This window comes from Scyliorhinus torazame, chromosome 4 (genome assembly GCF_047496885.1).
Source record: "Scyliorhinus torazame isolate Kashiwa2021f chromosome 4, sScyTor2.1, whole genome shotgun sequence".
Lineage (NCBI taxonomy): Eukaryota > Metazoa > Chordata > Chondrichthyes > Carcharhiniformes > Scyliorhinidae > Scyliorhinus > Scyliorhinus torazame.
The window spans coordinates 47,448,687-47,570,582 of record NC_092710.1 but is presented as its reverse complement, the minus strand read 5'-3'; the positions used below and the strand labels follow the sequence as shown (position 1 = coordinate 47,570,582).

The 121,896-nt window shown below is 45.6% G+C and overlaps 38 non-coding genes across 38 annotated transcripts; 7 read left to right on the top strand and 31 right to left on the bottom strand.

Annotated features, from left to right (window-relative positions):
• Positions 1–12,461: 12,461 nt before the first annotated feature.
• On the bottom strand, positions 12,462–12,535 carry trnat-ugu (transfer RNA threonine (anticodon UGU)). Its single transcript has one exon. It is a non-coding gene; the product is annotated as a tRNA-Thr (tRNA).
• Positions 12,536–12,989: 454 nt separating this feature from the next.
• On the bottom strand, positions 12,990–13,062 carry trnak-uuu (transfer RNA lysine (anticodon UUU)). Its single transcript has one exon. It is a non-coding gene; the product is annotated as a tRNA-Lys (tRNA).
• A 1,048-nt stretch (positions 13,063–14,110) lies between these two features.
• On the bottom strand, positions 14,111–14,184 carry trnat-ugu (transfer RNA threonine (anticodon UGU)). Its single transcript has one exon. It is a non-coding gene; the product is annotated as a tRNA-Thr (tRNA).
• A 1,587-nt stretch (positions 14,185–15,771) lies between these two features.
• trnat-ugu (transfer RNA threonine (anticodon UGU)) lies at positions 15,772–15,845 on the bottom strand. Its single transcript has one exon. It is a non-coding gene; the product is annotated as a tRNA-Thr (tRNA).
• Positions 15,846–16,298: 453 nt separating this feature from the next.
• On the bottom strand, positions 16,299–16,371 carry trnak-uuu (transfer RNA lysine (anticodon UUU)). Its single transcript has one exon. It is a non-coding gene; the product is annotated as a tRNA-Lys (tRNA).
• Positions 16,372–17,420: 1,049 nt separating this feature from the next.
• trnat-ugu (transfer RNA threonine (anticodon UGU)) lies at positions 17,421–17,494 on the bottom strand. The gene has a single exon. It is a non-coding gene; the product is annotated as a tRNA-Thr (tRNA).
• A 1,587-nt stretch (positions 17,495–19,081) lies between these two features.
• trnat-ugu (transfer RNA threonine (anticodon UGU)) lies at positions 19,082–19,155 on the bottom strand. The gene has a single exon. It is a non-coding gene; the product is annotated as a tRNA-Thr (tRNA).
• Positions 19,156–19,608: 453 nt separating this feature from the next.
• trnak-uuu (transfer RNA lysine (anticodon UUU)) lies at positions 19,609–19,681 on the bottom strand. Its single transcript has one exon. It is a non-coding gene; the product is annotated as a tRNA-Lys (tRNA).
• A 1,049-nt stretch (positions 19,682–20,730) lies between these two features.
• On the bottom strand, positions 20,731–20,804 carry trnat-ugu (transfer RNA threonine (anticodon UGU)). Its single transcript has one exon. It is a non-coding gene; the product is annotated as a tRNA-Thr (tRNA).
• Positions 20,805–22,391: 1,587 nt separating this feature from the next.
• trnat-ugu (transfer RNA threonine (anticodon UGU)) lies at positions 22,392–22,465 on the bottom strand. The gene has a single exon. It is a non-coding gene; the product is annotated as a tRNA-Thr (tRNA).
• Positions 22,466–22,918: 453 nt separating this feature from the next.
• Positions 22,919–22,991, bottom strand: trnak-uuu (transfer RNA lysine (anticodon UUU)). Its single transcript has one exon. It is a non-coding gene; the product is annotated as a tRNA-Lys (tRNA).
• A 1,049-nt stretch (positions 22,992–24,040) lies between these two features.
• Positions 24,041–24,114, bottom strand: trnat-ugu (transfer RNA threonine (anticodon UGU)). The gene has a single exon. It is a non-coding gene; the product is annotated as a tRNA-Thr (tRNA).
• A 453-nt stretch (positions 24,115–24,567) lies between these two features.
• trnak-uuu (transfer RNA lysine (anticodon UUU)) lies at positions 24,568–24,640 on the bottom strand. The gene has a single exon. It is a non-coding gene; the product is annotated as a tRNA-Lys (tRNA).
• Positions 24,641–25,689: 1,049 nt separating this feature from the next.
• Positions 25,690–25,763, bottom strand: trnat-ugu (transfer RNA threonine (anticodon UGU)). The gene has a single exon. It is a non-coding gene; the product is annotated as a tRNA-Thr (tRNA).
• Positions 25,764–27,350: 1,587 nt separating this feature from the next.
• On the bottom strand, positions 27,351–27,424 carry trnat-ugu (transfer RNA threonine (anticodon UGU)). The gene has a single exon. It is a non-coding gene; the product is annotated as a tRNA-Thr (tRNA).
• Positions 27,425–27,877: 453 nt separating this feature from the next.
• On the bottom strand, positions 27,878–27,950 carry trnak-uuu (transfer RNA lysine (anticodon UUU)). Its single transcript has one exon. It is a non-coding gene; the product is annotated as a tRNA-Lys (tRNA).
• Positions 27,951–29,000: 1,050 nt separating this feature from the next.
• trnat-ugu (transfer RNA threonine (anticodon UGU)) lies at positions 29,001–29,074 on the bottom strand. Its single transcript has one exon. It is a non-coding gene; the product is annotated as a tRNA-Thr (tRNA).
• Positions 29,075–30,661: 1,587 nt separating this feature from the next.
• On the bottom strand, positions 30,662–30,735 carry trnat-ugu (transfer RNA threonine (anticodon UGU)). The gene has a single exon. It is a non-coding gene; the product is annotated as a tRNA-Thr (tRNA).
• Positions 30,736–31,188: 453 nt separating this feature from the next.
• On the bottom strand, positions 31,189–31,261 carry trnak-uuu (transfer RNA lysine (anticodon UUU)). Its single transcript has one exon. It is a non-coding gene; the product is annotated as a tRNA-Lys (tRNA).
• Positions 31,262–32,310: 1,049 nt separating this feature from the next.
• Positions 32,311–32,384, bottom strand: trnat-ugu (transfer RNA threonine (anticodon UGU)). Its single transcript has one exon. It is a non-coding gene; the product is annotated as a tRNA-Thr (tRNA).
• Positions 32,385–33,971: 1,587 nt separating this feature from the next.
• Positions 33,972–34,045, bottom strand: trnat-ugu (transfer RNA threonine (anticodon UGU)). Its single transcript has one exon. It is a non-coding gene; the product is annotated as a tRNA-Thr (tRNA).
• Positions 34,046–34,498: 453 nt separating this feature from the next.
• trnak-uuu (transfer RNA lysine (anticodon UUU)) lies at positions 34,499–34,571 on the bottom strand. The gene has a single exon. It is a non-coding gene; the product is annotated as a tRNA-Lys (tRNA).
• A 1,049-nt stretch (positions 34,572–35,620) lies between these two features.
• trnat-ugu (transfer RNA threonine (anticodon UGU)) lies at positions 35,621–35,694 on the bottom strand. Its single transcript has one exon. It is a non-coding gene; the product is annotated as a tRNA-Thr (tRNA).
• A 2,114-nt stretch (positions 35,695–37,808) lies between these two features.
• On the bottom strand, positions 37,809–37,881 carry trnak-uuu (transfer RNA lysine (anticodon UUU)). The gene has a single exon. It is a non-coding gene; the product is annotated as a tRNA-Lys (tRNA).
• Positions 37,882–38,930: 1,049 nt separating this feature from the next.
• Positions 38,931–39,004, bottom strand: trnat-ugu (transfer RNA threonine (anticodon UGU)). Its single transcript has one exon. It is a non-coding gene; the product is annotated as a tRNA-Thr (tRNA).
• A 2,114-nt stretch (positions 39,005–41,118) lies between these two features.
• On the bottom strand, positions 41,119–41,191 carry trnak-uuu (transfer RNA lysine (anticodon UUU)). The gene has a single exon. It is a non-coding gene; the product is annotated as a tRNA-Lys (tRNA).
• A 1,049-nt stretch (positions 41,192–42,240) lies between these two features.
• Positions 42,241–42,314, bottom strand: trnat-ugu (transfer RNA threonine (anticodon UGU)). Its single transcript has one exon. It is a non-coding gene; the product is annotated as a tRNA-Thr (tRNA).
• Positions 42,315–44,699: 2,385 nt separating this feature from the next.
• Positions 44,700–44,773, bottom strand: trnat-ugu (transfer RNA threonine (anticodon UGU)). The gene has a single exon. It is a non-coding gene; the product is annotated as a tRNA-Thr (tRNA).
• Positions 44,774–45,225: 452 nt separating this feature from the next.
• Positions 45,226–45,298, bottom strand: trnak-uuu (transfer RNA lysine (anticodon UUU)). The gene has a single exon. It is a non-coding gene; the product is annotated as a tRNA-Lys (tRNA).
• Positions 45,299–49,673: 4,375 nt separating this feature from the next.
• Positions 49,674–49,746, bottom strand: trnak-uuu (transfer RNA lysine (anticodon UUU)). Its single transcript has one exon. It is a non-coding gene; the product is annotated as a tRNA-Lys (tRNA).
• A 3,871-nt stretch (positions 49,747–53,617) lies between these two features.
• trnak-uuu (transfer RNA lysine (anticodon UUU)) lies at positions 53,618–53,690 on the bottom strand. The gene has a single exon. It is a non-coding gene; the product is annotated as a tRNA-Lys (tRNA).
• Positions 53,691–63,620: 9,930 nt separating this feature from the next.
• trnat-cgu (transfer RNA threonine (anticodon CGU)) lies at positions 63,621–63,694 on the top strand. Its single transcript has one exon. It is a non-coding gene; the product is annotated as a tRNA-Thr (tRNA).
• Positions 63,695–65,286: 1,592 nt separating this feature from the next.
• trnat-cgu (transfer RNA threonine (anticodon CGU)) lies at positions 65,287–65,360 on the top strand. The gene has a single exon. It is a non-coding gene; the product is annotated as a tRNA-Thr (tRNA).
• A 3,373-nt stretch (positions 65,361–68,733) lies between these two features.
• Positions 68,734–68,807, top strand: trnat-agu (transfer RNA threonine (anticodon AGU)). The gene has a single exon. It is a non-coding gene; the product is annotated as a tRNA-Thr (tRNA).
• A 6,586-nt stretch (positions 68,808–75,393) lies between these two features.
• On the top strand, positions 75,394–75,467 carry trnat-ugu (transfer RNA threonine (anticodon UGU)). Its single transcript has one exon. It is a non-coding gene; the product is annotated as a tRNA-Thr (tRNA).
• A 1,592-nt stretch (positions 75,468–77,059) lies between these two features.
• Positions 77,060–77,133, top strand: trnat-agu (transfer RNA threonine (anticodon AGU)). The gene has a single exon. It is a non-coding gene; the product is annotated as a tRNA-Thr (tRNA).
• Positions 77,134–78,726: 1,593 nt separating this feature from the next.
• Positions 78,727–78,800, top strand: trnat-cgu (transfer RNA threonine (anticodon CGU)). Its single transcript has one exon. It is a non-coding gene; the product is annotated as a tRNA-Thr (tRNA).
• Positions 78,801–82,066: 3,266 nt separating this feature from the next.
• On the top strand, positions 82,067–82,140 carry trnat-agu (transfer RNA threonine (anticodon AGU)). Its single transcript has one exon. It is a non-coding gene; the product is annotated as a tRNA-Thr (tRNA).
• The last annotated feature ends 39,756 nt before the right edge of the window (positions 82,141–121,896 follow it).

Here is a 121,896-nt window from a genome sequence, read left to right as displayed (position 1 = left end):
ACAGTCAGAGGCTCAGTACTGGGGATAGTGCCACACAGTCAGAGGCTCAGTACTGGGGATAGTGCCACACAGTCAGAGGCTCAGTACTGAGGATAGTGCCACACAGTCAGAGGCTCAGTACTGGGGATAGTGCCACACAGTCAGAGGCTCAGTACTGGTGATAGTGCCACACAGTCAGAAGCTCAGTACTGGGGATAGAGCCACACAGTCAGAGGCTCAGTACTGGGGATAGTTCCACACGGTCAGAGGCTCAGTACTGGGGATAGTGCCACACAGTCAGGCTCAGTACTGGGGATAGAGCCAGACAGTCAGAGGCTCAGTACTGGGTATAGAGCCACACAGTCAGAGGCTCAGTACTGGGGATAGTGCCACACAGTCAGAGGCTCAGTACTGGGGATAGTGCCACACAGTCAGAGGCTCAGTACTGGGGATAGTGTCACACAGTCAGAGGCTCAGTACTGGGAATAGTGCCACACAGTCAGGCTCAGTACTGGGGATAGTGCCACACAGTCAGAGGCTCAGTACTGGGGATAGAGCCACACAGTCAGAGGCTCAGTACTGGGGATAGAGCCACTCAGTCAGAGGCTCAGTACTGGGGATGGTGCCACACAGTCCGAGGCTCAGTACTGGGGATAGTCCCACACGGTCAGAGGCTCAGTACTGAGGATAGTGCCACACAGTCAGAGGCTCAGTACTGGGGATAGTGCCACAGTCAGAGGCTCAGTACTGGGAATATTGCCACACAGTCAGAGGCTCACTACTGGGGATAGAGCCACACAGTCAGAGGCTCAGTACTGGGTGTAGAGCCACACAGTCAGAGGCTCAGTACTGGGGATAGTGCCACACAGTCGGAGGCTCAGTACTGGGGATAGTGCCACACAGTCAGAGGCTCAGTACTGGGGATAGTGCCACACAGTCGGAGGCTCAGTACTGGGGATAGTGCCACACAGTCAGAGGCTCAGTACTGGGGATAGTGCCACACAGTCAGGCTCAGTACTGGGGATAGTGCCACACAGTCAGAGGCTCACTACTGGGGATAGAGCCACACAGTCAGAGGCTCAGTACTGGGGATATTGCCACACAGTCAGAGGCTCACTACTGGGGATAGAGCCACACAGTCAGAGGCTCAGTACTGGGGATATTGCCACACATTCAGAGGCTCAGTACTGGGGATAGTGCCACACAGTCAGAGGCTCAGTACTGGGGATAGTGCCACACAGTCAGAGGCTCAGTACTGGGGATAGTGCCACACAGTCAGAGGCTCAGTACTGGGGATAGTGCCACACAGTCAGGGGCTCGGTACTGGGTATAGAGCCACACAGTCAGAGGCTCAGTACTGGGGATAGTGCCACACAGTCAGAGGCTCAGTACTGGGGATAGTGCCACACAGTCAGAGGTTCAGTACTGGGGATCGTCCCACACGGTCAGAGGCTCAGTACTGGGGATAGTGCCACACAGTCAGAGGCTCAGTACTGGGGATAGTGCCACAGTCAGAGGCTCAGTACTGGGGATATTGCCACACAGTCAGAGGCTCAGTACTGGGGATATTGCCACACAGTCAGAGGCTCAGTACTGGGGATAGTGTCACACAGTCAGAGGCTCAGTACTGGGGATAGTGCCACACGGTCAGAGGCTCAGTACTGGGGATAGTGCCACACAGTCAGAGGCTCAGTACTGGGGATAGAGCCACACAGTCAGAGGCTCAGTACTGGGGAAAGTGCCACACAGTCAGAGGCTCAGTACTGGGGATCGTCCCACACGGTCAGAGGCTCAGGACTGGGGATAGTGCCACACAGTCAGAGACTCAGTACTGGGGATAGTGCCACACAGTCAGAGGCTCAGTACTGGGGATAGTGCCACAGTCAGAGGCTCAGTACTGGGGATATTGCCACACAGTCAGAGGCTCAGTACTGGGGATAGAGCCACACAGTCAGAGGCTCAGTACTGGGGATAGTGCCACAGTCAGAGGCTCAGTACTGGGGATCGTCCCACACGGTCAGAGGCTCAGTACTGGGGATAGTGCCACACAGTCAGAGGCTCAGTACTGGGGATAGTGCCACACAGTCAGAGGCTCAGTACTGGGGATAGTGCCACAGTCAGAGGCTCAGTACTGGGGATAGTGCCACACAGTCAGAGGCTCAGTACTGGGGATAGAGCCACACAGTCAGAGGCTCAGTACTGGGGAAAGTGCCACACAGTCAGAGGCTCAGTACTGGGGATCGTCCCACACGGTCAGAGGCTCAGGACTGGGGATAGTGCCACACAGTCAGAGACTCAGTACTGGGGATAGTGCCACACAGTCAGAGGCTCAGTACTGGGGATAGTGCCACAGTCAGAGGCTCAGTACTGGGGATATTGCCACACAGTCAGAGGCTCAGTACTGGGGATATTGCCACACAGTCAGAGGCTCAGTACTGGGGATAGTGCCACACAGTCAGAGGCTCAGTACTGGGGATAGTGCCACACAGTCAGAGGCTCAGTACTGGGGATATTGCCACACAGTCAGAGGCTCAGTACTGGGGATAGTGCCACACAGTCAGAGGCTCAGTACTGGGGATAGTGCCACAGTCAGAGGCTCAGTACTGGGGATAGTTACACACAGTCAGAGGCTCAGTACTGGGGATAGTGCCACACAGTCAGAGGCTCAGTACTGGGGATAGTGCCACACAGTCAGAGGCTCAGTACTGGGGATATTGCCACACAGTCAGAGGCTCAGTACTGGGGATAGTGCCACACAGTCAGAGGCTCAGTACTGGGGATAGTGCCACAGTCAGAGGCTCAGTACTGGGGATAGTTACACACAGTCAGAGGCTCAGTACTGGTTTTATTGAAATTTTTTTTCCCTGAGCAACATTTTTCCCGCTTACAAAACAAACGAAACGATAACAATAACAAAACAGAATTTTTAAAAACTTTTTAACAATAATAATAATAATAATAATATACAAGTAACAAAACCTCATACTCTATTGACCTATACTCAACTAAGCCTCCTCCCCCCCTCCCGCCCCCCCCTCCCGCCTGGGTTGCTGCTGCTGGTCATCTGTCTTCCCTCTAACGTTCCCCTAGGTAGTCGAGAAATGGCTGCCACCGCCTGGTGAACCCTTGAGCCGATCCTCTCAGGGCAAACTTTATCTGCTTCAGTTTAATAAACCCCGCCATATCGTTTACCCAGGCCTCCAGTCCGGGGGGTTTCGCCTCCTTCCACATGAGTAGGATCCTGCGCCGGGCTACGAGGGACGCAAAGGCCACGACATCGGCCTCTTTCGCCTCCTGCACTCCCGGCTCTTCATCAAATCCAAATAGAGCTAACCCCCAGCCTGGTTTGACCCGGGCCTTCACCACCTGCGAAACACTCCCGTCACTCCCTTCCAGGACCCTTCCAGTGCCGGGCACGCCCAAAACATATGTGCGTGGTTTGCCTGGCTCCCGCCACACCTCCCACATTTGTCCTCCACTCCAAAGAACCTGCTCAATCTTGCCCCCGTTATGTGTGCTCTATGTAGCACCTTAAATTGAATCAGGCTAAGCCTGGCGCATGAGGAAGAGGAATTTACCCTGCTTCGGGCATCAGCCCACATATCCTCATCTAGCTCCTCCCCGAATTCTTCTTCCCACTTTCTTTTTAGTTCGCCCACCGACTCCTCCCCCTCTTCCCTCATCTCTCTATAAATCTCTGACACCTTGCCCTCTCCGACCCACACCCCTGAAAGCACCCTGTCCTGTATCCCCTGTGTCGGGAGCTGCGGAAATTCCCTCACCTGTTGTCTAGTAAACGCCCTCACCTGCATATATCTCAAGAAATTCCCCCGGGGTAACTTATACTTTTCCTCCAGTGCTCCCAAGCTCGCAAAAGTCCCATCTATGAATAAATCTCCCACCTTCCTAATTCCCAACTGGTACCAGCTCTGAAATCCTCCATCCATTCTTCCTGGGGCGAACCTATGGTTGTTCCTGATAGGGGACCCCACCAGGGCTCCCCGCACCCCTCTCTGTCGCCTCCACTGTCCCCATATGTTCAGTGTTGCCGCCACCACCGGGTTCGTGGTGTACTTTTTCGGTGAGAACGGTAGCGGCGCCGTCACCAGCGCCTCTAGACTCGTCCCTTTACAGGACCTTCTCTCCAGCCTTTTCCATGCTGCTCCCTCACCCTCCATCATCCATCTACGTATCATTGCCACATTGGCGGCCCAATAATAATCTCCCAAGTTCGGTAGTGCCAGTCCTCCTCTGTCCCTACTGCGCTGCAGGAACCCCCTCCTTACTCTCGGAACTTTCCCTGCCCACACAAAGCTCGTAATGCTCCTATCTATTTTATTAATAAAGGTCCTGGTGATTAAAATAGGGAGACATTGAAATACAAATAAGAACCTCGGGAGGACCATCATCTTAATTGCCTGCACCCTGCCCGCCAGCGATAAAGGCTGCATGTCCCACCTCTTAAAGTCCTCCTCCATTTGTTCTACCAGCCGTGTCAGATTAAGTCTGTGCAAGGTTCCCCAGCTCCTAGCGATCTGAATCCCCCAGTATCGGAAGTTTCTTTCCACTTTCCTTTGCGGCAAGCCTTCTATCTCTCTACTCTGGTCCCCTGGATTTATCACATATAATTCACTCTTCCCCATGTTTAACCTATACCCCGAAAATTCCCCGAACCTCCTCAAGATTCGCATAACCTCTATCATCCCCCCCACTGGGTCCAACACGTATAGCAATAGGTCATCCGCGTATAACGAGACTCGGTGTTCTTCTCCCCCTCTAGTCACCCCTCTCCATTTCCTGGAGTCTCTCAGCGCCATGGCCAGAGGTTCAATTGCCAGCGCAAACAACAATGGAGACAGCGGGCATCCCTGTCTTGTTCCCCTATATAATCGGAAATACTCCGATCTATGTCGACCTGTAACTACGCTTGCCGTTGGTGCCCCATAAAGTAGTCTAACCCAGCGAATAAATCCGTTCCCAAACCCAAACCTCCTTAACACTTCCCATAAATACTCCCACTCCACCCTATCAAATGCCTTCTCTGCGTCCATTGCCGCCACTGTCTCTGCCTCCCCCTCCACTGAGGGCATCATTATCACCCCTAATAGCCGTCGCACGTTAACATTCAATTGTCTCCCTTTTACGAACCCTGTCTGGTCTTCGTGCACCACTCCTGGGACACAGTCCTCTATCCTCGATGCCAGCACCTTTGCTAGCAGTTTGGCGTCCACGTTCAATAGTGAAATAGGTCTATAGGACCCACACTGCATCGGATCTTTGTCCCTCTTCAAAATTAGCGATATCGTCGCCTCCGACATTGTCGGGGGTAGTGTCCCCCCTTCCCTGGCCTCATTGAACGTCCTCGCCAACAACGGGGGCCAACAAGTCCACATATTTTCTGTAGAATTCCACCGGGAACCCGTCCGGCCCCTGGGCCTTCCCTGCTTGCATGCTTCCCAGTCCCTTAATAACCTCGTCCAGCTCAATCGGCGCCCCCAGGCCTGCCACCGCCTGCTCCTCCACTTTCGGGAACCTCAACTGGTCCAGGAACTGCCGGATCCCCTCCTCTCCCTCTGGGGGCTGAGACCTATACAGTTCTTCATAAAAGGTCTTAAACACCTCATTTATCTTTCCTGCCCTTCGCACAGTGTCTCCCCTTTCATCCCTAATTCCTCCTATCTCCCTCGCTGCTGCCCTCTTTCGCAGTTGGTGCACCAACAGGCGACTAGCCTTTTCCCCATATTCATACCTCCTCCACTGTGCCTTCCTCCACAGTACCTCCGCCTTTCTGGTGGTCAGAAGGTCAAACTCGGTCTGGAGTCGTCTCCTCTCCCTGTATAGCTCCTCCTCCGGGGTCTCTGCAAATTCCCTGTCCACCCTTAAAATCTCTCCCAGTAATCTATCCCTTTCCTTGGCCTCTGTTTTCCTTTTGTGGGCCCCAATAGAAATCAGCTCTCCTCTGACCACCGCTTTTAGTGCTTCCCAGACCACTCCCACAGGGACCTCGCCGTCGTCATTGACCTCCAGGTATCTCTCGATACACCCCCTCACACTTGCACACACTCCCTCATCCGCCATCAGTCCCACATCTAATCGCCAGAGTGTTCTCTGCTCCCTGTCCTCTCCTACTTCCAGGTCCACCTAATGTGGGGCATGATCCGAAACCGCTATGGCTGAGTATTCAGCTTCTTCCACCCTAGAGATCAACGACCTTCCTAAAACAAAAAAAATCTATCCGGGAGTGCACTTTATGGACGTGGGAGAAGAAGGAATACTCCCTAGCCCTGGGTCTAAGAAATCGCCATGGATCCACTCCCCCCATTTGGTCCATAAACCCCTTAAGTACCTTGGCCGCTGCCGGCCTTCTTCCAGTCCTTGAGCTGGATCTATCTAGCCCCGGGTCCAGCACCATATTAAAGTCCCCTCCTAAAATCAAATTTCCTACCTCCAGGTCCGGTATACGCCCCAGCATCCATCTCATGAACCCCGCATCGTCCCAATTTGGGGCATACACATTAACCAACACGACCTCCATTCCCTCCAGCATACCACTCACCATTACATATCTACCTCCACTATCTGCTACGATGTTCTTTGCTTCAAATGCTACCCGTTTCCCCACCAAAATGGCCACCCCTCTGTTCTTTGCGTCCAGTCCTGAGTGGAACACCTGTCCCACCCATCCTTTCCTTAGCCTAACTTGGTCTGCCACCTTTAGGTGCGTCTCTTGGAGCATAGCCACGTCTGCCCTCAGTCCTTTCAAATGCGCGAGCGCTCGGGCCCTTTTTATCGGTCCATTCAGGCCTCTCACGTTCCACGTGATCAGCCTCACTGGGGGGCTACCTGCCCCCCTCCCGTGTCGACTAGCCATTACCTTCTCTAGGCCAGTCCCATATCCCGCCTCCGCGCTCCCGCTCGCTCCCCCAGCGTCGCATTCCGCCCCCGACCACCCTCTCTTTAGCCATTTCCTTTTGGATTTCACAGCAGCAACCCGGTTGTTCCCCCCGCCCCCCCCCCCCCCGCCCCCCCCCCCGCCCCGCTAGATCCCTATCTAGCTTGATTGCTCCCCTCATATCACTTCCGTAAGTCAGCTGACTTCAACTGACCCCGGCTACTCCTGCTCGCTCCTCGACCCCCCCCCCCGGTGTGAGGGAACTCCCATCCGCCTTGCGCCTATTTTCCCGCCTTATTCTTTCTGGCGCGGGAACATCCCTTTACCTGACCCGCCTCTTATGGCGCAGCTCCCTTTCCCCTCCCCCTCTCCTTCCCCATTCTCCGACTATGTCCCGCCTCTCCCCCCTCACCGGCGCCCACATTTCCCCAGTGTCCCCCCCCTTCCCTGTTTACTTCTCGATTAACTTTCACCATCCCATTAACAAAAACAATAATAACAACAATAACAGTTCCCTGCAGCATCAGTCCCTCAGTTCCGGTCCAGTTTCTCTTCATTGATGAAGGACCATGCTTCCTCCGCCGTCTCGAATTAATAGTGTCTCTCCTGATGCGTGACCCATAGTCTTGCCGGCTGCAGCATCCCAAACTTCACCTTCCTTTTGTGCAAAACCTCTTTGGCTCGGTTGAAGCTCGCCCTCCTTCTCGCCACCTCCGCACTCCAATCCTGGTAGACCCTTACCACCGCATTCTCCCATCTGCTACTCCGCACCTTTTTAGCCCATCTCAGGACCTCTTCTCTGTCCTTAAGGCGGTAGAATCGCACGATTATCGCCCTCAGTGGCTCTCCCGCTTTTGGTCTTCTCGCCGGGATCCGATTTGCCCACTCCACCTCCATTGGGCCCGCAGGGGCCTCAGCACCCATCAGTGAGCTCAGCATCTTACTTGCGTACGCTCCACAGTCCACTCCTTCCACATCCCCCGGGAGACCTAGTATCCTGAGGTTCTTCCTTCGCGCTCCATTTTCAAGGGCCTCAATCCTGTCAGCACACTTTTTATGAAGTGCCTCGTGCGTCTGAGTCTTGACCGCCAGGCCCAGGACCTCGTCCTCAATACCTGACACCTTCTGCTCCACCACGCAAAGTTCAGTCTCCTGGGTCTTTAAAGTCTCCTTAAGGCCCTCAATTGCCTGTAACAACGGGGTCATTACCTCCTTCTTCAGCAGGTTCACGCACCGTCTCACCACCTCGTCCTGCTCAGGCCCCCATGTCACCTGTGGTTTCTCAGCCGCCATTTTGTTCCACTCCCTCTGACCTTCTGGCTGCAGATTCTTCGGGCTGCAGCCGCCGCCGCCGGTTTTTCTCTCCGTCGTTCGGGGGGGACTCCCTTCCCTCGCGCCTCGCACCGGGTTTTTCGGCCGTCAAAGTCCCCGTTGGGGCTCTTAAAAGAGCCCGAAGTTCCGTCGGAACTTGAGCCGCCGAAACGTGCGGCTAGCTCATCCCTGCCGCAACTGGAAGTCGGCTCAGTACTGGTTTAAGTTGGTGCTGTGGCTTAGATTGTTAAAGCACCTGTCTAAGTAAACAGGAGATTCTAAGTTCAAATCTCAGCAGTGCCTTTATACCTTTACGTCAAAACAAGTAACCTGTTATGAAAAGCTCCCAATTTAATGGTGAATGCAGAGTTTATTGGCAAAATCTCCATGGCACTAACCTTGAAGGTGCCCTCCCTACTCTTAGACTAGGGAAAGAGTAGGACCAGTCAAGGACAGGGATGGGAAGTTGTGTGTGGAGTCTGAAGAGATAGGTGAGATATTAAATGAATATTTTTCGTCAGTATTCACTCAGGAAAAAGATAATGTTGTGGAGGAGAATGCTGAGACCCAGGCTAATAGAATAGATGGCATTGAGGTACGTAGGGAAGAGGTGTTGGCAATTCTGGACAGGCTGAAAATAGATAAGTCCCCGGGTGCGGATGGGATTTATCCTAGGATTCTCTGGGAGGCCAGGGAAGAGATTGCTGGACCTTTGGCTTTGATTTTTATGTCATCATTGGCTACAGGAATAGTGCCAGAGGACTGGAGGATAGCAAATGTGGTCCCTTTGTTCAAAAAGGGGAGCAGAGACAACCCCGGCAACTATAGACCAGTGAGCCTCACGTCTGTAGTGGGTAAAGTCTTGGAGGGGATTATAAGAGACAAGATTTATAATCATCTAGATAGGAATAATATGATCAGGGATAGTCAGCATGGCTTTGTGAAGGGTAGGTCATGCCTCACAAACCTTATCGAGTTCTTTGAGAAGGTGACTGAACAGGTAGACGAGGGTAGAGCAGTTGATGTGGTGTATATGGATTTCAGCAAAGCGTTTGATAATGTTCCCCACGGTAGGCTATTGCAGAAAATACAGAGGCTGGGATTGAGGGTGATTTAGAGATGTGGATCAGAAATTGGCTAGCTGAAAGAAGACAGAGGGTGGTGGATGATGGGAAATGTTCAGAATGGAGTTCAGTTACAAGTGGAGTACCACAAGGATCTGTTCTGGGGCCGTTGCTGTTTGTCATTTTTATCAATGACCTAGAGGAAGGCGCAGAAGGATGGGTGAGTAAATTTGCAGACAATACTAAAGTTGGTGGTGTTGTCGATAGTGTGGAAGGATGTAGCAGGTTACAGAGGGATTTAAATAAGCTGCAGAGCTGGGCTGAGAGGTGGCAAATGGAGTTTAATGTAGAGAAGTATGAGGTGATTCACTTTGGAAGGAATAACAGGAATGCGGAATATTTGGCTAATGGTAAAGTTCTTGGAAGTGTGGATGAGCAGAGGGATCTAGGTGTCCATGTACATAGATCCCTGAAAGTTGCCACCCAGGTTGATAGGGTTGTGAAGAATGCCTATGGAGTGTTGGCCTTTATTGGTAGAGGGATTGAGTTCCGGAGTCAGGAGGTCATGTTGCAGCTGTACAGGACTCTGATACGGCCGCATTTGGAGTATTGCGTACAGTTCTGGTCACCGCATTATAGGAAGGACGTGGAGGCTTTGGAGCGGGTGCAGAGGAGATTTACCAGGATGTTGCCTGGTATGGAGGGAAAATCTTATGAGGAAAGGCTGATGGACTTGAGGATGTTTTCGTTGGAGAGAAGAAGGTTAAGAGGAGACTTAATAGAGGCATACAAAATGATCAGGGGGTTAGATAGGGTGGACAGTGAGAGCCTTCTCCCGCGGATGGAAATGGCTGGCACGAGGGGACATAGCTTTACACTGAGGGGTAATAGATATAGGACAGAGGTCAGGGGTAGGTTCTTTATGCAAAGAGTAGTGAGGCCGTGGAATGCCCTACCTGCTACAGTAGTGAACTCGCCAACATTGAGGGCATTTAAAAGTTATTGGATAAACATATGGATGATAATGGCATAGTGTAGGTTAGATGGCTTTTGTTTAGGTGCAACATCGTGGGCCGAAGGGCCTGTACTGCGCTGTATCGTTCTATGTTCTATGTTCGATGTAATCATTCAATCTTTGCTCACAGACATCGCTGACAAACATTCAAAATGTTCCTACTGGATTTCCTGAGGTCAAACCTGTCGTGCATTCAAAGGAAAATACTGCACATGTTGAGAATCTGCATGAGAAACTAAAAATGATTGGATTAAAGCTCATAAAATTTGAGGATGTCTGCGGAGCCAGACACAAAGATAATGTTTCAAATCCATGTGATCCTTATTCCGAGCTGAAGCGAGGTTACATGCAATGGAGTAGATGAGGAAAATGGAAGTTGCGTGAAAAGTGGGAGATATGGAAGTTTGAATCAAGTTCGACATAAATCAAGGAAAAGCAATCTTGAAGGTCAGCACCACAGAAATTTTGCCAACGTTTTCTGTGTTCACCATTAAATGAGGAGCATTCTTCACAGGCTACATGCTTTGACCTGAATGTATAAATGTACTGCTGAGATTTGAACTCATGATCTCCTGTTTACAAGACAGGCGCTTTAACCATCTAAGCCACAGCACCAATCTGCAAGACAACTTTGCAAATGTAGAACAGATTTCAATTGTTTTGATTAAACATCAGTATTGTTGATTTCTCCTGCTGACTTTGAGAGTGCAAATTAAAATATTCATCGCCACTGGGCTTTTGACACTGTAAAAATTGCAGTTATTCTGAAAGTTAATAATTTAAAAGCAGTTCTGCAGGAAAGGAGCATACAAACAGGAAATATTTGCGAATTGGTAAGTGATTAAACATGGCCAGAAAACTATAGTGGTATAATGCAGGACAAGACCAGGAGAGAGTTTAAACATCAACTGAAAATCTAGCAAAAATCCTTGAAAATTCTGGACGGCTGTTGCAATTTGGCAAACACGACGTTGTCACGGTTCTTTCACTTTCCATAAAGCATCCTGCATTCTTATTTTTATTTCCGACCGTTCATTGGGAAGCAAACGCCTTGAGCCAAAATCAAAGCCCTGACATGGACTTGAACCCTGGACCATCAGATTAAAAGTATGATACTCTACCAACTGAGCTACCAGGGCCCAATGTAAAAATGTTCTCATAGCTCACTTCAAAGTCTCATATTGTATCTTTTGAATTTCCTTCACTGGTCATTCAGCCTCTCCAGCTCATTTCCCTCGCAAGCAGACTGGCAGCCTCCCTTTGGTTTCCTTTCTCAAATTCTTCAACTTGGACTCGCATTTTACCAATGACTTGAGATGTGGCAACTGTTGATGCCCACGGACATGCACTGGGACTTCAAGACATTGAAGATTACGGTTAGTTCGCTGAGATATGAGTGGGAAGCTACAGAGCTACAGATTGTATTTTAAGAGGGGGAATAAAGGGTGTCATCTGTTGTTTGTTGTGGCAGAGTGTGAACGCAAGTAAGCTCATCTAGAAAACTAACAAATTATGCAAATCGCAAATTTCAGGGTGTCAATAGATCTGTCAACACCACATCTTCATGGAAAATGCCCAACAATTTATCCCGCCCGAATCATTCTTGCTAACATGCAGCAACATATATCGTCCAATAAAAAAGCAAATTACTGCGGATGTGAAATCTGAATTAAAACAGGAAATGATGGAAAATCTCAGTGGGTCTGGCAGCATCTGTGAAGAGAGAACCGAGCTAACGTTTCGAAGTTGGGTCACTCTTCATCAGAGTAAATCATTTAATCATTCAATCTTTGCTCACAGACATCGCTGACAAATATTCAACATGTTCCTACTGGATTTCCTGAGGTCAATCCTGCCGTGCATTCAAAGGAAAATACTGCACATGTTGTGAATGTGCATGAGAAACTAAAAATGATTGGATTAAAGCACATAACATTTGAGGATGTCTGTGGAGCCAAACACAAAGTTAATGTTTCAAATCCGTGTGATCCTTATTCAGAGCTGAAGCGAGGTTACATGCAATGGAGTAGATGAGGATAATGGAAGTTGCGTGAAAAATGGGAGATATGGAAATTTGACGTAAAACAGGGGAAAGCAACCTTGAAGGTCAGTACCACAGAAATGTTGTCAACATTTTCTGTGTTCACCATTAAATGAGAAGCATTCTTCACAGGTTACATGCTCTGACCTGTATGTACAAAGGTACTGCTGAGATTTGAACTCAGGATCTCCTGTTTACAAGACAGGTGCTTTAACCATCTAAGCCACAGCACCAATCTGCCAGAAAATTTTGCAAGTGTAGAACAGATTTCAATTGTTTTGATTAAACATCAGTATTGTTGATTTCTTCTGCTGACTTTGAGAGTGCAAATTAAAATATTCATTGTCACTGGGCTTTTGAAACTGTAAAGATTGCAGTTATTTCTGAAAGTTATTAATTTAAAAGCAGTTCTGCAGGAAAGGAGCATACAAACAGGAAATATTTTGCGAATTGGTAAGTGATTAAACATGGCCAGAAAACTATAGTGGTATAATGCAGGACAAGACCAGGAGAGAGTTTAAACATCAACTGAAAATCTAGCAAAAATTCTTGAAAATTCTGGACGGCTGTTGCAATTTGGCAAACACGACGTTGTCACGGTTCTTCCACTTTCCATAAAGCATCCTGCATTCTTTATTTTTATTTCCGACCGTTCATTGGGAAGCAAACGCCTTGAGCCAAAATCAAAGCCCTGACAGGGACTTGAACCCTGGACCCTCAGATTAAAAGTCTGATGCTCTACCGACTGAGCTACCAGGGCCCATTCAGAAAATGTTCTCATAGCTCACTTCAAAGTCTCATATTGTATCTTTTGAATTTCCTTCACTGGTCATTCAGCCTCTCCAGCTCATTTCCCTCGCAAGCAGACCGGCAGCCTCCCTTCGGCTTTCTTTCTCAAATTCTTCAACTTGGACTCGCATTTTACCAATGACCTGTGATGTGACAACTGTTGTGACCCAGGGACATGCACTGGGACTTCAAGACATTGAAGATTATGTTTAGTTCGCTGAGATGTGAGTGGGAAGCTGCAGAGATACAGGTTGTATTTTGAGAGAGGTAATAAAGCGTGTCATCTGTTGTTTGTTGTGGCAGAGTGTGAACGCAAGTAAGCTCATCTAGTAAAGTAGCAAATTATGCAAATCGCAAATTTTCAGGGTGTAAATAGATCTGCAAATGCCACATCTTCATGGAAAACGCCCCATCCTTTATCCCGCCCAAATCGTTCTTGCTGACATGCAGCAACATATATCGTCCAATAAAAAGGCAAATTACTGCAGATGTGAAATCTGAAAAAAAACAGGAAATGATGGAAAATCTCAGTGGGTCTGGCAGCATCTGTGAAGAGAGAACCGAGCGAACGTTTCGAGGCTGCGTCACTCTTCATCAGAGTAAATCATTTAACCATTCAATCTTTGCTGACAGACATTCAACATGTTCCTACTGGATTTCCTGAGGTCAATCCTGTCGTGCATTCAAAGGAAAATACTGCACATGTTGTGAATGTGCATGAGAAACTAAAAATGATTGGATTAAAGCACATAACATTTGAGGATGTCTGTGGAGCCAAACACAAAGTTAATGTTTCAAATCCGTGTGATCCTTATTCAGAGCTGAAGCGAGGTTACATGCAATGGAGTAGATGAGGATAATGGAAGTTGTGTGAAAAATGGGAGATATGGAAATTTGACGTAAACAGGGGAAAGCAACCTTGAAGGTCAGTACCACAGAAATGTTGTCAACTTCTTCTGTGTTCACCATTAAATGAGAAGCATTCTTCACAGGTTACATGCTATGACCTGTATGTACAAAAGTACTGCTGAGATTTGAACTCAGGATTTCCTGTTTACAAGACAGGCGCTTTAACCATCTAAGCCACAGTACCAATCTGCCAGACAATTTTGCAAGTGTAGAACAGATTTCAATTGTTTTGATTAAACATCAGTATTGTTGATTTCTCCTGCTGACTTTGAGAGTGCAAATTAAAATATTCATTGTCACTGGGCTTTTGAAACTGTAAAGATTGCAGTTATTCTGAAAGTTATTAATTTAAAAGCAGTTCTGCAAGAAAGAAGTATACAAACAGGAAATATTTTGCGAATTGGTAAGTGATTAAACATGGCCAGAAAACTATAGTGATATCATGCAGGACAAGTCCAGGAGAGAGTTTAAACATCAACTGAAAATCTAGCAAAAATTCTTGAAAATTCTGGACGGCTGTTGCAATTTGGCAAACACGACGTTGTCACGGTTCTTCCACTTTCCATAAAGCATCCTGCATTCTTTATTTTTATTTCCGACCGTTCATTGGGAAGCAAACGCCTTGAGCCAAAATCTAAACCCTGGCAGGGACCTGAACCCTGGACCATCAGATTAAAAGCCTGATGCTCTATCAACTGAGCTACCAAGGCCCGATGTACAAATGTGCTCATAGCTCACTTCAAAGTCTCATATTGTATCTTTTGAATTTCCTTCACTGGTCATTCAGCCTCTCCAGCTCATTTCCCTCGCAAGCAGACTGGCAGCATCCCTTTGGTTTCCTTTCTCAAATTCTTCAACTTGGACTCGCATTTTACCAATGACTTGAGATGTGGCAACTGTTGATGCCCACGGACATGCACTGGGACTTCAAGACATTGAAGATTACGGTTAGTTCGCTGAGATATGAGTGGGAAGCGACAGAGCTACAGATTGTATTTTAAGAGGGGGAATAAAGGGTGTCATCTGTTGTTTGTTGTGGCAGAGTGTGAACGCAAGTAAGCTCATCTAGAAAACTAACAAATTATGCAAATCGCAAATTTCAGGGTGTCAATAGATCTGTAAACACCACATCTTCATGGAAAATGCCCAACAATTTATCCCGCCCGAATCGTTCTTGCTAACATGCAGCAACATATATCGTCCAATAAAAAAGCAAATTACTGCGGATGTGAAATCTGAATTAAAACAGGAAATGATGGAAAATCTCAGTGGGTCTGGCAGCATCTGTGAAGAGAGAACCGAGCTAACGTTTCGAAGTTGGGTCACTCTTCATCAGAGTAAATCATTTAATCATTCAATCTTTGCTCACAGACATCGCTGACAAACATTCAAAATGTTCCTACTGGATTTCCTGAGGTCAATCCTGTTGTGCATTCAAAGGAAAATACTGCACATATTGTGAATGTGCATGAGAAACTAAAAATGATTGGATTAAAGCTCATAAAATTTGAGGATGTCTGTGGAGCCAAACACAAAGTTAATGTTTCAAATCCGTGTGATCCTTATTCAGAGCTGAAGCGAGGTTACATGCAATGGAGTAGATGAGGAAAATGGAAGTTGCGTGAAAAATGGGAGATATGGAAGTTTGACATAAAACAGGGGAAAGCAATCTTGAAGGTCAGTACCACAGAAATGTTGTCAACATTTTCTGTGTTTACCATTGAATGAGGAGGATTCTTCGCAGGCTACATGCTTTGACCTGAATGTATAAAGGTACTGCTGAGATTTGAATTCAGGATCTCCTGTTTACAAGACAGGCACTTTAACCATCTAAGCCACAGCACCAATCTGCAAGACAGGCTTGCAAGTGTGGAACAGATTTCAATTGCTTCGATTAAACATCAGTATTGTTGATTTCTCCTGCTGACTTTGAGAGTGCAAATTAAAATATTCATCGACACTGGGCTTTTGAAACTGTAAAAATTGCAGTTATTCTGAAAGTTATTAATTTAAAAGCAGTTCTGCAAGAAAGAAGTATACAAACAGGAAATATTTTGCGAATTGGTAAGTGATTAAACATGGCCAGAAAACTATAGTGAAATCATGCAGGACAAGTCCAGGAGAGAGTTTAAACATCAACTGAAAATCTAGCAAAAATTCTTGAAAATTCTGGACGGCTGTTGCAATTTGGCAAACACGACGTTGTCACGGTTCTTCCACTTTCCATAAAGCATCCTGCATTCTTTATTTTTATTTCCGACCGTTCATTGGGAAGCAAACGCCTTGAGCCAAAATCAAAGCCCTGACAGGGACTTGAACCCTGGACCCTCAGATTAAAAGCCTGATGCTCTACCGACTGAGCTACCAGGGCCCATTCAGAAAATGTTCTCATAGCTCACTTCAAAGTCTCATATTGTATCTTTTGAATTTCCTTCACTGGTCATTCAGCCTCTCCAGCTCATTTCCCTCGCAAGCAGACCGGCAGCCTCCCTTCGGCTTTCTTTCTCAAATTCTTCAACTTGGACTCGCATGTTACAAGTGACTTGTGATGTGACAACTGTTGTTACCCAGGGACATGCACTGGGACTTCAAGACATTGAAGATTATGTTTAGTTCGCTGAGATGTGAGTGGGAAGCTGCAGAGATACAGGTTGTATTTTGAGAGAGGTAATAAAGCGTGTCATCTGTTGTTTGTTGTGGCAGAGTGTGAACGCAAGTAAGCTCATCTAGTAAAGTAGCAAATTATGCAAATCGCAAATTTTCAGGGTGTAAATAGATCTGCAAATGCCACATCTTCATGGAAAACGCCCCATCCTTTATCCCGCCCAAATCGTTCTTGCTGACATGCAGCAACATATATCGTCCAATAAAAAGGCAAATTACTGCAGATGTGAAATCTGAAAAAAAACAGGAAATGATGGAAAATCTCAGTGGGTCTGGCAGCATCTGTGAAGAGAGAACCGAGCGAACGTTTCGAGGCTGCGTCACTCTTCATCAGAGTAAATCATTTAACCATTCAATCTTTGCTGACAGACATTCAACATGTTCCGACTGGATTTCCTGAGGTCAATCCTGTCGTGCATTCAAAGGAAAATACTGCACATGTTGTGAATGTGCATGAGAAACTAAAAATGATTGGATTAAAGCACATAACATTTGAGGATGTCTGTGGAGCCAAACACAAAGTTAATGTTTCAAATCCGTGTGATCCTTATTCAGAGCTGAAGCGAGGTTACATGCAATGGAGTAGATGAGGATAATGGAAGTTGCGTGAAAAATGGGAGATATGGAAATTTGACGTAAAACATGGGAAAGCAACCTTGAAGGTCAGTACCACAGAAATGTTGTCAACTTTTTCTGTGTTCACCATTAAATGAGAAGCATTCTTCACAGGTTACATGCGTTGACCTGTATGTACAAAGGTACTGCTGAGATTTGAACTCAGGATTTCCTGTTTACAAGACAGGCGCTTTAACCATCTAAGCCACAGCACCAATCTGCCAGACAATTTTGCAAGTGTAGAACAGATTTCAATTGTTTTGATTAAACATCAGTATTGTTGATTTCTCCTGCTGACTTTGAGAGTGCAAATTAAAATATTCATTGTCACTGGGCTTTTGAAACTGTAAAGATTGCAGTTATTCTGAAAGTTATTAATTTAAAAGCAGTTCTGCAAGAAAGAAGTATACAAACAGGAAATATTTTGCGAATTGGTAAGTGATTAAACATGGCCAGAAAACTATAGTGATATCATGCAGGACAAGTCCAGGAGAGAGTTTAAACATCAACTGAAAATCTAGCAAAAATTCTTGAAAATTCTGGACGGCTGTTGCAATTTGGCAAACACGACGTTGTCACGGTTCTTCCACTTTCCATAAAGCATCCTGCATTCTTTATTTTTATTTCCGACCGTTCATTGGGAAGCAAACGCCTTGAGCCAAAATCAAAACCCTGACAGGGACCTGAACCCTGGACCATCAGATTAAAAGCCTGATGCTCTATCAACTGAGCTACCAAGGCCCAATGTACAAATGTGCTCATAGCTCACTTCAAAGTCTCATATTGTATCTTTTGAATTTCCTTCACTGGTCATTCAGCCTCTCCAGCTCATTTCCCTCGCAAGCAGACTGGCAGCATCCCTTTGGTTTCCTTTCTCAAATTCTTCAACTTGGACTCGCATTTTACCAATGACTTGAGATGTGGCAACTGTTGATGCCCACGGACATGCACTGGGACTTCAAGACATTGAAGATTACGGTTAGTTCGCTGAGATATGAGTGGGAAGCGACAGAGCTACAGATTGTATTTTAAGAGGGGGAATAAAGGGTGTCATCTGTTGTTTGTTGTGGCAGAGTGTGAACGCAAGTAAGCTCATCTAGAAAACTAACAAATTATGCAAATCGCAAATTTCAGGGTGTCAATAGATCTGTAAACACCACATCTTCATGGAAAATGCCCAACAATTTATCCCGCCCGAATCGTTCTTGCTAACATGCAGCAACATATATCGTCCAATAAAAAAGCAAATTACTGCGGATGTGAAATCTGAATTAAAACAGGAAATGATGGAAAATCTCAGTGGGTCTGGCAGCATCTGTGAAGAGAGAACCGAGCTAACGTTTCGAAGTTGGGTCACTCTTCATCAGAGTAAATCATTTAATCATTCAATCTTTGCTCACAGACATCGCTGACAAACATTCAAAATGTTCCTACTGGATTTCCTGAGGTCAATCCTGTTGTGCATTCAAAGGAAAATACTGCACATATTGTGAATGTGCATGAGAAACTAAAAATGATTGGATTAAAGCTCATAAAATTTGAGGATGTCTGTGGAGCCAAACACAAAGTTAATGTTTCAAATCCGTGTGATCCTTATTCAGAGCTGAAGCGAGGTTACATGCAATGGAGTAGATGAGGAAAATGGAAGTTGCGTGAAAAATGGGAGATATGGAAGTTTGACATAAAACAGGGGAAAGCAATCTTGAAGGTCAGTACCACAGAAATGTTGTCAACATTTTCTGTGTTGACCATTGAATGAGGAGGATTCTTCACAGGCTACATGCTTTGACCTGAATGTATAAAGGTACTGCTGAGATTTGAATTCAGGATCTCCTGTTTACAAGACAGGCACTTTAACCATCTAAGCCACAGCACCAATCTGCAAGACAGGCTTGCAAGTGTGGAACAGATTTCAATTGCTTCGATTAAACATCAGTATTGTTGATTTCTCCTGCTGACTTTGAGAGTGCAAATTAAAATATTCATCGACACTGGGCTTTTGAAACTGTAAAAATTGCAGTTATTCTGAAAGTTATTAATTTAAAAGCAGTTCTGCAAGAAAGAAGTATACAAACAGGAAATATTTTGCGAATTGGTAAGTGATTAAACATGGCCAGAAAACTATAGTGAAATCATGCAGGACAAGTCCAGGAGAGAGTTTAAACATCAACTGAAAATCTAGCAAAAATTCTTGAAAATTCTGGACGGCTGTTGCAATTTGGCAAACACGACGTTGTCACGGTTCTTCCACTTTCCATAAAGCATCCTGCATTCTTTATTTTTATTTCCGACCGTTCATTGGGAAGCAAACGCCTTGAGCCAAAATCAAAGCCCTGACAGGGACTTGAACCCTGGACCCTCAGATTAAAAGTCTGATGCTCTACCGACTGAGCTACCAGGGCCCATTCAGAAAATGTTCTCATAGCTCACTTCAAAGTCTCATATTGTATCTTTTGAATTTCCTTCACTGGTCATTCAGCCTCTCCAGCTCATTTCCCTCGCAAGCAGACCGGCAGCCTCCCTTCGGCTTTCTTTCTCAAATTCTTCAACTTGGACTCGCATGTTACAAGTGACTTGTGATGTGACAACTGTTGTTACCCAGGGACATGCACTGGGACTTCAAGACATTGAAGATTATGTTTAGTTCGCTGAGATGTGAGTGGGAAGCTGCAGAGATACAGGTTGTATTTTGAGAGAGGTAATAAAGCGTGTCATCTGTTGTTTGTTGTGGCAGAGTGTGAACGCAAGTAAGCTCATCTAGTAAAGTAGCAAATTATGCAAATCGCAAATTTTCAGGGTGTAAATAGATCTGCAAATGCCACATCTTCATGGAAAACGCCCCATCCTTTATCCCGCCCAAATCGTTCTTGCTGACATGCAGCAACATATATCGTCCAATAAAAAGGCAAATTACTGCAGATGTGAAATCTGAAAAAAAACAGGAAATGATGGAAAATCTCAGTGGGTCTGGCAGCATCTGTGAAGAGAGAACCGAGCGAACGTTTCGAGGCTGCGTCACTCTTCATCAGAGTAAATCATTTAACCATTCAATCTTTGCTGACAGACATTCAACATGTTCCGACTGGATTTCCTGAGGTCAATCCTGTCGTGCATTCAAAGGAAAATACTGCACATGTTGTGAATGTGCATGAGAAACTAAAAATGATTGGATTAAAGCACATAACATTTGAGGATGTCTGTGGAGCCAAACACAAAGTTAATGTTTCAAATCCGTGTGATCCTTATTCAGAGCTGAAGCGAGGTTACATGCAATGGAGTAGATGAGGATAATGGAAGTTGCGTGAAAAATGGGAGATATGGAAATTTGACGTAAAACATGGGAAAGCAACCTTGAAGGTCAGTACCACAGAAATGTTGTCAACTTTTTCTGTGTTCACCATTAAATGAGAAGCATTCTTCACAGGTTACATGCGTTGACCTGTATGTACAAAGGTACTGCTGAGATTTGAACTCAGGATTTCCTGTTTACAAGACAGGCGCTTTAACCATCTAAGCCACAGCACCAATCTGCCAGACAATTTTGCAAGTGTAGAACAGATTTCAATTGTTTTGATTAAACATCAGTATTGTTGATTTCTCCTGCTGACTTTGAGAGTGCAAATTAAAATATTCATTGTCACTGGGCTTTTGAAACTGTAAAGATTGCAGTTATTCTGAAAGTTATTAATTTAAAAGCAGTTCTGCAAGAAAGAAGTATACAAACAGGAAATATTTTGCGAATTGGTAAGTGATTAAACATGGCCAGAAAACTATAGTGATATCATGCAGGACAAGTCCAGGAGAGAGTTTAAACATCAACTGAAAATCTAGCAAAAATTCTTGAAAATTCTGGACGGCTGTTGCAATTTGGCAAACACGACGTTGTCACGGTTCTTCCACTTTCCATAAAGCATCCTGCATTCTTTATTTTTATTTCCGACCGTTCATTGGGAAGCAAACGCCTTGAGCCAAAATCAAAACCCTGACAGGGACCTGAACCCTGGACCATCAGATTAAAAGCCTGATGCTCTATCAACTGAGCTACCAAGGCCCAATGTACAAATGTGCTCATAGCTCACTTCAAAGTCTCATATTGTATCTTTTGAATTTCCTTCACTGGTCATTCAGCCTCTCCAGCTCATTTCCCTCGCAAGCAGACTGGCAGCATCCCTTTGGTTTCCTTTCTCAAATTCTTCAACTTGGACTCGCATTTTACCAATGACTTGAGATGTGGCAACTGTTGATGCCCACGGACATGCACTGGGACTTCAAGACATTGAAGATTACGGTTAGTTCGCTGAGATATGAGTGGGAAGCGACAGAGCTACAGATTGTATTTTAAGAGGGGGAATAAAGGGTGTCATCTGTTGTTTGTTGTGGCAGAGTGTGAACGCAAGTAAGCTCATCTAGAAAACTAACAAATTATGCAAATCGCAAATTTCAGGGTGTCAATAGATCTGTAAACACCACATCTTCATGGAAAATGCCCAACAATTTATCCCGCCCGAATCGTTCTTGCTAACATGCAGCAACATATATCGTCCAATAAAAAAGCAAATTACTGCGGATGTGAAATCTGAATTAAAACAGGAAATGATGGAAAATCTCAGTGGGTCTGGCAGCATCTGTGAAGAGAGAACCGAGCTAACGTTTCGAAGTTGGGTCACTCTTCATCAGAGTAAATCATTTAATCATTCAATCTTTGCTCACAGACATCGCTGACAAACATTCAAAATGTTCCTACTGGATTTCCTGAGGTCAATCCTGTTGTGCATTCAAAGGAAAATACTGCACATATTGTGAATGTGCATGAGAAACTAAAAATGATTGGATTAAAGCTCATAAAATTTGAGGATGTCTGTGGAGCCAAACACAAAGTTAATGTTTCAAATCCGTGTGATCCTTATTCAGAGCTGAAGCGAGGTTACATGCAATGGAGTAGATGAGGAAAATGGAAGTTGCGTGAAAAATGGGAGATATGGAAGTTTGACATAAAACAGGGGAAAGCAATCTTGAAGGTCAGTACCACAGAAATGTTGTCAACATTTTCTGTGTTTACCATTGAATGAGGAGGATTCTTCACAGGCTACATGCTTTGACCTGAATGTATAAAGGTACTGCTGAGATTTGAATTCAGGATCTCCTGTTTACAAGACAGGCACTTTAACCATCTAAGCCACAGCACCAATCTGCAAGACAGGCTTGCAAGTGTGGAACAGATTTCAATTGCTTCGATTAAACATCAGTATTGTTGATTTCTCCTGCTGACTTTGAGAGTGCAAATTAAAATATTCATCGACACTGGGCTTTTGAAACTGTAAAAATTGCAGTTATTCTGAAAGTTATTAATTTAAAAGCAGTTCTGCAAGAAAGAAGTATACAAACAGGAAATATTTTGCGAATTGGTAAGTGATTAAACATGGCCAGAAAACTATAGTGATATCATGCAGGACAAGTCCAGGAGAGAGTTTAAACATCAACTGAAAATCTAGCAAAAATTCTTGAAAATTCTGGACGGCTGTTGCAATTTGGCAAACACGACGTTGTCACGGTTCTTCCACTTTCCATAAAGCATCCTGCATTCTTTATTTTTATTTCCGACCGTTCATTGGGAAGCAAACGCCTTGAGCCAAAATCAAAGCCCTGACAGGGACTTGAACCCTGGACCCTCAGATTAAAAGTCTGATGCTCTACCAACTGAGCTACCAGGGCCCATTCAGAAAATGTTCTCATAGCTCACTTCAAAGTCTCATATTGTATCTTTTGAATTTCCTTCACTGGTCATTCAGCCTCTCCAGCTCATTTCCCTCGCAAGCAGACCGGCAGCCTCCCTTCGGCTTTCTTTCTCAAATTCTTCAACTTGGACTCGCATGTTACAAGTGACTTGTGATGTGACAACTGTTGTTACCCAGGGACATGCACTGGGACTTCAAGACATTGAAGATTATGTTTAGTTCGCTGAGATGTGAGTGGGAAGCTGCAGAGATACAGGTTGTATTTTGAGAGAGGTAATAAAGCGTGTCATCTGTTGTTTGTTGTGGCAGAGTGTGAACGCAAGTAAGCTCATCTAGTAAAGTAGCAAATTATGCAAATCGCAAATTTTCAGGGTGTAAATAGATCTGCAAATGCCACATCTTCATGGAAAACGCCCCATCCTTTATCCCGCCCAAATCGTTCTTGCTGACATGCAGCAACATATATCGTCCAATAAAAAGGCAAATTACTGCAGATGTGAAATCTGAAAAAAAACAGGAAATGATGGAAAATCTCAGTGGGTCTGGCAGCATCTGTGAAGAGAGAACCGAGCGAACGTTTCGAGGCTGCGTCACTCTTCATCAGAGTAAATCATTTAACCATTCAATCTTTGCTGACAGACATTCAACATGTTCCTACTGGATTTCCTGAGGTCAATCCTGTCGTGCATTCAAAGGAAAATACTGCACATGTTGTGAATGTGCATGAGAAACTAAAAATGATTGGATTAAAGCACATAACATTTGAGGATGTCTGTGGAGCCAAACACAAAGTTAATGTTTCAAATCCGTGTGATCCTTATTCAGAGCTGAAGCGAGGTTACATGCAATGGAGTAGATGAGGATAATGGAAGTTGCGTGAAAAATGGGAGATATGGAAATTTGACGTAAAACAGGGGAAAGCAACCTTGAAGGTCAGTACCACAGAAATGTTGTCAACTTTTTCTGTGTTCACCATTAAATGAGAAGCATTCTTCACAGGTTACATGCTTTGACCTGTATGTACAAAGGTACTGCTGAGATTTGAACTCAGGATTTCCTGTTTACAAGACAGGCGCTTTAACCATCTAAGCCACAGCACCAATCTGCCAGACAATTTTGCAAGTGTAGAACAGATTTCAATTGTTTTGATTAAACATCAGTATTGTTGATTTCTCCTGCTGACTTTGAGAGTGCAAATTAAAATATTCATTGTCACTGGGCTTTTGAAACTGTAAAGATTGCAGTTATTCTGAAAGTTATTAATTTAAAAGCAGTTCTGCAAGAAAGAAGTATACAAACAGGAAATATTTTGCGAATTGGTAAGTGATTAAACATGGCCAGAAAACTATAGTGATATCATGCAGGACAAGTCCAGGAGAGAGTTTAAACATCAACTGAAAATCTAGCAAAAATTCTTGAAAATTCTGGACGGCTGTTGCAATTTGGCAAACACGACGTTGTCACGGTTCTTCCACTTTCCATAAAGCATCCTGCATTCTTTATTTTTATTTCCGACCGTTCATTGGGAAGCAAACGCCTTGAGCCAAAATCAAAGCCCTGACAGGGACTTGAACCCTGGACCCTCAGATTAAAAGTCTGATGCTCTACCGACTGAGCTACCAGGGCCCATTCAGAAAATGTTCTCATAGCTCACTTCAAAGTCTCATATTGTATCTTTTGAATTTCCTTCACTGGTCATTCAGCCTCTCCAGCTCATTTCCCTCGCAAGCAGACCGGCAGCCTCCCTTCGGCTTTCTTTCTCAAATTCTTCAACTTGGACTCGCATGTTACAAGTGACTTGTGATGTGACAACTGTTGTTACCCAGGGACATGCACTGGGACTTCAAGACATTGAAGATTATGTTTAGTTCGCTGAGATGTGAGTGGGAAGCTGCAGAGATACAGGTTGTATTTTGAGAGAGGTAATAAAGCGTGTCATCTGTTGTTTGTTGTGGCAGAGTGTGAACGCAAGTAAGCTCATCTAGTAAAGTAGCAAATTATGCAAATCGCAAATTTTCAGGGTGTAAATAGATCTGCAAATGCCACATCTTCATGGAAAACGCCCCATCCTTTATCCCGCCCAAATCGTTCTTGCTGACATGCAGCAACATATATCGTCCAATAAAAAGGCAAATTACTGCAGATGTGAAATCTGAAAAAAAACAGGAAATGATGGAAAATCTCAGTGGGTCTGGCAGCATCTGTGAAGAGAGAACCAAGCGAACGTTTCGAGGCTGCGTCACTCTTCATCAGAGTAAATCATTTAACCATTCAATCTTTGCTGACAGACATTCAACATGTTCCTACTGGATTTCCTGAGGTCAATCCTGTCGTGCATTCAAAGGAAAATACTGCACATGTTGTGAATGTGCATGAGAAACTAAAAATGATTGGATTAAAGCACATAACATTTGAGGATGTCTGTGGAGCCAAACACAAAGTTAATGTTTCAAATCCGTGTGATCCTTATTCAGAGCTGAAGCGAGGTTACATGCAATGGAGTAGATGAGGATAATGGAAGTTGCGTGAAAAATGGGAGATATGGAAATTTGACGTAAAACAGGGGAAAGCAACCTTGAAGGTCAGTACCACAGAAATGCTGTCAACTTCTTCTGTGTTCACCATTAAATGAGAAGCATTCTTCACAGGTTACATGCTATGACCTGTATGTACAAAGGTACTGCTGAGATTTGAACTCAGGATTTCCTGTTTACAAGACAGGCGCTTTAACCATCTAAGCCACAGCACCAATCTGCCAGACAATTTTGCAAGTGTAGAACAGATTTCAATTGTTTTGATTAAACATCAGTATTGTTGATTTCTCCTGCTGACTTTGAGAGTGCAAATTAAAATATTCATTGTCACTGGGCTTTTGAAACTGTAAAGATTGCAGTTATTCTGAAAGTTATTAATTTAAAAGCAGTTCTGCAAGAAAGAAGTATACAAACAGGAAATATTTTGCGAATTGGTAAGTGATTAAACATGGCCAGAAAACTATAGTGATATCATGCAGGACAAGTCCAGGAGAGAGTTTAAACATCAACTGAAAATCTAGCAAAAATTCTTGAAAATTCTGGACGGCTGTTGCAATTTGGCAAACACGACGTTGTCACGGTTCTTCCACTTTCCATAAAGCATCCTGCATTCTTTATTTTTTTTTCCGACCGTTCATTGGGAAGCAAACGCCTTGAGCCAAAATCTAAACCCTGGCAGGGACCTGAACCCTGGACCATCAGATTAAAAGCCTGATGCTCTATCAACTGAGCTACCAAGGCCCAATGTACAAATGTGCTCATAGCTCACTTCAAAGTCTCATATTGTATCTTTTGAATTTCCTTCACTGGTCATTCAGCCTCTCCAGCTCATTTCCCTCGCAAGCAGACTGGCAGCATCCCTTTGGTTTCCTTTCTCAAATTCTTCAACTTGGACTCGCATTTTACCAATGACTTGAGATGTGGCAACTGTTGATGCCCACGGACATGCACTGGGACTTCAAGACATTGAAGATTACGGTTAGTTCGCTGAGATATGAGTGGGAAGCGACAGAGCTACAGATTGTATTTTAAGAGGGGGAATAAAGGGTGTCATCTGTTGTTTGTTGTGGCAGAGTGTGAACGCAAGTAAGCTCATCTAGAAAACTAACAAATTATGCAAATCGCAAATTTCAGGGTGTCAATAGATCTGTAAACACCACATCTTCATGGAAAATGCCCAACAATTTATCCCGCCCGAATCGTTCTTGCTAACATGCAGCAACATATATCGTCCAATAAAAAAGCAAATTACTGCGGATGTGAAATCTGAATTAAAACAGGAAATGATGGAAAATCTCAGTGGGTCTGGCAGCATCTGTGAAGAGAGAACCGAGCTAACGTTTCGAAGTTGGGTCACTCTTCATCAGAGTAAATCATTTAATCATTCAATCTTTGCTCACAGACATCGCTGACAAACATTCAAAATGTTCCTACTGGATTTCCTGAGGTCAATCCTGTTGTGCATTCAAAGGAAAATACTGCACATATTGTGAATGTGCATGAGAAACTAAAAATGATTGGATTAAAGCTCATAAAATTTGAGGATGTCTGTGGAGCCAAACACAAAGTTAATGTTTCAAATCCGTGTGATCCTTATTCAGAGCTGAAGCGAGGTTACATGCAATGGAGTAGATGAGGAAAATGGAAGTTGCGTGAAAAATGGGAGATATGGAAGTTTGACATAAAACAGGGGAAAGCAATCTTGAAGGTCAGTACCACAGAAATGTTGTCAACATTTTCTGTGTTTACCATTGAATGAGGAGGATTCTTCACAGGCTACATGCTTTGACCTGAATGTATAAAGGTACTGCTGAGATTTGAATTCAGGATCTCCTGTTTACAAGACAGGCACTTTAACCATCTAAGCCACAGCACCAATCTGCAAGACAGGCTTGCAAGTGTGGAACAGATTTCAATTGCTTCGATTAAACATCAGTATTGTTGATTTCTCCTGCTGACTTTGAGAGTGCAAATTAAAATATTCATCGACACTGGGCTTTTGAAACTGTAAAAATTGCAGTTATTCTGAAAGTTATTAATTTAAAAGCAGTTCTGCAAGAAAGAAGTATACAAACAGGAAATATTTTGCGAATTGGTAAGTGATTAAACATGGCCAGAAAACTATAGTGAAATCATGCAGGACAAGTCCAGGAGAGAGTTTAAACATCAACTGAAAATCTAGCAAAAATTCTTGAAAATTCTGGACGGCTGTTGCAATTTGGCAAACACGACGTTGTCACGGTTCTTCCACTTTCCATAAAGCATCCTGCATTCTTTATTTTTATTTCCGACCGTTCATTGGGAAGCAAACGCCTTGAGCCAAAATCAAAGCCCTGACAGGGACTTGAACCCTGGACCCTCAGATTAAAAGTCTGATGCTCTACCGACTGAGCTACCAGGGCCCATTCAGAAAATGTTCTCATAGCTCACTTCAAAGTCTCATATTGTATCTTTTGAATTTCCTTCACTGGTCATTCAGCCTCTCCAGCTCATTTCCCTCGCAAGCAGACCGGCAGCCTCCCTTCGGCTTTCTTTCTCAAATTCTTCAACTTGGACTCGCATGTTACAAGTGACTTGTGATGTGACAACTGTTGTTACCCAGGGACATGCACTGGGACTTCAAGACATTGAAGATTATGTTTAGTTCGCTGAGATGTGAGTGGGAAGCTGCAGAGATACAGGTTGTATTTTGAGAGAGGTAATAAAGCGTGTCATCTGTTGTTTGTTGTGGCAGAGTGTGATCGCAAGTAAGCTCATCTAGTAAAGTAGCAAATTATGCAAATCGCAAATTTTCAGGGTGTAAATAGATCTGCAAATGCCACATCTTCATGGAAAACGCCCCATCCTTTATCCCGCCCAAATCGTTCTTGCTGACATGCAGCAACATATATCGTCCAATAAAAAGGCAAATTACTGCAGATGTGAAATCTGAAAAAAAAACAGGAAATGATGGAAAATCTCAGTGGGTCTGGCAGCATCTGTGAAGAGAGAACCGAGCGAACGTTTCGAGGCTGCGTCACTCTTCATCAGAGTAAATCATTTAACCATTCAATCTTTGCTGACAGACATTCAACATGTTCCTACTGGATTTCCTGAGGTCAATCCTGTCGTGCATTCAAAGGAAAATACTGCACATGTTGTGAATGTGCATGAGAAACTAAAAATGATTGGATTAAAGCACATAACATTTGAGGATGTCTGTGGAGCCAAACACAAAGTTAATGTTTCAAATCCGTGTGATCCTTATTCAGAGCTGAAGCGAGGTTACATGCAATGGAGTAGATGAGGATAATGGAAGTTGCGTGAAAAATGGGAGATATGGAAATTTGACGTAAAACAGGGGAAAGCAACCTTGAAGGTCAGTACCACAGAAATGTTGTCAACTTTTTCTGTGTTCACCATTAAATGAGAAGCATTCTTCACAGGTTACATGCGTTGACCTGTATGTACAAAGGTACTGCTGAGATTTGAACTCAGGATTTCCTGTTTACAAGACAGGCGCTTTAACCATCTAAGCCACAGCACCAATCTGCCAGACAATTTTGCAAGTGTAGAACAGATTTCAATTGTTTTGATTAAACATCAGTATTGTTGATTTCTCCTGCTGACTTTGAGAGTGCAAATTAAAATATTCATTGTCACTGGGCTTTTGAAACTGTAAAGATTGCAGTTATTCTGAAAGTTATTAATTTAAAAGCAGTTCTGCAAGAAAGAAGTATACAAACAGGAAATATTTTGCGAATTGGTAAGTGATTAAACATGGCCAGAAAACTATAGTGATATCATGCAGGACAAGTCCAGGAGAGAGTTTAAACATCAACTGAAAATCTAGCAAAAATTCTTGAAAATTCTGGACGGCTGTTGCAATTTGGCAAACACGACATTGTCACGGTTCTTCCACTTTCCATAAAGCATCCTGCATTCTTTATTTTTATTTCCGACCGTTCATTGGGAAGCAAACGCCTTGAGTCAAAATCAAAACCCTGACAGGGACCTGAACCCTGGACCATCAGATTAAAAGCCTGATGCTCTATCAACTAAGCTACCAAGGCCCAATGTACAAATGTGCTCATAGCTCACTTCAAAGTCTCATATTGTATCTTTTGAATTTCCTTCACTGGTCATTCAGCCTCTCCAGCTCATTTCCCTCGCAAGCAGACTGGCAGCATCCCTTTGGTTTCCTTTCTCAAATTCTTCAACTTGGACTCGCATTTTACCAATGACTTGAGATGTGGCAACTGTTGATGCCCACGGACATGCACTGGGACTTCAAGACATTGAAGATTACGGTTAGTTCGCTGAGATATGAGTGGGAAGCGACAGAGCTACAGATTGTATTTTAAGAGGGGGAATAAAGGGTGTCATCTGTTGTTTGTTGTGGCAGAGTGTGAACGCAAGTAAGCTCATCTTGAAAACTAACAAATTATGCAAATCGCAAATTTCAGGGTGTCAATAGATCTGTAAACACCACATCTTCATGGAAAATGCCCAACAATTTATCCCGCCCGAATCGTTCTTGCTAACATGCAGCAACATATATCGTCCAATAAAAAAGCAAATTACTGCGGATGTGAAATCTGAATTAAAACAGGAAATGATGGAAAATCTCAGTGGGTCTGGCAGCATCTGTGAAGAGAGAACCGAGCTAACGTTTCGAAGTTGGGTCACTCTTCATCAGAGTAAATCATTTAATCATTCAATCTTTGCTCACAGACATCGCTGACAAACATTCAAAATGTTCCTACTGGATTTCCTGAGGTCAATCCTGTTGTGCATTCAAAGGAAAATACTGCACATATTGTGAATGTGCATGAGAAACTAAAAATGATTGGATTAAAGCTCATAAAATTTGAGGATGTCTGTGGAGCCAAACACAAAGTTAATGTTTCAAATCCGTGTGATCCTAATTCAGAGCTGAAGCGAGGTTACATGCAATGGAGTAGATGAGGAAAATGGAAGTTGCGTGAAAAATGGGAGATATGGAAGTTTGACATAAAACAGGGGAAAGCAATCTTGAAGGTCAGTACCACAGAAATGTTGTCAACATTTTCTGTGTTTACCATTGAATGAGGAGGATTCTTCACAGGCTACATGCTTTGACCTGAATGTATAAAGGTACTGCTGAGATTTGAATTCAGGATCTCCTGTTTACAAGACAGGCACTTTAACCATCTAAGCCACAGCACCAATCTGCAAGACAGGCTTGCAAGTGTGGAACAGATTTCAATTGCTTCGATTAAACATCAGTATTGTTGATTTCTCCTGCTGACTTTGAGAGTGCAAATTAAAATATTCATCGACACTGGGCTTTTGAAACTGTAAAAATTGCAATTATTCTGAAAGTTATTAATTTAAAAGCAGTTCTGCAAGAAAGAAGTATACAAACAGGAAATATTTTGCGAATTGGTAAGTGATTAAACATGGCCAGAAAACTATAGTGATATCATGCAGGACAAGTCCAGGAGAGAGTTTAAACATCAACTGAAAATCTAGCAAAAATTCTTGAAAATTCTGGACGGCTGTTGCAATTTGGCAAACACGACGTTGTCACGGTTCTTCCACTTTCCATAAAGCATCCTGCATTCTTTATTTTTATTTCCGACCGTTCATTGGGAAGCAAACGCCTTGAGCCAAAATCAAAGCCCTGACAGGGACTTGAACCCTGGACCCTCAGATTAAAAGTCTGATGCTCTACCGACTGAGCTACCAGGGCCCATTCAGCAAATGTTCTCATAGCTCACTTCAAAGTCTCATATTGTATCTTTTGAATTTCCTTCACTGGTCATTCAGCCTCTCCAGCTCATTTCCCTCGCAAGCAGACCGGCAGCCTCCCTTCGGCTTTCTTTCTCAAATTCTTCAACTTGGACTCGCATGTTACAAGTGACTTGTGATGTGACAACTGTTGTTACCCAGGGACATGCACTGGGACTTCAAGACATTGAAGATTATGTTTAGTTCGCTGAGATGTGAGTGGGAAGCTGCAGAGATACAGGTTGAATTTTGAGAGAGGTAATAAAGCGTGTCATCTGTTGTTTGTTGTGGCAGAGTGTGAACGCAAGTAAGCTCATCTAGTAAAGTAGCAAATTATGCAAATCGCAAATTTTCAGGGTGTAAATAGATCTGCAAATGCCACATCTTCATGGAAAACGCCCCATCCTTTATCCCGCCCAAATCGTTCTTGCTGACATGCAGCAACATATATCGTCCAATAAAAAGGCAAATTACTGCAGATGTGAAATCTGAAAAAAAACAGGAAATGATGGAAAATCTCAGTGGGTCTGGCAGCATCTGTGAAGAGAGAACCGAGCGAACGTTTCGAGGCTGCGTCACTCTTCATCAGAGTAAATCATTTAACCATTCAATCTTTGCTGACAGACATTCAACATGTTCCTACTGGATTTCCTGAGGTCAATCCTGTCGTGCATTCAAAGGAAAATACTGCACATGTTGTGAATGTGCATGAGAAACTAAAAATGATTGGATTAAAGCACATAACATTTGAGGATGTCTGTGGAGCCAAACACAAAGTTAATGTTTCAAATCCGTGTGATCCTTATTCAGAGCTGAAGCGAGGTTACATGCAATGGAGTAGATGAGGATAATGGAAGTTGCGTGAAAAATGGGAGATATGGAAATTTGACGTAAAACAGGGGAAAGCAACCTTGAAGGTCAGTACCACAGAAATGTTGTCAACTTTTTCTGTGTTCACCATTAAATGAGAAGCATTCTTCAAAGGTTACATGCTTTGACCTGTATGTACAAAGGTACTGCTGAGATTTTAACTCAGGATTTCCTGTTTACAAGACAGGCGCTTTAACCATCTAAGCCACAGCACCAATCTGCCAGACAATTTTGCAAGTGTAGAACAGATTTCAATTGTTTTGATTAAACATCAGTATTGTTGATTTCTCCTGCTGACTTTGAGAGTGCAAATTAAAATATTCATTGTCACTGGGCTTTTGAAACTGTAAAGATTGCAGTTATTCTGAAAGTTATTAATTTAAAAGCAGTTCTGCAAGAAAGAAGTATACAAACAGGAAATATTTTGCGAATTGGTAAGTGATTAAACATGGCCAGAAAACTATAGTGATATCATGCAGGACAAGTCCAGGAGAGAGTTTAAACATCAACTGAAAATCTAGCAAAAATTCTTGAAAATTCTGGACGGCTGTTGCAATTTGGCAAACACGACGTTGTCACGGTTCTTCCACTTTCCATAAAGCATCCTGCATTCTTTATTTTTATTTCCGACCGTTCATTGGGAAGCAAACGCCTTGAGCCAAAATCAAAACCCTGACAGGGACCTGAACCCTGGACCATCAGATTAAAAGCCTGATGCTCTATCAACTGAGCTACCAGGGCCCAAAGTACAAACGTTCTCATAGCTCACTTCAAAGTCTCATATTGTATCTTTTGAATTTCCTTCACTGGTCATTCAGCCTCTCCAGCTCATTTCCCTCGCAAGCAGACTGGCAGCATCCCTTTGGTTTCCTTTCTCAAATTCTTCAACTTGGACTCGCATTTTACCAATGACTTGAGATGTGGCAACTGTTGATGCCCACGGACATGCACTGGGACTTCAAGACATTGAAGATTACGGTTAGTTCGCTGAGATATGAGTGGGAAGCGACAGAGCTACAGATTGTATTTTAAGAGGGGGAATAAAGGGTGTCATCTGTTGTTTGTTGTGGCAGAGTGTGAACGCAAGTAAGCTCATCTAGAAAACTAACAAATTATGCAAATCGCAAATTTCAGGGTGTCAATAGATCTGTAAACACCACATCTTCATGGAAAATGCCCAACAATTTATCCCGCCCGAATCGTTCTTGCTAACATGCAGCAACATATATCGTCCAATAAAAAAGCAAATTACTGCGGATGTGAAATCTGAATTAAAACAGGAAATGATGGAAAATCTCAGTGGGTCTGGCAGCATCTGTGAAGAGAGAACCGAGCTAACGTTTCGAAGTTGGGTCACTCTTCATCAGAGTAAATCATTTAATCATTCAATCTTTGCTCACAGACATCGCTGACAAACATTCAAAATGTTCCTACTGGATTTCCTGAGGTCAATCCTGTTGTGCATTCAAAGGAAAATACTGCACATATTGTGAATGTGCATGAGAAACTAAAAATGATTGGATTAAAGCTCATAAAATTTGAGGATGTCTGTGGAGCCAAACACAAAGTTAATGTTTCAAATCCGTGTGATCCTTATTCAGAGCTGAAGCGAGGTTACATGCAATGGAGTAGATGAGGAAAATGGAAGTTGCGTGAAAAATGGGAGATATGGAAGTTTGACATAAAACAGGGGAAAGCAATCTTGAAGGTCAGTACCACAGAAATGTTGTCAACATTTTCTGTGTTTACCATTGAATGAGGAGGATTCTTCACAGGCTACATGCTTTGACCTGAATGTATAAAGGTACTGCTGAGATTTGAATTCAGGATCTCCTGTTTACAAGACAGGCACTTTAACCATCTAAGCCACAGCACCAATCTGCAAGACAGGCTTGCAAGTGTGGAACAGATTTCAATTGCTTCGATTAAACATCAGTATTGTTGATTTCTCCTGCTGACTTTGAGAGTGCAAATTAAAATATTCATCGACACTGGGCTTTTGAAACTGTAAAAATTACAGTTATTCTGAAAGTTATTAATTTAAAAGCAGTTCTGCAAGAAAGAAGTATACAAACAGGAAATATTTTGCGAATTGGTAAGTGATTAATCATGGCCAGAAAACTATAGTGATATCATGCAGGACAAGTCCAGGAGAGAGTTTAAACATCAACTGAAAATCTAGCAAAAATTCTTGTAAATTCTGGACGGCTGTTGCAATTTGGAAAACACGACGTTGTCACGGTTCTTCCACTTTCCATAAAGCATCCTGCATTCTTTATTTTTATTTCCGACCGTTCATTGGGAAGCAAACGCCTTGAGCCAAAATCAAAGCCCTGACAGGGACTTGAACCCTGGACCCTCAGATTAAAAGTCTGATGCTTTACCGACTGAGCTACCAGGGCCCATTCTGAAAATGTTCTCATAGCTCACTTCAAAGTCTCATATTGTATCTTTTGAATTTCCTTCACTGGTCATTCAGCCTCTCCAGCTCATTTCCCTCGCAAGCAGACCGGCAGCCTCCCTTCGGCTTTCTTTCTCAAATTCTTCAACTTGGACTCGCATGTTACAAGTGACTTGTGATGTGACAACTGTTGTTACCCAGGGACATGCACTGGGACTTCAAGACATTGAAGATTATGTTTAGTTCGCTGAGATGTGAGTGGGAAGCTGCAGAGATACAGGTTGAATTTTGAGAGAGGTAATAAAGCGTGTCATCTGTTGTTTGTTGTGGCAGAGTGTGAACGCAAGTAAGCTCATCTAGTAAAGTAGCAAATTATGCAAATCGCAAATTTTCAGGGTGTAAATAGATCTGCAAATGCCACATCTTCATGGAAAACGCCCCATCCTTTATCCCGCCCAAATCGTTCTTGCTGACATGCAGCAACATATATCGTCCAATAAAAAGGCAAATTACTGCAGATGTGAAATCTGAAAAAAAACAGGAAATGATGGAAAATCTCAGTGGGTCTGGCAGCATCTGTGAAGAGAGAACCGAGCGAACGTTTCGAGGCTGCGTCACTCTTCATCAGAGTAAATCATTTAACCATTCAATCTTTGCTGACAGACATTCAACATGTTCCTACTGGATTTCCTGAGGTCAATCCTGTCGTGCATTCAAAGGAAAATACTGCACATGTTGGGAATGTGCATGAGAAACTAAAAATGATTGGATTAAAGCACATAACATTTGAGGATGTCTGTGGAGCCAAACACAAAGTTAATGTTTCAAATCCGTGTGATCCTTATTCAGAGCTGAAGCGAGGTTACATGCAATGGAGTAGATGAGGATAATGGAAGTTGCGTGAAAAATGTGAGATATGGAAATTTGACGTAAAACAGGGGAAAGCAACCTTGAAGGTCAGTACCACAGAAATGTTGCCAACTTTTTCTGTGTTCACCATTAAATGAGAAGCATTCTTCACAGGTTACATGCTTTGATCTGTATGTACAAAGGTACTGCTGAGATTTGAATTCAGGATTTCCTGTTTACAAGACAGGCGCTTTAACCATCTAAGCCACAGCACCAATCTGCCAGACAAGTTTGCAAGTGTAGAACAGATTTCAATTGTTTTGATTAAACATCAGTATTGTTGATTTCTCCTGCTGACTTTGAGAGTGCAAATTAAAATATTCATTGTCACTGGGCTTTTGAAACTGTAAAGATTGCAGTTATTCTGAAAGTTATTAATTTAAAAGCAGTTCTGCAAGAAAGAAGTATACAAACAGGAAATATTTTGCGAATTGGTAAGTGATTAAACATGGCCAGAAAACTATAGTGATATCATGCAGGACAAGTCCAGGAGAGAGTTTAAACATCAACTGAAAATCTAGCAAAAATTCTTGAAAATTCTGGACGGCTGTTGCAATTTGGCAAACACGACGTTGTCACGGTTCTTCCACTTTCCATAAAGCATCCTGCATTCTTTATTTTTATTTCCGACCGTTCATTGGGAAGCAAACGCCTTGAGCCAAAATCAAAACCCTGACAGGGACCTGAACCCTGGACCATCAGATTAAAAGCCTGATGCTCTATCAACTGAGCTACCAGGGCCCAATCTACAAACATTCTCATAGCTCACTTCAAAGTCTCATATTGTATCTTTTGAATTTCCTTCACTGGTCATTCAGCCTCTCCAGCTCATTTCCCTCGCAAGCAGACTGGCAGCATCCCTTTGGTTTCCTTTCTCAAATTCTTCAACTTGGACTCGCATTTTACCAATGACTTGAGATGTGGCAACTGTTGATGCCCACGGACATGCACTGGGACTTCAAGACATTGAAGATTACGGTTAGTTCGCTGAGATATGAGTGGGAAGCGACAGAGCTACAGATTGTATTTTAAGAGGGGGAATAAAGGGTGTCATCTGTTGTTTGTTGTGGCAGAGTGTGAACGCAAGTAAGCTCATCTAGAAAACTAACAAATTATGCAAATCGCAAATTTCAGGGTGTCAATAGATCTGTCAACACCACATCTTCATGGAAAATGCCCAACAATTTATCCCGCCCGAATCATTCTTGCTAACATGGAGCAAAATATATCGTCCAATAAAAAAGCAAATTACTGCGGATGTGAAATCTGAATTAAAACAGGAAATGATGGAAAATCTCAGTGGGTCTGGCAGCATCTGTGAAGAGAGAACCGAGCTAACGTTTCGAAGTTGGGTCACTCTTCATCAGAGTAAATCATTTAATCATTCAATCTTTGCTCACAGACATCGCTGACAAACATTTAAAAGGTTCCTACTGGATTTCCTGAGGTCAATCCTGTCGTGCATTCAAAGGAAAGTACTGCACATATTGTGAATCTGCATGAGAAACTAAAAATGCTTGGGTGAAAGCTCATAAAATTTGAGGATGCCTGTGGAGCCAAACACAAAGTTAATGTTTCAAATCCGTGTGATCCTTATTCAGAGCTGAAGCGAGGTTACATGTAATGGAGTAGATGAGGAAAATGGAAGTTGCGTGAAAAATGGGAGATATGGAAGTTTGACATAAAACAGGGGAAAGCAATCTTGAAGGTCAGTACCACAGAAATGTTGTCAACATTTTCTGTGTTTACCATTGAATGAGGAGAAATTTTCACAGGCTACATGCTTTGACCTGAATGTATAAAGGTACTGCTGAGATTTGAATTCAGAATCATCTGTTTATAAGACAGGCACTTTAACCATCTAAGCCACAGCACCAATCTGCAAGACAGGCTTGCAAGTGTGGAACAGATTTCAATTGCTTCGATTAAACATCAGTATTGTTGATTTCTCCTGCTGACTTTGAGAGTGCAAATTAAAATATTCATCGGCACTGGGCTTTTGAAACTGTAAAAATTGCAGTTATTCTGAAAGTTATTAATTTAAAAGCAGTTCTGCAAGAAAGAAGTATACAAACAGGAAATATTTTGCGAATTGGTAAGTGATTAAACATGGCCAGAAAACTATAGTGATATCATGCAGGACAAGTCCAGGAGAGAGTTTAAACATCAACTGAAAATCTAGCAAAAATTCTTGAAAAATCTGGACGGCTGTTGCAATTTGGCAAACACGACGTTGTCACGGTTCTTCCACTTTCCATAAAGCATCCTGCATTCTTTATTTTTATTTCCGACCGTTCATTGGGAAGCAAACGCCTTGAGCCAAAATCAAAGCCCTGACAGGGACTTGAACCCTGGACCCTCAGATTAAAAGTCTGATGCTCTACCGACTGAGCTACCAGGGCCCATTCTGAAAATGTTCTCACAGCTCACTTCAAAGTCTCATATTGTATCTTTTGAATTTTCTTCACTGGTCATTCAGCCTCTCCAGCTCATTTCCCTCGCAAGCAGACCGGCAGCCTCCCTTCGGCTTTCTTTCTCAAATTCTTCAACTTGGACTCGCATTTTACCAATGACCTGTGATGTGACAACTGTTGTTACCCAGGGACATGCACTGGGACTTCAAGACATTGAAGATTATGTTTAGTTCGCTGAGATGTGAGTGGAAAGCTGCAGAGATACAGGTTGTATTTTGAGAGAGGTAATAAAGCGTGTCATCTGTTGTTTGTTGTGGCAGAGTGTGAACGCAAGTAAGCTCATCTAGTAAAGTAGCAAATTATGCAAATCGCAAATTTTCAGGGTGTAAATAGATCTGCAAATGCCACATCTTCATGGAAAACGCCCCATCCTTTATCCCGCCCAAATCGTTCTTGCTGACATGCAGCAACATATATCGTCCAATAAAAAGGCAAATTACTGCAGATGTGAAATCTGAAAAAAAACAGGAAATGATGGAAAATCTCAGTGGGTCTGGCAGCATCTGTGAAGAGAGAACCGAGCGAACGTTTCAAGGCTGCGTCACTCTTCATCAGAGTAAATCATTTAACCATTCAATCTTTGCTGACAGACATTCAACATGTTCCTACTGGATTTCCTGAGGTCAATCCTGTCGTGCATTCAAAGGAAAATACTGCACATGTTGTGAATGTGCATGAGAAACTAAAAATGATTGGATTAAAGCACATAACATTTGAGGATGTCTGTGGAGCCAAACACAAAGTTAATGTTTCAAATCCGTGTGATCCTTATTCAGAGCTGAAGCGAGGTTACATGCAATGGAGTAGATGAGGATAATGGAAGTTGCGTGAAAAATGGGAGATATGGAAATTTGACGTAAAACAGGGGAAAGCAACCTTGAAGGTCAGTACCACAGAAATGTTGTCAACTTTTTCTGTGTTCACCATTAAATGAGAAGCATTCTTCACAGGTTACATGCTTTGACCTGTATGTACAAAGGTACTGCTGAGATTTTAACTCAGGATTTCCTGTTTACAAGACAAGCGCTTTAACCATCTAAGCCACAGCACCAATCTGCCAGACAATTTTGCAAGTGTAGAACAGATTTCAATTGTTTTGATTAAACATCAGTATTGTTGATTTCTCCTGCTGACTTTGAGAGTGCAAATTAAAATATTCATTGTCACTGGGCTTTTGAAACTGTAAAGATTGCAGTTATTCTGAAAGTTATTAATTTAAAAGCAGTTCTGCAAGAAAGAAGTATACAAACAGGAAATATTTTGCGAATTGGTAAGTGATTAAACATGGCCAGAAAACTATAGTGATATCATGCAGGACAAGTCCAGGAGAGAGTTTAAACATCAACTGAAAATCTAGCAAAAATTCTTGAAAATTCTGGACGGCTGTTGCAATTTGGCAAACACGACGTTGTCACGGTTCTTCCACTTTCCATAAAGCATCCTGCATTCTTTATTTTTATTTCCGACCGTTCATTGGGATGCAAACGCCTTGAGTCAAAATCAAAACCCTGACAGGGACCTGAACCCTGGACCATCAGATTAAAAGCCTGATGCTCTATCAACTAAGCTACCAAGGCCCAATGTACAAATGTGCTCATAGCTCACTTCAAAGTCTCATATTGTATCTTTTGAATTTCCTTCACTGGTCATTCAGCCTCTCCAGCTCATTTCCCTCGCAAGCAGACTGGCAGCATCCCTTTGGTTTCCTTTCTCAAATTCTTCAACTTGGACTCGCATTTTACCAATGACTTGAGATGTGGCAACTGTTGATGCCCACGGACATGCACTGGGACTTCAAGACATTGAAGATTACGGTTAGTTCGCTGAGATATGAGTGGGAAGCGACAGAGCTACAGATTGTATTTTAAGAGGGGGAATAAAGGGTGTCATCTGTTGTTTGTTGTGGCAGAGTGTGAACGCAAGTAAGCTCATCTTGAAAACTAACAAATTATGCAAATCGCAAATTTCAGGGTGTCAATAGATCTGTCAACACCACATCTTCATGGAAAATGCCCAACAATTTATCCCGCCCGAATCATTCTTGCTAACATGGAGCAAAATATATCGTCCAATAAAAAAGCAAATTACTGCGGATGTGAAATCTGAATTAAAACAGGAAATGATGGAAAATCTCAGTGGGTCTGGCAGCATCTGTGAAGAGAGAACCGAGCTAACGTTTCGAAGTTGGGTCACTCTTCATCAGAGTAAATCATTTAATCATTCAATCTTTGCTCACAGACATCGCTGACAAACATTTAAAAGGTTCCTACTGGATTTCCTGAGGTCAATCCTGTCGTGCATTCAAAGGAAAGTACTGCACATATTGTGAATCTGCATGAGAAACTAAAAATGCTTGGGTGAAAGCTCATAAAATTTGAGGATGTCTGTGGAGCCAAACACAAAGTTAATGTTTCAAATCCGTGTGATCCTTATTCAGAGCTGAAGCGAGGTTACATGTAATGGAGTAGATGAGGAAAATGGAAGTTGCGTGAAAAATGGGAGATATGGAAGTTTGACATAAAACAGGGGAAAGCAATCTTGAAGGTCAGTACCACAGAAATGTTGTCAACATTTTCTGTGTTTACCATTGAATGAGGAGAAATCTTCACAGGCTACATGCTTTGACCTGAATGTATAAAGGTACTGCTGAGATTTGAATTCAGAATCATCTGTTTATAAGACAGGCACTTTAACCATCTAAGCCACAGCACCAATCTGCAAGACAGGCTTGCAAGTGTGGAACAGATTTCAATTGCTTCGATTAAACATCAGTATTGTTGATTTCTCCTGCTGACTTTGAGAGTGCAAATTAAAATATTCATCGGCACTGGGCTTTTGAAACTGTAAAAATTGCAGTTATTCTGAAAGTTATTAATTTAAAAGCAGTTCTGCAAGAAAGAAGTATACAAACAGGAAATATTTTGCGAATTGGTAAGTGATTAAACATGGCCAGAAAACTATAGTGATATCATGCAGGACAAGTCCAGGAGAGAGTTTAAACATCAACTGAAAATCTAGCAAAAATTCTTGAAAAATCTGGACGGCTGTTGCAATTTGGCAAACACGACGTTGTCACGGTTCTTCCACTTTCCATAAAGCATCCTGCATTCTTTATTTTTATTTCCGACCGTTCATTGGGAAGCAAACGCCTTGAGCCAAAATCAAAGCCCTGACAGGGACTTGAACCCTAGACCCTCAGATTAAAAGTCTGATGCTCTACCGACTGAGCTACCAGGGCCCATTCTGAAAATGTTCTCACAGCTCACTTCAAAGTCTCATATTGTATCTTTTGAATTTTCTTCACTGGTCATTCAGCCTCTCCAGCTCATTTCCCTCGCAAGCAGACCGGCAGCCTCCCTTCGGCTTTCTTTCTCAAATTCTTCAACTTGGACTCGCATGTTACAAGTGACTTGTGATGTGACAACTGTTGTTACCCAGGGACATGCACTGGGACTTCAAGACATTGAAGATTATGTTTAGTTCGCTGAGATGTGAGTGGGAAGCTGCAGAGATACAGGTTGTATTTTGAGAGAGGTAATAAAGCGTGTCATCTGTTGTTTGTTGTGGCAGAGTGTGAACGCAAGTAAGCTCATCTAGTAAAGTAGCAAATTATGCAAATCGCAAATTTTCAGGGTGTAAATAGATCTGCAAATGCCACATCTTCATGGAAAACGCCCCATCCTTTATCCCGCCCAAATCGTTCTTGCTGACATGCAGCAACATATATCGTCCAATAAAAAGGCAAATTACTGCAGATGTGAAATCTGAAAAAAAACAGGAAATGATGGAAAATCTCAGTGGGTCTGGCAGCATCTGTGAAGAGAGAACCGAGCGAACGTTTTGAGGCTGCGTCACTCTTCATCAGAGTAAATCATTTAACCATTCAATCTTTGCTGACAGACATTCAACATGTTCCTACTGGATTTCCTGAGGTCAATCCTGTCGTGCATTCAAAGGAAAATACTGCACATGTTGTGAATGTGCATGAGAAACTAAAAATGATTGGATTAAAGCACATAACATTTGAGGATGTCTGTGGAGCCAAACACAAAGTTAATGTTTCAAATCCGTGTGATCCTTATTCAGAGCTGAAGCGAGGTTACATGCAATGGAGTAGATGAGGATAATGGAAGTTGCGTGAAAAATGGGAGATATGGAAGTTTGACGTAAAACAGTGGAAAGCAACCTTGAAGGTCAGTACCACAGAAATGTTGTCAACATTTTCTGTGTTCACCATTAAATGAGAAGCATTCTTCACAGGTTACATGCTTTGACCTGTATGTACAAAGGTACTGCTGAGATTTGAACTCAGGATCTCCTGTTTACAAAACAGGCGCTTTAACCATCTAAGCCACAGCACCAATCTGCCAGACAGTTTTGCAAGTGTAGAACAGATTTCAATTGTTTTGATTAAACATCAGTATTGTTGATTTCTCCTGCTGACTTTGAGAGTGCAAATTAAAATATTCATCGTCACTGGGCTTTTGAAACTGTAAAGATAGCAGTTATTTCTGAAAGTTATTAATTTAAAAGCAGTTCTGCAGGAAAGGAGCATACAAACAGGAAATATTTTGCGAATTGCTAAGTGATTAAACATGGCCAGAAAACTATAGTGGTATAATGCAGGACAAGACCAGGAGAGAGTTTAAACATCAACTGAAAATCTAGCAAAAATTCTTGAAAATTCTGGACGGCTGTTGCAATTTGGCAAACACGACGTTGTCACGGTTCTTCCACTTTCCATAAAGCATCCTGCATTCTTTATTTTTATTTCCGACCGTTCTTTGGGAAGCAAACGCCTTGAGCCAAAATCAAAACCCTCACAGGGACCTGAACCCTGGACCATCAGATTAAAAGCCTGATGCTCTATCAACTGAGCTACCAGGGCCCAATGTACAAATGTGCTCATAGCTCACTTTAAAGTCTTATATTGTATCTTTTGAATTTCCTTCACTGGTCATTCAGCCTCTCCAGCTCATTTCCCTCGCAAGCAGACTGGCAGCATCCCTTTGGTTTCCTTTCTCAAATTCTTCAACTTGGACTCGCATTTTACCAATGACTTGAGATGTGGCAACTGTTGATGCCCACGGACATGCACTGGGACTTCAAGACATTGAAGATTACGGTTAGTTCGCTGAGATATGAGTGGGAAGCGACAGAGCTACAGATTATATTTTAAGAGGGGGAATAAAGGGTGTCATCTGTTGTTTGTTGTGGCAGAGTGTGAACGCAAGTAAGCTCATCTAGAAAACTAACAAATTATGCAAATTTCAGGGTGTCAATAGATCTGTAAACACCACATCTTCATGGAAAATGCCCAACAATTTATCCCGCCCGAATCGTTCTTGCTAACATGCAGCAACATATATCGTCCAATAAAAAAGCAAATTACTGCGGATGTGAAATCTGAATTAAAACAGGAAATGATGGAAAATCTCAGTGGGTCTGGCAGCATCTGTGAAGAGAGAACCGAGCTAACGTTTCGAAGTTGGGTCACTCTTCATCAGAGTAAATCATTTAATCATTCAATCTTTGCTCACAGACATCGCTGACAAACATTCAAAATGTTCCTACTGGATTTCCTGAGGTCAATCCTGTTGTGCATTCAAAGGAAAATACTGCACATATTGTGAATGTGAATGAGAAACTAAAAATGATTGGATTAAAGCTCATAAAATTTGAGGATGTCTGTGGAGCCAAACACAAAGTTAATGTTTCAAATCCGTGTGATCCTTATTCAGAGCTGAAGCGAGGTTACATGCAATGGAGTAGATGAGGAAAATGGAAGTTGCGTGAAAAATGGGAGATATGGAAGTTTGAAATAAAACAGGGGAAAGCAATCTTGAAGGTCAGTACCACAGAATTGTTGTCAACATTTTCTGTGTTCAACATTAAATGAGGAATATTCTTCGCAGGCTACATGCTTTGACCTGAATGTATAAAGGTACTGATGCGATTTGAACTCAGGATCTGCTGTTTACCAGACATGCACTTTAACCATCAAAGCAACAGCACCAATCTGCAAGACAGGCTTGCTAGTGTGGAACAGATTTCAATTGTTTTGATTAAACATCAGTATTGTTGATTTCTCCTGCTGACTTTGAGAGTGCAAATTAAAATATTCATCGGCACTGGGCTTTTGAAACTGAAAAATTGCAGTCATTTCTGTAAGTTATTCATTTAAAATTTCCATCATTTCCTGAAAAAAAACAGGAAATTATGGAAAATCTCAGTGGGTCTGGCAGCATCTGTGAAGAGAGAACCGAGCTAACGTTTCGAGGCTGCGTCACTCTTCATCAGAGTAAATCATTTAATCATTCAATCTTTGCTCACAGACATCGCTGACAGACATTTAAAATGTTCCTACTGGATTTCCTGAGGTCAATCCTGTCGTGCATTCAAAGGAAAATACTGCACATGTTGTGAACCTGCATGAGAAGCTAAATATGATTGGATTAAAGCTCAGAAAATTAGAGGATGTCTGTGGAGCCAGACACAAAGTTAATGTTTCAAATCCGTGTGATCCTTATTCAGAGCTGAAGCGAAGTTACATGCAATGGAGTAGATGAGGAAAATGGAAGTTGCGTGAAAAGTGGGAGATATGGAAATTTGAATCAAGTTTGACATAAATCAAGGGAAAGCAATGTTGAAGGTCAGGACCTCAGAAATGTTGTCAACATTTTCTGTGTCCACCATTAAATGAGGAGCATTCTTCATAGACTACATGCTTTGACCTGAACGTAGAAAGGTGCAGCTGAGATTTGAACTCAGGATCTCCTGTTTACAAGACAGGTACTTTAACCATCTAAGCCACAGCACCAATCTGTAAGACAACTTTGCAAGTGTAGAACAGATTTCAATTGTTTTGATTAAATTTTGTATTGTTGATTTCTCCTGCTGACTTTGAGAGTGCAAACTAAAATATTCATCGTCACTGGGCTTTTGAAACTGTAAAGATTGCAGTTATTTCTGAAAGTTATTAATTTAAAAGCAGTTCTGCAGGAAAGAAGTATACAAACAGGAAATATTTTGCGAATTGGGAAGTGATTAAACATGGCCAGAAAACTACAGTGGTATAATGCAGGACAAGACCAGGAGAGAGTTTATACATTCACTGAAAATCTAGCAAAAATTCTTGAAAATTCTGGACGGCTGTTGCAATTTGGCAAACACGACGTGGTCACGGTTCTTCCACTTTCCATAAAGCATCCTGCATTCTTTATTTTTATTTCGGCCGTTAATTGGGAAGAAAACGCCTTGAGCCAAAATCAAAACCCTGACAGGGACTTGAACCCTGGACCCTCAGATTAAAAGTCTGATGCTCTACCGACTGAGCTACCAGGGCCCATTTCAATAATCCTCTCATAGCTCCCGTCAAAGTCTCATATTGTATCTTTTGAATTTCCTTCACTGGTCATTCAGCCTCTCCAGCTCATTTCCCTCGCAAGCAGACCGGCAGCCTCTCACTAATACGTCCATTTGCTTCCAAATGGGAGTAGATCCTGTCTCGAAGAATTCTCTCCAGTAATTTCCCTACCACTGACGTAAGGCTCACCGGCCTGTAGTTCCCGGGATTATCCTTGCTACCCTTCTTAAACAGAGGAACAACATTGGCTATTCTCCAGTCCTCCGGGACATCCCCTGAAGACAGCGAGGATCCAAAGATTTCTGTCAAGGCCTCAGCAATTTCCTCTCCAGCCTCCTTTAGTATTCTGGGGTAGATCCCATCAGGCCCTGGGGACTTATCTACCTTAATATTTTTTAAGACACCCAACACCTCGTCTTTTTGGATCACAATGTGACCCAGGCTATCTACACCCCCTTCTCCAGACTCAACATCTACCAATTCCTTCTCTTTGGTGAATACTGATGCAAAGTATTCATTTAGTACCTCGCCCATTTCCTCTGGCTCCACACATAGATTCCCTTGCCTATCCTTCAGTGGGCCAACCCTTTCCCTGGCTACCCTCTTGCTTTTTATGTACGTGTAAAAAGCCTTGGGATTTTCCTTAACCCTATTTGCTAATGACTTTTCGTGACCCCTTCTAGCCCTCCTGACTCGTTGCTTAAGTTCCTTCCTACTTTCCTTATATGCCACACAGGCTTCGTCTGTTCCCAGCCTTTTAGCCCTGACAAATGCCTCCTTTTTCTTTTTGACGAGGCCTACAATATCACTCGTCATCCAAGGTTCCCGAAAATTGCCGTATTTATCTTTCTTCCTCACAGGAACATGCCGGTCCTGCATTCCTTTCAACTGACACTTGAAAGCCTCCCACATGTCAGATGTTGATTTGCCCTCAAACATCCGCCCCCAATCTATGTTCTTCAGTTCCCGCCTAATATTGTTATAATTAGCCTTCCCCCAATTTAGCACATTCATCCTCGGACCACTCTTATCCTTGTCCACCAGTACTTTAAAACTTACTGAATTGTGGTCACTGTTACCGAAATGCTCCCCTACTGAAACATCTACCACCTGGCCGGGCTCATTCCCCAATACCAGGTCCAGTACCGCCCCTTCCCTAGTTGGACTGTTTACATATTGTTTTAAGAAGCCCTCCTGGATGCTCCTTACAAACTCCGCCCCGTCTAAGCCCCTGGCACTAAGTGAGTCCCAGTCAATATTGGGGAAGTTGAAGTCTCCCATCACCACAACCCTGTTGTTTTTACTCTTTTCCAAAATCTGTCTACCTATCTGCTCCTCTATCACCCGCTGGCTGTTGGGAGGCCTGTAGTATACCCCCAACATTGTGACTGCACCCTTCTTATTCCTGATCTCTACCCATATAGCCTCACTGCCCTCTGAGGTGTCCTCTCGCAGTATAGCTGTGATATTCTCCCGAACAAGTAGCGCAACTCCACCTCCCCTTTTACATCCCCCTCTATCCTGCCTGAAACATCTAAATCCTGGAACGTTTAGCTGCCAAGCCTGCCCTTCCCTCAACCAGGTCTCTGTAATGGCAACAACATCATAGTTCCAAGTAGTAATCCAAGCTCTAAGTTCATCTGCCTTACCCGTAATGCTCCTTGCATTAAAACATATGCACTTCAGGCCACCAGACCCGCTGTGTTCAGCAACTTCTCCCCGTCTGCTCTGCCTCAGAGCCACACTGTCCCTATTCCCTAGTTCTCCCTCAATGCTCTCACCTTCTGACCTATTGCTCCCGTGCCCACCCCCCTGCCATACTAGTTTAAACCCTCCCGTGTGACACTAGCAAACCTCGCGGCCAGGATATTTATGCCTCTCCGGTTTAGATGCAACCCGTCCTTCTTATACAGGTCACACCTGCCCCGGAAGAGCTCCCAGTGGTCCAGATAATGGAAACCCTCCCTCCTACACCAGCTGTTTAGCCACGTGTTTATCTGCTCTATCTTCCTATTTCTAGCCTCACTGGCACGTGGCACAGGGAGTAATCCCGAGATTACAACCCTCGAGGTCCAGTCTTTTAACTTTCTGCCTAGCTCCCTGAACTCCTGCTGCAGGACCTCATGCCCCTTCCTGCCTATGTCGTTAGTACCAATATGTACAACGACCTCTGCCTGTTTGCCCTCCCCCTTGAGGATTCCCTCTACCCGTTCGGAGACATCCTGGACCCTGGCACCAGGGAGGCAACATACCATCCTGGAGTCTCTTTGACGTCCACAGAAGCGCCTATCTGTGCCCCTGACTATAGAGTCCCCTATTACTATTACTCTTCTGCGCTTTGACCCTCCCTTCTGAACATCAGAGCCAGCCGTGGTGCCACTGCTCTGGCTGCTGCTGTTTTCGCCTGATAGGCTATCCCCCCCGACAGTATCTAAAGGGGTATATCTGTTCGAGAGGGGGACAATCACAGGGGAGAAAAATGGCCAGAAAACTATAGTGGTATAATGCTGGATAAGAACAGGAGAGAGTTTTTACGTTAACTGAAAATCTAGCAAAAATTCTTGAAAATTCTGGACGGCTGTTGCAATTTGGCAAACACGACGTTGTCACGGTTCTTCCACTTTCCATAAAGCACCCTGCATTCTTTATTTTTATTTCCGACCGTTCATTGGGAAGCAAACGCCTTGAGCCAAATTCATAACCCTGACAGCGACTTGAACCCTGGACCCTCAGATTAAAAGCCTGATGCTCTACCTACTGAGCTACCAGGGCCCATTATAAAAATATTCTCATAGCTGACTTCAAAGTCTCATATTGTATCTTTTGAATTTCCTTCACTGGTCATTCAGCCTCTCCAGCTCATTTCCCTCGCAAGTAGACTGGCAGCCTCCCTTCGGCCTTCTTTCTCAAATTCTTCAACTTGGACTCGCATTTTACCAATGACCTGTGATGTGACAACTGTTGTTACCCAGGGACATGCACTGGGACTTCACAACATTGAAGATTATGTTTAGTTTGCTGAGATGTGAGTGGGAAGCTGGAGAGATACAGGTTGTATTTTGAGAGAGGGAATAAAGCGTGTCATCTGTTGTTTGTTGTGGCAGAGTGTGAACGCAAGTAAGCTCATCTAGTAAAGTAGCAAATTATGCAAATCGCAAATTTCAGGGTGTAAATAGATCTGTCAACACCACATCTTCATGGAAAATGCCCAACAATTTATCCCGCCCGAATCGTTCTTGCTAATATGCAGCAACATATATCGTCCAATAAAAAAGCAAATTACTGCGGATGTGAAATCTGAATTAAAACAGGAAATGATGGAAAATCTCAGTGGGTCTGGCAGCATCTGTGAAGAGAGAACCGAGCTCACGTTTCGAGGCTGGGTAACTCTTCATCAGAGTAAATCATTTAATCATTCAATCTTTGCTCATAGACATCGCTGACAAACATTCAAAATATTCCTACTGGATTTCCTGAGGTCAATCCTGTCGTGCATTCAAAGGAAAATACTGCACATATTGTGAATCTGCATGAGAAACTAAAAATGCTTGGATGAAAGTTCATAAAATTTGAGGATGCCTGTGGAGCCAGACACAAAGTTAATGTTTCAAATCCGTGTGATCCTTATTCAGAGCTGATGCGAGGTTACATGCAATGGAGTAGATGAGAAAATGGAAGTTGCGTGAAAAATGGGAGATATGGAAGTTTGAATCAAGTTTGACATAAAACAGGGGAAAGCAATCTTGAAGGACAGGACCTCAGAAATGTTGTCAACATTTAATATGTTCACCATTCTTCACAGGAAACATACTTTGACCTGAATGTATAAAGGTACTATCGAGTTTTGAACTCAGGATCTCCTGTTTACAAAACACGCTTTAACCATCTAAGCCACAGCACCAAGCTGCAAGACAGCTTTGCAAGTGTAGAACAGATTTCAATTGTTTTGATTAAACATCAGTATTGTTGATTTCTCCTGCTGACTTTGAGAGTGCAAATTAAAATATTCATCGGCACTGGGCTTTTGAAACTGAAAAATTGCAGTTATTTCTGAAAGTTATTAATTTAAAAGCAGTTCTGCAGGAAAGAAGTATACAAACAGGAAATATTTTGCGAATTGGGAAATTATTAAACATGGCCAGAAAACTATAGTGGTATAATGCTGGATAAGAACAGGAGAGAGTTTTTACGTTAACTGAAAATCTAGCAAAAATTCTTGAAAATTCTGGACGGCTGTTGCAATTTAACAAACACGACGTTGTCACGGTTCTTCCACTTTCCATAAAGCATCCTGCATTCTTTATTTTTATTTCCGCCCTTTCATTGGGAAGCAAACGCCTTGAGACAAAATCAAAACCCTGACGGGGACCTGAACCCTGGACCCTCAGATTAAAAGTCTGATGCTCTACCGACTGAGCTACCAGGGCCTACTATAAAAATATTCTTTATGGACCAAATGGGGGGAGTGGATCCACGGCGATTTCTTAGACCCAGGGCTAGGAAGTATTCCTTCTCCTCCCACGTCCATAAAGTGTACTCCCGGATAGATTTTTTTGTTTTCGGAAGGTCGTTGATCTCGAGGGTGGAAGAAGCTGAATACTCAGCCATAGCGGTTTCGGATCATGCCCCGCATTGGGTGGACCTGGAAGTAGGAGAGGACAGGGAGCTGAGAACACTCTGGCGATTAGACGTGGGACTGAAGACGAATGAGGGAGTGTGTGCAAGAGTGAGGGGGTGTATTGAGAGATACCTGGAGGTCAATGACGACGGCGAGGTCCCTGTGGGAGTGGTCTGGGAAGCACTAAAATCGGTGGTCAGAGGAGAGCTGATTTCTATTGGGGCCCACAAAAGGAAAACAGAGGCCAAGGAAAGGGATAGATTACTGGGGGAGATTTTAAGGGTGGACAGGGAATTTGCAGAGACCCCGGAGGAGGAGCTGTACAGGGAGAGGAGACGACTCCAGACCGAGTTTGACCTTCTGACCACCAGAAAGGCGGAGGTACTGTGGAGGAAGGCACAGGGGAGGAGGTACGAATATGGGGAAAAGGCTAGTCGCCTGTTGGCGCACCAACTGCGAAAGAGGGCAGCAGCGAGGGAGATAGGAGGAATTAGGGATGAAAGGGGAGACACTGAACGAAGGCCAGGAAAGATAAATGAGGTGTTTAAGACCTTTTATGAGGAACTGTATAGGTCTCAACCCCCAGAGGGAGAGGAGGGGATACGGCAGTTCCTGGACCAATTGAAGTTCCCGAAAGTGGAGCAGCAGGTGGTGGCAGGCCTGGGGGCGCCGATTGAGGTGGACGAGGTTATTAAGGGACTGGGAAGCATGCAAGCAGGGAAGGCTCCGGGGCCGGATGGGTTCCCGGTGGGATACTACAGAAAATATGTGGACTTGTTGGCCCCGTTGATGGCGAGGATGTTCAATGAGGCCAGGGAAGGGGGGACTCTAACCCCGACGATGTCGGAGGTGACGATATCGCTAATTTTGAAGAGAGACAAAGATCCGTTGCAGTGCAGGTCCTATAGACCTATTTCACTATTGAACGTGGACGCCAAGTTGCTGCAAAGGTACTGGCATCGAGGATAGAGGACTGTGTCCCAGGGGTGGTGCACGAAGACCAGACAGGGTTCGTAAAAGAGAGACAACTGAATGTTAACGTGCGACGACTATTAGGGGTGATAATGATGCCCCCAGTGGAGGGGGAGGCAGAGATAGTGGCGGCAATGGACGCAGAGAAGGCATTTGATAGGGTGGAGTGGGAGTATTTATGGGAAGTGTTAAGGAGGTTTGGGTTTGGAAACGGGTTAATTCGCTGGCTAGACTTCTTTATGGGGCACCAACGGCAAGCGTAGTTACAGGTCGACATAGATCGGAGTATTTCCGATTATATAGGGGAACAAGACAGGGATGCCCGCTGTCTCCATTGTTGTTTGCGTTGGCAATTGAACCTCTGGCCATGGTGTTGAGAGACTCCAGGAAATGGAGAGGGGTGATTAGAGGGGGAGAAGAACATCGAGTCTCGTTATACGCGGATGACCTATTGTTATACGTGTCGGACCCAACGGGGGGGGGGGGGGGGGGATGATCGAGGTTATGCGAATTTTGAGGAGGTTCGGGGAATTCTCGGGGTATAGGCTAAACATGGGGAAGAGTGAATTATTTGTGATACATCCAGGGGACCAGAGTAGAGGGATAGAAGGCTTACCGCTAAGGAAAGTGGAAAGAAACCTCCGATACCTGGGGATTCAGATCGCTAGGAGCTGGGGAACCTTGCACAGACATAATTTGACACGGCTGGTAGAACAAATGGAGGAGGACTTCAAGAGGTGGGACATGCAGCCTTTATCACTGGCGGGCAGGGTGCAAGCAATTAAGATGATGGTCCTCCCGAGGTTCTTATTTGTATTTCAATGTCTCCCTCTACTAATCACCAGGACCTTTTTTAATAAAATAGATAGGAGCATTACGAGCTTTGTGTGGGCAGGGAAAGTTCCGAGAGTAAGGAGGGGGTTCCTTCAGCGTAGTAGGGACAGAGGAGGACTGGCACTACCGAACTTAGGAGATTATTATTGGGCCGCCAATGTGGCAATGATACGTAGATGGATGATGGAGGGTGAGGGAGCGGCGTGGAAAAGACTGGAGAGAAAGTCCTGTAAAGGGACGAGTTTAGAGGCGCTGGTGACGGCACCGCTACCGCTCTCACCTAAAAAGTTTACCACGAACCCGGTGGTGGCGGCAACACTGATCATATGGGGACAGTGGAGGCGACAGAGAGGGGTGCCGGGAGCCCTGGTGGGGTCCCCTATCAGGAACAACCATAGGTTCGCCCCAGGAAGAATGGATGGAGGATTTCAGAGCTGGTACCAGTTGGGAATTAGGAAGGTGGGAGATTTATTCATAGATGGGACTTTTGCGAGCTTGGGAGCATTGGAGGAAAAGTATAAGTTACCCCGGGGGAATTTCTTGAGATATATGCAGGTGAGGGCGTTTATTAGACAACAGGTGAGGGAATTTCCGTTGCTCCCGACACAGGGGATACAGGACAGGGTGCTTTCAGGGGTGTGGGTCGGAGAGGGCAAGGTGTCAGAGATTTACAGAGAGATGAGGGAAGAGGGGGAGGAGTCGGTGGGAGAACTAAAGGGAAAGTGGGAAGAAGAATTTGGGGAGGAGCTAGAAGAGGGTATGTGGGCTGATGCCCTAAGCAGGGTAAACTCCTCTTCCTCATGCGCCAGGCTTAGCCTGATTCAATTTAAGGTGCTACATAGAGCACACATAACGGGGGCAAGATTGAGCAGGTTCTTTGGAGTGGAGAACAGATGTGGGAGGTGTGACGGGAGCCCGGCAAACCACACACATATGTTTTGGGCGTGCCCGGCACTGGAAGGATATTGGAAGGGAGTGACGGGAGTGATCTCGCAGGTGGTGAATGCCTGGGTCAAACCAAGCTGGGGGCTAGCTCTATTTGGAGTTGCGGACGAGCCGGGAGTGCAGGAGGCGAAAGAGGCCGACGTCATGGCCTTTGCGTCCCTAGTAGCCCGGCGCAGGATCCTACTTATGTGGAAGGAGGCGAAACCCCCCGGACTGGAGGCCTGGGTAAATAGCGGGGTTTATTAAACTGGAGCAGATAAAGTTTGCCCTGAGAGGATCGGCTCAAGGGTTCACCAGGCGGTGGCAGCCATTTTTCGACTACCTAAGGGAACGTTAGAGTGAAGACAGATGACCAGCAGCAACCCAGGGGGAGTGGGGGGGGGAGGGGGGAGAGGGGGGGAGGGGGGAGAGGGGGGAGGGGGGGGGGGTTTAGTTTAGTCTAGGTCAATAGATAATGGGGTTTTGTTACTTTTGTATTGTTAAAAATTTCTATTTTGTTATCGTTACGTTTGTTTTGTAAGAGGGAAAAATGTTGTTTAGAAAAAAAAATTTCAGAAAATATATATATTTTTTAAAAATATTGATCGGCACTGGGCTTTTGAAATTGCAAAAATTGCAGTTATTTCTGAAAGTTATTAATTTAAAAGCAGTTCTGCAGGAAAGAAGTATACAAACAGGAAATATTTTGCGAATTGGGAAGTGATTAAACATGGCCAGAAAACTACAATGGTATAATGCTGGATAAGACCAGGAGAGAGTTTTTACATGCAATGAAAATCTCGCAAAAATTCTTTAATTCTGGACGGCTGTTTGCAATTTTGGCAAACAAGACGTTGTCACGGTTCTTCCACTTTCCATAAAGCATCCTGCATTCTTTATTTTTATTTCCGACCGTTCATTGGGAAGCAAATGCCTTGAGCCAAAATCAAAGCCCTGACAGGGACTTGAACCCTGGACTCTCAGATTAAAAGTCTGATGCTCTACCGACTGAGCTACCAGGGCCCATTCCAAAAATGCTCTCATAGCTCACGTCAAAGTCTCATATTGTATCTTTTGAATTTCCTTCACTGGTAATTCAGCCTCTCCAGCTCATTTCCCTCGCAAGCAGACCGGCAGCCTCCCTTCGGCTTTCTTTCTCAAATTCTTCAACTTGGACTCGCATTTTACCAATGAACTGTGATGTGACAACTGTTGTTACCCAGGGACATGCACTGGGACTTCAAGATATTGAAGATTACGTTTAGTTCGCTGAGATATCAGTGCGAAGCTGCAGAGATACAGATTGTATTTTGAGAGAGGGAATAAAGCGTGTCATCTGTTGTTTGTTGTGGCAGAGTGTGAACGCAAGTAAGCTCATCGAGTAGAGTAGCAAATTATGCAAATCTCAAAGTGTCAGTTGTAAGGTTTTCGGGCAATTCGGCCCTTTTTGGACTGCCCAAGTATAAAATCCAGAGACTGTAAACTGGACACTTTTCAGCCAAAGGAACGTAACCAAATTTCCCAGCAGGCTTGGTCCGCTGAGCTGAGTAGGGGCATAGGTATTTACAAACCCCCCCTCCCCGGAGCTACAAGGAAGAAGGAGCCAGACAACTAGATAAGATTAAAACACAGACAAAGGGGCACGGGAATACAAAGGGGCCTGCCTGCAAGCAGGACAATGGGATGGTCATAGCCCCATGCAGATGTAAATGACTTGGCCTCCACCAGAGCAGAATCCAATCAACACCCCATCAACATAGCGAGGTGAGAATAGCAGCGATCTCCAGAGCAGATGGAAGACTTTGAAAATCTTCACAAGAGAGCTTAACCTTGTTATCCCAAAAAGCAGACAGTCTGGGCTCAGTATATTGCGCTGGAAAAGCCCCTTGAAGACAAACGGTAGAAAAAAACCAAGTTGGAGGCAGACCTGGGGGAGGTACTCCAATCTTGACAGAAGCCACCGGCAGGAACTCACTGGGTGGAGGGGGCGGAGTCGGCGCCAAATTCAAATCGGGACAGGTCTGCCTGGCTGGAAGGAGCGGACCTGCGAGGAGAACCCGGAAGTCAACAGGTCTGCCCGGCTCAAAGGGGGCGGGGCCAGCGGGAACTTTAAACCTTACCAATTCATTGCAAAAGGGGCTGGCCGAACACAGGAAAAAGCCAGGTAAAACGGATATAAAAGGGGCTGTGTTGGGATTGAGGCTCTCTTGGCTTGACCTCTCCACCTTCGACTTGACCTCCTGCAGCCTGTGACCGTAAGTACCCTGCAGCAGCTTGCGAAACTCCCTTGACTTTGATAGTGGTTGAGGCTTTGGGGCAGGGGCTTGATTTGTGTTTTGTGCCATTGCTAAACCTGTGTAACAATAAGATTTTACGTTGTGTCCGTTATAGTACTTCCTGAATAGACTTAGTTTGTGTTAGAGTTTAAGATTTTATTATAATTTCTTCTGTTTGATGATTTCGACCTGGGTTTTGCAATAAACCTCGATTTGCTGATAATTGGAGTCGTTTCAATTCTTCAATCTCTCACCAGTGATCTCTGACCAAGTCATTGCTAAGATATTCCTCACCTTAGTTCCGGGGTCGAGAATCTAGGGTCATCTTGAACGATTCGAACCCATTCACTTAGGACAGGCTGCTGGTTAGGTAATAAACAGCAGTGTCCTATTCTCTCTCTTGGGAAAGCTACTCCAGCGAAGTAGGAACCGGGTGGGTGTTGCACCACCGGCAAGAGAGAGAATCACCTGGGCATTGGTGGGGGTCTGGATATCTGTGTGATATAAGCCTCAGGCTTCCGGTTAGGGATAAACGGCAGGCTTGATTCAGTGCTCTCTTCCGTGGAGGTGTCCCAGTGCGGCATCCCCTGGCCTCTGATGTTTCAGTGCCAGCTGGAGAGAGACACACACAGATACTCAAACCCCTGATATCGGCCCAGTAGTGGAGTAGCAGAGATGGAACCCTCTACACAGGGTGTAAATAGATCTGTCAACGCCACATCTTCATGATGCTTTACCGACTGAGCTACCAGGGCCCATTTCAACAGTTCTCTCATAGCTCACGTCAAAGTCTCATATTGTATCTTTTGAATTTCCTTCACTGGTCATTCAGCCTCTCCAGCTCATTTCCCTCGCAAGCAGACCGGCAGCCTCCCTTCGGCTTTCTTTCTCAAATTCTTCAACTTGGACTCGCATTTTACCAGTGACCTGTGATGTGACAACTGTTGTTACCCAGGGACATGCACTGGGACTTCAAGACATTGATGATTACGTTTAGTTCACTGAGATATCAGTGGGAAGTTGCAGAGATACAGATTGTATTTTAAGAGAGGGAATAAAGGGTGTCATCTGTTGTTTGTTGTGGCAGAGAGTGAACGCAAGTAAGCTCATCTAGAAAAGTAACAAATTATGCAAATCGCAAAGTTTCAGGGTGTAAATAGATCTGTCAACGCCACATCTTCATGGAAAACGCCCCATCCTTTGTCCCGCCCAAATCGTTCTTGCTGACATGCAGCAACATATATCGTCCAATAAAAAGGCAAATTACTGCAGATGTGAAATCTGAAAAAAAACAGGAAATAATGGAAAATCTCAGTGGGTCTGGCAGCATCTGTGAAGAGAGAACCGAGCTAACGTTTCGAGGCTGGGTCACTCTTTATCAGAGTAAATCATTTAATCGTTCAATCTTTGCTCAAAGACATCGCTGACAAACATTCAAAATGTTCCTTCTGGATTTCCTGAGGTCAATCCTGTTGTGCATTCAAAGGAAAATACTGCACATGTTGTGAATGTGCATGAGAAACTAAAAATGGTTAAAGCGCCTGTTTAGTAAATAGGGGATCCTGAGTTCAAATCTCAGCAGTTCCTTTATACCTTTACGTCAAAACAAGTAACCTGTTATGAAAAGCTCCCTATTTAATGGTGAATGCAGAGTTTATTGGCAAAATCTCCATGGCACTAACCTTGAAGGTGCCCTCCCTACTCTTATGTCAAACCTTTCATAGCTCCATTTTTCACGCACCTTCCATTTTCTCATCTACTCCATCTCATCTACTCCATTGCATTTACTCCTCACTTCAGCTCTGATTAAGGATCACACGGATTTGAAATGTTAACGCTGTGTCTGGCTCCACATATATCCTCTGAATTTTTGAGCTTCAATCCTATCATGTTTAGCTTCTCATGCAGATTCGCAACATCCGCAGTATTTTCTTTGAATGCATGACAGGATTTACCTCCGGTAATCCAGAAGGAACATTTTGAATGTTTTTTAGCGACATCTGTGAGCAACGATTGAATGATTAATTGATTTACTGTGACGAAGAGTGACCCGGAATCGAAATGTTAACTCGGTTCTCTCTTCACAGATGGTGCCAGACCCGCTGAGATTTTCCGTCATTTCCTGTTTTTCTTTCAGATTTTACATCCGCAGTAATTTGCTTTTATATTGAACGATTCATGTTGCTGCACGTTTGCAAGAACGACTCGGGCGGGATAAAGGATGGGGTTATTTTCCATGATGATGTGGTGCTGACAGATCTATTTATATCCTGAAACTTTGCGATTTGCATAATTTGCTAAGTTTACTAGATGAATTTATTTACGTTCACACTCTGCCACAACAAACACCAGATGATACCTTTAATTCCCTCTCTCAAAATACAATCTTTGTCTCTGTAGCTTCCCACTCAGATCTCACCAAACTAAACGTAATCTTCAAAGTCTTGAAGTCTCAGTGCTGGTCCCCGGGTAAACAGTTGTCACATCACAAGTCACTGGTAAAAAGCGAGTAAAAGCTGAAGAATTTGAGAAAGGAAGCCAAAGGGAGGCTGCCGGTCTGCTTGCGAGGGAAATGTGCTGGTGAGGCTGAATTACCATTGAAGGAAATTCAAAATATACAATATGAGACTTTGAAGTGAGCTCTAAGACTACGTTTGGAATGGGCCCTGGAAGCGCAGTCGGTAGAGTGTCTGACTTTTAATCTAAAGATCGATGGGTTTAAGTCCCTGCCTGGGCCTCAACTTTGTCTCAAGGCGTTTTTGTTCCCAATGAACGACAGGAAAAAAGAATAAAGAATGCAGGGTGATTTGGTGAAAGTGGATGAACCGTGACAACGTCGTGTTTGCCAAATTGCAATTGCCCTCGACAACTTTCAAGAATTTCTGCTAGATTTTCAGTTAATGTAAAAACTCTCTCCTGGCCTTGTCCTGCATTATACCACTATAGTTTTGTGGTCATGTTTAATTCCTTCCAATTCACAAAATATTTCCTGTTTGTTTACTTCTCCCTGCAGAATGCTATAATCTAATAACTTTCAGAAATAACTGCAATTTTTGCAGTTTCAAAAGTCCAGTGCCGATGAAATTTGCACTCTCAAAGTCAGCATGGAGGAGAATGCTGAGCCCCAGGCTAATAGAATAGATGGCATTGAGGTACGTAGGGAAGAGATGTTGGCAATTCTGGACAGGCTGTAAATAGATAAGTCCCCGGGACCTGATGGGATTTATCCTAGGATTCTCTGGGAGGCCAGGGAAGAGATTGCTGAACCTTTGGCTTTGATTTTTATGTCATCATTGGCTACAGGAATAGTGCCAGAGGACTGGAGGACAGCAAATGTGGTCCCTGTAGAGGGTGCCATCTCTGCTACTCCACTACTGGGCCGATATCTGGGGTTTGAGTATCTGTGTGTGTCTCTCTCCAGCTGGCACTGAAACTTCAGAGGCCAGGGGATGCCGCACTGGGACACCTCCGCGGGAGAGAGCACTGAATCAAGCCTGCCGTTTATCCCTAACCGAAGCCTGAGGCTTATATCACACAGATATCCAGACCCCCACCAATGCCCAGGTGATACTCTCTCTTGCCGGTGGTGCAACACCCACCCGGTTCCTACTTCGCTGGAGTAGCTTTCCCAAGAGAGAGAATAGGACACTGCTGTTTATTACCTAACCAGCAGCCTGTCCTGAGTGAATCGCTCAAGATGACCCTAGATTCTTGAACCCGGAATTAAGGTGAGGAATATCTTAACAATGACTTGGTCAGAGATCGCTGGTGAGGGATTGAAGAATTTAAACGACTCCAATTATCAGCAAATCAAGGTTTATTGCAAAACCCAGGTCAAAATCATCAAACAGAAGAAATTATAATAAAATCTTCAACTCTAACACAAACTAAGTCTATTCAGAAAGTACTATAACGGACACAACGAAAAATCTTATTGTTACACAGTTTTAGCAATGACACAGAACACAAATCAAGTCCCCTTCCCCAAAGCCTCAACCACTATCAAAGTCAAGGGAGTTTCGCAAGCTGCTGCAGGGTACTTACAGTCACAGGCTGCAGAGGTCAAGTCAAAGGTGGAGAGGTCGAGCCAAGAGACCCTCAATCGAAACACAGCCCCTTTTATATCCGTTTTACCTGGCTTTTTCCTGTGTTCGGCCAGCCCCTTTTGCATTGAATCCATAAGGTTTAAAGTTCCCGCTGGTCCTGCCCCCTTTGAGCCGGTCAGACCTGTCAAGATAGGAGTACCTCCCCTAGGTCCGCCTCCAGTCTGCTTTTTGAGATAACGAGGTTGAGCTCCCTTGAAGATTTTCAAAGTCTTCCATCTGCTCTGGAGATCGCTGCTATGTTGATGGGGTGTTGATTGGATTCTGCTCTGGTGGAGGCATAGTCATTTACATCTGCATGGGGCTATGACCATCCCATTGTCCTGCTTGCAGGCAGGCCCCTTGTGTATTCCCGTGCCCCTTTGTCTGTGTTTTAATCTTATCTCGTTGTCTGGCTCCTTCTTCCTTGTAGCTCCTAGGGGGGGGTTTGTAAATACCTATGCCCCTACTCAGCTCAGCGGATCAAGCCTGCTGGGAAATCTGGTTACGTTCTCTTGGCTGAAAAGTCAGTTTACAGTCTCTGGGTTTTATCCTTGGGCAGTCCAAAAAGGCCGAATTGCCCGAAAACCTTACATCCCTTTGTTCAAAAAGGGGAGCAGAGACAACCCCGGCAACTATAGACCGGTGAGTCTCACGTCTGTAGTGGGTAAAGTCTTGGAGGGGATTATAAGAGACAAGATTTATAATCATCTAGATAGGAATAATATGATCAGGGATAGTCAGCATGGCTTTGTGAAGGGTAGGTCATGCCTCACAAACCTTATTGAGTTCTTTGAGAAGGTGACTGAACAGGTAGACGAGGGTAGAGCAGTTGATGTGGTGTATATGGATTTCAGCAAAGCGTTTGATAAGGTTCCCCACGGTAGGCTATTGCAAAAAATATGGAGGCTGGGGATTGAGGGTGATTTAGAGATGTGGATCAGAAATTGGCTAGCTGAAAGAAGACAGAGGGTGGTTGTTGATGGGAAATGTTCAGAATGGAGTACAGTCACAAGTGGAGTACCACAAGGATCTGTTCTGGGGCCGTCATTTTTATCAATGACCTAGAGGAAGGCGCAGAAGGGTGGGTGAGTAAATTTGCAGACGATACTAAAGTCGGTGGTGTTGTCGATAGTGTGGAAGGATGTAGCAGGTTACAGAGGGATATAGATAAGCTGCAGAGCTGGGCTGAGAGGTGGCAAGTGGAGTTTAATGTAGAGAAGTGTGAGGTGATTCACTTTGGAAGGAATAACAGGAATGCGGAATATTTGGCTCATGGTAAAGTTCTGGAAAGTGTGGATGAGCAGAGGGATCTAGGTGTCCATGTACATAGATCCCTGAAAGTTGCCACCCAGGTTGATAGGGTTGTGAAGAAGGCCTATGGAGTGTTGGCCTTTATTGGTAGAGGGATTGAGTTCCGGAGACGGGAGGTCATGTTGCAGCTGCACAGAACTCTGGTACGGCCGCATTTGGAGTATTGCGTACAGTTCTGTTCACCGCATTATAGGAAGGACGTGGAGGCTTTGGAGCGGGTGCAGAGGAGATTTACCAGGATGTTGCCTGGTATGGAGGGAAAATCTTATGAGGAAAGGCTGATGGACTTGAGGTTGTTTTCGTTGGAGAGAAGAAGGTTAAGAGGAGACTTAATAGAGGCATACAAAATGATCAGGGGGTTGGATAGGGTGGACAGTGAGAGCCTTCTCCCGCGGATGGATATGGCTGGCACGAGGGGACATAACTTTAAACTGAGGGGTAATAGATATAGGACAGAGGTCAGAGGTAGGTTCTTTACGCAAAGAGGAGTGAGGCCGTGGAATGCCCTACCTGCTACAGTAGTGAACTCGCCAACATTGACGGCATTTAAAAGTTTATTGGATAAACATATGGATGATAATGGCATAGTGTAGGTTAGATGGCTTTTGTTTCGGTGCAACATCGTGGGCCGAAGGGCCTGTACTGCGCTGTATTGTTCTATGTTCTCTGTTCTATGAGAAATCAACAATACTGAGCGGTAATCAAAATAATGGAAATCTGCTCCAAACCAGCAGAGCTGGTGTGCAAGTAGGTGCTGTGGCTTAGATGGTTAAAGCGCCCGTCTAGTAAACAGGCTATCCTGAGTTCAAATCTCAGCAGTGCCTTTATGCCTTTACGTCAAAACAAGTAACCTGTTATGAAAAGCTCCCAATTTAATGGTGAATGCAGAGTTTATTGGCAAAATCTCCATGGCACGAACCTTGAAGATGCCCTCCCTACTCTTATGTCAAACCTTTCATAGCTCCAATTTTCACGCAACTTCCATTTTCAAATCTACTCCATCTCCTCTACTCCATTGCATTTACTCCTCACTTCAGCTCTGATTAAGGATCACACGGATTTGAAATGTTAACTCTGTGTCTGGCTCCACATATATCCTCTATTTTTTGAATTTCAATCCTATCACGTTTCGCTTCTCATGCAGATTCGCAACATCCGCAGTATTTTCTTTGAATGCATGACAGGATTTACCTCCGGTAATCCAGAAGGAACATTTTGAATGTTTTTTAGCGACATCTGTGAGCAACGATTGAATGATTAATTGATTTACTGTGACGAAGAGTGACCCGGACTCGAAATGTTAACTCGGTTCTCTCTTCACAGATGGTGCCAGACACGCTGAGATTTTCTGTCATTTCCTGTTTTTCTTTCAGAGTTTACATCCGCAGTAATTTGCTTTTATATTGAACGATTTATGTTGCTGCACGTTTGCAAGAACGACTCGGGCGGGATAAAGGATGGGTTTATTTTCCATGATGATGTGGTGCTGACAGATCTATTTATATCCTGAAACTTTGCGATTTGCATAATTTGCTAGATTACTAGATGAATTTATTTACGTTCACACTCTGCCACAACAAAAACCAGATGATACCTTTTATTCCCTCTCTCAAAATACAATCTTTGTCTCTGTAGATTCCCACTCAGATATCACCGAACTAAACGTAATCTTCAAAGTCTTGAAGTCCCAGTGCAGGTCCCTGTGTAAACAGTTGTCACATCACAAGTCACTGGTAAAAAGCGAGTACAAGCTGAAGAATTTGAGAAAGGAAGCCAAAGGGAGGCTGCCAGTCTGCTTGCGAGGGAAATGTGCTGGTGAGGCTGAATTACCATTGAAGGAAATTCAAAATATACAAAATGAGACATTGAAGTGAGCTATAAGTCTGTGTTTGGAATGGGCCCTGGAAGCGCAGTCGGTTGAGCATCTGACTTTTAATCTGAAGATCGATGGGTTGAAGTCCCTGCCTGGGCTTCAACTTTGTCTCAAGGCGTCTTTGTTCCCAATGAACGACAGGAAAAAAAAATAAAGAATGCAGGGTGATTTTGGGAAAGTGGATGAACCGTGACAACGTCGTGTTTGCCAAATTGCAATTGCCGTCGACAACTTTCAAGAATTTTTGTTGATTTTCAGTTAATGTAAAAACTCGCTCCTGGTCTTGTCCTGCATTATACCACTGTAGTTTTGTGGTCATGTTTAATTACTTCCAATTCACAAAATATTTCCTGTTTGTTTACTTGTCCCTGCAGAATGCTATAATCTAATAACTTTCAGAAATAACTGCAATTTTTGCAGTTTCAAAAGTCCAGTGCCAATGAAATTTGCACTCTCAAAGTCAGCATGAGAAATCAACAATACTGAGCGGAAATCAAAATAATGGAAATCTGCTCCAAACTTGCAGAGCTGTTTGGCAAGTAGGTGCTGTGGCTTAGATGGTTAAAGTGCCAGTCTAGTAAACAGGAGATCCTGAATTCAAATCTCAGCAGTGCCTTTATACCTTTACGTCAAAACAAGTAACCTGTTATGAAAAGCTCCCAATTTAATGGTGAATGCTGAGTTTATTGGCAAAATCTCCATGGCACTAACCTTGAAGTGCCCTCCCTACTCTTATGTCAAACCTTTCATAGCTTCATTTTTCACGCAACTTCCATTTTCTCATCTACTCCATTGCATTTGCTCCTTGTGGCGCACAAAGACTCCGAGAGACGAATAGAGTGAAGTCGATGAGGCTTTATTAAGCGTGTCTGTTCCCCCGCAGCTCGATAGTAGACTGGCCTGCGGGGGAGGACTCCGGCTTCTTATACTCCGCCTTCAGGGCGGAGCTAGAGGTCAACGGCCAACCAGGACCCGGGATCTGTCAGCCAATGACATTCGGGCTTCCAGTCCCACATGACCCCTAATACATACTACCACAGCCCTCACTTCAGCTCTGATTAAGGATCACACGGATTTGAAATGTTAACTCTGTTTCTGGCTCCACATATATCCTCTGATTTTTTGAGCTTAAATCCTATCATGTTTCGTTTGTCCTGCATTATACCACTGTAGTTTTGTGGTCATGTTTAATTACTTCCAATTCACAAAATATTTCCTGTTTGTTTACTAGTCCCTGCAGAATGCTATAATCTAATAACTTTCAGAAATAACTGCAATTTTTGCAGTTTCAAAAGTCCAGTGCCAATGAAATTTGCACTCTCAAAGTCAGTATGAGAAATCAACAATACTGAGCGGTAATCAAAATAATGGAAATCTGCTCCAAACTTGCAGAGCTAGTGTGCAAGTAGGCGCTGTGGCTTAAATGGTTAAAGCGCCTGTCTCGTAAACAGGAGATCCTGAGTTCAAATCTCAGCAGTGCCTTTATACCTTCTGTCAAAACAAGTAACCTGTTATGAAAAGCTCCCAACTTAATGGTGAATGCAGAGTTTATTGGCAACATCTCCATGGCACTAACCTTGAAGATGCTCTCCCTACTCTTATGTCAAACCTTTCATAGCTCCATTTTTCACGCTACTTCCATTTTCCCATCTACTCCATCTCATCTACTCCATTGCATTTACTCCTCACTTCAGCTCTGATTAAGGATCACACGGATTTGAAATGTTAACGCTGTGTCTGGCTCCACATATATCCTCTCAATTTTTGAGCTTCAATCCTATCATGTTTAGCTTCTCCTGCAGATTCGCAACATCCGCAGTATTTTCTTTCAATGCATGACAGGATTTACCTCCGGTAATCCTGAAGGAACATTTTGAATGTTTTTTAGCGACATCTGTGAGCAACGATTGAATGATTAATTGATTTACTGTGACGAAGAGTGACCCGGACTCGAAATGTTAACTCGGTTCTCTCTTCACAGGTGGTGCCAGACCCGCTGAGATTTTCCATCATTTCCTGTTTTTCTTTCAGATTTTACATCCGAGGTAATTTGCTTTTATATTGAACGATTTATGTTGCTGCACGTTTGCAAGAACGACTCGGGCGGGATAAAGGATGGGGTTATTTTCCATGATGATGTGGTGCTGACAGATCTATTTATATCCTGAAACTTTGCGATTTGCATAATTTGCTAGTTTACTCGATGAATTTATTTACGTTCACACTCTGCCACAACAAACACCAGATGATACCTTTTATTCCCTTTCTCAAAATACAATCTTTGTATCTGTAGCCTCCCACTCAGATCTCACCGAACTAAACGTAATCTTCAAAGTCTTGAAGTCCCAGTGCAGGTCCCTGGGTAAACAGTTGTCACATCACAAGTCACTGGTAAAAAGCGAGTACAAGCTGAAGAATTTGAGAAAGGAAGCCAAAGGGAGGCTGCCAATCTGCTTGCGAGGGAAATGTGCTGCTGAGGCTGAATTACCATTGAAGGAAATTCAAAATATACAATATGAGACTTTGAAGTGAGCTATAAAACTGCGTTTGGAATGGGCCCTGGAAGCGCAGTCGGTAGAGCATCTGACTTTTAATCTGAAGATCGATGGGTTTAGGTCCCTGCCTGGGCTTCAACTTTGTCTCAAGGCGTCTTTGTTCCCAATGAACAACAGGAAAAAAGAATAAAGAATGCAGGGTGATTTGGTGAAAGTTGATGAACCGTGACAACGTCGTGTTTGCCAAATTTCAATTGCCGTCGACAACTTTCAACAATTTCTGCTAGATTTTCAGTTAATGTAAAAACTCTCTCCTGGTCTTGTCCTGCATTATACCACTATAGTTTTGTGGTCATGTTTAATTACTTCCAATTCACAAAATATTTCCTGTTTGTTTACTAGTCCCTGCAGAATGCTATAATCTAATAACTTTCAGAAATAACTGCAATTTTTGCAGTTTCAAAAGTCCAGTGCCAATGAAATTTGCACTCTCAAAGTCAGTATGAGAAATCAACAATACTGAGCGGTAATCAAAATAATGGAAATCTGCTCCAAACTTGCAGAGCTGGTGTGCAAGTAGGCGCTGTGGCTTAAATGGTTAAAGCGCCTGTCTCGTAAACAGGAGATCCTGAGTTCAAATCTCAGCAGTGCCTTTATACCTTTCTGTCAAAACAAGTAACCTGTTATGAAAAGCTCCCAATTTAATGGTGAATGCAGAGTTTATTGGCAAAATCTCCATGGCACTTACCTTGAAGATACCCTCCCTACTCTAATGTCAAACCTTTCATAGCACCATTTTTCACGCAACTTCCATTTTCTCATCTACTCCATCTCATCTACTCCATTGCATTTACTCCTCACTTCAGCTCTGATTAAGGATCACACGAATTTGAAATGTTAACGCTGTGTCTGGCTCCACATATATCCTCTGAATTTTTGAACTTCAATCCTATCATGTTTAGCTTCTCATGCAGATTCGCACCATCTGCAGTATTTTCTTTGAATGCATGACAGGATTTACCTCCGGTAATCCTGAAGGAACTTTTTGAATGTTTTTTAGCGACATCTGTGAGCAACGATTGAATGATTAATTGATTTACTGGGACGAAGAGTGACCCGGACTCGAAATGCTAACTCGGTTCTCTCTTCACAGGTGGTGCCAGACCCGCTGAGATTTTCCATCATTTCCTGTTTTTCTTTCAGATTTTACATCCGAAGTAATTTGCTTTTATATTGAACGATTTATGTTGCTGCACGTTTGCAAGAACGACTCGGGCGGGATAAAGGATGGGGTTATTTTCCATGATGATGTGGTGCTGACAAATCTATTTATATCCTGAAACTTTGCGATTTGCATAATTTGCTAGTTTACAAGATGAATTTATTTACGTTCACACACTGCCACAACAAACACCAGATGATACCTTTTATTCCCTCTCTCAAAATACAATCTTTGTCTCTGTAGCTTCCCACTCAGATCTCACCGAACTAAACGTAATCTTCAAAGTCTTGAAGTCCCAGTGCAGGTCCCTGGGTAAACAGTTGTCACATCACAAGTCACTGGTAAAAAGCGAGAACAAGCTGAAGAATTTGAGAAAGGAAGCCAAAGGGAGGCTGCCGGTCTGCTTGCGAGGGAAATGTGCTGGTGAGGCTGAATTACCATTGACGGAAATTCAAAATATACAATATGAGACAATGAAGTGAGCTATAAGACTGCGTTTGGAATGGGCCCTAGAAGCGCAGCCGGAAGAGCATCTGACTTTTAATCTGAAGATCGATGGGTTTCAGTCCCTGCCTGGGCTTCAACTTTGTCTCAAGGTGTTTTTGTTCCCAATGAACGAAAGGAAAAAAGTATAAAGAATGCAGGGTGATTTTGGGAAACTGGATGAACCGTGACAACGTCGTGTTTGCCAAATTGCAATTGCCGTCGACAACTTTCAAGAATTTTTGCTAGATTTTCAGTTAATGTAAAAACTCTCTCCTGGTCTTGTCCTGCATTGTATCACAATAGTTTTGTGGTCATGTTTAATTACTTCCAATTCACAAAATATTTCCTGTTTGTTAACTTCTCCCTGCAGAATGCTATAATCTAATAACTTTCAGAAATAACAGCAATTTTTGCAGTTTCAAAAGTCCAGTGCCAATGAAATTTGCACTCGCAAAGTCAGCATGAGAACTCAACAATACTGAGCGGTAATCAAAATAATGGAAATCTGTTCCAAACTTGCAGAGCTGGTCTGCCAGTAGGGCTGTGGCTTAGATGTTAAAGTGCCTGTCCAGTAAACAGGGGATCCTTAGTTCAAATCGCAGCGTTCCTTTACACCTTTACGTCAAAACAAGTAACCTGTTATGAAAAGCTCCCAATTTAATGGTGAATGCAGAGTTTGTTGGCAACATCTCCATGGCAATACCCTTGAAGATGCTCTCCCTACTCTTATGTCAAACCTTTCATAGCTCCATTTTTCACGCAACTTCCATTTTCTCATCTACTCCATCTCATCTACTCCATTGCATTTACTCCTCACTTCAGCTCTGATTAAGGATCACACGGATTTGAAATGTTAACTCTGTGTCTGGCTCAACATATATCCTCTGAATTTTTGAGCTTCAATCCTATCATGTTTAGCTTCTCATGCAGATTTGCAACATCCACAGTATTTTCTTTGAATGCATGACAGGATTTACCTCCGGTAATCCTGAAGGAACATTTTGAATGTTTTTTAGCGACATCTGTGAGCAACGATTGAATGATTAATTGATTTACTGTGATAAGAGTGACCCGGACTCGAAATGTTAACTCGGTTCTCTCTTCACAGGTGGTGCCAGACCCGCTGAGATTTTCCATCATTTCCTGTTTTTCTTTCAAAGAACAAAGAACAAAGAACAAAGAAATGTACAGCACAGGAACAGGCCCTTCGGCCCTCCAAGCCCGTGCCGACCATACTGCCCGACTAAACTACAATCTTCTACACTAAAGATTCAGATTTTACATCCGCAGTAATTTGCTTTTATATTGAACGATTTATGTTGCTGCACGTTTGCAAGAACGACTCGGGCGGTATAAAGGATGGGGTTATTTTCCATGATGATGTGGTGCTGACAGATCTATTTATATCCTGAAACTTTGCGATTTGCATAATTCGCTAGTTTACTAGATGAATTTATTTACGTTCACACACTGCCAGAACAAACACCAGATGATACCTTTTATTCCCTCTGTCAAAATACAATCTTTGTCTCTGTAGCTTCCCACTCAGATCTCACCGAACTAAACGTAATCTTCAAAGTCTTGAAGTCCCAGTGCAGGTCCCTGGGTAAACAGTTGTCAAATCACAAGTCACTGGTAAAAAGCGAGAACAAGCTGAAGAATTTGAGAAAGGAAGCCAAAGGGAGGCTGCCAGTCTGCTTGCGAGGGAAATGTGCTGGTGAGGCTGAATTACCATTGAAGGACATTCAAAATATACAATATGAGACTTTGAAGTGAGCTATAAGACTGCGTTTGGAATGGGCCTTGGAAGCGCAGTCGGTAGAGCATCTGACTTTTAATCTGAAGATCGATGGGTTTAAGTCCCTGCCTGGGCTTCAACTTTGTCTCTAGCCGTTTTTGTTCCCAATGAACGACAGGAAAAAAGAATAAAGAATGCAGGGTGATTTGTGGAAAGTGGATGAACTGTGACAACGTCGTGTTTGCCAAATTGCAATTGGCATCGACAACTTTCAAGAATTTTTGCTAGATTTTCAGTTAATGTAAAAACTCTCTCCTGGTCTTGTCCTGCATTATACCACTATGGTTTTGTGGTCATGTTTAATTACTTCCAATTCACAAAATATTTCCTGTTTGTTAACTACTCCCTGCAGAATGCTATAATCTAATAACTTTCAGAAATAACAGCAATTTTTGCAGTTTCAAAAGTCCAGTGCCAATGAAATTTGCACTCTCAAAGTCAGCATGAGAAATCAACAATACTGAGCGGTAATCAAAATAATGGAAATCTGCTCCAAACTTGCAGAGCTGGTGTGCAAGTAGGTGCTGTGGCTTAGATGGTTAAAGCGCCTGTCTAGTAAACAGGAGATCCTGATTTCAAATCTCAGCAGTTCCTTTATACCTTTACGTCAAAACAAGTCACCTGTTGTGAATGCTGAGTTTATGGGCAACATCTCCATGGCAATACCCTTGAAGATGCTCTCCCTACTCTTATGTCAAACCTTTCATAGCTCCATTTTTCACGCAACTTCCATTTTCTCATCTACTCCATCTCATCTACTCCATTGCATTTACTCCTCACTTCAGCTCTGATTAAGGATCACACGGATTTGAAATGTTAACTCTGTGTCTGGCTCAACATATATCCTCTGAATTTTTGAGCTTCAATCCTATCATGTTTAGCTTCTCATGCAGATTTGCAACATCCACAGTATTTTCTTTGAATGCATGACAGGATTTACCTCCGGTAATCCTGAAGGAACATTTTGAATGTTTTTTAGCGACATCTGTGAGCAACGATTGAATGATTAATTGATTTACTGTGATAAGAGTGACCCGGACTCGAAATGTTAACTCGGTTCTCTCTTCACAGGTGGTGCCAGACCCGCTGAGATTTTCCATCATTTCCTGTTTTTCTTTCAGATTTTACATCCGCAGTAATTTGCTTTTATATTGAACGATTTATGTTGCTGCACGTTTGCAAGAACGACTCGGGCGGTGTGGTAGTATGTATTGGGGGTCATGTGGGACTGGAAGCCCTAATGTCATTGGCTGACAGATCCCGGGTCCTGGTTGGCCGTTGACCTCATACTCCGCCCTGAAGGCGAAGTATAAGAAGCCGGTGCCTTCCCCCGCAGGCCAGTTTACTATCGGGCTGCTGGGGAACAGACACGCTTAATAAAGCCTCATCGACTTCACTCTGTTTGTCTCACGGAGTCTTTGTGCGCCACAATTTATTAAGCGTGCCTAAAAAGCACTATGGAGCTCAGGATCATTCCAGAATGCCTGAGGATCTGCCCCCACGCAGTGAATGCAGCAGCAGCCTTCAAACACTGGCAGACTTGCTTTGAGGCCTACATCACATCGACCACAGGCCGCGTCTCAGACGAACAAAAACTGCAGGTCCTGCACTCGAGGGTGAGCACGGAGATTTTCACCCTCATTGAAGACACCCGCGATTTCCAGACGGCGTTCGCAGCACTGAGAAGTCTCTACGTTCGCCCAGTTAACCAAATCTACGCTCGCTACCAGCTCGCGACAAGACGGCAAGCTCCCGGAGAATCGATGGACGAGTTCTACGCCGCGCTGCTGATTTTGGGACGAGCCTGCAGCTGCCCGTCGGTGAACGCAAACGAACACATGGACATGATAATGCGCGATGCTTTTGTTGCAGGTATACAATCCTCCCAAATCCGCCAAAGACTTCTAGAAAAAGAGTCACTAGGACTCTCAGAGGCACGGGCCCTGGCAGCCTCGCTGGACGTAGCCGCGCGTAATACCCGCGCCTACGGCCCCGACCGCGCGGCAGGCCATTGGGCCCCGTACGTACCCGCCGCGGCAAACCCCCTACCCCCCCCCGGACACCCCACAGGCTTGCGCAGTCCAAACGCCGAGTCGCACCGGGGGCGCCCGCTGTTATTTCTGCGGCCAGGCGAAGCACCCCCGACAACGCTGTCCGGCCCGCGCAGCCATCTGCAAAAGCTGCGGGAAAAAGGGCCACTATGCGGTGGTGTGCCGGTCCCGCGTGGTCGCCGCCGTCCCGGGAGAACAGGGAGCCCTACAGGCAGTCTATGCCTCCCAACCCCCCCAGCACGCCATGTGCGACCCCCAGGCGCCGCCATTTTGGGTCCCGACCACCGCGGTCCCGGGAGAACTGGGAGCCCTGCACGCCGGCTACGCTCCCCAACCCCCCTCCCCGCAGCCCATGTATGACCCGCCGCCGGCGCTCCCGATTTGGGTGCCAGCCAACACTCTCCACGGAGAGGAAGGGGTTTTCCGTATCCCGAACGCCACCCTCACCCCCGTCCCGCGCCCCACGCCTGACCCGCCAGCGCCACCTACCTTGACCCCGACCACCGATGTCCCCGGCGAGGGACCTCCTCACTGTCCCAGCGCTCGCACTGACCTGCCGGTCCCCAGCCAGGGAGCTCCGCGCGGTCCTAGCGCCCGCGGCCCTGGAGCTCGCACCAAAGGAACTCCGCGCGGTCCTAGCGCCCGCGGCCCGGGAACTCCGCGCGGTCCTAGCGCCCCCCAGACCCCCCAGCACTCAATGTGCGACCCGCAGACGCCGCCATTTTGGGTCCCGACCACCACGAGGGGAGGAGGGGACCCGCCATCTTGGACCGCCCCCGACCTGTACGACGCGTGGGGGCGGCCATTTTGTCCACCCCCGACGCCATCTTGTGACCCCTCATCTACGGGCGAGGTATGGGGGCGGCCATTTTATCCATCCCCGACGTCCTCTTGGACGGCAACAACGGACCCCACCCCACTACTACAACCACGGCTCGCTTCGGTTACGCTCGATCAGGCTCGGCCCCGGACTCTCCAGACGACGACGACAACGGTCCTAATTAACGGCCACGAGACGCCATGCCTAGTCGACTCCGGGAGCACGGAAAGTTTTATACATCCCGACACGGTAAGACGCTGTTCCTTAACTACCTATCCCAGCGCACAAAAGATTTGCCTAGCCGCAGGATCCCACTCCGTACAGATCCAGGGATTCTGCATAGTTACCCTAACGGTACAGGGGAGGGAATTCAAAAACTACAAACTTAACGTCCTTCCCCAACTCTGTGCCCCCACCTTGCTGGGCTTAGATTTTCAATGTAACCTACAGAGCCTTACATTTAAATTCGGCGGCCCCATACCCCCACTCACTATCTGCGGCCTCGCCACCCTCAAGGTGCAACCCCCGTCCTTGTTTGCGAACCTCACCCCGGATTGCAAACCCGTCGCCACTAGGAGCAGACGGTACAGCGCCCAGGACCGGACCTTCATTCGCTCCGAAGTCCAGCGGCTACTAAAGGAGGGCATAATCCAGGCCAGCAATAGTCCCTGGAGAGCGCAGGTGGTAGTAGTGAAGACAGGGGAGAAACAAAGGATGGTCATTGACTATAGCCAGACCATCAACAGGTACACACAACTAGACGCGTACCCTCTCCCCCGCATATCCGACATGGTCAATCGGATTGCCCAGTATAAAGTCTTCTCCACCGTGGACCTCAAGTCCGCCTACCATCAGCTCCCCATCCGCCCAAGTGACCGCAAGTACACAGCCTTCGAGGCAGACGGGCGATTATACCACTTCCTAAGGGTCCCTTTTGGCGTCACAAACGGCGTCTCGGTCTTCCAACGGGAAATGGACCGAATGGTTGATCAACATGGGTTACGGGCCACGTTCCCGTACCTCGACAATGTAACCATCTGCGGCCACGATCAGCAGGACCACGACGCCAACCTCCAAAAATTCCTCCAGACTGCCAAAGCCTTGAACCTCACGTACAATGAGGACAAGTGCGTTTTTAGCACCGATCGGCTAGCCATTCTGGGCTACATAGTGCGCAATGGGATAATAGGCCCCGACCCCGAACGTATGCGCGCACTCATGGAATTTCCCCTCCCGCACTGCCCAAAAGCCCTGAAACGCTGCCTGGGGTTCTTTTCATACTACGCCCAGTGGGTCCCCCAGTACGCAGACAAGGCCCGCCCCCTAATACAGACCACTGCTTTCCCGCTGTCGACAGAGGCTTGCCAGGCTTTCAGCCGCATCAAAGCGAACATCGCAAAGGCCACGATGCGCGCCATCGACGAGTCCCTCCCCTTCCAGGTCGAGAGCGACGCCTCTGACGTAGCTCTCGCGGCTACCCTTAACCAAGCGGGCAGACCCGTGGCCTTTTTCTCCCGAACCCTCCACGCCTCAGAAATCCGCCACTCCTCAGTGGAAAAGGAAGCCCAAGCCATAGTGGAGGCTGTGCGACATTGGAGGCATTACCTGGCCGGCAGGAGATTCACTCTCCTCACTGACCAACGGTCGGTTGCCTTCATGTTCGATAATGCACAGCGGGGCAAGATCAAGAACGACAAGATCTTGCGGTGGAGGATCGAACTCTCCACCTTCAACTATGAGATCTTGTACCGGCCCGGAAAGCTGAACGAGCCGTCTGATGCCCTATCCCGCGGGACATGTGCCAACGCACAAATTGACCGCCTCCAAGCCCTCCACGAGGACCTCTGCCACCCGGGGGTCACTCGGTTTTACCACTTCATCAAGTCCCGCAATCTCCCCTACTCCTTAGAGGAGGTCCGTACAGTCACAAGAGACTGCCACATCTGCGCAGAATGCAAACCGCATTTTTTCAGGCCAGATGGAGCGCACCTGATTAAGGCTTCCCGTCCCTTTGAACGCCTCAGTCTCGATTTCAAAGGGCCCCTCCCCTCCACCGACCGCAACGCGTATTTCCTTAATGTAGTGGACGAATACTCCCGCTTCCCTTTTGCCATTCCCTGCTCCGACATGACCGCGGCCACAGTCATTAAAGCCCTGAACAGCATATTCACACTGTTCGGTTACCCCGCATACGTCCACAGCGACAGGGGGTCGGTCCTCTTTCATGAGTGACGAGCTGCGCCAGTTCCTGCTCAGCAAGGGTATAGCTTCAAGCAGGACGACCAGCTACAACCCCCGGGGGAACGGGCAAGTAGAGAGGGAGAACGGCACGGTCTGGAAGGCCGTCCTACTGGCTCTACGGTCCAGGGATCTCCCAGTTTCACGGTGGCAGGAGGTCCTCCCGGACGCTCTCCATTCCATCCGGTCGTTATTATGTACGAGCACTAATCAAACGCCTCACGAGCGTCTCCTTGTCTTCCCTAGGAGGTCCTCCTCTGGAACGTCGCTGCCGACCTGGCTGGCGGCCCCAGGGCCCATCCTGCTCCGAAAGCACGTGCGGGCACATAAGGCGGACCCGTTGGTCGAAAGGGTTCACCTCCTCCACGCAAACCCCCAGTACGCCTACGTGGAGTACCCCGACGGCCGACAGGACACGGTCTCCCTGCGGGATCTGGCGCCCGCCGGCACCACGCACACACCCCCGGCACCATCAACCCAACCGCCCCCCTTCCTGCCACCGCCGCACCCCGCGACCGCCCCCTTCCCAGGAGGATCAGCCCCCCTCCCCTTTGCACCGACAGCTAAAACCGTGCGGTTCCCGGAGGCGACAACGCTGGTACAAGCACTACCACCACCGCCGGGGCCGAGGCGATCGACACGGACGACCAGACCGCCCGACCGACTCGTGGCGTCGATGTAAAACAAAGATGGACTGTCCAATGAACATTTTGTTTTCATATCTCCTCTGTAAATAGTTGTAACAGGACGATACTGTCCAATACGGTCCTACCATGTAACTGTTCTCTCCTCCCAGGACCAGTACTGTAAACCCTTACCACCATACGAAGCATCACCCCGCCGGGTTCATTTTTGACAAGGGGTGAATGTGGTAGTATGTATTGGGGGTCATGTGGGACTGGAAGCCCTAATGTCATTGGCTGACAGATCCCGGGTCCTGGTTGGCCGTTGACCTCATACTCCGCCCTGAAGGCGAAGTATAAGAAGCCGGTGCCTTCCCCCGCATGCCAGTTTACTATCGGGCTGCTGGGGAACAGACACGCTTAATAAAGCCTCATCGACTTCACTCTGTTTGTCTCACGGAGTCTTTGTGCGCCACAGGCGGTATAAAGGATGGGGTTATTTTCCATGATGATGTGGTGCTGACAGATCTATTTATATCCTGAAACTTTGCGATTTGCATAATTCGCTAGTTTACTAGATGAATTTATTTACGTTCACACACTGCCAGAACAAACACCAGATGATACCTTTTATTCCCTCTGTCAAAATACAATCTTTGTCTCTGTAGCTTCCCACTCAGATCTCACCGAACTAAACGTAATCTTCAAAGTCTTGAAGTCCCAGTGCAGGTCCCTGGGTAAACAGTTGTCAAATCACAAGTCACTGGTAAAAAGCGAGAACAAGCTGAAGAATTTGAGAAAGGAAGCCAAAGGGAGGCTGCCGGTCTGCTTGCGAGGGAAATGTGCTGGTGAGGCTGAATTACCATTGAAGGACATTCAAAATATACAATATGAGACTTTGAAGTGAGCTATAAGACTGCGTTTGGAATGGGCCCTGGAAGCGCAGTCGGTAGAGCATCTGACTTTTAATCTGAAGATCGATGGGTTAAGTCCCTGCCTGGGCTTCAACTTTGTCTCAAGGCGTTTTTGTTCCCAATGAACGACAGGAAAAAAGAATAAAGAATGCAGGGTGATTTTGGGAAAGTGGATGAACTGTGACAACGTCGTGTTTGCTAAATTGCAATTGGCGTCGACAACTTTCAAGAATTTCTGCTAAATTTTCAGTTAATGTATAAACCCTCTCCTGGTCTTGTCCTGCATTGTATCACAATAGTTTTGTGGTCATGTTTAATTACTTCAAATTCACAAAATATTTCCTGTTTGTTTACTTCTCCCTGCAGAATGCTATAATCTAATAACTTTCAGAAATAACAGCAATTTTTGCAGTTTCAAAAGTCCAGTGCCAATGAAATTTGCACTCTCAAAGTCAGCATGAGAAATCAACAATACTGAGCGGTAATCAAAATAATGGAAATCTGCTCCAAACTTGCAGAGCTGGTGTGCAAGTAGGCGCTGTGGCTTAGATGGTTAAAGCGCCTGTCTTGTAAACAGGAGATCCTGATTTCAAATCTCAGCAGTGCCTTTATACCTTTACGTCAAAACAAGTCACCTGTTGTGAAAAGCTCCCAATTTAATGGTGAATGCTGAGTTTATTGGCAACATCTCCATGGCAATACCCTTGAAGATGCTCTGCCTACTCTTATGTCAAACCTTTCATAGCTCCATTTTTCACGCAACTTCCATTTTCTCATCTACTCCATCTCATCTACTCCATTGCATTTACTCCTCACTTCAGCTCTGATTAAGGATCACACGGATTTGAAATGTTAACTCTGTGTCTGGCTCAACATATATCCTCTGAATTTTTGAGCTTCAATCCTATCATGTTTAGCTTCTCATGCAGATTTGCAACATCCGCAGTATTATCTTTGAATGCATGACAGGATTTACCTCCGGTAATCCTGAAGGAACATTTTGAATGTTTTTTAGCGACATCTGTGAGCAACGATTGAATGATTAATTGATTTACTGTGACGACGAGTGACCCGGACTCGAAATGTTAACTCGGTTCTCTCTTCACAGGTGGTGCCAGACCCGCTGACATTTTCCATCATTTCCTGTTTTTCTTTCAGATTTTACATCCGCAGTAATTTGCTTTTATATTGAACAATTTATGTTGCTGCATGTTTGCAAGAACGACTCGGGCGGTATAAAGGATGGGGTTATTTTCCATGATGATGTGGTGCTGACAGATCTATTTATATCCTGAAACTTTGCGATTTGCATAATTCGCTAGTTTACTAGATGAATTTATTTACGTTCACACACTGCCACAACAAACACCAGATGATACCTTTTATTCCCTCTGTCAAAATACAATCTTTGTCTCTGTAGCTTCCCACTCAGATCTCACCGAACTAAATGTAATCTTCAAAGTCTTGAAGTCCCAGTGCAGGTCCCTGGGTAAACAGTTGTCAAATCACAAGTCACTGGTAAAAAGCGAGAACAAGCTGAAGAATTTGAGAAAGGAAGCCAAAGGGAGGCTGCCAGTCTGCTTGCGAGTGAAATGTGCTGGTGAGGCTGAATTACCATTGAAGGAAATTCAAAATATACAATATGAGACTTTGAACTGTGCTATAAGACTGCGTTTGGAATGGGCCTTGGAAGCGCAGTCGGTAGAGCATCTGACTTTTAATCTGAAGATCGATGGGTTAAGTCCCTGCCTGGGCTTCAACTTTGTCTCAAGGCGTTTTTGTTCCCAATGAACGACAGGAAAAAAGAATAAAGAATGCAGGGTGATTTTGGGAAAGTGGATGAACTGTGACAACGTCGTGTTTGCTAAATTGCAATTGGCGTCGACAATTTTCAAGAATTTCTGCTAAATTTTCAGTTAATGTATAAACTCTCTCCTGGTCTTGTCCTGCATTGTATCACAATAGTTTTGTGGTCATGTTTAATTACTTCAAATTCACAAAATATTTCCTGTTTGTTTACTTCTCCCTGCAGAATGCTATAATCTAATAACTTTCAGAAATAACAGCAATTTTTGCAGTTTCAAAAGTCCAGTGCCAATGAAATTTGCACTCTCAAAGTCAGAATGAGAAATCAACAATACTGAGCGGTAATCAAAATAATGGAAATCTGCTTCAAACTTGCAGAGCGAGTCTGCAAGTAGGTGCTGTGGCTTAGATGGTAAAAGCGCTTGTCTAGTAAACAGGAGATCCTGAGTTCAAATCTCAGCAGTGCCTTTTTACCTTAATGTCATAACAAGTAACCTGTTATGAAAAGCTCCCAATTTAATGGTGAATGCAGAGTTTATTGGCAAAATCTCCACGGCACTAACCTTGAAGATGCCCTCCCTACTCTTATGTCAAACCTTTCATAGCTCCATTTTTCACGCAACTTCCATTTTCTCATCTACTCCATCTCATCGACTCCATTGCATTTACTCCTCACTTCAGCTCTGATTAAGGATCACACGGATTTGAAATGTTAACGCTGTGTCTGGCTCCACATATATCCTCTGAATTTTTGAGCTTCAATCCTATCATGTTTAGCTTCTCATGCAGATTCGCAACATCTGCAGTATTTTCTTTGAATGCATGACAGGATTTACGTCCGGTAATCCTGAAGGAACTTTTTGAATGTTTTTTAGCGACATCTGTGAGAAACGATTGAATGATTAATTGATTTACTGGGACGAAGAGTGACCCGGACTCGAAATGTTAACTCGGTTCTCTCTTCACAGGTGGTGCCAGACCCGCTGACATTTTCCATCATTTCCTGTTTTTCTTTCAGATTTTACATCCGCAGTAATTTGCTTTTATAATGATCGATTAATGTTGCTGCACGTTTGCAAGAACGACTCGGGTGGGATAAAGGATGGGGTTATTTTCCATGATGATGTGGTGCTGACAGATCTATTTATATCCTGAAACTTTGCGATTTGCATAATTTACTAGTTTGCTAGATGAATTTATATACGTTCACACACTGCCACAACAAACACCAGATGATACCTTTTATTCCCTCTCTCAAAATACAATCTTTGTCTCTGTAGCTTCCCACTCAGATTTCATCGAACTAAACGTAATCTTCAAAGTCTTGAAGTCCCAGTGCAGGTCCCTGGGTAAACAGTTGTCAAATCACAAGTCACTGGTAAAAAGCGAGAACAAGCTGAAGAATTTGAGAAAGGAAGCCAAAGGGAGGCTGCCAGTCTGCTTGTGAGGGAAATGTGCTGGTAAGGCTGAATTACCATTGAAGGAAATTCAAAATATACAATATGAGACTTTGAAGTGAGCTATAAGACTGCGTTTGGAATGGGCCCTGGAAGCGCAGTCGGTAGAGCATCTGACTTTTAATCTGAAGATCGATGGGTTTAAGTCCCTGCCTGGGCTTCAACTTTGTCTCAAGGCGTTTTTGTTCCCAATGAACGACAGGAAAAAAGAATAAAGAATGCAGGGTGATTTTGGGAAAGTGGATGAACTGTGACAACGTCGTGTTTGCCAAATTGCAATTGGCGTTGACAACTTTCAAGAATTTCTGCGAGATTTTCAGTAAATGTATAAACTCTCTCCTGGTCTTGTCCTGCATTGTATCACAATAGTTTTGTGGTCATGTTTAATTACTTCAAATTCACAAAATATTTCCTGTTTGTTTACTTCTCCCTGCAGAATGCTATAATCTAATAACTTTCAGAAATAACTGCAATTTTTGCAGTTTCAAAAGTCCAGTGCCAATGAAATTTGCACTCTCAAAGTCAGTATGAGAAATCAACAATACTGAGCGGTAATCAAAATAATGGAAATCTGCTCCAAACTTGCAGAGCTGGTGTGCAAGTAGGCGCTGTGGCTTAAATGGTTAAAGCGCCTGTCTCGTAAACAGGAGATCCTGAGTTCAAATCTCAGCATTGCCTTTATACCTTTCTGTCAAAACAAGTAACCTGTTATGAAAAGCTCCCATTTTAATGGTGAATTCAGAGTTTATTGGCAAAATCTCCATGGCACTTACCTTGAAGATGCCCTCCCTAATCTAATGTCAAACCTTTCATAGCTCCATTTTTCACGCAACTTCCATTTTCTCATCTACTCCATCTCATCTACTCCATTGCATTTACTCCTCACTTCAGCTCTGATTAAGGATCACACGGATTTGAAATGTTAACGCTGTGTCTGGCTCCACATATATCCTCTGAATTTTTGAACTTCAATCCTATCATGTTTAGCTTCTCATGCAGATTTGCAACATCCGCAGTATTTTCTTTGAATGCATGACAGGATTTACCTCCGGTAAGCCTGAAGGAACATTTTGAATGTTTTTTAGCGACATCTGTGAGAAACGATTGAATGATTAATTGATTTACTGTGACGAAGAGTGACCCGGACTCGAAATGTTAACTCGGTTCTCTCTTCACAGGTGGTGCCAGACCCGCTGAGATTTTCCATCATTTCCTGTTTTTCTTTCAGATTTTACATCCGCAGTAATTTGCTTTTATATTGAACGATTTATGTTGCTGCACGTTTGCAAGAACGACTCGGGCGGTATAAAGGATGGGGTTATTTTCCATGATAATGTGGTGCTGACAGATCTATTTATATCCTGAAACTTTGCGATTTGCATAATTTCCTAGTTTACTAGATGAATTTTTTTACGTTCACACACTGCCACAACAAACACCAGATGATATCTTTTATTCCCTCTCTCAAAATACAATCTTTGTCTCTGTAGCTTCCCACTCAGATCTCACCGAACTAAACGTAATCTTCAAAGTCTTGAAGTCCCAGTGCAGGTCCCTGGGTAAACAGTTGTCACATCACAAGTCACTGGTAAAAAGCGAGTACAAGCTGAAGAATTTGAGAAAGGAAGCCAAAGGGAGGCTGCCGGTCTGCTTGCGAGGGAAATATGCTGGTGAGGCTGAATTACCATTGAAGGAAATTCAATATATACAATATGAGACTTTGAAGTGAGCTATAAGACTGCGTTTGGAATGGGCCCTGGAAGCGCAGTCGGTAGAGCATCTGACTTTTAATCTGAAGGTCGATGGGTTTAAGTCCCTGCCTGGGCTTCAAGTTTGTCTCAAGGCGTTTTTGTTCCCAATGAACGACAGGAAAAAAAAATAAAGAATGCAGGGTGATTTTGGGAAAGTGGATGAACCGTGACAACGTCGTGTTTGCCGAATTGCAATTGCCGTCGACAACTTTCAAGAATTTCTGCTAGATTTTCAGTTAATGTAAAAACTCTCTCCTGGTCTTGTCCTGCATTATACCACTGTAGTTTTGTGGTCATGTTTAATTACTTCCAATTCACAAAATAGTTCCTGTTTGTTTACTTCTCCCTGCAGAATGCTATAATCTAATAACTTTCAGAAATAACTGCAATTTTTGCAGTTTCAAAAGTCCAGTGCCGATGAAATTTGCACTCTCAAAGTCAGCATGAGAAATCAACAATACTGAGCGGTAATCAAAATAATGGAAATCTGCTCCAAAATTGCAGAGCTGGTGTGCAAGTAGGCGCTGTGGCTTAGATGGTTAAAGCGCTTGTCTAGTAAACAGGAGATCCTGTGTTCAAATCTCAGCCGAGCCATTATACCTTTACGTCAAAACAAGTAACCTGTTATGAAAAGCTCCAAATTTAATGGTGAATGCAGAGTTTATTGGCAAAATCTCCATGGCACTAACCTTGAAAATGCCCACCCTACTCTTATGTCAAACCTTTCATAGCTCCATTTTTCACGCAACTTCCATTTTCTCATCTACTCCATCTCATCTACTCCATTGCATTTACTCCTCACTTCACCTCTGATTAAGGGTCACACGGATTTGAAATGTTAACTCTGTGTCTGGCTCCACATATATCCTCTGAATTTTTGAGCTTCAATCCTATCATGTTTCGCTTCTCATGCAGATTCGCAACATCCGCAGTATTTTATTTGAATGCATGACAGGATTTACCTCCGGTAATCCTGAAGGAACATTTTGAATATTTTTTAGCGACATCTGTGAGCAATGATTGAATGATTAATTGATTTACTGTGATTAAGAGTGACCCGGACTCGAAATGTTAACTCGGTTCTCTCTTCACAGGTGGTGCCAGACCCGCTGAGATTTTCCGTCATTTCCTGTTTTTCTTTCAGATTTTACATCCGCAGTAATTTGCTTTTATATTGAACGATTTATGTTGCTGCACGTTTGCAAGATCGACTCGGGCGAAATAAAGGTTGGGTTTATTTTCCATGATGATGTGGTGCTGACAGATCTATTTATATCCTGAAACTTTGCGATTTGCATAATTTGCTAGTTTACTAGATGAATTTATTTACGTTCAAACTCTGCCACAACAAACACCAGATGATACCTTTTATTCCCTCTCTGAAAATACAACCTTTGTCTCTGTAGCTTCCGACTCAGATCTCACCGAACTAAATGTAATCTTCAAAGTTTTGAAGTCTCAGTGCAGGTCCCTGAGTAAACAGTTGTCACATCACAAGTCACTGGTAAAAAGCGAGTTTCAGCTGTAGAATTTGAGAAAGGAAGCCAAAGGGAGGCTGCCGGTCTGCTTGCGAGGGAAATGTGCTGGTGAGGCTGAATGACCATTGAAGGAAATTCAAAAGCTACAATATGAGACTTTGAAGTGAGCGAGAAGACTTTGTTTGGAATGGGCCCTGGAAGCGCAGTCGGTAGAGCATCTGACTTTTAATCTGAAGATCGATGGGTTTAAGTCCCTGCCTGGGCTTCAACTTTGTCTCAAGGCGTTTTTGTTCCCAATGAACGACAGGAAAAAAGAATAAAGAATGCAGAGTGCTTTTGGGAAAGTGGATGAACCGTGACAACGTCGTGTTTGCCAAATTGCAATTGCCGTCGACAACTTTCAAGAATTTTTGCTAGATTTTCAGTTCATGTAACAACTCTATTGGTCTTGTCCTGCATTATTCCACTTTAGTTTTGTGGTCATGTTTATTTACTTTCACTTCACAAAATATTTCCTGTTTGATTACTTCTTCCCTGCAGAATGCTATAATCTAATAACTTTCAGAAATAACTGCAATTTTTACAGTTTCAAAAGCCCAGTGCCGATGAATATTTTAATTTGCACTCTCAAAGTCAGCATGAGAAATCAACAATACTGAGCGGTAATCAAAATAATGGAAATCTGTTCCAAACTTGCAGAGTTGGTTTGCACGTTGGTGCTGTGGCTTAGATGGTTAAAGTTCCTGTCTAGTAAACAGGCGATCCTGAGTTCAAATCTCAGCAGTGCCTTTATACCTTTATGTCAAAAAAAGTAACCTCTTATGAAAAGCTCCCAATTTAATGGTGTATGCAGAATATATTGGCAAAATCTCCATGGCACTAACCTTGAAGGTGCTTTCCCTACTCTTATGTCAAACCTTTCATAGCTCCATTTTTCACGCAACTTCCATTTTCTCATCTACTCCATTGCATTTACTCCTCACTTCAGCTCTGATTAAGGATCACACGGATTTGAAATGTTAACGCTGTGTCTGGCTCCACATATATCCTCTGAATTTTTGAGCTTCAATCCTATCATGTTTAGCTTCTCATGCATTTTCGCAACATCCGCAGTGTTTTCTTTGAATGCATGACAGGATTTACCTCCGGTATTCCAGAAGGAACGTTTTGAAAATTTATCAGCGATATCTGTAAGCAAAGATTGAATGATTAAATGATTTACTCTGATGAAGAATGACCCAACCTTGAAACGTTAGCTCGGTTCTCTCTTCACAGATGCTGCCAGACCCACTGAGATTTTCCATCATTTCCTGTTTGTTTCCAGATTTCACATCTGCAGTAATTTGCCTTTTTATTGGACAATATATGTTGCTGCATGTCAGCAAGAACGATTTGGGCGGGATAAAGCTTGAGGCGTTTTCCATTAAGATGTGGAGTTGACAGATCTATTTACGCCCTGAAACTTTGCGATTTGCATAATTTGCGGTTTACAAAATGAGCTTACTTGCGTTCACACTCTGCCACAACAAACAACAGATGACACCCTTTATTCCCTCTCTTAAAATACAATCTGTATCTCTGTAGCTTCCCACTCATATCTCAGCAACCTAACCGTAATCTTCAATGTCTTGAAGTCCCAGTGCATTATCGCTGGGTAACAACAGTTGTCACATCACAGGTCATTGGTAAAATGCGAGTCCAAGTTGAAGAATTTGAGAAAGAAAGCCGAAGGGAGGCTGCCGGTCTGCTTGCGAGGGAAATGAGCTGGAGAGGCTGAATGACCAGTGAAGGAAATTCAAAAGATACAATATGAGACTTTAACGTAAGATATTAGAGCATTATGGAAATGGGTCCTGGGAGCTCAGTTGGTAGAGCATTAAACTTTTAATCTGAGGGTCCAGGGTTCAAGTCCCTGTCAGGACTTTGATTTTGGCTCAAGGCATTTGCTTCCCAATGAACGGTTGGAAAAAAGAATAAAGAATGCAGGATGCTTTATGGAAAGTGGAAGGACCGTGAATAACGTCGTGTTTGCCAAATTGCAACAGCCGTCGCGAATTTTCAAGAATTTTTGCTAGATTTTCAGTTAATGTAAAACTCTCTCCTGGTCTGGTCCTGCATTATACCACTATAGTTTTCTGGCCATGTTTAATCACTTCCCAATTCGCAAAACATTTCCTGTTTGTTTACTTCTTTCCTGCAGAACTGCTATAAACTAATAACTTTCAGCAAATAACTGCAATTTTGACAGTTTCAAAACCCCAGTGCACTCACAAAGTCAGTATGAGAAATCAACAATGATGCACGATCAATTACACTCAAGACGAAGTGATTTCATAACTGAAGGCTTTAATCGACTAGAACTGTTTCCCAGCAGCTTCGGTACAGAAAGTGAAGGCTGCTGGGATGGCACCAGTTCTTATACTCCACCTGTCAGGGCGGAGCTACGTATCAACAGCCAATGGTAAACTCCTAGGTTTAACCAATGGTCATCAGCCTCTTAGGTATAGCAATACCTGAAAATACCACATTCACCCCCTGTTAAAAAAGAGTCCGGCGGGGGTGGTGGCCAGTGGTAACAGTCGCCTTTAACATGGTATGATCAGATATGGAGGTACTGTGATACGTCCTTACAGAGCTGTCGAGAATATTTACAAATTGTTTGTTCACGGTTAAAGTCACAGCGAAGCAATCAGTCGATCGGGTGACCTGGTCGTCCTTCTGGACCGTCTGGGCTTCGGTGGTGATTCTGGTGGGGGTCCAGGTGGTTGCGACTCCGGGAGTGTAGTTTTGGCCTCCCTGGCAGCTTCGTCACCCCTAGGCGGCGCTGTTGGGGCAAACGGTTGACACGGGAGGGTCGCCTGTAGGGGGCATCGGTGGGTGGGCGGGCCTAGGCAGGAGCGGCGGGAGTACTGACCCTCCAGTGAGGTGCTGTCAGGGGGGTGGGGGTGGGGGTAATGGTCCGGGTGCGTGTGGGGTTCCGGCGGGCGCCAGGTCCCGGAGGGAGACTGTATCTTGCCTGGCGTCAGGGAACGCCACAAAGACGTACTGGGGGTTAGCGTGCAGCAGGTGGACCCTCTCAACCAATGGGTCCAACTTGTGCGCCCGCACATGCTTCCGAAGCAGGATGGGTCGGGTGTCGCTAGCCAGGTTGGGAGCGAGGTCCCGGAGGAGGACTTCCTGGGGAAAACAAGGAGACGTTCATGAGGTGTCTGATTGGTAGTTGTACAGAGCAGCGACCGGATGGCGTGGAGGGCCACCGGGAGGACTTCTTGCCAGCGGGAGACTGGGAGATTCCTGGACCATAGGGCCAGTAGAACAGTCTTCCAGACCGTTCCGTTCTCCCTCTCCACCTGTCCGTTTCCCCGGGGGTTGTAACTGGTCATCCTGCTTGTGGCAATGACCCTGCTGAGCAGGAATTGACGCAGTTCGTCGCTCATAAAGGAGGACCCCCTATCACTGCGTATGTACGCAGGGAAACCGAACAGTGTAAAGATACCCTGGAGGGCCTTGATGATGGTGGTTGCGGTCATGTCGGGGCAGGGGATGGCGAATGGGAACCGGGAGTACTCGTCAATCACGTTCAGGAAATACGTGTTGCGGTCGGTGGAGGGGAGGGGGCCTTTGAAATCCATGCTGAGGAGTTCAAAGAGATGGGAAGCCTTTATCAGGTGCACCCTCTCTGGCCGGTAGAAGTGTGGTTTGCACTCCGCGCAGATTTGTCAGTCCTTGGTGACTGTCCTGACCTCCTCGATGGAGTCGGGCAGGTTGCGGGTCTTGATGAAGTGGAAGACACGAGTGACCCCCGGGTGGCAGAGGTCCTCGTGGAGGGCTCGGAGGGGGTCCACTTGTGCAGTGGCACAAGTGCCGTGGGACAGGGCATCAGGAGGCTCGTTTAGCTTCCCCGGACGGTACAAGATCTCGTAGTTGAAGGTGGAGAGTTCTATCCTCCACCGCAAGATCTTGTCATTTTTAATCTTGCCCCGCTGTGCATTATCGAACATGAAAGCAACCGACCGTTGGTCCGTGAGGAAAGTGAATCTCCTGCCGGCCAGGTAATGCCTCCAATGTCTCACAGCTTCAACTATGGCTTGTGCCTCTTTTTCGACCAAGGAATGGCGCATTTCGGAAGCGTGGAGGGTACAGGAGAAGAAGGCCACGGGCCTGCCCGCTTGGTTGAGGGTGGCCGCCAGAGCTATGTCGGACGCATCGCTCTCGACCTGGAAGGGGAAGGACTCGTCGATGGCACACATCGTGGCCTTTGCAATGTCTGCTTTGATACGGCTGAAGGCCTGGCGGGCCTCGGTCGACAGGGGGAAGGTTGTGGACTGGATTAGGGGTCGGGCTTTGGCTGCATAGTTCGGGACCCACTGGGCGTAGTAACCGAAAAGCCCTCGACAGCGCTTCAGGGCCTTGGGGCAGTGAGGGAGGGGGAACTCCATAAGGGGGCGCATGCGCTCAGGGTCGGGGCCTAAAACTCAATTTCGCACTACGTAGCCTAGAATGGCTAGACAGTCGGTGTTGAATACGCATTTATCCTTATTGTACGTTAAGTTAAGGATTTTCAGGTTAGCTCTATTTGGAGTTGCGGAAGAGCCGGGAGTGCAGGAGGCGAAAGAGGCCGACGTTGTGCCCTTTGCGTCCCTAGTAGCCCGGCGCAGGATCCTACTCATGTGGAAGGAGGCGAAACCCCCCGGACTGGAGGCCTGGGTAAATGATATGGCGGGGTTCATTAAACTGGAGCAGATAAAATTTGCCCTGAGAGGATCGGCTCAAGGGTTCACCAAGCGGTGGCAGCCATTTCTCGACTACCGAGGGGATCGTTAGAGGGAAGACAGATGGCCAGCAGCAGCAACCCAGGGGGGAGGGGGGGGAGGGGGCGGGGGGGGGGGTGGGGGTTTTAGTTTAGTTTATGTCAAAAGATAATGGGGTTTTGTTATTTGTGTATTGTTAAACATTTCTGTATTGTTACGTTTGCTTTGTAAGAGGGGAAAAATTGTTGTTTGGGAAAAAAATTTCAATAAAATATATTTTTTTAAAAAAGTTAAGGATTTTCGCGGTCTGGAGAAATTTACGGAGGTTGGTGTTGTGGTCCTGCTGGTCATGGCCGCAGATGGTGACGTTATCCAGATACGGGAACGTTGCGCGGAAGCCGTACTGGTCAACCATTCGGTCCATCTCTCGCTGGAAGACCGACACCAAAGGGAACTCTTAAAAATTGATAGAGCCGCCCATCTGCTTCGAAGGCAGTGTACTTGCGGTCACTATTAAGGAGGGGTAGCTGATGGTAGGCGGACTTGAGATCCACCGTGGAGAAGACCTTGTATTGCGCAATCCTGTTTACCAGGTCGGCTATACGGGGGAGAGGGTACGCGTCCAGCTGCGTAAACCTGTTGATGGTCTGACTGTAGTCGATGACCATCCTATGTTTCTCCCCGGTCTTTACCGCCACTACTTGAGCTCTCCAGAGACTGTTGCTCGCTTCGATGACCCCTTCCCTCAGCAGCCTTTGGACCTCTGACCTGATGAAGGTCCGGTCCTGGGCACTGTACCGTCTGCTCCTGGTGGCGACGGGTTTGCAATCCAGGGTGAGGTTCGCAAACAGGGAAGGCGGGTCGACCTTAAAGGTCGCAAGGCCGCAGACATTAAGGGGGGGTATAGGGCCGCCGATTTAAAGGTCAGGCTTTGCAAGTTACATTGGAAGTCCAACCCCATGAGTGCAGCCACGCAGAGGTGCGGCAGGACAAAAAGGCGGAAATTGTTGAATCTCCTGCCTTGGACAGTGAGATTCGCTAGGCAGAACCCCTTTATCTCCACCGAGTGTGACCCGGAGGCCAGGGAGATCCTTTGGTTTACAGGGTGGGTAACAAGTGAATAGCGCCTTACCGTGTCGGGGTGAACAAAGCTTTCCGTGCTCCCAGAGTCAATCAGGCAAGATGTCTCGTGGCCGTTGATGAAGACCGTCATTGTTGCTGTTGCGAGTGTCCGAGGTCGACTTTGGTCCAGTGTCACCGAGGCCAGATGAAGCAGTTGCGATTTCTGATTGGGCAGCGTTTCGTCGGTTGTGCTGGGGGCCTGGGGCCCCATCCAAGTTGGCGTCTCCCATGGGTCGCACATGGTGATCGGTGATGGACAAGATGGCGGCGGGGATGGACAAAATGGCGGCACCCACCCGTCCAGCGTGGAGTCCGGGGGGCAAGATGGCCGTGCCCATGGGTCGCGTGTGGCCCTAGGATAGTGGGGTGGCGGTGAGCGCTGGCCGGTCGGGGCCTGAAGGGGGGGTTGGCGCGGCGGTCCGGAGTCGCTGGAGACCGCGGCCACAGCGTGGGCCTGGCAGACCCCCACAAAGTGGCCCTTCTTGCTGCACCCTTTGCAGGCGGCGGTGCGGGCCGGGCAGTGCTGGCGGGGATGATTCACATGCCCACAGAAGAAACAGCGGTGCCCGGCGGCGTTAGCGGGCCGTCTCGCAGCGCAGGCCTGCGCTGTCAGGGGAAGGTCTGTGGGGCTGCCGCTGTGGGGTGCCACGCAGCCCAGGGGGCTGCTGCACGGTCGGGCGCATAGGACTGCGTGTTTTGGGAGGCTACGTCCATGGACCCTGCCAGGGCCCATGCCTCTCCAAGTCCCAGGGTGTCCTTTTCTAATAGTCTTTGGCGGATCTCAGAAGAGCTCATACCTGCTACGAAGGCATCCCTGATTAAAAGTTCCGTATGCTCGCTCCCTGAAAATTGCGGGCAGCCACAGTTTCGGCCCAGCACCAGTAGCGCCCGGTAGAAAGCCTCCAACGATTCCCCGGGTCTTTGCCGTCTCGTTGCAAGCAGGTGACGTGCGTAGACCTGATTTACAGGGCGGATATAATGTCCTTTTAACAGTTCGATCGCGGGATCATAGTCCTCCGCCTCCTCGATAAGGGTGTAGATCCCAGGGCTGACCCTTGAGTGCAGGAGATGCATTTTCTGTCCTTCGGAGGGGGTACCTCCGGCCGTCTCGAGGTAGCCTTTAAAGCACGCCAGCCAGTGTTTAAATATTGCAGCCGAGTACTCCGCGTGGGGGCTGAGTTGTAGGTACTCCGGTTTGATTCGGAGATCCATCCTTCCAGCTTAAGTGTAGTCGATTAAATTGATGCACGATCAATTACACTCAAGACAAAGTGATTTCCTAACTGAAGGCTTTAATCGACTAGAACTGTTCCCCAGCAGCTTCGGTACAGAAAGTGAAGGCTGCTGGGATGGCACCAGTTCTTATACACCATCTGTCAGGGCGGAGCTACGTATCAACAGCCAATGGTAAACTTCTAGGTTTAACCAATGGTCATCAGCCTCTTAGGTACAGCAATACCTGATAATACCACAAACAATACTGATGTTTAATCAAAACAATTGAAATCTGTTCTACACTTGCAAAGCTATCTTGCAGATTGGTGCTGTGGCTTAGATGGTTAAAGCGCCTGTCTTGTAAACAGGAGATCCTGACTTCAAATTTAAGCAGTGCTTTCATGCCTTTAGGTCCAAGCAAGTAGCCTGTGAAGCAATGCTCCCAATTTAATGATGAATGCAGAAATTGTTGGCAAAATCTCTGTGGCACCGACCCTGAAGTTTGCTTTATGTCAAACTTTATTCAAACCTTCCTTAGCTCCCATTTTTCACGCAACTTACTTTGTCCTTGTGGTGAACGTATTGCTACTACAATTCACCACTGCATTGTATTGTATTATGTTGATGCCCTTGTGGGCTCCGCCCCCTCAGGGGTGGTATATAAATCTGCAGCTTGTAGGCGGCACTCAGTACAGAGCAGTCGCAGGCAGGCACTACTAATCGTCTCGTGTGAATTGATGGTCGCATCAATTTAATAAGCTAAGATATCGCAATGGAAGCCACCCTCACACCTGATCGACTGGAACTCGACCCACAGGCAACTGAAGCCAAAGGAATCTTTTCACACTGTCTCCGCTGCTTTGAGGCCTACCTCGCCGCCTCCTCCTCGCCCGCCGTCACTGAGGCACATTAGCTGAGTCTCCTCCACGCCCGGGTGAGCCACAGAATCTCGGTACAAATCGAAGACGCGACCACATACGCAGACACGGTCGCGATCCTGAAAAGACATTACGTGAGGCCGGTGAATGAAGTGTTCGCGCGGCATCTCCTCACCGTACGTTGTCAACGCCCCGGGGAAACGCTGGAGGAATATCTACGCGACCTGAGGGTACTCACTCGAAATTTTAACTGCAAGGACGTCACGGCCTCGCAGCACATGGAACTCGCCATCCGGGACACCGATGTGGCTGGAGTCTGCTCCAACTATGTCAGACAGCGCCTGCTCGAAAAGGGCGCCCTCGGCCTAGACGAGACGGTAAAACTATCCACCTAATTAGAGGAAGCCTTCCATAGCCTAAATGCTTTCCCCTCCGACCACGCGATTTCCTCATGGGCAGCGGAGGCGTGACCATCACCCGGCCCGAGGGTGTCCCAGGTTCCTTGGTTGCGTCTTCGATTAGTCCCGAGGGTGGCCTAGGCCTGTGCCGCGCGGCTGCCCGCCCAACCTGGGGGGTGGCGCCTTCCTATTTCTGCGGCCAGAACCAGCATCCCAGGCAGCGTTGCCCAGCTCGGAACACGACCTGCAGCGACTGCGGCAAGAAAGGACATTTTGCCAAAGTCTGTTTGGCCCGACCCAAAGTTTCAAAATCGCAGGCCCGACTCACAGGTCCGCAGACCCCGCAGCGTGGCTGTGTTCCTGCCGGTACCGCCCCCTTCTGATGTGTCATCCGCCTCGTGCTATCCGTGGGGGCCGCCATTTTTAACACTACCCGACACGTGCGACTCATGGGGCCGCCATCTTGGCCGATATCTTCAACGCCACCCGACACGTACGACCGACGGGGGCCGCCATTTGACCGCCATCTTCAACGCCGCCCGACACGTGCGACCGACGGGGGCCGCCATCTTAGCTGCCATCTTGGGACCACCCCGCTACCACCGACCACGCCAGCTACCCGCAGCTTGGCGCTGTCACTCTCGACCAGTCACGGCCCAAGCACCTCAAGAACTCCATGATGACCGTTTGGGTCAATGGGCACGAAACACCCTTTCTGTTTGACTCTGGGAGCATGGAGAGCTTCATCCATCCGGACACGGTAAGGCGCTGTTCCCTCCAGATTTCCCCCGCATCCCAAACAATCTCCCTTGCTTCCGGATCACATTCAGTGCAGATCCAGGGGTACTGTGTCGCGAACCTCACGATACAGGGCGGCGAGTACGCTAATTTTAAACTATATGTCCTCCCCCATCTCTGCGCTCCTCTCCTGTTAGGACTGGATTTCCAGTGCTACCTCAGAAGCCTGACCCTGAAGTTTGGCGGACCCCTACCCCCTCCCACCGTATGTAGCCTCGTGACCCTTAAGCTCGCCCCTCCCTCGCTCTTTGCGACCTGACTGTAAACCCGTCGCCACCAGGACAGTGTACAGTGCCCAGGACAGGACTTTTATCAAGTCAGAGATCCAGCGGCTCTTGAGGGAGGATATCATCGAGGCCAGTTATAGTCCCCTGGTGGTCGTCAGGACCGGGGAAAAGAACCGGATGGTTGTAGACTACAGCCAGACCATAAATCGGTACACGCAACTCGATGCGTATCGCCTTCCCCGCATAGCGGTCATGGTTAATCAGATTGCACACTATTGGGTTTTCTCCACGGTAGATCTGAAGTCCGCATACCACCAGCTTCTGATCCGCCCGGAAGACCGCCACTACACGGCCTTTGAGGTAGACGGCCGCTTCTTCCACTTCCTCAGGGTCCCCTTCGGCATCACCTAATGGGGTCTCGGTCTTCCAAAGAATGTTGGACCAAATGGTTGACCAGTACTGGCTGCGGGCCACGTTCCCGTACTTGGATAACATCACCATCTGCAGCCATGATCAGCAGGACCACGACGCTAACCTTCAGAAGTTCCTTCAAACTGCCCAAGCCCTCAATCTCACCTACAACAAGGAGAAATGCGTTTTCCGCACCCATCCTCCAGCCATCCTCGGCTATGTCATGGAAAACGGAGTCCGAGGGCCCGACCCCGACCGCATGCGCCCCCTCCTGCAACTCCCCCTTCCCCACTGCCCCAAGGCCCTGAAAAGATGCCTGGGGTTCTTTTCATATTATGCCACGTGGGTCCCCAACTATGCGGACAAAGCCCTTCCACTTATCAAAGCCACCATCTTTCCCCTGACGACTGAGGCCCGCCTGGCCTTCAGCCGCTTCAAGGCCGCGATGCATGCAGTGGACGAGTCCATCCCCTTGCAGGTGGAGAGCGATGCGTCAGATGTCGTCCTGGCCGCTAACCTTAACCAGGCAGGCAGGCCCGTGGCCTTCTTTTCCCGTACCCTCAATGCCTCCGAGATTCGACACTCCTCTGTCGAAAAGGAAGCTCAAGCCATTGTGGAAGCTGTGCGGCATTGGAGGTTCACCCTCGTCACCGACCAACGGTCGGTAGCCTTTATGTTCAACAACACACAGCGGGGCAAGATCAAGAATGATAAAATCTTGTGGTGGGGAATCGTATTCTCCACCTAGAATTACGATATTGTGTATCGTCCGGGGAAGCTCAACGAGCCCCCAGATGCCCTGTCCCACAGCACATGCACAGTGCACAAGATGACCGACTTCGGGCCATCCACAATGACCTCTGTCACCCGGCTTCTCCACTTCATCAAGGCCCGCAACCTGCCCTACTCCACCGAGGAGGTCAGGGCCATGACCAGGGACTGCCAAGTCTGCGCTGAGTGCAAGCCGCACTTCTGTCGGCCAGACAAGGTCCACCTGGTGAAGGCATCCCGCCCCTTTGAGCGCCTCAGCGTCGATTTCAAAGGGCCCCTCCCCTCCACTGACCGCAACGTTTATTTTCTCAACGTCGTTGACGAGTCCTCCTGTTTCCCCTTTGCCATCGCATGTCCCGACATGACCTCGGCCACTGTCATTAAGGCACAGCATCTTCACCCTGTTCGGTTTCCCCACTTACGTCCACAGAGACCGGTGCTCCTCGTTTATGAGCGATGAGCTGCGTCAGTACCTGCTCGGTAAGGGCATTGCCTCGAGCAGGACTACCAGCTACAACCCCCGGGGAAACGGACAGGTGGAGAGGGAGAACGTGACGGTATGGAAGGCTGTCCTTCTGGCCCTACGGTCTAGGAGTCTCCAAGTTTCCCGCTGGCAGGAGATCCACCCCGACACGCTCCGCTCCATTCAGTCGCTCCTCTGCCCAGCCACGAACGAGACCCCTCACGACCGTCTGTTTGTCTTCCCCAGGAAATTCACCTCGGGGTCTCGCTTCCGTCCTGGCTGACAACACCGGGGCCTGTCCTCCTCCGGAAGCACGTGAGGAGCCATAAGTCCGACTCACTGGTCGAGAAGGTCCACCATCTACATGCCAACCCTCAGTACGCCTACATGGCGCACCGCAACGGCCGACAAGATACAGTCTCCCTCCGGGATCTGGCACCCGCCGGTTCCCCAGCGACCATCACCTACGCTCCCCCTACGCCGAACACCGCCCCCGCCCCTACACGGCCTACACACCCCCTACCCCCATCGCCGACCCACCGTGATGAAGCTCCAGGCGACACACTCCCTGAGTCAAAGAGCCCAACACCCGTGTCTGCAGCGACGAGTTCAACACCCGTGCCCGCAGCAAAGCCGGAGCTGAGCCGATCACAGAGAACAATCAAGGCGCCGGACAGACTCGATTGTGAGCCCACTTCACCCCCGTTGGACTTCAAACAGCGGGTGAATGTGGTGAACGTATTGCTACTCCAATTCACCACTGTTCTGTATTGTATTATGTTGATGGCCTTGTGGGCTCCGCCTGTGGTTCTGCCCCCTCGGGGGTGGTATATAAATCTGCAGCCTGTGGCGGCCCTCAGTACAGAGCAGTCGCAGGCAGGCACCGATCTAGCTTATTAAAACCGCTGTTCACTTCTACTAATCGTCTCGTGTGAATTGATGGTCACATCAGTCCTCATTTACTCCATTGTATGTACTCCTCGCTTCAGCTCTGAATAAGGATCACACGGATTTGAAACATTAACCCTGTGTCTGGCTCCACTGACATCCTCTAATTTTCTGAGCTTTAATCCAATCATTATTAGTTTCTCATGCAGATTCACAACATGTGCAGTATTTTCCTTTGAATGCACGACAGGATTGACCTCAGGAAATCCAGTAGGAACATTTTGAATGTTTGTCAGCGATGTCTGTGAGCAAAGATTGAATGATTAAATGATTTACTCTGATGAAGAGTGACCCAAACTCGAAACGTTAGCTCGGTTCTCTCTTCACAGATGCTGCCAGACCCACTGAGATTTTCCATCATTTCCTGTTTTTTTTCAGATTTCACATCTGCAGTAATTTGCCTTTTTATTGGACGATATATGTTGCTGCATGTCAGCAAGAACGATTTGGGCAGGATAAAGGATGGGGCGTTTTCCATGAAGATGTGGCGTTGACAGATCTATTTACACCCTGAAACGTTGCGATCTGCATAATTTGCTACTTTACTGGATGAGCTTACTTGCGTTCACTCTCTGCCACAACAAACACCAGCTGGAGAGGCTGAATTACCAATGAAGGAAATTCAAACGATACAATATGAGACTTCGAAGTGAGCAATGAGAATGCATTCCCGACTGACATGGCCAAGGATCTCGGCTCCCCTCCCTAAGACCTCCCCACCCCGTCCTCCCACAGCCACCCCACAAGGAAAATGGGTCCTGGTGGTGACGACCAACCTCCACACCGCTCTGCCAGAGTCTAGGCTTGACCACACCCCACCTTTCACATACGGCAAATTCACCATCCCCATCTTCCCCACCCCCCACCTTCTGTGTATTCCACATTCCTCATTCCCAACATTCCCCATCCCTGATGTACCACATTCCATACCTTCTCCTGTCGCCACCTTCCCAATCATGAATGTTCCACATTGGACACCTTCGCCATCCCAACCTCTGTTGATCTGGTTATAAATATGGCGGTCAATATGGCCGCCTTCCTTAATCATTATTATGTTTACATTTAGAGTCGTCAGGTATCTCTCGATACCGCCACAAGGTTCAAACCCGAATACTGATCAAAGAGCCAGTACACCAGTTAGTTAGTTCAATGTCAATACTATTTATTTACACACACAGTAAGATCTACTCATGCACAACAGTACTACAAACTAAACTATCTCTCACGCTAACGCCTATACTTAACTTCGGGCGCCCACTCAGCCAGAGGAACAATGGCCGTTGTTCGGATCTGAAGCTGTTGGGTTCGAACAGATACAGGAGAACAGCTAAGGTCGTCCGTCTGGTAGCGAGCGCTGACCTTGAACTTACTTGCTTCTGGTGATGCTGGTGGATGGGTGTCTCCGCTTTGAGAGCCGAATCCAAGGGAGCAATTCTCTCGTGGGGGTTCCTTCTTATACTTGGAGGGGCTTTGCGCATTTAGGCTGGCCTTAAACTTGGCCCCAATTAGTTGGGCCGCTTCTCGATCATTGTTATCGATCTTGTCCAAGAAAGGGGTGGGTGCCCTGATGGCTGGGCCTGTCCTAGGTGGCCGTTGGCCTGGCTTTGTTTGTGTCTTTCTGGTGCCGGGATGTCTGAAAAATGAAAATGAAAATCGCTTATTGTCACAAGTAGGCTTCAAATGAAGTTACTGTGAAAAGCCCCTAGTCGCCACATTCCGGCGCCTTTTCAGGGAGACTGGTACGGGAATTGAACCGTGCTGCTGGTCTGCCTTGGTCTGCTTTAAAAGACAATGATTTAGCCCAGTCTGCTAAACCAGCCCCGTAACTATGTATCTGTGTACATATCTGTGCACTGTATCTGTGTACTGTAACTGTGGAACTATATCAACTACCTGAGTGTTAGTCCTTTGTTTCTCGGAGACGGGCCATCAATATGCTAATCGACCCAAAGTTTCAATTCCGTCTGGTAACTGCTTCCCAAATATACATTCAGGCACTGTGCATGCTTGCTGTCCAGCAATGTCCACATTCCCCTACATTCTTTGTGTGTGTCCATTTTGTGTTCTTGAAGTGGCCATCCCAGATGGCTACACCTCCCCATCCCCTAACTTTCCCACCCTCACCATGCCAATACCCCACTCCACCCCATGGCACCAATTTCACACCCACCTGCACCAACAACACATTCCCAACCCCACCCCCTTCCTCGTCACCCAACTTTCCCATTGCCCATTTTCCCATCCCCCAACTTAACCATTCCTCAACTTGCCCCAACCCACATTTTCAATCCTCCACAATCCGCATCCACTACATTTCCCATCCTCCACATTCTCCACCCTCTCACCTTCCCATTTCCCACAAATTCCAGTCCCACCTGCCCCATCCCGCATGTTCATTAACCCCATCTTCCACATCACCTAGTCAACCTTCCCACTCCACACACCACCTTTCCCAAACCCGCTCTTCCCCATCACCCACCTTCCACAAACTCCCATATACCACATTCCCCATCTTCCCATTCCCCACCTTCCCAATTACCCAGCCAGGCGTTAAGAAAGCTCGGGACTCAGATTTAATAAAGCGTTTATTGACTAAATGAATATATTGATAAATAAATAATAATAATGCATTGTCACAGTAATATTCCTAATATGTGAACATTCATATTCACCCTTGCCCATCCCTAACAGTTATTTTGTTTTCCCCACTCCTCCTGGCCTTTCCTTTCCGAGCATCCTGCTTCATCCTCTTGCATTTCAGCACTGCCTCACCATCTGATTGGTCTCAGATGTGTTGTTTATTAATTAATTTAATAATTGATATAACTGGGTATTTCAGCATGCTCTTCAATTGCTCTCTGAAGTTAGACTGAGTCAGGACATAAATCAGGGTGTTTGTGCAGCAACTTAAGTTCCGCAACATATAGGCAACATTTTCAAAGATGTAAAATGAATCTGCATCTAAGAGGTCATTTACATCAAAGAAATACAAAACATAAACAAACCACAGGAGGATGAATCTGCAGGATATGGAGAAGAGTAAAATCATCGACTTCCTTCTGCTCTCCATCTCCGGGTCACTGTGATTATCCCCCACGCTCTGACCTCTCAGTTGCTTACGGACCCGACTGGTCACCAAAATGTGTCTGTCAGTACGTTCAGTAGCAAAATTAAACCGAATGGTATCAGTGGCGTTAAAACCGTTGCAAATTTTCTGAATCCAATCCAAACAGGGTCAGTAAAATAGCTCCGCTTATTTGAACATTGCCATGGTACATTGTCGATAATCCTTCTAGGTTTAAATCGAAAGTAGATGAGGATGTTTTTGAATGTGAACAGAATGCCGATAATTGCTTGGACCACAGCTGCAGTTCTCTTGGTGCAATATTTAGATTTCAGCTTCTGACAACAAATGCGACAAATCGATCAAAAGTGAAAGTGACGGTGAACCAGACAGAACAGTCTGTGGCTATACAGAGCAGGACGTAGCGAACACTACACACAGGGGTGATACTTAGGAAAATCAATGGGAAATAATCAAATTCGGTTTAGTATGACCTCAGTGATAATGACCAGAAGATCCGCTGTTGCCATAGTCACCAAGTAGCGTGTGGTGCAGGTGGAGAGGCCGCACTTTCCACGGGAAATAATCAAAATTGACACCAAATTCACTGTAAAACATAAAAAGGAAAAGAGAGTGGAATTACAGAAAATATTGCCTATTCCTGAGACCAGGCAGGAAGCATTAGCCAGATAATATGTGTGGCTTACAATTGGGTCATAGCTCAATAAATCCAACCATGACTCTTGCACTGGTTTTCAGGCGGACATGAGAATAATCTTCAGACACTCAGCTTCTAATTATGTGCCGCTGTGGGCACGCTCTGAAATGCAAAGAGTTGATATCTTCAAGCACCCAGTTGATCCTTCTCCTTTCTTCCAGATGTCAAGATCCCGGTCCAGAACACAACATTGCATTGGTACGGGATGAGAATGGCAAATTTAAACAAAGAAGTAACCGCATTAACATCAAGGAAAATAACAGCAATTATTGGGTAAACAGTGTTTGAACACAAGGAAAAACTTCAACTCACGCCTCATACCTCCACGATTTCTCCATTCCAACAAAGTAACACAATAAGGTTAAAATTCTACTGATAAATAAAGTTAGCAGAACATGTTTACTTGCTTATTTGTTCAGACCTTTGGAGAGAGATTCCCTTTCAGGAACAAACTGAAAATTCATCGGTCTTGTCAGAATTCTCCTCCCAAGCTGACCACATTTGGCAAAAGTGCTGTTCAACTTAAAATTTCTCGCAGACAGCAAAACTACAGATATACCTAGCCTGCATTCATTATATCCTTGTATCCCACTAAGTTCCATGGCCTGCTTAGCTTGGACTTAGCACCACTGCCCCATGAATTACCGACACTCCGGGGAATCTCCAGCAATCGGAACACAAGTTAAAAGCTCATTTATCTGTAAAAAGAAGAGAATGGTCGGGATCAAGCATTTCCCCACCATTTGCCACTCTTAATTACAGCTTTATCAGACATACAGTCTGGCTATCACAACATAGATTATTTAATAATATTACTGCAACAAATATATACCTTATCCAGGCTATTAAAACATTACTGCCACAAATATAATTATTATATGTAATATATAACAAGTTCTACATACATCAGACCTTCCCCCTAACTAGCAATATGAAGAGATTGTTTATTTTTTAAAGCCAAACTTGCAACTGCCGGTTTAAAAAATCATCCTAGCCTATGTTGAAATCATTGCATTCAACTGATCAACAGGACTCTATGCGAATGAATATGCCGCTTCCCAACAATTTCACACAAATGCTGCGTCTGTCCAAAAAGACACCTTTTATCAGCAGATTTCTGAACTTTCAGTCAGCTCTTACAAAATGTCTTTTAAAACTAATACTATTGGGGAAACGGACAGGCCCCAAATTTTCTTTGAATACCAGACGGGAACCCAGAGCTCTTTTTCTATTTGTAAAACAGTAATGAAGGGTACTTCACCCCAGGAATGATAACTCTGACCAATAAGTATATTCTATGTTAAAACACATGTTAATTTAAACACAGAATTAACAAGATTAGCATCAAATAAATAACTTTGTTAACAGGTCTTAAATAAAATAAAAAACGTGTACTTACTGTCTGCACCTAACCCACTCATTCCAATGAAGCAACCCAATACAGTTCAAATATCATTTCTACGTAAAGTTGACAAAATAGGTTACTTGCTTATCTCGGTGTAGACCTTTTGGAGAAAGAGAGACTTTTTCAACAGCAGATTCAATACACTGTGTCTTAATAGGCCCTGGCAGAATTTGCATAACTGCTGTTCAACATAAAAGCTGATTACACACTGCAAAACGACAGCAATACAAGGCTCCTCCCACTAATTTCATCATTTGTATCCCACTATAATGTCCCGTCACTTAATCAGCTAGCACAAAATACAATCTCTCATAAATGATCTATTACCCAGGGGATTTCCAGAAACAATAACAATGTTTCATTAGCTTTCTGTATGAAAAGACATAAATAGATAGAAACAGTGTTTACCTAATGTTTTACTCATCTTAAAATAAGTTTTAACAGAAACACAGTCTGGATATCATAATCAAGGTTCTTTAATAATATGACTGCAACAGATATTACCTTAACCAGGCTTTGAAGAGCATTCCTGCAACAGATATGAAATGCAATAGAAATATACCAATTCTGTACATTCCTCACACTTAACCCCTTAACAGAATGAACTAGCAATATGAAAATATGGCTTCATTTTGCATAACATTTTCAACTTTAAACACTACTCATTACTATGCACTCACATTGCTCTATATGATACATATCCCCTCATATTTATGCATGAACATTTAAACAGCAGTATAGTACATTTAAGTCTGTCTTTCCCAATTTTGACGTTCCATTCTTCTTTCATCTCAAATGATGATAAAATATCGGCATTCACATTCTCTCTTCCTGCCACATGTATACCTTTCAAGTTAAATTGTTGCAGCAATAAATTCCATCGAATTAGTATTTTGTTTCAATTTTTAAATTTCAGCAAATACTTCAATGGATTATGGTTTGTGCAAACAATTATCGCTGATGAATTTGTAGCAACATCAATGCCAAAAGGTTGCAAAGCCAATGCCAAACCCAACGCCTCCTTCTCAATGGTCGAATACATCCTTTGACGAGTATTTGGCTTTTGGGGGGTGGGGGAGCAAACAAGTCTTTCCATAGCTTCTTCATTTTCTTGTAACATAACAGCACCAAGGCCCACATCACTGGCATCAATGGCCACCTGAAATTGCTTGTGGTAATTCGGTGTGATTCAAACTGATGCGACAGCTGGCATAGTTTTCAGTTTGTCAGTACCTCCAAACGGTCAGCCATCCAAAGGAATTTCTAGTTCTTTCTTCCAAGGTCAGTCAGTTGTAAGGTGTCTTTTGTGGTGATTCCTTTATTTCCCATTCCTTTTACTTGGTGGTTATCATTTTGATCATGGATATTTTCTGGACATATACCTTTAAGGCGAAAGAGCAAGCAAGGAACTCAAACGTTGTAAAATAATGAACTGTGGAGTTTTTGAACAGCAGAACTCAGACTTTGTGGCACCCGAGAGATCGGAGGTAGGCGGTTCAATTGGTTGGCTGGTAGCCAATGAATTGGCAAAGGGCCATATTCTGCCCGGTGACAGGCAATGATGGGTCCTACCTGAGTGGAATTGTTTCAGATAATCAGGACATTCGGAGCTTGGATGCTGAGTTGAGCAGCTGTGAATGTGTATCTTTCTCTTTCACGCTCTCTCTCTCTCTCTCTTCCTCCATTAATGCTGCCTAATGAAGATGTCTGTACCTGTGGAGAGGTTCTTTAGACTTGGATGAATCTGTAGTGAAAACCATTATGGACTGAAAACACAAACCGCAATCTGAAGGCCTAGACTGGAGAAAGGTGTACGAGAAGGCTAACGTATGAAAAAGCTGAACTATAATACAACCATTTGAAACAAAGACCCTTATCCTTTTACTTCCATCATTGTATTTACACCTTTTTCCCCTCTGTGTTTGTTTGTCAGTCTTGCGTTTGTGTGTACAGAGAGTGGGGGTGAGATAAAGAGGTGGATTAGTAATTAGATAATAGTTAACCACGTTCATCTACTGCATAGTTAATTATAGTTACTGTTATTAATTTTTCAAAATGTGTTTACATTTACAAACCTGATGACTGTCGTCTTTTGTCAGCGACAGTCCAGAGCCCGCGGATATTTTCGAAGAATTAATTGTCAATTTAAATTGTGCTGCGACTCAGGGTAAAGTGAGGCTGGAATTGACCGCGCACTAGCCCAGGGTGGCGGAACACAGTGGAACAACCATCGTGGTGAAATGTGGCGTGGGGTTTCTGCCAAAAGGAACACGTGCCCAGAAATCTCAGAAGTTCTCTTCTCATCGATGGCATTGTGAAGTGCCCAATTGCTTTTAAGTTTCTCATTCCATGCGTTAATCTGACCATGAGCAACAATGTGGCTAAATAATGTGGTTTCATTTTGGTAAACAGACGTTGAATCAGGTTTGCCACCAAATCATTCCACTGTGGACAATCGAGCAAATCCTTCAGATGTTCCAAAAGCTCCTTTCGCAGAGACCTGAACACCACCAAACCTGCAGTGTACACTGCACAATTGTGTAGTCCAGTTAGTCTTCACAATGTTGCTCACGCATTATTCATTCCAAATGGCACCACTTTAAACTGATGCAGGCCATTTGGTGATACAAAAGCCAGAATCTCTATCACCCTGTCTGTTAAAGGTACTTGTCAGTATACGTTTAGTAAATAAACTTTGATATTACTCTTTGCTTGTGCAACACACAATCATTTTGTTCCATCTGGTTTTGGTACCATCACAATAGTTGATCTCCAATCGTTGTAATTGACTTCAATGATATTCTTAAGGGTGCTTGCAATCTCCTTTTGTATCTGAACAATCTTTGTATCGGTAGCTATCTAAAATGGCCACCTGCAAAGGATCATGGGAATTGTGGTCAGCTTGGACACAGACAGGTACACAGCCTCTGTGTATTGTGCAAAGAAGCCAGGCCTGACTGAAACTTATATCCACTAAGAGTCAATCACCATGTCCCCCAGCACACTCAAGTTTGAATCAAGGTGTTACAACGGTAGCAGACTAACCGGCGCCACTTCCTTTTATTTGGAAAGGCCGATGTGCCTATGACAATGGTAGCTAGGACCTGCCCAGCCACCGAGGTATCCGCCCCTAAATGACTAGGGTCAAAGAGTGTGATCGAAACCCTATCGATCTACTGGATCTGCAGTTAGGACCGCCCAAAGGGGGCAAAAGCCCAGGGGGATAAGAAGAACTGCAAACCGAAAGATCGGCCTCTTTTGAACCAGCCTGTGTGTGACCAATTGCAACATATCAACTAGCCAACTTCAAGGACCCGTGATCGCTACCAGAAGGACGAGTCCAGCCGAGATGAACCTGAAGACTTCCAACCGACCCACGTGGACACAGATAAAGGCCTGATCTCTCGCACAGAGCCAGTCACCCCGAAGTGAAGTAAAGGTCATCTTTGGGATTAGGTCTAATTTAGTGCGTAGTCGCGTGTATCATTGCATATAGATGTAAGTCTTGTGTTATTCAGAAAACTGTCTTTGAACTAATACTCCAGTTGTGCGGTCATTCAGTCAATACAGGAAACAGCTTGTGGTTCACAGAGAAATAAAGATGTCAACACAGTCAATATGGATGTTGTCTTTAAAGTCTGATTCCACTTTTCAAATGCCACCTTTCTAAAGCTCCTTCTGATGCTGGATGATGCACTTTATTCCTCAGCTATTAATAACTTCCCTGAATAATGTTGCCATAAAATTGGATCCCTGATCCGACGAGATATCTTTTGGTAGCCCGTTTGTGGCAAAAACAAAGTTAAGTCCTCTACAATCTTTTTTGCTGTAATATTTTGCAACAGAATTGCTTCCGGAAATCTAGCAAACACACCCATTATTGTCAACAAACATTGATTTATTTTTAACGTCTTAACAATTGAGGCCTCAACAAATGTTTCCTCAAATGCAAGAATGGGTATTAAGGTAGCTGGCTTGATTGTTGTTTAAGATTTTCCAATACCAATCAAGTATGACATGTATGGCAAAGTTCAACTACATCCCGCTGCAGGACAGGCCAATGAAAATGTTTTTGTATATTTGCTGGAGTTGTCCTTACTCTTAAATGACCCCCTACAGGAATCTCATGTGCTACCCACAGAACTTCATTTCTATAATGCACTGTTAATACCATGTGATCAAGCTCTGACCTTTTATCAACAACCTGAGCATTTAAAGGGCTTCACTTCCTTATTAATACATTATTTATTGTGTAATAACACTCCTGGCTACTCAGATTCTATCTCTGTGTATGCTTTCTGATCAACTTTATCTCTGAATTCCTCTGTTGTAATTCTCCTAATTTTCTGGAACTAAAGATATGCGGAATTTTGCGGTCCACCAGTCCTGCACGTCGCACCCCCGTCGGCAGCAGGATTCCCCATTCCCGTAGCTGGCCAATGGAGTACCCGATTGTGGGCCGACCCTCGCCGTCAGCAAACGTGCGGGTGTGGGTGTGCTACCGGCGGGCCGGAGGATCCGCTGACAGAGAATTCCACAGCTGAACTCCACCCTCCACTTGCTCTTGTTCTTTATCAGTCATCTGGTTAAGGGCTGGACCTGATAAATGAACCTCAATTTCGCTATCCGTACTCCTTGTTTTCTCCGCCTCATGTCTCAACCTGTGACTTTGTGATTTTATTCCCACACAATCTCGTAACACCACTCGGATATGATTCTTGAAACACCTCAGTCGCTTCACTTTCCACTGCCTTTCAACCACAGTAGGCATCACTCGCTATATAATTACCCACAAAGGACTGGACCTGCCTGTAAAAGATAATTACCCTGCAGCCACTTCACCAGTTTTACATAATGGAATACGACACACTTCCTTGTGATCCCACATTTTACCACTTTATCGGGCAATTTTAATCTGAACTACATACCTCTGTCTCTCACCCATTAAAGATTGACTTCCTCCTGTATGCCTGAAGGTCTTAATCTCTTTACATACCCGCCTTGTCGACATGTGTAAACCCTACCCCACATCTAAAATATTTAAACAAACCAGACACCTTCCACATGCACCCTCTGAGCCAGTGTGCAGTATTGTGCACCTCTTGAGAGGTAACCACATTTTTTTCCCATTTTAATAAACCCTGTTAGTTTATCCTGTTTATCTACCTAGTTTTTATCTTAAGACATCAACACCGTGACTTGGTGGATCCAAACTTATTACAATGAAAACATTGAACTTTTCTTCAATCTCTTCCACACCCAGACGATTCCTTTCTGACCTGAGCTGAAAAGTCATCAATATCTCCGAGACTTGCTTTGCCTTCACTACCTGCAGTCTTCTCATTTCCCCAGCTCATATCCTTCACAGTTTAAAATTGATGTTGAACTACAAACCTTGATTTATGAACTAATTGACAGTGCTCTGCTGCCAGTCGAGTAATTTTAACCCTTTGCTCTTTCACAGCAGTTCTCACTACTATAGGAAGTGAATCTTCACATTGGTCAACAAATAACTATGTCCCCATGGGTTTCATGCGTTCGGTCAATTTTTAATTCTCTTAACCACATATCAAAATGATTTTGTTTAATTCTTTCAAATTCCATATACGTCTGACATGATTCCTTCCATAGATTTCGAAACTTTCATCCATAGGAATCTGGCACTAGTCCATATGCATTTAATTGGCTTTTATCACCTCATCATAATCCCTAGATAACTCCTCTGCTAACAATGCAAACACTTCACTCGCTCCATCTAACAATTTTGTTTGAACCAACAATACCCACATGGTATTTGGCTAATTTCACAACGAGACAAAAGACGTTTTTCGACATCTTTCTCGTCAACCGTAGGAAGTTCATGAATATATTCAAACATTTTCACTTGAGGCTTTTGACAAAGAGGGGTCCTGCCTTCCTCTGAACTTGCCTCTGTAGTGATCTCTGTATATGTATATACATAAAGGGTTAATGGTTAGTCAGTACAGTCAACTGATCACTAGAGGGCAACACTAATAGGGGGTATAAATACAGGCTCAATCTGTTTCCCCGTTCTCTTTGGGTGTGTTGTGACTAGAGAACAGAAGCGTAGAGGTAGCTCAGAGAACAAGTATAATATTCATAGTTAATCCAATCCTATCTTGTTTAATTTAACTGCTAGTAAAAGTATTGATAAACGTATTGAAGAATCAAACTCACAAGTTAATTGATTAGTTGCTCAATAAATTATTCGCTATCACGAGATGACTTTGAGTATTCATCATCATCAAAGTTAAGAACTTCTCGGCATAAACAAATGTGTAACACACATTACTTCAAGTAATATAACATGCTACCAGGTGAAGTAATATAATACAACAGCCTCAATGTCCGCATTTAACTGCAAACTTTTCAGTTTGTAATCTATTTGCAGATTCATTTTCCGAAGTTCAAAATCTCTCTGCTTGTCTTTTCCCTCTACCGTTGCTGCTCTTTCCTTTACCTTTTCTTCTTCGTTTGCCTCTTTCCTTTTCATCCCTTGCTCATCTTTCCATTTCCACAACAAGTTTCCTCATTTCAATTTTCTTTTGAGGAGCTCAAGCTTTTCCTCCATTTCAAAATGTTTCACTCGTAATTAAATTTTAGCTAGTTCTAGTGATTCCGAATGATGCCTTTGGTGAATTTAAATGCTGAGCTATCGCTTTAATTATCTCCAACGTCTGCACCCCTTCAGGTAAAGTCAATTGCAGTTTGACCGCCAAAGCCAAAAGTTTTGTTTTAACCACTCTTTGCAAAACAACTAGAGTAACCTCTTCCACACCCAGGAAACCCGTCCTCACTGAAAGAGTAATCTTACCAGTAAATTCCCCCTTAAACTGAGTGATCACTCTGATTAATAAGTATCCTTTATTTCAAACAAACTTTAATTTAAGAACAGAATTACCCACATTTAGAGCAAAGAAGATAGTTTTACAATTATCAGTTAAAGAGCTCTTAAACATAAGGGAAATCTCAAACTGATGCCTTACACCATCGCCATATATATTCCAACTAAGCAACCCGAGATGGTTCAAATGCCACTTAGAAGTAAAGTTAACACAACGCTTTCCCTGCTTATTTGTGCAGACCATTGGAGAGAGTTCCCTTTCAGGAAGTCTGAAAATCCTTCTGTCTTATCAGACTCTTGTGCCCAGCCAGACTGCATTTGGCAAGCCTGCTATTCCACTCAAACCTTCTGGCAGACTGAAAAACTGCACACAGATCTGGCTTCTCCCATTGATTATATAATCTGTAGCCCACTAGGTTCCATGACCTGTTTAGCTAGGACTGACCACCACTCCTTGTAAAATTATCTGTACTCCAGTGAATCTCCAGCAATCAAAACACATTTCCATTGGTTGCTTGAATTTTAAATAATCAAGTGGTTGTCATCAATAATGGCCACGCCTTTTACAACACAGAAGCACAGCTTTAGCTGATACAGAGACTGGACACCTTAACATAGATTAGTTAGCCACATTACTGCCACGAACATAAAATATATTATGTAACAATTTCTGCATTCAGCACGCAGACCAAAACCAAGAAACAGCTTGTAAGCCGTTTTCCAGGCACTTTTTAAAATGCTGTGATTTCCAGGAACAGCAACAACCAGTGTCCTTGAATTAAACAATAATGTTCTTAATCCTTCGTGATGAAAGATTTTCTGTGACTAAAGCAGCCATGAGAAGGTGAATTCCGGAAACCAGCGCATGTGCATAATTTCACAACTTCATTTGTTATAAACCCTTACCTGGAACACCAATTATGGCAAGTATCAAGTAGTATATTTTCCTGACCATCTGAATTGGTCGATGCATTTTCTGTGTGGAGTGAATCTCTTCCGTTGATAAGCAACCAATGTCTCTCAATTAAACTGCATTCATTTTATACTCTCCAGGATCTCTCCAGGGAAGCTGAGGTTAGAAAAAGGTTCAAGTTGTTTTTTTGTAATTTCCCACAAACAAGTTTCGACAGCTGAATGAATTCCCTTGTCGAAACTCTGTGATGCAATTGTACTCCATCCACCTCCTTACCACAAGAGTGTACAAGTCCCATCACATGTAATAAAAAACAATTGGAAGCTGTATTAACCAGTATTAGAATCGTTCCTGTAAACAGCATGATTCCCATATTTAGATTTCATATCATTTCACCCAATGGCCTTTGTCTTTATTATTTTTTACATTATTTTTATTCAAAATTTTTGTCAAATACATAATTTTTGCATAACCGTGCGCAACCATTAACATAACAAAATGAAGTAAAAGTTAATCATATATACAAAGAAAAGAACAATACAACATAACAATTCTCCTCCCCCCCCCCCCCCGCGATGCCGCTGCTGCTGAACATTACTGCTCTCCTAGAAAGTCGAGGAATGGCTGCCTCCTCCGAGAGAACCCTCTCAAGGCAAACTTTATTTTCTCGAGACTGAGACAGCCAGCCATGTCACTAACCCAGGTCTCTACACTCGGGGGCTTCGAGTCCTCCCACATTAAAAGGATCCGTCTCTGGGCTACCAGGGAGGCAAAGGCCAATACGACGGCCTGTTTCGCTTCCTGAACTCCCGGAACGTCTGACACACCAAAGATCGCTATCACTGGACTCGGCACCACCCGCGTGTTTAAGATCTTGGACATTGCCAGAGCAAAACCCTGCCAGAAACCCTCAAGAGCCGGCCATGCCCAGAAGATATGGACATGATCTGCAGGGCTTCCCGCACACCTCACATCCTCAACCCCAAAGAGCTTGCTCATCCTGGTTGCCGTCATGTGTGCCCGGTGGACCACCTTAAACTGGATTAAGCTAAGCCTGGCACATGATAATGAAGAATTAACCCTGTTTAGGGCATCTGTCCACAGGCCCGCATCTAGCTCCCCACCTAGCTTCTTCTCCTATTTACCGTTAAGTTCCTCCACTGGGGCTTCCTCCGCCTCCTGAAATTCCTGGTTGATGTCCGACAACTTCCCCTCCCCTACCCAGGTGCCGGAGACCGCCCTAACCTGTATCCTGTGTGGGGGTAGCAGCGGAAATGACACCACCTGTTTTTTTAGAAATGCGCGTACCTGAAGGTATCTGAAAGCATTTCCAGGGGGCAAACTGAATTTCTCCTCCAGCGCTTTCAGGCTGGGAAAGGTCCCGTCTATGAACAGGTCCCCCATCCTTTTAATGCCTGCCCTATGCCAGCTTTGAAACCCTCCGTCTATCTTGCTCTGGACAAATCTGTGATTGTTGCGTGGCCTTTGTCTTTATTTACCATTCAGTAATGCTAACGTCAGCGTGCCCAGTTTGGGCAGTTCCTTTACACTCTCGCATATGGCTGCTCTCTTTCACCAGTTGAAATTCAATTGGAGAAATCTTCGAGTCCAAGGCAGATTATCGATGGGTAACACACAGCTGCTGTTGGCCATTTGGCACATGTTTCTCTTTCACACTCTCTGGAAGATCAGTTCAGCTAATCTCACTTCCCTTTATCCTCATCATTGGCGGGATTCTCCCCAGGCCGACTGGGAAATCGGGAAAGGAGATTGGGGGGAGAATTGGTCGTGAAGCCAAAATCATGGTGGGTGCCGGGCGTGCACCAATTTGTAATGTCCGGCACCTCGACAGCAGCATCAATGCGTTCTCCTCCGCATGTACAGTAAACGATGTTTCCACATCATTAACGGTGTGGGACTGCGAGCGGCAGGATGGGAGAGGGGGACATGCGGGGGCAGGGTCTTCAATGCAGGCCGGAACCACCGTGTATCCCTTTGGATCTGGTTGAGCACAGAGGTATGCACCATGCTACATGTCTGACCTTCACCCCTGCAGACAATGGGCATTGGGATTCAACCTTGAATGGTGGCCTTGTGCGTAGTCACGGCAGCCCTGGGATGCACAGGCTGTGCTATCTGGTGGTGATTGAGGAGGACGTTTCAGTAGCGAAGCCTGCCCCAGAGGCACGGGAGTCAGTCGCTTAGGATGGAAGGCAGTCGCCCAACAGGCCGAGGAGGAGGAGGTGTAAAGGAGGTTCCGCATAAAGCCTCATGTGTACCGGTAGCACATGTGATCCAAGGACCTGCCGGATCGAGCATGCCGTCTAAGGCATATCTACCAGATCATGGTGCATTTGGCACCCCGGGGGAATGGGGGAGTACACCCGCTCCCATTGGCCATCAAGGTGATGGTCGCCCAGATCCTTTATGAAACGGGGAACTTCCAAGCGCTGAGTGGGGGCTTGTCGGGAATCTCACAGAGCTCGGTGATTGATGGGATGCATGTCACCCTACGAGCTCCGGTACAGGACAGGCTGGTCTTCACAAACTGAAAGGGGTTCCTCTCGATGAACGTGCAGCTGGTGTGTGACCATGAGATGTGCATCATGCACCTCTTCACCCGAAACCTGGGCATTATGCACGTCTGCGCCCGAAACCCGGGTAGTGCGCGCGGCACCTTTACCTTGGCGCACTTGGCGGTTCATGAACTCTTTGAGGCGCCCAGACCAAGGTCGCAATGCTTGCAGCCATGGAGGGCAGGGAGTGGAACTCATCCCTCTAGGACTGCGCCATTTCACCCAGGGACTGGCCCACCACATTCTGGGTCTGTGCTACATCGGACAGTGACGGTGCCACCTCCCTCTGGGTCTGTGGCACGGCGGCCAGCACACGGGCAATGCTGCCGAGGCCCTCAGTCCTGGTCCCCCTGTGACTGGGCCATGCCCAGGAGTGCTGCTGCAAAATCCAGGTGGCCCTGGCACATGGCTGCCTGTGAGAGGGTAGCCCTGGCCTGGGCCTTGGCCACTGACAGTGCAGAGTGGCCCAGGCCTTGGACATCTTGACCCATGGCCGAAATCTTCGCCCTCAAGGCCTCCATTGCAGATACTGCACGTACGGTGTTGACCTCAGTAGTACGCATGGTCGGCACCATCTCCTGCCCTACAGCTGGTTCACCAGCTCTAACTGCACCTTCAGGCGATGGGTGGTTGCCGACTCCCCTGATGTAGTCCCTGGCTCTGAGACTGCATCTCCACAATAGATGGGACCGCCCTTTCCTGAAGGCCGAAACTTGCCCACAAGGCAGCTGGTCCCTGGGAAAGGGTCACCGTCCCACCGTCCACCCCTTCGGGGGATCCTCCCTCCACCTGCTGTACTGCTCCACGTGAGTGATGTGCACCAGATCCTGCCACAAGGCCCACTTCAGTGAATTGCCCAGCCCAGGTGAGTGTCTCTGGGATGGTGGAGGGTGTTGGAGACAGCTCTGATGGGAAGTCAATTTCATCCCCAGACTGGTGCTCTGGGGTACCTCTGGCTGCGGGTCGAGGGCGCCCACCCGTGCCCGTGTCTGCATCCTCCTCGCTGCTCTCCTGGTATTGGGGTTGGGGACACCAGAAGGGCCCGCATCATCGCCCGGTGATCCTGCAAGACACAATTCGTTAACCATGATTGGAGGGTGATGGTGAGAGGATGGTGTTGGGGTGGTGAGAGGATGGTGAGGGGGTGGTGGGAGAGTGGGGTGGGGTCGGGGTGGGGTGGAGTGATGAGGGAGTGGTGTGGGGGTGGGCCGGGGTGCTGTGGGGGTGGTGTGAGGGTGGGGTGGGATGGTGTGGGGGTGGTGGGAGAGTGGTGATGGTGTGGGGGTGGTATGCGGGTGGTGTGGGGGTGGGGTGGGGTGGTGTGATGTGGGGTGGGGTGGGGGAGGGATGGTGTGGGTGTGGGACGAGGTGGTGTGTGGGTGGTGTGGATGTGGGGTGGGGTGGTGGTGGGGTGGGCGTGGTGCCCATGCGTTCCATGGGAATCCACCACGCAGCGAGGAGCTCACTTGGTTGCCCGATTCAGATCTCCGTCTCGGTGACTGCCCTCTCTCCGAGCCAACCTACAAAGTCCAGTGCCGCTGTTCCGCAACTGCTGAGGTCAAGCGGTCCCGCTGCGGTCCCCTCTCTCACTGTGGTTATTCGCCATCTTCTCCTGCGGGAGGGAGGAGACAGAAAGTGGACAGTGTTCGGCAGTCAGACCCGTGCCACACTCGGTGGAGCAGCTGGTGGCGTCCGTGGTCAGGGCACCAGCCATGGTGGCCGATATGGGTGTTGACATTTGTTGCAGTGCGGGGTGCGTGCACACCGCCGGCGGGTGGGGTTTGGTGTGGGGGAGGGGGGGTTACAGGTGTTTTGGATGGGCGTTAGTGCCAGGGGCACAATTCTGCCTATTCACCCTGACGGCCCTGAGAAACTGGTGCAGCGTCTTCCACCATTGCTGTCCAGTCCTGATGGTGGGGCCCACGGCACTCACAGCCTCTGCCACCAGCGCCCAGCCCCATTGTATGATGGCAGTTGGCATCCTCCTTCCCACCTTGGGGAACAGGGTGACCCACCTTTCTTCCATGGCGTCCAGCAGGGACCTGAGCTCTGCATCTACGAATCAGCTTCCGCTCTCTGTGCTGTCGTCTTCCTGGCTGGAATGAGTGCGTGTGGGGATTGGAGAGCTAACCTGCGGCTGCAGGTTGTCAGTCTCCTGTTGTGCAAAATCGCTCTATTTACTTATTGAGCCTCCATCACATTGCTGGCAGTCCCTCTGAGCTACAGAGGAAGGGTTCCTGGCCTCATCCTCATGCACACTTCTAAATGGGCCTCCACCAAGACAAGCATCTGCTGGGTGGCACCCTGCGTCTCCTCCTCTTTATTTCCCCTTGGTTAAAATGTTTGTGCAGGAGACAGTCACAAATGCTTCTCTCCATCTCTGGGAGGGAGCCATGGGAGTCACTGGGACGGAAGGACAAGATCACGAGGCTGCAAACCTTTCTCCGCCCATTTAAACCTGGGGAATAGGCACAGACACAGATTAATAATGTGAGGATCTACATCTCGTCCAGCCATAACTCCTCTTATTTAGGTGTGATAGTAATTCCACTCAGTGCCCAGGGTAACTCCAGGTAATGAATTGTAACTAGGGGCTGATTCCCGTCTCCAGCTGACATCACAAATGGAGCCGAGGACCAAACAATGAATCTTTGAGACACAAACCCTCGCATATTGATGGACCCTTAACTGCAACAATGAAAGGCCCCTCACATTTGTATTGTCTAAAACATTGATCCTTAGTAACCTAACCTTACATGCCCGCCACATCACATGGGAAACCTTCTACTTTTGGCTTGTTCTACACCTCACTGACCCAGGGTCTGAGTTTAGGTGGGAACCGGATTAATCGGCAGCACGGGAGCACAGTGGTTAGCACTGTTGTTTCACAGCTCCAGGGTCCCAGGTTCAATTCCCGGCTTGGGTCATTGTCCGTGTGGAGGCAGCACTGTCTTTCTGTGTTTGTGTGGGTTTCCTCTGGGTGCTCCGGTTTCTTCCCACAAGTCCAAAGATGTGCAGGTTAGGTGGATTGGCCGCAGGGAGATACGGCGGAGGTGTGGGCTTGAGTAGGGTGCTTTTTCCAAGGTGCAGACCCGACGGGCCAAATCACTGTAAATTCTATGTAATATGTTACTCTCACTGGAAGTGTGTGCACCGTGTTATACAGTCACTTCTAGGTTCTCTGCACTAGAGTCATCTGTTCCGATATTTGGTTTAATGTCATGACAGAAAAAATGTTCCCTGAACATGCAGAACATGCTCAAGGAATTTGACCACAAAGAGGCAATGGAGTAGTCGAGAAAAGTGGCGCCGAGGAGTGCCTGCTTTGTGTCCCTGAAATCTGATCAGGTGTTTCTCAATAACTTCGCCAAAGTTAGCCTGGACAATGAAGAATAACAAGGTGAGCGAGACAACCAGTGGAAAGGGCGGAGGAAGCAGTGCCAGCACTCGATGGTGAATCATTCCAGGATATTCTCTCTGTATCTGACCACAGAGGTAAGAGTGCGACCAGGCGAGGGCAGTTCCACCCACCTGCTAACTGGAGCCTTGAGTTTAGAGTGGAAGGCGCGCTCCAACCATGTCAAAGACAGGATGAATGACACCATCGCCTTTTTCAAACTTTGTGAAAGGTTATTTCACTGCTGTGTCAAAGGCACAAAACTGAAACCTCAGGCGGATGAGAGGTTTGGGCAGACGAGAAAACATTGAAGGATTCTGGAGAGGGAATGCAGGATGGAGCTGGGCTAGTAGATTAGAACCACAGGACCCAAAAGTGTATTTGGTCAGAGCTACGAGATTTTGGCTAATTGAAAAGGGAGACGGATATAATAAACCATTCGTATTATCAGCTAGCCTGCAGTTCGGAACGATCAACAGGTGAATCGGGTTAAGAGGTCACGAGTTGGATAGAATTCGCACTAATGAGCTTAAAGAATTAAGACCGGAAATAGAAAAAACAGAGGGGAGCTGGTAATACAGGAGCTCCTTGAAGAGAGAGGGAAGTGAATTGAGGGAAATTGCTTAATTACAATGGGAATAAAGGAAGTTCAAAATTGGTAACTCGTAAACTGTAACTGGAGGATATTGGAATTTTGAGGAATGCAACAATAATGTAATTTGTCAAAGCAAAGTGGATTTAATGGGACAAAGTGACTTATTATTAGAATAGAATAAAAATAACTTGAATGAAGTGCTGTGATGTTTAATTAGGAATAGAGAAGAAGGGAACTTAATGGAACATATTGATTGTTAGGTAAGAAATAGGACAGAGGAGAGTTGTGTAGAAGGTTAAACTATAGGATGTATGCAATGTTTGTAGGTAAATGACGGGGAAGGCATTCAGTGTTTAAGAAGAAATAGATGGTGCAGAATGCCAGAGAAAAACTTACCGTGGAATTGGAAAAGAAAAACTCAAGACTCGAGGCAAAAAACAATAAAAGAGGGTATGGGAAATCTCTCCCCTATCTGGCTGTGATTGAGACGGAAATGTAACAGTTATTACATGAGTAATCAGTCAGTCACAATTGTCGCTGCGGGTCGATAAATCATTGACTGGTGAACACCTTTCTCCAAATTCCCCACTGATCAGAATAAAGATTGATGAAATATACATCAATGACCTCTGTTCATTCCATCACTTGTCATTTCACTCTGAAACTGACCTTGGCTGCCAGGAGAGCCCACTCGCGTTCTCCTGAGACACATTTTATGCAATAAATTGACACTGTAACAACCCATATTCTGGACTCATCTTCAGAGAGTCTAAATCATGTACATAACATGATTCAGATGTGACACATTCCTTATGTCCACCTGGAACGCTAGTGCAGTGGTTAAATTACTGGGGTAATAATTCGGAGTCCTGGAGTGAAAGTTCCACCAGCTGGGGGAATATATTTGACTAAAGAAATAAATCGGGAACAAACTTGAGTCTCAATAATAGTGAGAGTATCATCACAGGAGTATGACAACAAAGGCAGAGATTAGCATTGTTTTACAAGGTGGTGGCTGGGGAAGCTCGAAAATTATGTTACAGTTATACAAAACATTGGGGAGGCCACATTTGGAATACTGTGTCCAATTTTGATCACCACACTACCAGAAGGACGTGGAGGCTTTGGCGAGAGTAGAAAAAAGGCTTACCAGGATGTTGCCTGGTATGGAGGGCATTAGCTATGAGGAGAGATTGAATAAACTGGGATTGTTTTCCCTCGAGCGATGGAGGCTGAGGGGTGACCTGAAAAAAGTTTATAAAATTATTAGTGGTATAGATAGGGTGAACAGTTGGAGACTTTTCCCCAGGGCACAATTGAAAATTACAAGGGGGCACAAGTTCAAGGTGAGGGGGGATAGGTTCGGTGGTGATGTGCGGGGGAAGGTTTTTACACATAGGGCATTGCCACGTGAGGTGGTTGAGGCAGATACGTTAGTGACCTTTAAGACTTATCTGGATAGGCACATGAACAGACGGGGTATGGAAGGATACAGGCGGTTGGTCTAGATAGGACACGTGATCGGCGCAGTCTTGGAGGACGGAAGGGTCTGTTCCTGTGCTGTATTGTTCTTTGTTCTTTGTTCTATTTGTTCTTTGATATGAACACTGTTACAAAAGAGTGGGCGTTGAAGACGCTGTTTTTATGGTGATATTTTGGGAAATGTGGATGTACAAAGTGTTTCCTTGTAAACAAAAGTGAAGAGGCAGATGCAGCAAACAATTAGAAAGACAAATGGCAAGTTAGCCTTCATCGCAAGAGGATTTGAGTTCAGAAGTACACATATCTTAGTGTAGTAACACAGGGCCTTGGTGAGACCACAGCTGGAGTACTGTGTTCAGTTTTTGGCTCCCTACCTGACAACGGATATAACTACCAAGGAGAGCATGTAGCACAGGCTCAGTACACTGATATCAGGATTGCAGCAACTGTCCTTTGAGGAGAGTTGGTTTGATTGGGCCTGTATTCGAGATAAAATTAATGAGGTTTCCGAAATCAGAATGAAAGAATGAATTGAAACAAACGCAGTCATCGCTGTGTAGGATAAAGATGTTAAACAGGTACCCTGAGAATTCCAGAGACGGAGTGATAGAGAGAGATTTACACCTGAGGAACAATGTGAACGCATTTCAAAAGTCGCAAAACGGGCGTGAGGTTTTTCCAGGTTTGAGGAACTTCCGTCTTGCAGATAGATTAGAGAAACTGCATTTGTTTTCTCAGGGAAGGGAAGTTTGAGAGTAAATTGAATTGTGCTGAAACTCAGGATGGGGTCGGGTTTGGAGGACTCACTTCAAAATGGGTAGATAGAGAATAACAGAAAATACTGGGCAATCTCAGCAGGTCTGGCAGCATCTGTGGAGAGAGAAGGGAGTTAACATTTCCAGTCGGGATGACACTTTGTCAAATCTTTTGATTGTCCAGTATTTTCTGTTTTTGTTTCAGATTCCAGCAGCCGCAGTAATTTGCTTTGATCTCAGATAGAGAATAAATGTCAAAAACCATAGGACACAGGTTTCAGACGGTTAACAATGTAACCAGGGGCTGGTTTAGCACAGGGCTAAATAGCTGGCTTTTAAAGCAGGCCAGCAGCACGGTTCAATTCCCATACCAGCCTCCCGAACAGGTGCTGGAATGGGGCGACTAGGGGCTTTTCACAGTAACTTGATTTGAAGCCTACTTGTGACAATAAGCAAATTTCATTTCATTTTTTAATCAACAGTGACATTAAGGAAATTATATTCTAAGTTATTCTTTCACAGGATCTGGACACCGCAGGGGAGGCCAACAATTATTGCCCATCCCGAATTGCGGTTGAGATATTGGTGCGGAAGCAATTCCTTGCACCTCTGCAGTACAAGTGTAACAGGGACACCCATAGTCCAGTTACAGAGGAGTTCCAGAATATTGATCCAGTGACAATGATGGAATGGCGATAGATATCCAAGACAGCATGGTATGTAGCGGTGCTGTTGACGGAGTCTTGGTGATTTTCTGCAGTGCATCTTGTAAATGGTTCACACTGCTGCCACTGAGTGTTGATGGTGGAGGGACCGGATGTTAAAGTTGGTGAATGGAGTGCCAGTCCAGCGGGCTGCTTTTTCCTGGGCAGTGTCAATCTTCTTGATTGTTATTGGATCTGCACTCATCCAGGCAAGTGGAGAGTGTGCCAAGACACCCCTGGTGTGTACTTTGCAGATTTTGGCCAGAGCTTGGGGGCTCAGGACGTGAGTTACTCACTGCAGAATTCCCAGCATCCAACCTGTTCTTGTAGACTCGATATTTATATAATTAGTCCAGTTCAGTTTTTGGTCTATGGCAACTATCAGGATGTTGATCATGAAATATTCAACGATGGAAACGTTATTATATGTCAAGGTAATATGAGTAGATTATCTCTCGCTCCGTATACTAATTGCCCAGCACTTATGTCATTGTCATTGTTTAAGAAGGGAGGGAGGCAGAAGACAGGAGATTATAGGCCGGTTAGCCTGACTTCGGTCATTGGTAAGATTTTAGAGTCTATTATTAAAGATAAGATCGCGAAGCACTTGGAAGTGCATGGTAAAATAGGACTGAGTCAGCACGGCTTCGTCAAAGGGAGGTCGTGTCTGACAAATCTGTTAGAGTTCTTTGAGGTGGTAACAAGGAAGTTAGACAAAGGAGAACCAGTGGACGTGATATATTTAGATTTCCAGAAGGCCTTTGACAAGGTGCCGCACAGGAGACTGTTAAATAAGTTAAGAGCTCATGGTGTTCAGGGTAAGATCTTGGCATAGATAGAGGATTGGCTGACTGGCAGAAGGCAAAGAGTGGGGATAAAGGGGTCTTTTTCAGGGTGGCAGCCGGTCACTAGTGGTGTGCCTCAGGGGTCTGTGCTGGGACCACAACTTTTTACACGATACATTAATGATCTGGAAGAAGGTACTGAAGGCACTTTTGCTACGTTTGCAGATGCGACAAAGATCTGTAGAGGGACAGGCAGTATTGAGGAAGCAAGGGGGCTGCAGAAGGAATTGGGCAAGCTAGGAGAGTGGGCAATGAAGTGGCAAATGAAATACAATGTGGAAAATTGTGAGGTTATGCACTTTGGAAGGAGGAATCTAGGCATAGACTATTTTCTAAATGAGAAAAGCTTCGGAAAGCACAAAGGGACTTGGGAGTCCTTGTTCATGACTCTCTTAAGGTTAATGTGCAGGTTCAGTCGGCAGTTAAGAAGGCAAATGCAATGTTCGCATTCATGTTGAGAGGGCTAGAATACAAGACCAGGGATGTACTTCTGAGGCTGTATAAGGCTCTAATCAGACCCCATTTAGAGTATTGTGAGCAGTTCTGGACCCCATATATAAGGAAGGATGTGCTGGCCTTGGAAAGGGTCCAGAGGAGGTTCACAAGAATGATCCCTGGAATGAACAACTTGTCGTATGAGGAACGGTTGGGGACTCTGGGTCTGTACTCATTGGGAGTTTAGAAGGATGTGAGGGGACCTTATTGAAACGTACAAGATACTGCAAGGCCTGAATAGAATGGACATGGAGAGGATGTTTCCACTTGTAGCAAAAACTAGAAGCAGAGGACACCATCTCAGATTAAAGGGACGATCCTTTAAAACAGAGATGAGGAGGAATTTCTTCAGCCAGAGGGTAGTGAATCTGTGAAACTCTTTGCCGCAGAAGGGTGTGGAGGCCAAATCACTGAGTATCTCTAAGACAGAGATAGATAGGTTCTTGATCAATAAGCGGATCAGGGGTTATTGTGAGAAGACAGGAGAATGGGAATTAGAAAAATATCAGCCATGATTGAATGGCGGAGCAGACTCGATGGGCCGAGTGGCCTAATTCTGGTCCTATGTCTTATGGTCTTATGGTCTATGGTGACAAAAATATTGTTTGCACTTGTCAACCCAAGACTGAATACCGTCCAAGTATTGCATCAGATGGTCACGCACTGCTTGAGTATCTGTGGAGCCGCGGGTGATGTGGAACATTGCACAATTATCAGTGAAAATGCCAATTCTGACCTTATGGTTGAGGGAACGTCATTGGTGAAGCACCTGAAGGCGGTTGGACTGAGACCAATACAGTGAGACTCTCCTACAGTGAAGCACCGGGTCGCAGAGGTTTGATGTCCAACCACTGCCACCATTTTCCTTTGTAACAGGTCCAACTGGGAGTTTGCTGTTTCTCGTAACCCTCATTGACTTCAGGTTTGCTCGGGCTCCTTGATGCCACATATGGTCAAACACTGCCTTGAGATCAGCTGAGGATCAGGGAGGAAGTTATTGCTGTGTAAGTGCCTTATTGTGGCACTATCGATGATACATTCCATCACTTAACTGATGATCGCGAGTAGAGTGATGAGGCGTAATTAGCCTGCTTGGATTTTATCCAGTTTCTGTGGACTGTCCATAACTGGGCAATTTCCCAAAATGCTCGGCAGATGTCAGGGTTGTAGCGTGAGAAACGTGACTAGTGGTGCGACTAGTTCTGGAGACCAAGAATTGCGCAGAATAGTGTCAGGGCCCGTAACTTTTGCAGTATCCCTTGATTGGATATCACACAGAGTGAATCGAATGGGCTGTGGACTGGCATCTGTGATTAAGGGGACCCCCGGAGGAGGTTCGAGTTGGATTATTCACATGAAACCTTTGTTTGATTTTCTTTTTGCAAAGGGTTCAGTACCGTCTTTTGCAATGACTGGCTCTGACATCACAGCGCATGGGGATATTGTCGATGCCTCCTCCTCCAGTTCAGTGTTTAATTGTCCACCGCCATTCAAGACTTGATCTTGAATTTAAATTTCAACCATCGTTTGTGGACTGGTTCATCTTTGGACAGTCCATGGTTAGGGTCTGAAATGAACTGCCTGAAAGGGTGGAGAATCCAGGCTTAATCAGGAGAGAACTGGATAAGCAACTGACGAGAAAATAAAACAAGGAGATTATGAGGAGACTTGAAAATGAGAGGTGGTGTTCGTGCAGCGCGCCGATACGGACAGACGAGTCCCAATACCCAACTGCTGGATTGCAACCATTCTATGATATTTTGGTCTCACTGATGTTTCCCAACAAATTACCATGGTGAAAGAGAGCAATCATGTCCATGAGTATGACTGAACATCACCAATATCGGTAAGACTAGGAACTTAATTTCTGAGGAACATGAAGGGTGCAGGCCATTCACTGGACCAATATGAGAACCAGGGATGGGATGTCTAATGTTTGAAGGAAGACTTCCTTGGTTGTTTAGCACATCTTCCAATGATGATTTGCTATTCTGCATAATCAGACTTGTCCTGACTTGAGGTTCCAATTAACTCTCAGCTTTGATTACATTTCAACCACAGGGAATTAACATAGTTGTTGTCATCTGTTTAAGCAAGCTTCAAAAAACACATTTGGAATAATTCTTCAACCTCAATATCCCCGTGGGGATCGTCGGGGTATAAAGTAATTGCACTTGTAATGCCTAACCTGAGTTTATTTCAGAGATATTGGGCGTCATTCACCGACCCCCCGCCGGGTCGGAGAATGGCCGTTGGCCGCCGTGAATCCCGCCCCCGCCCCGCCGAAGTCTGCGAAGGGAGAAAAGTCGGCGGGGCGTTAATGGCGCCGCTGCTGCGGAGAATGTCACGGGTCTGCGTAAGGCAGCCGATTTTCGGCCTGCCGATATTCTCCCTTCCGGATGGGCCGAAGTCCCGTCGACGTGATGACCGTTCACGTCGACGTTAATCAAACCTCCTTTTCATCGGCGTGACCCGGTGCTCCAGGCTCACGCCTACCAGCGTGGAGGTGAGTGACGGCCTGGGGGGTTGGCTCTGGGCAGGAAATGGCGTGGCCGCAGTCTGATTGCGTGAGGAGAGGTGTGTCTCGGGTTGTGTGTGTGTGTGTGCGGCGGTGGGGGGGGTGGTTAGAGTAGGCTGGGCTCCGGGAGGGGGTCCGTGCCGGGGTGGAGGTTGGGGGGGGGTCCGTGCCGGGGTGGAGGTTGGGGGGGGGTCCGTGCTGGGGTGGAGGTTGGGGGGGTCCGTGCCGTGCCGGGGTGGAGGTTGGGGGGGGGGGTCCGTGCTGGGGTGGAGGTTGGGGGGGTCCGTGCCGGGGTGGAGGTTGGGGGGGGGTCCGTGCCGGGGTGGAGGTTGGGGGGGGGTCCGTGCTGGGGTGGAGGTTGGGGGGGGTCCGTGCCGTGCCGGGGTGGAGGTTGGGGGGGGGTCCGTGCTGGGGTGGAGGTTGGGGGGGGGTCCGTGCCGGGGTGGAGGTTGGGGGGGGTCCGTGCTGGGGTGGAGGTTGGGGGGGGGGGTCCGTGCCATGCCGGAGTGGAGGTTGGGGGTTGTGGGGGGGTCCGTGCCGGGGTGGAGGTTGGGGGGGGGGTCCGTGCCGTGCCGGGGTGGAGGTTGGGGGTTGTGGGGGGGTCCGTGCTGGCTTGGAGTGTGGGGGGAGGTCCGTGCCGTGCCAGGATGGAGGTTGGGGGGGGGTCCGTGCCGAGGAGGGGGATGGGAGGGCAAGTGAGTTGGTCCACCTGGCCAGGTGCCAGCCTCCAACAGTTGGACCCATGCAGTCCATGCCACCTGGCTGGGGGGAGGAGGGGATATGGGCAATGATGACATATCATCGTTCCCCTCCCCCCCACCAGGCCGTCATGTTTTTAGATCATCCAGCGATGTTGGCCGCCGTGATAGCAGCTGCTCATGTCTATGTTGCCCTGGATGAGGAGGAGGAGGAGGAGGAGGAGGAGGAGGAGGAGGAGCGTGCCAGAGAGGCGGCGCAGGCTGTCGCAGAGGGGCAGGCGGCAGCCGCCCAGGCTGGAGGGACACCTGACCGACAGGACGAGGAGGGGGAGGAGGACGTCGCGGCCCCACGGCAACGGAGGCACCCGAGGGCGCCCTGTGTGTACCGGCCCCGGCAGTCATACCAGGACCTCACGGACCGGGAATGCAGGAGGAGACTCCGGATGAGCCGGGAAACCGTGGCACACATCTGCCACCTGCTGGCACACCTGTCACCGCGTGGCACTGGCGGGGGACACCCTCTCCCCGTGTCCGTCAAGGTTACGGTGGCCCTGAACTTTTATGCAACGGGGTCATTCCAGGCACCGAGTGGGGAACGGTCCGGCATATCGCAGACATCGGTGCATCGGTGCATCCGGGCAGTGACAGATGCCCTTTATGCCATGGGGTATATGGGGGTGGGGGGGATATGGGTGAGGGGGGATATGGGGAGGGGGGGATATGGGGGAGGGGGGATATGGGGGAGGGGGATATGGGGGAGGGGGGATATGGGGGATATGGGGGAGGGGGGATATGGGGGATATGGGGAGGGGGGATATGGGGGATATGGGGGAGGGGGTATGGGGGAGGGGGATATGGGGGATATGGGGGGGATATGGGGTATATGGGGGGGGATATGGGGGAGGGGGGATATGGGGGAGGGGGATATGGGGAGGGGGGATATGGGGGAGGGGGGATATGGGGAGGGGGGATATGGGGATATGGAGGATATGGGGGAGGGGGGATATGGGGGATATGGGGGAGGGGGATATGGGGGAGGGGGGATATGGGGGATATGGGGTATATGGGAGTGGGGGGATATGGGGGATATGGGGAGGGGGGATATGGGGGAGGGGGGATATGGGGAGGGGGATATGGGGGATATGGGAGATATGGGGGAGGGGGGATATGGGGGAGGGCGGATATGGTGGAGGGGGATATGGGGGATATGGGGGATATGGGGGAGGGGGTAAGGGGGAGGGGGGATATGGGGGAGGGGGGATATGGTGGAGGGGGGATATGGGGAAGGGGGATATGGGGGAGGGGGGATATGGGGGATGTGGGGTATATGGGGGAGGGGGGTATGGGGGATATGGTGGAGGGGGGATATGGGGGAGGGGGATATGGGGTATATGGGGGTGGGGGGTATATGGGGGGTATGGAGGATGGGGATATGTGGGAGGGGGGATATGGGGGAGGGGGGATATGGGGAGGGGGGTATGGGGAGGGTGGATATGGGGGATATGGGTGAGGGGGGATATGGGGAGGGGGGAT